This window comes from Salvelinus sp. IW2-2015, linkage group LG4q.2, assembly GCF_002910315.2.
Source record: "Salvelinus sp. IW2-2015 linkage group LG4q.2, ASM291031v2, whole genome shotgun sequence".
Lineage (NCBI taxonomy): Eukaryota > Metazoa > Chordata > Actinopteri > Salmoniformes > Salmonidae > Salvelinus > Salvelinus sp. IW2-2015.
In genome coordinates this window covers 18,492,829-18,620,219 of record NC_036843.1, presented here as the reverse complement: position 1 = coordinate 18,620,219, position 127,391 = coordinate 18,492,829, and the positions used below count along the sequence as shown (strand labels likewise).

The 127,391-nt window shown below is 42.6% G+C and overlaps 9 protein-coding genes across 19 annotated transcripts; 4 read left to right on the top strand and 5 right to left on the bottom strand.

The window, feature by feature from the left end:
• Positions 1-22,569: 22,569 nt before the first annotated feature.
• On the bottom strand, positions 22,570-29,253 carry pnn (pinin, desmosome associated protein). The gene is made up of 9 exons (XM_023986874.2): positions 29,108-29,253; positions 28,375-28,443; positions 28,078-28,155; positions 25,564-25,639; positions 25,391-25,485; positions 25,049-25,124; positions 24,709-24,864; positions 24,390-24,528; positions 22,570-24,281 (listed from the first exon to the last, which is right to left on the bottom strand). Exons 1-9 carry the CDS (start codon positions 29,218-29,220, stop codon positions 23,044-23,046), a joined length of 2,040 nt encoding a protein of 679 aa, XP_023842642.1. The 5' UTR covers positions 29,221-29,253; the 3' UTR covers positions 22,570-23,043.
• An 824-nt stretch (positions 29,254-30,077) lies between these two features.
• gemin2 (gem (nuclear organelle) associated protein 2) lies at positions 30,078-35,787 on the bottom strand. 2 transcript variants are annotated; one of them, XM_023986872.1, is made up of 11 exons: positions 35,717-35,787; positions 34,699-34,827; positions 34,511-34,595; positions 34,297-34,386; positions 34,144-34,203; positions 33,932-34,045; positions 31,238-31,282; positions 31,047-31,115; positions 30,681-30,791; positions 30,441-30,499; positions 30,078-30,352 (listed from the first exon to the last, which is right to left on the bottom strand). In XM_023986872.1, exons 2-11 carry the CDS (start codon positions 34,818-34,820, stop codon positions 30,313-30,315), a joined length of 795 nt encoding a protein of 264 aa, XP_023842640.1. In that variant the 5' UTR covers positions 34,821-34,827; positions 35,717-35,787; the 3' UTR covers positions 30,078-30,312. The 2 variants fall into 2 exon arrangements, with proteins under 2 accessions (XP_023842640.1, XP_023842641.1); XM_023986873.1 differs by lacking the exon at positions 35,717-35,787 and adding an exon at positions 35,323-35,410.
• Positions 35,452-60,825, top strand: mia2 (MIA SH3 domain ER export factor 2). Of its 9 annotated transcripts, none has more exons than XM_023986869.2 (28): positions 35,452-35,640; positions 35,741-35,874; positions 35,972-36,058; positions 36,205-36,460; positions 40,331-40,459; positions 40,603-40,718; positions 42,692-42,823; positions 42,935-43,045; positions 43,208-43,279; positions 43,455-43,565; positions 43,721-43,792; positions 43,927-44,031; positions 44,301-44,423; positions 45,891-46,002; positions 47,320-47,366; positions 47,465-47,555; positions 48,173-48,311; positions 52,929-53,030; positions 53,252-53,312; positions 53,427-53,462; positions 53,542-53,609; positions 53,729-53,811; positions 56,170-56,307; positions 56,989-57,117; positions 58,353-58,475; positions 58,910-58,959; positions 59,123-59,297; positions 60,007-60,825. In XM_023986869.2, exons 1-28 carry the CDS (start codon positions 35,508-35,510, stop codon positions 60,153-60,155), a joined length of 3,084 nt encoding a protein of 1,027 aa, XP_023842637.1. In that variant the 5' UTR covers positions 35,452-35,507; the 3' UTR covers positions 60,156-60,825. The 9 variants fall into 9 exon arrangements, with proteins under 9 accessions (XP_023842637.1, XP_023842636.1, XP_023842635.1 ...); XM_023986868.2 differs by having other exon boundaries at positions 40,328-40,459; XM_023986867.2 differs by having other exon boundaries at positions 36,205-37,033.
• Positions 60,826-66,349: 5,524 nt separating this feature from the next.
• On the bottom strand, positions 66,350-69,992 carry LOC111963432 (F-box only protein 33). The gene is made up of 4 exons (XM_023986861.2): positions 69,433-69,992; positions 68,501-68,611; positions 67,361-68,028; positions 66,350-67,056 (listed from the first exon to the last, which is right to left on the bottom strand). The coding sequence occupies exons 1-4, from the start codon at positions 69,969-69,971 to the stop codon at positions 66,791-66,793; spliced, it is 1,584 nt and encodes a 527-aa protein (XP_023842629.1). The 5' UTR covers positions 69,972-69,992; the 3' UTR covers positions 66,350-66,790.
• A 5,153-nt stretch (positions 69,993-75,145) lies between these two features.
• fam177a1 (family with sequence similarity 177 member A1) lies at positions 75,146-77,103 on the top strand. The gene is made up of 5 exons (XM_023986860.2): positions 75,146-75,255; positions 75,705-75,890; positions 76,008-76,074; positions 76,191-76,288; positions 76,439-77,103. Exons 1-5 carry the CDS (start codon positions 75,187-75,189, stop codon positions 76,628-76,630), a joined length of 612 nt encoding a protein of 203 aa, XP_023842628.1. The 5' UTR covers positions 75,146-75,186; the 3' UTR covers positions 76,631-77,103.
• Positions 77,104-77,489: 386 nt separating this feature from the next.
• Positions 77,490-86,516, bottom strand: ppp2r3c (protein phosphatase 2, regulatory subunit B'', gamma). Of its 2 annotated transcripts, XM_023986859.2 has the most exons (12): positions 86,323-86,516; positions 85,982-86,103; positions 85,569-85,673; positions 85,316-85,428; positions 84,784-84,881; positions 84,125-84,195; positions 80,931-81,063; positions 80,644-80,775; positions 80,357-80,493; positions 79,893-80,030; positions 79,275-79,334; positions 77,490-77,955 (listed from the first exon to the last, which is right to left on the bottom strand). In XM_023986859.2, exons 1-12 carry the CDS (start codon positions 86,387-86,389, stop codon positions 77,764-77,766), a joined length of 1,368 nt encoding a protein of 455 aa, XP_023842627.1. In that variant the 5' UTR covers positions 86,390-86,516; the 3' UTR covers positions 77,490-77,763. The 2 variants fall into 2 exon arrangements, with proteins under 2 accessions (XP_023842627.1, XP_070299513.1); XM_070443412.1 differs by lacking the exons at positions 84,125-84,195; positions 84,784-84,881; positions 85,316-85,428; ... (1 more) ...; positions 85,982-86,103; positions 86,323-86,516 and adding an exon at positions 81,272-81,866.
• A 1,252-nt stretch (positions 86,517-87,768) lies between these two features.
• prorp (protein only RNase P catalytic subunit) lies at positions 87,769-109,192 on the top strand. Its single transcript, XM_070443289.1, is given in 12 exon segments — positions 87,769-88,046; positions 88,048-88,098; positions 88,100-88,500; positions 88,503-88,572; positions 88,684-88,731; positions 88,887-88,928; positions 88,930-89,017; positions 97,179-97,286; positions 108,304-108,449; positions 108,646-108,705; positions 108,707-108,839; positions 109,061-109,192. Coding segments are annotated over 12 exon segments (1,557 nt in total).
• Positions 109,193-109,388: 196 nt separating this feature from the next.
• Positions 109,389-111,836, top strand: LOC111963429 (proteasome subunit alpha type-6). Its single transcript, XM_023986858.1, has 7 exons — positions 109,389-109,559; positions 110,003-110,097; positions 110,197-110,278; positions 110,393-110,548; positions 111,059-111,237; positions 111,338-111,432; positions 111,629-111,836. The coding sequence occupies exons 1-7, from the start codon at positions 109,484-109,486 to the stop codon at positions 111,684-111,686; spliced, it is 741 nt and encodes a 246-aa protein (XP_023842626.1). The 5' UTR covers positions 109,389-109,483; the 3' UTR covers positions 111,687-111,836.
• Positions 111,837-114,113: 2,277 nt separating this feature from the next.
• Positions 114,114-117,096, bottom strand: LOC111963428 (NF-kappa-B inhibitor alpha). Its single transcript, XM_023986856.2, has 6 exons — positions 116,790-117,096; positions 115,886-115,991; positions 115,523-115,736; positions 115,239-115,327; positions 114,831-115,088; positions 114,114-114,601 (listed from the first exon to the last, which is right to left on the bottom strand). Exons 1-6 carry the CDS (start codon positions 117,035-117,037, stop codon positions 114,557-114,559), a joined length of 960 nt encoding a protein of 319 aa, XP_023842624.1. The 5' UTR covers positions 117,038-117,096; the 3' UTR covers positions 114,114-114,556.
• Between the last annotated feature and the right edge of the window lie 10,295 nt (positions 117,097-127,391).

The window sequence follows — 127,391 nt, the reverse complement described above, 5'->3', positions numbered from 1 at the left end:
TTTGTGAGTGTAATGTTTACTGTTCAGTTTTTATTGTTTATTCTACTTTTGTTTATTATCTATTTCACTTGCTTTTGGCAATGTAAACATATGGTTCCCATGCCAATGAAAGCCCATGAATTGCAGAGAGAGAGAGTATGAGAGAGAAGAGAGAGAGAGAGAGAGAGGAGAGAGAAGAGAGAGAGAGAGAGAGAGAGAGAGAGAGAGAGAGAGAGAGAGAGAGAGAGAGAAGGGAGAGAGGAGAGAGAGAGAGAGAGAGAGAGAGAGAGAGAGAGAGAGAGAGAGAGAGAGAGAGAGAGAGAGAGAGAGAAGAGAAGAGAGAGAGAGAGAGATGAGAGAGAGAGAGAGAGATGAGAAGAGAGAGAGAGAGAGAAAGAGAGAGAGAAGAGAGAGGAGAGAGAGAGAGAGAGAGAGAGAGAGAGAGAGAGAGAGAGAGAAGAGAGAGAGAGAGAGAGAGAGAGAGAGAGAGAGAGAGAGAGAGAGGAGAGGAGAGAGAGAGAGAGAGAGAGAGAGAGAGAGAGAGAGAGAGAGAGAGAGAAGAGAAGAGTCTCTCAAACAAATGGAGTCGCACCAGACACGCAACTCAACTCGGTAGGTTTACTTCAGTTTATTAAAAACATTATTAAAACAACACCAAACCAATTGGCATTCTGTGTGAATATCTGAATATCGTAGAACAACAATGCACATAATTCCCATCTCTACAAACAACTGTAGATTGACTGTTTTCGAAGTGAGGATCTCTCCCTCACTTCCTCACTCGTCTCTCTCTATACAAGAATACTGATACTCTAACATCTCTCTACTATCTCTAATTTTCTTCTTTAACTCTTCTCTCTCTCTCTCCTCTCCTATCATATCTCCTCTCTCCCTCTTCATAGTAGTCACTATATACATCTCTCTCTCCATGACCTGCTTCATCTTTCTTCTTCTCATCTCATCTTTATCGTTTCCATGCTTTCTCTCTGCATCTCCTCATCGACTCACTGCTAGCTGGGCTTGCGTCCTCATCCATTCTCATCACATAACCATATCACTTCTCTCCATCAACTGTCAGTTCCTATCTACTACCTCCTCACTCCTCATCCTCGTGCGTCGCGCTCTCTCCTCTCTCTCCTCCCAATCTCCCCTCTACTCCTCTCGTCCTTACTACTCTCTCTCTCTCCGTCGTCTAACTCTCTCTCATGGACTCTCTACATGCTCTCTCTCTACATACTCACATCCTTCCTCTCTCTCCTACTCTCGAATCTCTCCTCATTCCTAGTGCATCTCAGCGATCTTTAATCTCTTTACTCCATCTCATACAGTGCTCGTCATCGTTACCTCTCTCTCTCCTCTCTCTCTCTATCTCCTACTGCTCTGACCATCTGTGCATCTCATTCAATGGGCTTTGCGATTAATTGGGCCTGGCTGCCAGATTGTGCGTTAAGCAATATGTTTACATGCCAAGCAAGTGAAAGAGATAATAATAACAGGATAGAGTAGATAGTAATAGACAATAAACCAGGCTTATTGAACATAACAATTACCTAGACTGCGCCCACAATAAATGTGTCCTCCGAGAAGCAATAAAGACATTTTAAATGTCATATTATGTACTTTAATTTACAGTGTTTGTAACCATTGTGGAGAATAGTGACCTGTGAGCAGAAAGGGAAAAAAGCTACGCCCAAACAAAAGGTAATGTAAGAATGAGTGAGTGATGTGATATTCACGGAGATAACAGTTGATTGTTTGATTCTCTCCAGTAGTGCAGTTGAGCCTTCTTCTAAGAGTCTTACCATGTAGAACAGCAAACAAGGTGCTCTCAACAATCCTCTCTCGTTCACATGATACAGGCTGTTATTGAGAAGGGATCCAGAGCTGGATAGCAGAGATCAAGTTAGCCTGGAATAACAGAGTACACAAGGTTGAACACTATCGGTTTGGGTTAAAGGTTTTGGAAACCCACAAGGCACTTCCGTTCACCAGTAGACTATCTCGGACTGAGCTATGTGAGCAGGAGCAAGAAGTGTTTTCATCTAGATAGTGGAATGAATTTTTCCAATCAAACTAACCAGTAATACTAAGACAGTGCCACAGGGACAAACGGAATGAAGCGATAGATTGTTTGGGTCTATGCTATCTGCTCTTTCCTGGAGGAAAGCAACAATTTTATTCGACCGAGGCCTCACAGGTACTTCTCCACACGGCCTCGCTGTTGTCATTCACAATAGGAAAGGTGGGTCCATCACGAGATAGAGCGGCTCCTGCATGTAATGATGGTGACAGGTGTGCTAATGAAGGGCAGTCTGACAGCCCTTCGAGCTGCCAGAGAGAGACAAGCAGGAGCACGGCGTGACAACACTGATATTTATAGATATGGGAGTTTTATCAAATCGGGTTTCTTTTCAATTCTTTGTGGATCTGTGTAATCTGAGGGAAATATGTGTCCTCTAATATGGTTCATTACATTTTGGCAGAGGTTAGGAAGGCACGCTCCGTTAGTTCAACCCTCGAGTAATTTATTTTGTCAGCTCAGACCAGAGGGATGCACAACACAACAGATCCATCAAGTAGCTCATAACACCAACTGGGTCCGAATCTCCCTACTTCGGCTAAGGTAAATGAACAGACTAGAACAGACCCCACCGAATCAGCATAGGACCGTAATTAAGAAGGGAAGTACATTTTTCACCAGGTGACAGTGGAGCGATTAAGGCTGGCTGCCAGATAGTGCTTGAGGTGGCTGGCTTGTCGACCCCCGGCTGAGGCCATAATGGCTCCGAGAGCCTGGGAGCCGCAAACAAAGGTAGAGAGAGGATGAGGAACAGTTATGTGATTCAGTGCCACAACAAGAGTCTTACCACCAGAACAAAGTCTCCCTCCATAGACTATGGGGGAAGAGTGATCAATTGGCCTGAAAGGACAAGGTAAACAAAGTGAGGGTTAAAGGTTTGGAAAGCAAAGGCACTTCCGTTCAATAATCACTGTTGTTGGAGGAGCAGGGTGTTTTCAAGTGGTGATTTTTCACACGTTAACTAAATGCATGAACATAGTTGTTTGGGTCTATTCTATCTGGCTCTTTCTACAAACATTTTCCCAGCCTCACAGGTACTTCTCCACACTGCCTCGCAGTTTATAATAGGGGAACAGAGTACCGAGAACAGAGATCTATCCAAATCACATAATCTGCTTGTGGAGATCCATTCAAAAGCTATTTTATTTTATTTCACCTTTATTATAACAAGGTAGGGGGGTTGAGAATAAGTTTTCATTTACAACTGCGACCTGGKCAAGATAAAGCAAAGCAGTGAGACAAAAACAACAACACAGAGTTACACATAAAAAAACATACAGTCAATAACACAATAGAAAATTATATGTACAGTGTGTGCAAATGTAGAAGAGTAGGGAGGTAAGGTAATAAATAGACCATAGAGGCGAAATAATTACAATTTACCATTAACACTGGAGTGATAGATGTGCAGATGATGATGTGCAAGTAGAGATACTGGGGTGCAAAAGAGCAAGAGGGTAAGTAATACTATGGGGATGAGGTAGTTGGGTGTGCTATTTACAGATTGGCTGTGTACAGGTACAGTGATCGGTGAGCTGCTCTGACAGCTGGTGCTTAAAGTTAGAGAGGGAGATATAAGACTCCAGACTCAAGAATTTTTGCAATTCATTCCAGTCATTGGCAGCAGAGAACTGGAAGGAAAGGCAGCCAAAGGAAGTGTTGGCTTTGGGGATGACCAGTGAGATATACCTGCTGGAGCGCGTGCTACAGGTGGGTGCTGCTATGGTGACCAGTGAGCTGAGATAAGGCGGGGCTTTACCTAGCAAAGACTTATAGATGACCTGGAGCCAGTGGGTTTGGCGACGAATATGAAGCGATGGCCAGCCAACGAGAGCATACAGGTCGCAGTGGTGGGTAGTATATGGGGCTTTGGTGGCAAAACGGATGGCACTGTGATAGACTGCATCCAATTTGCTGAGTAGAGTGTTGGAGGCTATTTTGTAAATGACATCGCCGAAGTCAAGGATCGGTAGGATGGTCAGTTTTACGAGGGTATGTTTGGCAGCATGAGTGAAGGATGCTTTGTTGCTAAATAGGAGGCCGATTCTAGATAAAATTTTGGATTGGAGATGCTTAATGTGAGTCTGGAAGGAGAGTTTACAGTCTAACCAGACACCTAGGTATTTGTAGTTGACCACATATTCTAAGTCAGAACCGTCCAGAGTAGTGATGATAGTTGGGTGGGAGAGCGCGGGCAGCAATCTCTATAGGGCTAGATTGAACAATTTACACAATCCACAAAACTGAAATAGGAAGCCGATTCTAGATTACATTTTGGAAAGGAGATGCTTAATGTGAGTCTGGAAGGAGAGTTTACAGTCTAACCAGACACCTAGGTATTTGTAGTTGACCACATATTCTAAGTCCAGAGTAGTGATGCTAGTCGGGCGGGAGGGTGCGGGTAGAAATCTCTATAGGGCTAGATTGAACAATTTACACAATCCCCAAAACTGTACAAACAGATCATGAGTGACCTGCCCAGAACAAACAAGGAGAAAGAAAAAACAATGAAAATCAATTTTCAACCACTTAAAAAATCTCTACAGTGGGGTGTGATGTATAACTTAACGGTGGATTGGTTTCCAAGGCAACCAGCATTATCTGTCTCTTTGATWGGAGCTGGCTGGCTGGCTTCTGTCTATTTGGTACAGGAATGAAACTCACCTGAGGCTCTCGGCTGTTTAAAAATAGAACGCCATTAGAAACCGTATGCAGAACCTGCCGTGCGGGCGGGAGGTGCTCAGAAAAGAAAAACTGACGGCGCCACAGTCAGAACACCTTATCAGATGTTAACGTCAATACACTAGAGTCTCAGCTAGAGAAATAMGGTGATGACTCAAAAAATAATGGTCACTTTCTTCGAACAGCTGTGCTACTTTTCAGACCAAAAGGCAAAAGGCAGAAATAACAAAGTATAGGTATTATATTATATAAAACACAATTTAGACAGAAAAAGTAATGAGAGGTGCTGTACTGTACGAAAAACAATAGAAAAGTTATGTACAACTAACACTCACCTTGCAGCAATAAGATAACAGGGATTTGTTTGCCACTCACTGTTCTGATATGAGCAGGAAGTATCTGATAGACTGCCAATAGACCAATAGCTGTTAAGAAAACACTCCCATTCCTCAGAGGAGACCTGAGCTCAAAAACTTTATCCCTGGCCAACATTCCACAACAGCCCTCACCTCCACAAATGTAAATCCTCCCAAAATAACCCTTTCCTCTCTACATTTAAAACATTTTGCCTCACTGAAGAGAAGCATCATATTTTTCACCTAAAAGCCTTAAAACTCTCAAATTAAGATAAAGTAACCTGGGGAGTATGGTTACCTCCCAAATGGCACCCTATTCCATATGGGCTCTGGTCAAAAGTAGTGCACTATATACGGAATAGGTTGCCATTTGGCACCCTATTCCCTATGGGCTCTGGTCAAAAGTAGTGTACTATATAGGGAATAGGTTGCCATTTGTATTCTTCATGCAGCCCTCTGATGATGCCTGACATGAGACAGGGACATGGTCACAAGATTCAGATTAGAACCGCACACATTGACTGTTCTTATCCTAATATTCATCCTGTAACTGGCTGTGACACAGTACACAGTAGACCTGCAGTAGATTACCCAAGTGATCAACCCCCCACTGCCACGACACAAAATCCTTGCCCAAAATTAGTTAAGGATCAAGAAACTCAGGCATTTAAAACTGGTAGATATTCTCTGTGACAAAACCCACAGACCCAACGAGACTTGCTAAACTCTATTCCAAGGTGAAAAGAGCACATGGTCTGGCAGCTCATCTTTTAACACTTTATGTCTCTCCAGCTACAGCACTGTGCACAACGCAGCTGTCTCCATCACTCACTATAGGATATTACTKTTTGGCTGATGATGTAGATCCATCACACATTGTACATAGCCTAATGTATGGATTCATTTAGTTAATATTTCAAAACACACTGAATGCAAACATGCAGATAGTGTTAAGCATTTGTAGCTTTCCCTGTCCTCCTCATTTCACATTGAGCACAGTGCTTTATTCATACAACTGTTATGCTTACCATTGTGTCTAAGTGCAAGATGGACATCAAATGGACATTGTTCTATGAAAAAGCTAGCAAAAACGACATCGTCAACTAGAGCTGAAAAAAGCAGTGTAGCAGCACAAAAGCACACAAGGGTTTTTCATTCTAACATCCCTCCCTGATACTGTATTTCAAATGGTAGCTCAGATTATCCACACRTTTCTCTGCTATCCAACTGCCACTATCCTGACTTGGTGTCTCAGCCCAAGTGGTCAGAGCAGAGGATAGGCTACAGTACCCCCGGATCACATGGCTCAGCCACTGTCTTTGAATCCCATCCAACCAGACAGACTCAGCCACTGGGTTGTAGCTGTGTTTGTATCCAGGCTGCTGGCTGCATGCGGGGACCAGTCAGGCCCAGGCTTTGTAGTAGGAACTGTCAGAAAGACAATGGGAACATGAGTAACTCCTACACTCTGCCTGTCTGGAGCTGCCCTTTGTGTAAAAGGGACAGTACTGCCAACCTACTTCAGCTGGCCAATACTACAAATGGAATAGGATATTCATGTCTCTCTTTCTCTCTTGGGTAATTGAAGGCCTGTGTGTATGCATGTGTAATGCTAAGAGAGAGGTAATAGACACAATTGAGAGTGGTGTGTGTGTGTGCGTGTGCGTGTGCGTGCGTGCGTGCGTGCGTGCGTGCGTGCGTGCGTGCGATGCTGGGTGTAAGTTATGCATGGGGAAAATGCACATTTGGAATATTAATGGGTTATATAAATTCACTGCCAAAACGTGTGGCCCAGGAATCCATTTTACTAAACACAGATAGCTGCAGTGCTTCAATACAGCACCATATGATGTGTGCACTTCATTGGAATGTTTGCTCTGCAAATAACATTATTTCTGGGAACACTTTGATACTCACAGGTAACATAAGACCATAATAGTGTTCCATACCTTACATCCACACTCTCTCTGCTAACATGTTGGTGCTGTAGCACTTTCCCACTTACAGCTGTAAGTGGAGCTGATCTGAGTGCCTCCGCACGCAAGGGAAGCCGGTTGGGTATAGTAAGGATGGATGATAATGGGTGGTACAAGTCGAGGAAACGGTAGCCTTTTATAGTCACAATCCTCCTGTTGCCATGGCACTGTCTGCAGGTGATGTCTTCATCGTTCTGTAAGGTCTCCAGGAGCGTGTAGCGCAAATCTGTTTTTATTCCTTTTAACCAGGGAAGTCACATTGATATTGATATATCCTTTTATGGTGAGCCCTAATTTGAAGTGTGACCTAACCCTATGGGCCCTGGTCAAAAGGAGTATGCTATAAAGCTAATAGGGCACAATATGGGACATAACAAAAATGAATGTGTGATGGATCCACCAATACCCCTCTGGTCAGCATATACAGTGCATTCGGAAAGTATTCAGATCCCTTGACTTTTTCCACATTTTGTTACGTTACAGCCTTATTCTAAAATGCWTTAAATAGTTTTTTCCCTCATCAATCTACAGTCGTGGCCAATAGTTTTGAGAATGATACAAATATTAATTTTCACAAAGTCTCCAGGCTCAGTTTGTATGATGCCAATTTGCATATACTCCAGAATGTTATGAAGAGTGATCAGATGAATTACAATTAATTGCAGTCGCTCTTTGCCATGCAAATGAACTGAATCCCCAAAAACATTTCCACTGCATTTCAGCCCTGCCACAAAAGGACCAGCTGACATCATGTCAGGGATTCTCTCGTTAACACAGGTGTGAGTGTTGACGAGGACAAGGCTGGAGATTACTCTGTCATGCTGATTGAGTTTGAATAACAGACTGAAAGCTTCAAAAGGAGGGTGGTGCTTGGAATCATTGTTCTTCTTCTGTCAACCATGGTTACATGCAAGGAAACACATGCCGTCATCATTGCTTTGCACAAAAAGGGCTTCACAGGCAAGGATATTGCTGCCAGTAAGATTGCACCTAAATCAACCATTTATCGGATCATCAAGAACTTCAAGGAGAGCGGTTCAATTGTTGTGAAGAAGGCTTRAGTGTAACGGCTTTCTTCTGTGGACGAAGGATCGGACCAAAGCGCAGCGTGGTTAGTGTTCATCATTTTTAATTAAAGCCAATAAACGTGAACACTACAAAATACAAAACAACAAAATGTGAAAAACCGAAACAGTTCTGTCTGGTGCAGACACACGAAGACATGAAGACAACCACCCACAAAACCCAACACAAAACAGGCTACCTAAATATGGTTCCCAATCAGAGACAATGACTAACACCTGCCTCTGATTGAGAACCATATCAGGCCAAACATATAAARGGAAAACTAGACACACAACATAGAATGCCCACTCAGTTCACGTCCTGACCAACACTAAAACAAAGAAAACACAAAAGAACTATGGTCAGAACGTGACATTCAGGGCGCCCAAGAAAGTCCAGCAAACGCCAGGACCGTCTCCTAAAGTTGATTCAGCTGCGGGATCTGGGCACCACCAGTACAGAGCTTGCTCAGGAATGGCAGCAGGCAGGTGTGAGTACATCTGCATGCACAGTGAGGCGAAGACTTTTGGAGGATTGCCTGGTGTCAAGAAGGGCAGCAAAAAAGCCACTTCTCTCCAGGAAAAACATCAGGGACAGACTGATATTCTGCAAAAGGTACAGGGATTGGACTGCTGAGGACTGGGGTAAAGTCATTTTCTCTGATGAATCCCCTTTCCAATTGTTTGGGGCATCCGGGAAAAAAGCTTGTCCGGAGAAGACAAGGTGAGCGCTACCATCAGTCCTGTGTTATGCCAACATGAAAGCATCCTGAGACCATTCATGTGTGGGGTTGCTTCTCAGCCAAGGGAGTGGGCTCACTCACAATTTTGCCTAAGAACACAGCCATGAATAAAGAATGGTACCAACACATCCTCCAAGAGCAACGTCTCCCAACCACAACCATCCAGGAACAGTTTGGTGACGAACAATGCCTTTTCCAGCATGATGGAGCACCTTGCCATAAGGCAAAAGTGATAACTAAATGGCACGGGGAACAAAACACCAATATTTTGGATCCATGGCCAGGGAACTCCCCAGACCTTAATCCCATTGAGAACTTGTGGTCAATCCTCAAGAGGCGGGTGGACAAACAAAAACCCACAAATTGTGACAAACTCCAAGCATTGATTATGCAAGAATGGGCTGCCATCAGTCAGGATGTGGCCCAGAAGTTAATTGACAGCATGCCAGGGCGGTCTACAGAGGTCTTGAAAAAGAAGGGTCAACACTGCAAATATTGACTCTTTCTCAAAACTTTTGGCCACGACTGTACACACAATACCCCATAATAACAAAGCAAAAACAGGTCTTTAGAAATTTTGGCTAATTTATTACAAATAAAAACCTAAAATATCACATTTACATAAGTATTCACACCCTTTACTCAGGACTTTGTTGAAGCACCTTTGACAGCGATTACAGCCTCGAGTCTTCTTGGGTATGACACTACAAGCGTGACACACCTGTATTTGGGGAGTTTCTCCCATTCTTCTCTGCAGATCCTCTCAAGCTCTGTCAGGTTGGATGGGGAGCGTCGCTATTTTGCGGCAAGCTCTAGGAAGAGTCTTGGTGGTTCCAAACTTCTTCCATTTAGGAATGATGGCCAKRCTGTTCTTGGGGTCCGTCAATGCTGCAAACATTTTTTGGTACCCTTCCCCAGATCTGTGCCTCGACACAATTCTGTCTCTGAGCTCTACGGACAATTCCTTCGYCCTCATGTCTTGGTTTTTGCTCTGACATGCACTGTCAACTGTGGGACCTTATATAGACAGGTGTGTTCCTTTCCAAATTATGTCCAATCAATTGAATTTACCACAGGAGGACTCCAAGCAAGTTGTAAAAACATCTCAAGGATGATCAATGTAAACAGGATGCACCTGAGCTCAATTTCGAGTCTCATAGCAATGGGTCTGAATACTTGTGTAAATAAGGTATCTGTTTTTTATTTTTAATGCATTTTGAAAAGTTTCTAAAAACCTGTTTTCACTTTGTCATTGTGGGGTATTGTGTGTAGATTGCTGAGGATTTTTATTTATTTAATCCATTTTAGAATAAGGATTTCCCAAAATGTGGGAAAAGTCAAGGGGTCTGAATACTTTCCAAAGGCACCGTATAGCTAGCAGCATATCTAGTGTGTTCCAGCTTCTTTGGGGTGGCTTTAAGGGACACGCAGCACCTTCTAAAGAGCCCTGTAGTCTCATTAAGCCCAGCTCAACCCCCCTGGCTTTGAAGCTTGGAAGGGAAAAATCTCGCTATTGATCTGAAAATCGGACTACTCTCCCTAGAACAGCAAACCGCTGACCACTGAGAAAGTACTGCAGCAAAAAGAACACCTAAATGCAAGTCAGGAGGATTACATAATTCCGTTCCTCTGCATATGACAAAGGGCCAAGAAGAGAAGTATCATAACTTATTATTAACCTCTGAAATTACTGTTGACGTAGTTTTACCAATACGCAGCATACAGTCATTAGCTTACCTCTTTCACACAGTCACCTGAACATTTTGGCAAGTACTTGATTTTGTAGGAAGGCCGGGGAACCAAATACATAAAGTAAGTCATCAAAAGAGCATGTCTAACATATATTGTATCTAATGTGGTGGAATGTATACATACTTGGCATAYGTTGATGGTAACAGGCTTCTCCTCTCACTCACTGCCTCTAGTTTCGAACGCAGTGTACGCACATCCAATAACTTGCAGTTGCTTGGAACAAAAAAGATCACTGTCCCTCCCTCCCTGGCCCCAGCACCTCTCCGCACCGATGGGCAGCCCTCCAAGAACAATCCGTAAACCACTCCTGTTCCTCCCTCACACAGCATTTCTCTGCCCCTCTCCCGCAACACCCATCTCCTCCAGTGGGCAGCACTCCCAGAACAAACTCATTCCTTAGACTACTCTACTCCTGTACTATTCAGATCTGGGTTCAACTACTATTTCAAATCTTTCAAATACTTTGAGCGTTTGCTCTAGCCTGCCTGGAGTGGCGGGGTGCAGTTATTGGACTATTCTATTGGTTCCATTGTGCCAGGCAAGCTCAATCAAGCTCAGATAAAGTATAAGAAAAAATATCAAGTATTTGAACCCAGGTCTGGTAATGTTTATACAGCAGCTTTCCTCCGGTGGGTCAGTTGGTGYGCTGTTAGGTGGAGGGAGAGAGGGACGATGAGGATCAATGGAAGGGCTTCCTCATCCGGCCTCATCCGAGACGCAGGACGCTAATGAGCCGAGAGAAAGAACAGCTGACTACTCACTTTCCGTCCCGTATATACCCCGGTCGGACCACAGGGGACTCGGACTTACACACACACGCACACACTGTACTGTGGGACAAAGTGAAAGCAGATTGCAGGGTGATATGCAAATGAGTTGCTGCATGGATCATTGACTCATATCGGAGCGAACCATGGAGGAACAAAAAACATCATGCAGCCACATTCCTTTGTTTAACCTCTCACTACCCCACTCCACAATGTATAGCAGTAGCCTAGGAATACTATAAAGGTTTTAACACATTTAAAGGAATGCAGGCCTCTCATTAAAATGAAAGTTAGAAGACAGTTATTGTAAGAGTCTTGTTGATAAATAGAATTGAAACGTGTGTCTCAGTATGGTAATTGGTGATATAAATATAGCCAGTTATAATTGTAATGGCTTAGCAGATAATACAGTTTTTCTCAGTCGCTTTGGTGCATTTTTCACATCATCCCTAACATGTGCAAAATAATAAGTGCATTTCTCAGAACAATTTGTACAAACTGCAATATACAATATATATGTTTCTAAAGCTAGTCAGTCACTAAAAACCCTTAGTACATCTCTCAAAAGTAAATATTCATGCCAATGATCATGTCAGTGTCATCAGAATGATAAGTCATTGAGTCATTGTTCACGAACAAGGTCGTCAAAATGTTTAGGCATGTTGTAACTGTGTAACTGTGTACTTTGACAGTATTACCTGATGTAAACTTAGGCTACAGTTTGGATGACAGTTACTGTATTGAAAATGCACAAGGCTGCACTTCTATGGCATATATCAATTTCAACAGTACTATTTACATATTACTGTATGTGGGTTATTGGTTGAAAGAGACTGGACAACCCAAGGGGCACAAAGGAAAAAAAACTAAATTAGAAAGAAACACAGGAAACCACCCCTAAGGCACAACTTTGCCCGCAGCACTGTTGTGCTGTCACTATACCTGTCTCTTATACACATCTAGATGTGTATAAGAGACAGACATAAGGGCCACTATTGTAGACCATGTTGTCAATCATGGCCTTACAATGGCTGAGGCGGGTCGAAGGGTGCAGCCGAATATTGGGAGATCAACCGTGTCCTCAATAGTTCAAACGTTTCGAAGAGAGAACAGGTATGTCCACCAATGTACCTGTCTCTTATACACATCTAGATGTGTATAAGAGACAGCTCTAAACAGACCCCTCTCATCATCAGGGATGAGAGCCCTGTAGAGAGTCTCTAAAAAGTTGAGTAGATGCTGGGTGTTGTATGGCCCTATAAGGGGGATATGGGTTAGGACACCATGCTCCGAAATAGCAGCACAAATGCTGATATTTCCTCCCCGTTGGCCTGGCAAATCCACAGTAGCTCTGTGACCGATGATATTCCGACCCCGCCTTCTGCATTTGGTCAGGTTGAAGCCAGCCTCATCCACGTATACAAAGTTGTGAGAGGGTTCACTTGATTCCAACTCCATTATACGCTATATCCCAGAACACACAGTTGAATTTGTTTTGGTAAGGAAGAGTGACATAAAATGTACATATATTGCATGTTCCTTCCACAGCAATGGAAATGTGTGCAGTTTATGCTTACTGTACTATGTATCACTATAAAATGTTGCTGTAAAGTAGTTACATAGATATATGTTTTACCTGTACATACTGGTACCTGTCTCTTATACACATCTAGATGTGTATAAGAGACAGGAGAACAGGTATGTCCACCAATGTACAGTGCACTGTTACTGTATATAAGCAGTATACTGTATACTTCCTACAATGCTTCATATTACAGTAGTCCACTTGTATTTCACAGCATACAGAAATATACTCTATACAGATACATACTGCACCTTACATGCACCCACCTGTATGTTTTACAGTAAAATGTGTGTTCGCATAGTTTTTGTCTATGTGAAAGTGTGCGATGTATCACTGCATTTTTCCCCACATAGGACTGCAAGATTACCTCAAACCGGTGGCAGAGGACGCCTTTTCACACCTCAACAGGAGGAGGCTATTTGCACCATGGTCGAGCAAACAATGCCATGAGACTCAGGGAAATACAAATTATAGAAGACAACGATGTCTTTGAAAACATCCATACGGTTAGCATCTCAACCATCGACAGGGTGCTGCATAGAAGACAACTGGTTGATTGTTGGTTGAACTAACACTTTACATTCCTTCATGAGTGAGGGTCAATTTCACCTGCACGATTCATCAATTCACGTTTTTGTACAAAAGGTCTAATAGAAATGTGTAAAACTATGCTTGACAGTTTATYACAAATAGTTCAACAATTTTGCATGTAATGGCTTATGCAAGGAACTAATGCCTAGATGTTTTGAGGGGTAAGACTATTCAACAGAGAACCATCTACTATATTTTGATCAACATGACATGAGCAATTGATAATGTGGAAAAAAGCTGACATTTGTACATTATCAATTGCAATTTCTTCAAAGGAATAAGAAATTGCTTTAATMATGTGCACAAGTGACTAGATGATTTGGAATTTGTACAAGTAGTATCAAGAATTGCACTTTTGATCTAAGAAATGCACCAAAGCGACTGAGAAAAACTGTAAGAAAAGACTATCAGTATTTACCTGGCTAAAAGAGAAGGAATATAAAATCTATTGTTTACAGGAAACTCATTTAACAATTTCAGATTAAGTTTTGTGGAAAAAGGACTGGGGGGGGGCAAAATATATTTCTTCCATGGGCAAAGAAATTCAAAAGGGGTGATGATATTAATTAACAGTAATTTTGATCCAAATGTGCAAATTGTCCAAACAGATCTTCAAGGTAGATGGATGATTTTAAATATGTTATTGGACCATAAACAGACATGGCTTATTAACCTATATGGTCCAAATAATAATTTATCAACTCTACAAGCAACACAAGACTCTATTATTATGGTGGGAGATTATAATATGGTTTTAAATACCTCTATGGACCGTAGAGGAAATAAATGTCATGGATATATTGGAATTCGTGGATATATGGAGGCTTAAATASCCTGACCTAATGAGATATACATGGCGGAGGCTTAATCAAGCTAGTCGTCTTGATTACTTTCTTATGTCATTCTCTCTGGCASCAAAAGTTTAAAAAGTGTTGATAGGGGACAGAAAGCGGTTGGACCATCACATAATTGGCATATATATTACTCTTACAGAATTTCCACGTGGGCGAGGATATTGGAAATGTAATCAAAGCCTACTGGATGATAACTTGTTTTTAACTAGGACAGAATCATTTATAACYGACTTTTTCCAACATAACATAGGTACAGCAAATCCCCTTATTGTATGGGATACTTTTAAATGTGCCTTTTAAAGGCCATGCAATCCAGTACTCATCTATAAAACAAAAGCAATTTAGGTCAAAAGAGTCCATATTAACAAAGGATATTGAAGGACTAACAGTACAGATAGATAGCAAWAAAAACTGTACCATAGAGGCTCAGAGGAAGTTAGAGGAAGTTAGAGGAAAAGCAAAAAGAAATGGAGGAACTTATTCAAGAAAGATCCAGTGTAATATATTGTAAAAAATAAAGCAAACTGGATGGAATATGGGGAAAAATGCACCAAATTATTTTTCAATCTTCAACATAGAAATGCTACCCCAAAAAATGTATTGAAACTTCTTACAAATGATGGAGTCACTCATGATTCACCAAACTATATTTTGAAAGAGGAAGTAAAGAACTTTAAGCATATGTTTTCGTTTCAGTCTCCTCCATCTCCACTAACCGAATTGCAAAAATCTCTGAAGTTGGAGACTTTTATCTCCCTCAARAACTTTAAACATCTGCTATCTGAGCAGCTAACCGATCGCTGCAGCTGTACATAGTCCATCGGTATATAGCCKACCCAATTTACCTACCTCACCCCCATACTGCTTTTATTTATTTACTTTATCTCTACTTGCACATGATCATCTGATGATTTATCACTCCAGTGTTAATCTGCTAAATTGTAATTATTCGATTTATTGCCTACCTCCTCATGCGTTTTGCACACATTGTATATAGATTCTCTTTTTTTCTACCATGTTATTGACTTGTTTATTGTTTACTCCATGTGTAACTCTGTGTTGTTGTCTGTTCACACTGCTATGCTTTATCTTGGCCAGGTCGCAGTTGCAAATGAGAACTTGTTCTCAACTAGCCTACCTGGTTAAATAAAGGTGAAATAAAAAAAATAAAAAATAAAAATAACCGAAGCTACTTATTTACTACTTACTTACTTATACTTATTTTCCACCATAATTTGCAAATAAATTCATTAAAAATCCTACAATGTGATTTTCTGGAGAAAAAAAATCTCATTTTGTCTGTCATAGTTGAAGTGTACCTATGATGAAAATTACAGGCCTCTCTCATCATTTTAAGTGGGACAACTTGCACAATTGGTGGCTGACTAAATACTTTTTTGCCCCACTATATATATGTGTGTATATGTATTATATATATATATATCAATATACAGTTGAAGTAAGAAGTTTACATACACCTTAGCCAAATACATTTAAACTCAGTTTTTCACGATTCCTGACATTTAATCCTAGTAAAAATTCCCTATCAGAAGTCAGACGTTTACATACACTCWATTAGTATTTGGTAGCATTGCCTGTAAATTGTTTAACTTGGGTCAAAAGTTTTGGGTATCCTTCCACAAGCTTCCCACAATAAATTTGGTGAATTTTGGCCCATTCCTCCTGACAGAGCTGGTGTAACTGAGTCAGGTTTGTAGGCCTCCTTGCTCACACACACTTTTCAGTTCTGCCCACACATGTTTTGTAGGATTGAGGTCAGGGCTTTGTGATGGCCCTCAATACTTGACTTTGGTTGTCGCTTAAGCCATTTGCACAACTTTGGAAGTATGCTTGGGGTCATTGTCCATTTGTAAGCCCATTTGCGACCAAGCTTTAACTTCCTGACTGATGTCTTGATGTTGCTTCAATATATCCACATAATTTTCCTGCCTCATGATGCAATCTATTTTGTGAAGTGCACCAGTCCCTCCTGCGCAAAGCACCCCCACAACATGATGCTGCCATCCCCGTGCTTCACAGTTGGGATGGTGTTCTTTGGCTTGCAAGCCTCCCCTTTATCCTCCAAACATAATGAAGGTCATTGTGGCCAAACAGTTCTATTTTGTCCTCAGACCAGAGGACATTTCTCCAAAAGTACAATCTTTGTCCCCATGTGCAGTTGCAAACCGTAGCCTGGCTTTTTTATGGTGGTTTTGGAGCAGTGGCTTCTTCCTTGCTGAGCGGTATAGGACTTCGTTTACTGTGGATATAGATACTTTTGTACCTGTTTCCTCCAGCATCTTCACACGGTCCTTTGCTGTTGTTCTGGGATTGATTAGCACTTTTCGCACAAAGTACGCTCATCTCTAGGAGACAGAACGCGTCTCCTTCCTGAGCAGTATGACGGCTTTATGGTCCCATGGTGTTTATACTTGCTACTATTGTTTGTACAGATGAACATGGTACATTCAGGCATTTGGAAATTGCTCCCAAGGATGAACCAGACTTGTGGAGGTCTACTATTTTTTTTCTGAAGTCTTGGCTGATTTCTTTTGATTTCCCATGATGTCAAGCAAAGAGGCACTGAGTTTGAAGGTAGGCCTTGAAATACATCCACAGGTACACCTCCAATTGACTCAAATGATGTCAATTAGCCTATCAGAAGCTTCTAAAGCCATGACATCATTTTCTGGAAATTTCCAGCTGTTTAAAGGCACAGTCAACTTAGTGTATGTACACTTCTGACCCACTGGAATTGTGATACAGTGAATTATAAGTGAAATAATCTGTCTGTAAACAATTGTTGGAAAAATTACTTGTGTCATGCACAAAGTAGATGCCAAAACTATAGTTTGTTAACAAGAAATTAGTGGAGTGGTTGAAAAACAAGTTTTAATGACTCCAAATATATACATATATATTTACCCCAAAAATATATGGGGGATTGGAAATGATGCAGACAATTACATTGATGGAAGCAACAATCTATCCGCAATATTAAAGCTGATCCACCCCCCCCAAAAAAATAAAAAATAAAAAAGACTTGTTCAGATGTATTGTATTATAGTCTAAACAGCACAGCATATATGGTTTCAACAAGAACAGAGCACAGGTTTGGTTAAAGAGAAATATCTGCCTGACTACATGGGTTCAGGGGAGAGATCTTGGGGCCACAATTAGACCTCACAGGGTTGGGGAGTTACAAGCTGGCCACACCGCGAGCGTTGCAAAATAAATGTACACATGCATGTTATTCAATCATTGCACCCACACTGCTCGCAAGCGCCAACGAGCATCTGCGTTGCCAGGCGCTAAAATATAAGTTGCTTCTATTTGTGACACCGAACGCGATGCAAGTCCTACCTCTCCCATCTCCTCATTGGCTTTTAGAAGCATATACCCACATGCCATCTCCTCAATGGTTATACCCACATGGGTGATTGAAATATAAACTGAGGTCGGTCGGTTGTGGTAATACACCTTACTATGAAAGTTAGTTGCCAATCGCCATATTGGGGCATGGTAAAGGATTACAAAAAAACGAACTTTAATCTGTTACGTTACCAGCAAAAATATTTTAAGCGGATWACAGATACTTTCGAAAAACTAGATGATTACTTCGAGGATTAATTTTAAATTCAGAAAGGATGTTTGCGAGAATTTTTTACACTTCTCTGTTTTCTCAATGACAGCATTGAACATTTTAATTTGTTCAATTTGAGCGTGTCTGACCATAAATCAGAGACCACTATGATGACACACCAAATGTGTTTGATGGARCGCGGGAAAAGAGCAGGAATAGCTGTTTGTAGGCTACAGTCCAAGCTATGTCTTCCAATGGTGTGACTGCTGTCGGCATCCAAAGATTTTTCCTATTTTGTTGCATTACAACCTGTAATTTAAATAGCTTTTTATTTGGATTTCATGTAATGGACATACACAAAATAGTCCAAACTGGTGAAGTGAAATGAAAAAAATAACTTGTTTTAAAAAATGCTAAAAAAAAATTACGGAAAAGTGGTGCATGCATATGTATTCACCCTCTTTGCTATGAAGCCCCTAAATAAGATCTGGTGCAACCAATTACCTTCAGAAGTCACATAATTAATTAGATTGCACACATGTGGACTTTATTTAAGTGTCACATGATCTGTCACATGATCTCAGTATATATACAAGGGGCACCACCAAGCAAGTGGCACCATGAAGACCAAGGAGCTCTCCAAATAGGTCAGGGACAAAGTTGTGGAGAAGTACAGATCAGGGTTGGGATATAAAAAAATGTCAGAAACTTTGAATATCCCACGGAGCACCATTAAAAACATTAAAAAATTGAAAGAATATGGCACCACAACAATCCTGCCAAGAGAGGGCCACCCACCAAAACTCACGGACCAGGCAAGGAGGGCATTAATCAGAGAGGCAACAAAGAGACTAAAGATAACCCTGAAGGAGCTCCACTGCGGAGATTGAAGTATCTGTCCATAGGATTACTTGAAGCCATACACTCCACAGACCTTGGCTTTACGGAASAGTGGCCAGAAAAAAATAGGCAAACCTGTTTGGTGTTCGCCAAAAGGAATGTGGGAGACTCCCCAAACATATGGAAAAGGTATTCTGGTCAGATGAGACTAAAATTGAGCTTTTTGGCCATCAAGGTAAACGCTATGTCTGGCGCAAACCCAACACCTCTCATCACCCCGAGAACACCATCCCTACAGTGAAGCATGGTGGTGGCAGCATCATGCTGTGGGGATGTTTTTCATCGGCAGGGACTGGGAAACTGTTCAGAATTGAAGGAATGATGGATGGCACTAAATACTGGGAAATTCTTGAGGGAAACCTGTTTCAGTCTTCCAGAGATTTGAGACTGGGACGGAGGTTCACCTTCTAGCAGGACAATGACCCTAAGCATACTGCTAAAACAACACTCGAGTGGTTTAAACATTTAAATGGCTTGGAATGGCCTAGTCAAAGCCCAGACCTCAATCCAATTGAGAATCTGTGGTATGACTTAAATATTGCTGTACACCAGCAGAACCCATCCAACTTGAGGGTAGTGGAGCAGTTTTGCCTTGAAGAATAGGTCAAAATCCCAGTGGCTAGATGTGCCACGCTTATAGAGACATACCCCAAGAGACTTGCAGCTGTAATTGCTGCAAAAGGTGGCTCTACAAAGTATTGACTTTGGGGGGGTGAATAGTTATGCACACTCAAGTTTTCAGTTTTTTGTCTTCATTCTTGTTTGACAATTTTTTTTAAATTGCATCTTCAAAGTGGTAGGCATGTTGTGTAAATCAAATGATACAAACCCCCAAAAAATCTATTTTAATTCCAGGTTGTAAGGCAACTAAATAGGAAAAATGCCACGGGGGTGAATACTTTCGCAAGCCACTGTAAGGATGACAGCAGTGGTGGTCTACGGCGATATCAAAACTTAATGGTCACATACACATGGTTAGCAGATGTTAATGTGAGTGTAGCGAAATGCTTGTGCTTCTAGTTCCGACAGTGCAGTAATATCTAACAAGTAATCTAACAATTCCACAACAACTACCTTATACCGGGCCCAACGTTTTGTTATTGTTTCATCTGTGGATTTGCCCTTTAAACAGCTGCATATTATCAAGATATCAAAGTGTCACCAACAAAAAGGTAAATAATAGGCCTATTGCAAATGCAACATATGGCATTCATTTTTCACATGTAAATAGAACTTTTGAGTTGTGCTCAAAGCATGGCATTCCATGAGCGCAGCATTTCTTTTTCAACTCAAATCAATGAGCCCAATCAGTCCTCCATGACAACAAAATCATAAACAACCAAGAAGGGCTGGCTAATAAGTCCTTAATATTGTGGTCATACCCAGGTAAAACAATTTGSCTAATCTATACTTCCATATTTCCAAGTCCTATTCTTGAAGTTCAAGGGGTATAACATTTATTGGAATGACTGGAATTCTGAAAGACTTTCGTTTTTAATGTAAAGATATCATTTAATAGTATTCTTATATGTAGTAAAAAGCGTTGGGTTAGAAGAAGCCGACATAAAGTAAACGGAATGTAATCAGATTATGTTACTGAGTTTGGGTAAGCCAAAAATTTTGGACAGGTAACTAGTAACTGTAACAGATTACATTTAGAAAGTAACCTACCCAACCCTGAGACCTCACTCTCCATTAGTAGGCCCAGTAAACCATCTGTATCCTTGCACTGACCCCAAATCAAAAGTATATTTATTTTCTATACTATTAATGATAATGAAAAATGTTGCAGTTGGTTATACAGTCTAGCCTAGTAATTCTAGCAATAATATTGTTTGTCCATGAGTGCTTAGTGAGCAAGAGAAACACAGATGGGGCTTTGGGATTTATACCCCTGGGGCACTACTGTCACCAAGTGGACATTACAGCTACTGCACCTCTGGTATAATTAATCAAATCAAATTTAATTGGTCACATACACATGGTTAGCAGTTAATGCGAGTGTAGCAAAATGCTTGTGCTTCTAGTTCCGAAGGACTGCATAGAACCCTCAAACTCAACTCTGGACCTCGAAGCCAGTTCCACTGCATTTTTTTATTGTTCCCTGTGACACCAGGTGTGCAATTAATAATCAGGTAGAACAGAAAACCAGCAGGCTTCGGACCTCGTAGGGTAAGAGTTGAGTACCCCTTGCATAAAACATCCAAAACACCCGTCTTCAAAATTCTTGAATTTGACATTGGAGAGACACTGTGAAACCTTTTGTGTCCAATGTGATCAGCAGTACAGGTTCATTACTTTTTCATCCAGTCACTGTCCAACTGTCCTGTTATCATGAGCTTCATTGTGCATCACCTGTATATTTAGTACCGGACTCGTTCCAAGTCACTTGAGCAGAATATTATAATTAGCATTACCATTTGAGAACGACATGACTCTTTGCCTGCAGCATGTTCAAAACCGGACTACCTTCAATCAAGTAATTTTGCAGGGCGCAGTATATAAGGGATGGGCAGTATGGCAGTGAATGACATATTACAGGTTGAACATACAGTGCCTTCGGAATGTATCCAGACCCCTTGACTTTTCCACATTTTGTTAGGTTAAAGCCTTATTCTAAAATTGATTAAATTGTTTTTTCCCTCATCAATCTACACACAATACCCCATAATGACAAAGCAAAAAGTTTTTAAAAATAAAACTAAAATATTACATTTACATAAGTATTTGTCAGCGATTACAGCCTTGAGTCTTCTTGGGTATGACGCTACAAGCTTGGCACACCTGTATTTGGGGAGTTTCTCCCATTCTTCTCTGAAGATCATATCAAGTACTGTCAGGTTGGATGGGGGAGCATCGCTGCAGAGCTATTTTCAGGTCTCTCCCCAGCTGTTCGATCGGGTTCAAGTCCAGGCTCTGGCTGGGCCACTCAAGGACATTCAAAGACTTGTCTCGAAGCCACTCCTGTGTTGTCTTGGATGTGTGCTTAGGGTTGTTGTCCTGTTGGAAGGTGAATCTTTGCCCCAGTCTGAGGTCCTGGAGCAGGTTTTCAGCAAGGATCTCCCTGTTCTTTGCTCTGTTCATCTTCGCCTCAATCCTGACTAATCTCCRASTCCCTGCCTCTAAAAAACATCCCCACAGCATGATGCTGCCACCAGTTCTTGTGCTGTTAGGGGAATACCCTGTGTGTAAATTGAATCTGTTGCTGTATTGTTTTGTGTAGTTTCTTAATCATTSTACCTAAAACTGTATGTGTTAAAATGTATATGCAGGGCCCAGCTGTAAGAGATCTTGGTCTGTATTCCTTGTTGAAATAAAGTTAATGTTTTTGCTTTGTCATCATGGGGTATTGTGTATAGATTGCTGATGAAATCGTTTTAATCATTTTAGAATAWGGCTGTGAAAAAAGTCACGGGGTCTGAYTATTTTCCAAAGGCACTATGTCTGGAGCATCATGTGTCACGTATACATTCTAAAAAGGGTACCGYTCTGCCAGAGGGTGTCCACCAATTATATAAAAAAATGCTTTTAAGTCAGTTACCCTAAAACAATATGCATGGGTTTCAGTAGTTCTGCATCCTAACCAAAAAGTAGCATTTAATGACCATTAGGCTATAAGAAATCATTAAGATGTGAGCCATTAATGACAAGAATATGACCCGTTTTTTTCTCTTTTAATTATAGATCCTTAAATTATAGATCCTTAAAAAAATATTACTTTCCAAAACAAGTGTCATGCACAATGCAGAGCTAGACATTGCACACAGTCTGAGGCTTTGGATGAATAAAAAAAGCTGTATGTTACAATTCCTCAACATTACACTACTACCCCATAGCTTAACACTAGATTCAAAGAAAATACACCATCCTCTTCACATTGCACCTGTTTAGGAACAATTAAAAACCAAATAGAACAATCAAATAAAAGAAAACTAGGTAAAATGAGTCCAGACCCCGGCGCAGCAGGGCTGTCAACTGAATGGGGACTAGAGAAAGAAACATTTGATTTAAAAATCCACATTGTTCCAAGAAATACACTAAGGCAGTCAAGTTTCCCTACCCTGTGGAACTCCATTTAAAGAAATCCACAACATTTCACTTGTGAAACTAAGCATGACAGAAAAAACTACTTTAACGTCTTTTTTCCTTCCTAGCAGACTTGCGATCCCGGTCACTGCGAGAGGACATCTTCCCTGACCGGCAGCCCTCAGAGCTGGTCCTCTTCCTGTCAGACTTAGAGCCCTTGTCTTTGGAACCTTTGGATTCACGACCACTGCCCATGGACGACTTCTGGCTCTTGTCACCACCTCCCTTCTTCCTCTCCCCCTCGGACGGCTTCCTCCTATGCTTCCTGTCCTTCCTCCCCCGGCTGCGGCTCCTGCTAGAGGAGCTGGAAGAGGAGCTGCCGCTGGAGGAGCTGCTCCTGCTGGAGGAGCCACTAGAGGAGCCGGAACTCCCGCTGGACGAGGAGCCAGAGGAGCTGCTAGAGGAGCTACTGCTGCCACCACCTCCCTTCTTGTCCTTTGACTTGGGCTTTCCACGTCCCCTGCTTGATTCCTCGATCAGAGGCTCCAGCTCCTTGGGGGCAGCATCATACTGGGCAGGCTGGACATCAACGGTCTGCTTCATTGCGCCTTGATCAGCCTCTTGGCTCTGCTCTGTTGTGTGAGGCTCTGTTGCAGCCWCCAGCAGGGGGATCTGAACCTCAGGGGCTATAGATGCTCCATCAGAGACTTCCAGACTAGGGTTGGGCTCTAAGAGCAAGGCTATGGACACTTCTGTATGTGGCTCTTCATCTTCGGTTGGTTGCATTTCAAAGCTTTTCTCCTGGTCGCCTGACACAGCTGTGGGGTCCTGATTCTGAAGGGGCTTATTTTCCTTTTCTACCTTAACCTGTTGCTGTTCTGCTTCCTTCTCATTACCTACCTCTGCCCCACCTATCACCAAACTATCCTCCATCTTATTATCCTGATCCCCGACCTGCCACTCAGCCTCCCTCACCACTGCAGTAACCTCCATCTGCTCTTCCACCTCTCTGAACTCCACTATTCTAATGTCTTGACCATTTTCCTCATTCTCCCCCTTCTTAGGTGCCTGCTCCCTGACTTTCTCTGGCTTTTTCTTTCTGTCCTCCTTACGCTTTACACCCACATCCCCCTCTTCCTTCTCTAGTGTTGCCTCGTCCTCCATCTCCACATTAAACCGATTACCTGTCACTTTGACTACCTGACCCGTGGGCTTACCCTCCTCTTGTTCTTCTTTCTTCAGGTCCTTACCCAGAGCGTTGTCCCTCAGAGACTGGCGTTGAGGCCGAGCCTCCATCTTATTCAGATACTCGGCAAACGCATCGCGTCTCTCCTCAAACATAACTGGAAACAGGGATAAAACAAAAACAGATTCAGTGACAGACCACGCACACCAAGAACATGTATTGCCACTTGTCGAGCACAGAGGAATGGCTAAAGACAATTGCTTACCATTCATTTTTTTCTGCGACTCGTCAAAGAGCTTCTGAGTGGCTGAGCACATCCTCCCAGGCAGATAGAATATGGGTGGCTTGGTCTTTGTGCGGATGTAATTGACAATTTTTGTATTGTGCATATTCCACTCCTCTTGCTAGAATACAAAAAAGTTAATGAGCACAGAATCTCCTCATTGACATGTGGGGAAAACAAGGGTTTAATTTCATCTTACTGCAATGTTCCTACTGGTTTAACATTTCCTTCGTTTTTTTGTTTTTCTAAGGCAACACCATAACCAATAAGATTTAATATTGCTTTCAAGAAAGGTCATTACCAAGTGAGCAAGCTCCACTTTCTGTTCCAACAGTTTTAGCTCTGTCTGCTTGGCACGCCTCTCATCAAAGAGCTCTCGTCTTTCGCCCTCTACTTTCTTGCGTTCTTGTTCAGCTTGAACTTCCAATTTCTGTTCAATCTCAATGCGTTTCTTTTGCTAAGACGAGAAAACATTAAACAAAAATGAATTTCCCATTGGAAAATATTCCAAACTATAGCCTAATGGCTGGAATCATTTTCACCAAGCATAAAGCTAAGGCAAATTTTTATGCATTTACAGTATTTGAACAGCAGTGATTAGTTTCATTGATGCACATATTGGAGTAAAGTGTTATCCCTACCCTATCTGTTGCCACATTAGATTCCTGCTTAAATTTCTGTAACGTTCCCATCAACAGGCCAAACATGCGTCGATTCCTATAGGGAAAAAGAAGCAAAAGCAATGACTAGTATGATAACAGTTACATGATTTCTTGGAAATAGAATAGTTAAATTATTTAGCACATGCTCTTACCCAGAGCAACTTAGAGGRGGAATTAGGGTAAAGTCTCTTACTCAAGGGCACAGATTAGCGCCTAGTCGGTCCAGGGATTCGAACCAGCGACCTTTCGGTTACTGGCACTCTTAATCACTAGGCTACCTACCTCCCACTTATTCCTTACGCATACGTAATGATGCATTACCTTTGTTTTCCTTTCTCATCCATGGTCTGATCCTGAATCAGGTCTCGACGCGTACGCTCCTTGGAGGTAGCTACTACTGATGACTGCAACGCTGGCTGTGTATGGAGAACGGCAAGCGGGGAGTTAAAACATTGAGGGAAAAGATTAAAGACATTCYGTGTACAATGATTTACCTTTTTGACATCGTCATCATCCTCAGCGTCACTGTCATGGCYCGAATCTCTCCTCGCTCGCTGGTCACCGGCCAGCCTATACAATAAAGACACGCAAGAGGACAAATGCGTGATATACCGGCCATATGAAATAGAAATCCATTTGAATACCACCAGGTGTAGGTAATGCCTTTTTAGGAGTGCCCACTGCCGATTCATTGACACCACATGGAAGTGACTGCAATAATTGTGTAAGGGGGAATGGCAGCCTACCAAGTTAAAGTTGGCTTCTTGCACATCTCCATCTATTTGGGCTCTATGTCTATTTTTTACTTGTCTCTGCATCCATCGTTGGTACAGTAGCTAACRGATTGCCACAGATTTTTTTTAAGCCAACTACTCGACCAGGCATTAGAGGGAGAGAAGCAAATATGACCTCATTTAAATACGGGGGAATTCTCTTTCAGGGATATTAATCCAGCAAAACATCCTAAAATACCACAACACTTCACCCATGCACACATACAGCTTATGCTGTCACGGAGCTGATGGCACGGGAAAGTTTGCGCCCAGAACCAGTTGATACAAAGTTCCAATTGACAGACCACTCAAGACAGTGTGGACAGGCAGAGGATTAAGATGACTCGATTGAAAGACAACCTGAACCAACTTCCACGCAAAGCAAATGTGATTGAGGATGTGTATTTTCCGACAATGTTTTCCTATTATTGTAATTATTTATTTAAAAATCTGCCAACAGCTGGCTAAAGGAAACGCAACTACACTCCCTAAACAAATCACAATCAGAAACACCAAGCTCTAAGGCCAGGGAGAAAGCCCCCTGCAGTAATGGATAGTAGATTCATGCTGAAAGCCAGGCCTAATTTGTTTGGTTATATACCCTACACTGCACGTGATTTTTTTGCTGTGAAGGTGTATCCAAGCATCCAAGCCTGAAAAACATTGATGCAATTCTCTGTCAAGGGTGAGATCTGAACCGCAGTCTTCCGCTCGGGAAACCAACCAAAACAGTAGTCAATTTATCACCCAATTTACTTGGAGGCACGTCAATAGAGCAACAATGATTTTGAAGTTGCAGGCAAAACCTTTCACTTGAGAACTCACTTCTGTCATCATTAAGTGCTTTGAGAGTAGTCAAGGATCATATCACCACCTTTCCAGCCACCCTAGACCCACTTCAGTTTGCATACTGCTCCAACAGGTCCACAGATGCAATTGCCATCACACTGCTCTTACCCATCTTGACAAAAGGATTCAACACCATAGTACCCTCCAAACTCATCAAGCTGGAGGCCCCGGTCTCAACCCCTCCCTGTGCAATTCAGTCATGGACTTCCTGACGGGCCACCCCCAGGTGGTGAAGGTAGGAAACAACATCTCCACTTCGCTGATCCTCAACACTGGGGCCCCACAAGGGTGCGTGCTCAGCCCCCTCCTGTACTCCCTGTTCACCCATGACTGTGGCCATGCACGCCTCCAACTCGATCATCAAGTTTGCAGACAACTGTAGTGGCCTTGATCACCAACAACAACGCCGCGCGACAGCCTACAGGGAGGAGGTGAGGGCACTCGGAGTGTGGTGTCAGGAAAACAACCTCTCACTCAGTCAACCCAAGGAGATGATCCTGGACTATAGGAAACAGCAGAGGGAGCGCCCTCCTATCCACATCAAAGGGACAGCAGTGGTGAAGGTGGAAAGTTAAGTTCCTGGGCGTACACAGACAAACTGAAATGGTCCACCCAACAGCGCCTCAGCCTCAGGTGGCTGAAGAAATTTGGCTCGTCACCCAAAACCCGGACTAACTTTTACAGATCCACAATCAAGAGCATCCTGTTGGGCTGTATCACAGCCTGGTACGACAACTGCAAGGCTCTCCAGAGGGTGGTGCGGTCTGTACAACGCATCATCTGGGGGCAAACTACCTGCCCTCCATGACACCTTCAGCACCCGATGTCAAAGGAASGTCGGAAATATCATCAAGGGCAATAACCACCCAAGCCACAGCCTGTTCACCCCACTATCATCCAGAAGGCAAAGTCAGTACAGCTGCATCAAAGCTGGGACAAAAAAAAAATTTGACCATCAGACTGCTAAATAGCATTCACTAACACAGAGGCTGCTGCCTATATTGAGACCCAATCACTGGCCACTTTATTAAGTGGATCACTAGTCACTTCATACAATGCACCTAAATGTTTACATATCTTACATTACTCATATCACATGTATATACACTATTTTGCACCTTGCCTATGCCTCAGCCATTGCTCATCCATATAGTTACATGTACATATTCTCATTCACCCCTTTAGATGTGTGTATTAGGTAGTTGTTGGGGAATTGTTCGATTACTTGTTACATATTACTGCACTGTCGGGAACTAGAAGCACAAGCATCTCGTTACACTCACATTGTCATCTGCTAACCAGGTGACAAATAATTTGATTTGAGCAGTGAGTACGACTCATTTTTGCTACAGCAGGAAAAGAGGCAGATCTATAGATTATTCTAACCTCAGAAGGGCCCCTTCAATGTCCCTCTGTTTAGCTGGGGGTCCTCCAGGTCCTCCACCAATGTCGGAGAGTCCACGTCTGTAGACAAATACGAATGTTACATAAAGCTCTGACAGAGGTATTCAAATCAAATGTATTTATATAGCCCTTCTTACATCAGATGATATCTCAAAGTGCTGTACAGAAACCCAGCCTAAAKCCCCAAACAGCAAGCAATGCAGGTGTAGAAGCACAGCAAGCAATGCAGGTGTAGAAGTATTGACACCAACTGATGGAAAGTAAGGTAAAATGTTTTACCTCAACAAGTTGATTCCACGTCCCCTACCTCCAACGCCTGGGATGGTTGGCCTTCTAGCTTGGCCAGGTCTGTAAGGAAGGTAGAGAGATTAGCTACTTCTTGTGATTTAGCTGTAACATACATAGATGGACCAGAGCTGTAGTCATTGTTAGCGATTGATTTTAGAAAACCTAGCTAGCTAACGTTATATAGCGGTGTTGCTCCATTTGGAATGGAGATAGACAATAATAAATCAGTGTGGCAAAGCTAACTACCGTTACTTCTACTCCGATAAGTCAGTACATGAAACTGTATCAAACTAGCCAACTCGTGGCTAGTAACGTTACTGTTATTAATTAGTAAGCTAACGTTAATTGTAGAATAAAACGTAACTGACAAGGACTGAGCAAGTTAGCTTGCTAGCAGAGAAATATATATAATAATATTACTACTCTCGATAACTTAAATGTTACTTCGCCAATTCCACAATAATGAATGAGGAACGGCAACCACCCAACTGCCACCTACCGGTAAGTAAAAACTCCAGTAAGCAATTTAAGTATATATACTTCCATTTAACTAGACAACTAGCACAAAGCCGATTCGATTATACAGCACGCACCCTGGTTGTGCACGAGAATGGGAGATGCCATTTTTTTTCTTGGGACCTGCGTATATTGCTAGCTAACGTTAGACGAATAAAGGCTGAAAAATAGAATACAATGTTGCGTTTCAAAATGCAGTATGTCTTACCTCAATTCATTAGGATCCCGGCCAGTTAATTTACGAATATTATCGTCTACATTTTTCAAACTCTCTTTAGCTTTCTCAAGCTGGGCTTGCAAAGAACCTACTACCACCGCCATCTTAGCTAAAAAAACAAGCTTTCCTCTCACAGGTCGCTCGCCGTAATGCATCATGGGGGGTGATAAACGCGTTTCACTATCTTGATTGACAACTCAAATGCCCAATTGACAACTTCATTGGCGTAGTTAAACGTACACGTCCATATATTGTATGTTACTGCTTTCCGGAATCCTTAGGACATCCCTAACCCAACCATTTTCAATGTTAACTTCAATGGGGGTAAGGACGTCCCAAGGACTCCAGAAAGCAATGACCATAAATGTGAGCATTCTCCAATCGCCACATGTCCAGTATTTTCTTGACGATAATCAAATATTTTCTTTGGGCAAGATCGTTTTGCATGGCCCCGGGTAGGCGGAGTTTGTACATTTTAGACCATTCCATTGGTCCTGAAGTGAAATCTCCACCCGGGCACCGGCCCATGCAAAACGAACTCGACCATTGATTCTGACTAGGTCCTGTATATTGTTTAATCATGTCACATGACCTTGATTTGACGCTTTTTCATCAAACTGTCCCGTTTTCTTTTGGTCAGCAGCACCATCCTCAGACACTTGTTTTAATTTTTGGTTCAATTCTCATTTTTGTAAAATACTTAAAATAAAGGCTATAATTCAGGTCATGTCACATTATTAACCAAAACACAGGGCCCTAATGATGACAAATAATAATAGTAATTTGGTTGTTTTGATCCTAAAGTTACACCACAGAAAAGTGGCATTTAAAACATCTGGTTACTAAAACACTCCTTCAGAACAATGGATTTATGTGTATGTCTGATGTCTGTATGGCATACAGTTTTTCTTTATGGTACATAGATAGCAGTGGTGGGCTTGTAAAGATGAAAACACAACAATTGTGAAAGCAAACATTTTATTTAATTCCAACAATAGCAGAAGTTGAAAACAACCTATAATAGAAAAAAACAAAAAACGGTCAAATTTCACCATTGGGTACATTTTCTTCACAAATCGCCACAGTGCAACTTCCCATGGATCCCAAATCTGAGCATGATGATGGGTTCATAGAGCTACAGTTCATGGTGTGATCAGTTTCAGCCTCAAATCGTGGATTTCATCACATTAACCCATTTAGTCCTCCTTATCGGCCAAGTCGTTCTGATCAAAGTACCTATGTAAAAAAAWATATATATATATGATTATCAAACGACAAGTTTTCCTGGCTGTGAGTGTTTGTGAAGTCAAATAACATAGCTTACCTAGCAACAAGGCAGATCATCAAGTTTAGAGGAGACAACCTTTCATCTTCCTGGCTTTCCTGTAATGGTAAAGAAAGAAAAAATGAAGAATGACTATCATACCCTGTTCATCCTTATCAAACATTATCATGCGAACATTTGAGCATCTGCTGTATTTGAACATGAATTTTACCCATAAGGAAGTTGGTTTGCAACCTCTCATCTCAACATCCATTAATACCAGCCACTATATCATCCTACCAGATTGGCCCGCACTTCAGAACTCCGTCTGGCCAGCTGTCTTATTAGGGAATGTGCTTCAGGGAGAAGAGGTTTCTCAAGGCAAGCCAGCAGTGCATACAGCCATCTTCCCTAGAAAAGTTGAACACATATTAGCCATGAAAGCATCATGGTTGGGGTCAATTCCATTTCAAATTCCAGTCATTTCAGAAAGTAAACTGAAATTCCAATGTCAATTCCAAATTCTCTTCAATGCTTTTTAARTAGGACAATTTGGAATTGGGTTTACTTTCTGACTTGACTGGCATAGATATGAAATTGACCCCAAACCTGGAAAGTATTAAAAATGCCAAATTGTGTTGATGACATTAAATAAATTGAATTTACCAACTGCGGGACAAACTCTCTCTCTTCAAACCAGTTTATCAAGTACTCCAAAACTGCAGAGATTGTGGCCTAGTAGGGAAGATATAATTGAGTGTCAAACACGAGTACCGTCATTGAAGTCATGATTAGAAGCATCAACTGATGAGGGAGGATTGCAGTGAGTGTCATGCCAATGCTGTGAAAACACTCACCTGATTTAATCTGCTCACTATACTAAGGAAAGGTGGAAAACCAACCTGGTGAAACAAGTGGTTAAATATCAGACACATGATTAATGGCAAACTCTTTATACAAAAAACTTACATGATGTATATTATCTATGGTCAGATATTTCCACTATAACAGGGGTTCTTAAAGGGTAACTCTCAATCCCAATTTCAGCATTTGCCCAAAACCTTCAAATAATAAAAAATAAAATGCATTCAGATGAGAAGTTGTGGGTGGGGGGGGATTGCTCATTGATATTCATTTTTGGGGTGGGTAAACATTATTGTACCGGAGCCAGACACTTTCTCACGAAAGCATAATAACTACATTATATGAATGCAAGCATATAAATGTATGGCTTTAGACAGTTAGCTTACAGTGTTAAGGCACTAAATTCCAGACATCTATTGCCACTTGCGGTGTAAGTTCGAATCCCCCATGGGGCGTTTTTTTTTTTTTGTTGAAATGTGAACTCACATTTATTTCAGTATTGTGTTGGGAAGAAAAGTGCAATCATCACCTGGAAAATGAAAATTAGGGGCTGAATTCAATTCAAGCAGCATTGCAGTATTTAATCCAACTGTAAAATTAACTCACAGATTAGGTTTTTATACAGTACCCAAGACCACAACTACTACGAGGGCGAAGCCTCTCACAGGTAGGCGGTCACTTTTCAGAATTAGAAGTGTGGGCACGGAATGAATATTGTAAATAAAGCATATGAAGAAAAATATATATCTGCCCAATGTGGGATTAGAACTCACAACTATTGAACTAAGAGCCAAACTATCATGGTTCAAACACACCAAAACAGTCGTGAAGAGGGCATCACAACACCTTTTCCCCCTCAGGAGACTGAAAAGATTTAGCTTGGGTCTCCAGATCCTCAAAAAGTTCTACAGCTGCACATCGAGAGCATCCTGACCGGTTGCATAACCGCCTGCTATGACAACTGCTAGGCATCCGACCGTAAGGCGCTACAGAGGGTAGTGTGTACGGCCCAGTACATCACTGGGGCCAAGCTTCCTGCTATCCAGGACCTATTTAATTGGTGGTGTCAGAGGAAGGCCCAAAAAAGTGTCAAAGACTCCAATCAACCAAGCCATAGACTGTTCTCTCTGCTACCGCACAGCAAACGGTACCGGAGCGCCAAGTCTAGGTCCAAAAGGCTCTTTAACAGCTTCTACCCCAAGCCATAAGACTGCTGAACAATTAATAKAATTATTTTACACTGCTGCTACTCACTGTTTATTATCTATGCATCGTCACTTTACCCCTACCTACATGTACAAATTACCTCGACTAACCTGTACTCCCGCACATTGACTCAGTACCGGTACCCCRTGTATATAGGCTCCCGAGTGGCACAGCGGTCTAAGGCACTGCCTCTCGGTGCAAGAGGCATCACTATAGTATCTGGTTCGATTCCAGGCTGTATCACATCTGGCCGTGATTGGGAGTCCCATAGGGCGGCGCACAATTGGCCCAGTGTCATCCGGAGTAGGCCGTCATTGGAAATAAGAATTTGTTCTTAACTGACTTGCCTAGTTCAATATATATATATTTTTTTATGTTTAAAAAAATATAGCCTGTAAGGTCAGTAGTTTAGTCATGGAAGTATCATTCAAAATATATTGGCACACTCCACTTAGCAAGACCATTGCCAAATTAGGCAAACTTTCACCTGCTTTTATTTTTATTTTATTGTGTTACTTTGTATTTTATTTTTTACTTTAGTTTATTTAGTAAATATTTTATTAACTATTTCTTGAACCACATTGTTGGTTAAGGGCTTATAAGTAAGAATTTCACGGTAAGGTCTACACCTGTTGTATTCGGCTCATGTGACAAATAAAATTAGATTTGAACTGTGTCATAGCAGACTGCACCACCACGTCATCACAACTGAGGGAAAAAAACAAATATTTTGACATGACCACCACTGTCATCTATTTCTTGTTACGATGGATGTAGACACGAATATAAACGTATAATCCTCATAGCTTACATGTTTTTTTCTCGTAAAAGCACAGTGTATGAAATGGTAAGCAAAAACATTGAATTTGGTCATGTGCYGAAATGTGCCTTACTGCATTTTGAATTTTTTAGTGTAAGGTCAGTAGTTTAGTCATGGAAGTATCATTCAAAATATATTAGCACACTCCACTTAGCAAGACCATTGCCAYATTAGGCAAACTTTCACCTGCTTTTATAGTAAGCCTTGAGGTGGGACCACCCAGCACATCTTGAAGGGAGTGTATTTCATACCAAACCCTCCCTTGAGATGATTTCAATGGTAGAGTTGAACCGCTACGGGAAAGAGCTAGAATTACTGCTAAACTATACCACTTTTGCAACAAACTGTCAAAATGAAGACAATAAATGACGTTTCACTATAACTTACTCAAAAACATCTGGTTTTCAATTAAATAAATGTTTTTTCATTAAAGTTACTCTTTAAACTTTTTTAGCTCGAGACCCAAATGAGAAATGTACCATCTTCCCATGACCCAAATCGTCCTCCCATGACCCAAATCGTCCTCCCATGACCAAAATTAAGAAAACAATAGTGTGAGACTATAGATGTAGTCTCATAACTCGTGACCCACTGCTCACATGCCCAGGGCCCACTTTGGGTCCGGARCCATAGTTTAAGAAACCCTGGTCTAAAAGATTACCTTCACATAATCAAGGCCTCGATCTTCAGCACCAGGGTCAATGGGAGGGGAGTTCAAATAAACATTTTCACCCAGGCAGAACTTTTTCCATTGTTCCTCCGCGTCCTGTTTTGGCTGGAGATAGACAAAACACATAGTTAGAGAGGGTATGTTGTATTTTACAATTCACTTTTACCAATAACAACAACAAAAAATCATAATCTCATACTCACCATTAACACATTGTCATCTAATGCATGACCACTCCAGTGTTCTCTATGCTTACTGATACTCTGCAAGTAGTAAAACATGATCAAAATAACTCACTTCAACCCAACGTGACAAATAACTTGAAATGTATAGGGGATAATACAATCTATAGTTACCTGTCTTATTTCTGAGAAGTTGCTGACTTGCTGTCGCTGCCATTTTAAACTCGGTGAAAATCCTTGTGGAGCAGCTTGGCAACCTGTGAGCTACCAAATAGAAGTTGACAAGAAATTATACATACATAGTCAGACAGACTCTGTCTGTCTCTCGTGCGCTCTGTCTCTCTAGTTACATTTTATTTGTGGCAGTGGCCTATATGGTGAAACATACCGACACGTTAACTGATTGTTTCTTTCTCAATTTCTTTGGATCAATCTTCGCCACCACAACATCAGGACAGAGAGACGCCTCTAATCTGAAAAAAAGAGAAAAGCAGCGGGGTTTTTTTATTACATGAATGCGTGTTTCCTGGGAATATGCGTGAAAACTATGAAAAGACAGAGCTATGCGGGACTTACTGAACCTGTCTCAAATACTCCTGGGGATTTCTTGGAGGCTCGTTTAGATTGAAGTCTTCGCCAGTGTCGCATGTTTCCACAGGCAGAAGCCTGGGCATCAGTTCCTCCACGTCGGATTTCATGCTGAAACTTCWAACTATTTGCTCAGTGTCGGATTGATATACTGATAGATTAACAGGCAACTAATGAGACTTGCATTTATTACTGTACTTCTGTTATAAAGGTTGTTTTGTTGGATAAGGACACAAGTCTCACATCAAAATAAACTGTGACGCCATTTTGTTTCAAGTGCGAATCATGACGCGTTTAGAATGTGCCCGTTGCCATGGTGATTTAAAGATAACGCTACATGTGTATTTTGGCATTCCAAATTCCACAGGTCAAGGTCTACAACATAATTTTCCACGCGTTGCTTTCCAACATAATGACCAATAACATATTGTTTTAACAACAAAATATACACCGCCATAAATACTGTACATATAATTTAAATCACCTGAAGGGATATACTTCTCCAATAAACATTGATTGTTTGTATTGCTTATAGATCAGCCCTTGCCTTGGTCAATTAAATCGTTCTTGTTGCAAGCACTGTTGCCACGTTAATCATTACTCCTCAGTTACCTTGTATCTTGATTCCCTCCTCATTTAGCCATTGAAACATGTTTACTTGTTGAGATGTGACTGCAACAACTTGAAGGCAATGTCCATTTGGCACAATGGAATTCAACGCAACATGACTATTCATCTTGGAACACCGTTTCACCACAGTTTTTTTAACTACCCAGTTTCACTGTAGACCATTCTACATGACTGGACTTTCCAGGGTCGATATGGCTGCTTCACAGATATACATTTGGACATTTACTATTTTCATTTTTCCAATTCTAACTTGGGGATTGCTGTCTGACTTCAAAATTTGTGGCGACTCTGAATGTGAAAGTAAGTAGATAACAAGAAAATAAATAGTTAGGCTATGTGCAACACATGTATTACAAATTAATTATTCATACATTACCTTATGTGGCTTTTGTGTGTATAGGCTTGCTGAGTCGGGTCAGGGCCACAAGAGATCACAGAGGAAAGGATTGTAGATTCCTGAACTTCAAAAAAGGGGATGTGATATTTGTTTACCACAAACTCTCTGGCAAAAGAGATGATCTATGGGCAGGAAGTGTAAGTGTTTTTTTGTCACTGAAATTACATTGAATAACATATATTTTGTTGTATGTTTGTTATGCAATAATGTTTTGTGCCCTATGCTGTATTTCAGATTGACAGACGATTTGGTTATTTCCCAAAAGACGCTGTGAAAGTTGATGAAATTTATGCAAACACAGAGAAAGAAGTGGCCACACAGGTAATCTTTCCACTTTATTACTCTATGAATTTTYGTCCTACTGAATGTATGGTTATACATGTGTATTGAAGGGTGAATAAGCAGTACTTTAAATAATTTTGTTAAACACATTCTGTTAATTAAAGGTACTCTTATGTTCCTTTTAGAAACAAGACTTCTTCTGCATAGATGAGTATGGCTCATTAATTGATAATGACTCCAGTGAGTGGGACAATGAAGAAAATCTAGTTTCAGAATTTCAGGAAATCGCAGCCAATGATGCTCAGGATTCTAAAACCTCCAAAGATGCCTTTCTATCCCAAAGTTTTGCACAGAGCAGTGATGAAACAGGAAACAAAGATGCCAATCAGGCTGTAATGGAATACTTCTCTGATGATACCAAACCTGCACCTAGCGAACAAGGTGGGTCTCAGTGGATTGGCTCTACAGTAACTGGATGGCTTAGTTTAGGTGGTGAAAGACCTGATGATAATCCCAAAGAAGACAACCCAGAACAAGAGTCTTTCAGGAGCAGGAAACTTGCTTTGGACATTGATGCGAACCAATTGAAGGAAGAGACGAAAAATACTGAAAACTCTGGCTGGTTTGGAGATGGACTGACTAGCGCCTTTGGTTTTGGTCATAAAGCTCCAGAGGAGGAGAAGCCCATTGAAAAAGAAGTGGAAGAGCAACCCCCACCCTCTAAATCCTGGCTGAATATTGGCATTAGAGATGTCTTACATTTTGGTCAATCTAATCAGGATAAAGTTGAAGAGAGAATAGAAGCAGCAGGCAGAGATGAATCGACAGGCACAATAGACCCACAGGACGTTGGCACAAGTCAGTCTCATCATGATGCCACAGTGGAGCAAATAAAAGAAACAGAGAACCAGAGAGATGATAACACTGGTAAGAAGGCAGAGAGAACAGAGACACACCCCTCAAAACCTGTTAAGGATTATAACCAAGAGGACCGTCATAGTCAGGAAGAAGATGGTGAGTTAAGAAAAGAGAAAGATGCAGGGTGGTATGGTAGCATATATAACAATATTGTAGGCCTTTATGGAGAACAGAGTGATGTTGAGGAGGAGGAGGATATACTTATAGCTGAGGATGAAGAGGATAAAGATATCAACCTTCAGTCAGAAACAGAAACAGAGTCACAGTCTGTGTTCTCATCCATGTTTGACACTCTGGTATCACCGTTTCAGGCCGATACAACTAACAATTATAAAAATGCCCAAAGTGATGAGGTAACAGATATAAAACCGGCAGAAGCAGATGGAGATACAGAGATCTCCCTTACTTCTCAGATGGCTATCCCATATGATTCTACTGAGGCTTCTGTAGGTAGGAAGGATGATAATGATGGTAATGACAGCAATGAGGCTCTACATCCCCCTCCATTAGAAATAGATAAGGTTCAGAGTGCCAATAAAATACTTGAAACTAGCAAGTATATGTCTTTGTCCCACGACCCTCAATTACAAGACACAACCGGAATAGTGAATCTTGAAGATGATGCTGAAAAATCTAGAGCTGAGATCAATGAAAATGATGAGCACAATTCTGCAGGTAGATTAGACCTAGATGATGTCACTACTAATGAACCTGTCAGTTCCCAAGGAGATGTAGAGCCAAAGCAATTAGTGTCGGACCCCAAACCAGACAATGAAGAGGACTTGAAAATATCAACTGTGCTCCCCGAAGCGCTTTTGCATGATAGTGATGAGAATGCCCTTAATCACCATCAAGAGAGTKCWGCTGCTGACCTTGCTGAAAATAACCTGGATGACTTTGAGACTGATCATTCAGTTGGTCAGGACGCTTTAGAAGGATCAGGGATTCCAAATCTCTTTGATTCGATTCCTATTCAGACAAAAGCAGGAACACTGGCAGAGGAGCTACCTGATGTATCAGAGGATACGTCTGTAATGCATGCTGAGGTGGAGGACATTGACATTGACACTACAGGTATTGAAGTGGTATCCTCCAATCAGAAAGGAGACGACAGTATTCTAGTGCCTCAGAGACCAGCAGAAGAGGACAGTGGGGACAGAGTAGGGATGCTATATGGTCAGACAAGCATGCCAGGTACAGAGGATGCTTCAGTGCTGGAGGAGGTCACACAGACACCTGACCCCCATCTGCATGATGCTCAGGACCCTCGCATAGCTGAACTTATCCTGAACCTATCTTTAGTTGAACCTGTCATAGTTGATCCAGTCATTGAAAATGTATCAGGAGAGGAAGGACATCATTTGATTACCTCAAGTGGGGATGGGAAAAGTAAGGACAAGAATAAGAATACATTAGAGGTACCAAATAAGAATGCTCATGTTGGAGACATAGATTCAGTTTTGCTGAAAGACTGGTTATCTTCTAACTATGAGGAAAGTAATTCCAATGTAATGGAAGTTGTTGATCAAGAGGAATTTTCCTCCTCTGATCATTTCAAGGAGTGGCACGTTGAGGCCGATCCTGTAGATAACATAGGGTTGATAAACATTACCCTTGACCCAGTGTTAGACTCAACTATACTAAATGCTGACACTACAAGTAACAATCTTCTATCTGATAAAGGTAATGATGATGGGGAACGTTATATTGTGGACAAAGCATCTGAGATAGAGGAAGCAGATTCAACTAATGAAGTTACTGAGATAGAGGGGCTAGAACCAGGGAAAATAGTTGAAGTTGAGAGAGACCATGGGGATCAAGCAACTCTCCCTACACATGTCTTTGAAAATACACAGAGCAGTTCCGGACCTGATGCTAAAATTGAAATGTATCCTGACAGCTCAGAGCTAGTTCCCCCTGAGACAGAAATAGGAAATGAACAACGACAGACAGAAATCCTTGAGGAGGCAGACACAGAAAACATGTCAGTAGAAGATTTCATTCATGTCCACAGGGAGTCCCATGAATCTCAAAAAGACAGTGATGAGAAAAACGTCCCGAATGATAGATCTGGGATGACGAGTGACCAGACGACAGCAATTGAGGACAATAATCTGCCGCTAGATAACAGGAATCACATCTCATCAGTCAGTAGCCAAGAAGTACATTCAAAAGGGACCAAAGGATTGTATAATGAGATCACTCTAGAAAACGAGAGAGCACAGGAATTAGGCCTACAGGATAGGGAAACCAATGATGGACGAAATAGCTTTGATCAGTCACATGCAGTTAGTCAGCTTTCCCCCACTGATGAAGCTTATGATGTCATTACTCAGTCAGAGAGAACAATAGACCATGATACATTGTGTTCAGGTGAGAATTTCCTCTCAGACAGTTGGTCTAATTATCAAGAAGCAACAGATGTAAAGAGCACAATTAGTGATGAAGATAGGCAGCAGGATTTTGAAAACGTGGACGTGATTGAGAAGGATGATTTTGAGAAAATCAGTTATCGGGATATTGAATCTATTCGCAATGTTGAAAGAGAGGGTGAGACTTCCACTTCTCACAGTGAACCCCCTGAAAAGCAAGACATGCCATCTGACCAGTATTCAGTAGGGCCCCCTCAAGAGGAAATCACGGACACATCAGTCAACAAGGGTACTAGGAGTTTCTTTGAAAATGCTATGGACTTTGTGATCCCAAGCACTGACTCCAAAGACTTAGAAGACCCAGAACCAAAGGGGCAAGAAGAGGAGGAACAAGAACCTCCACCTGTTCTTCCTTACCTGGACCTCCATGAACCAGAACCACAGTCTCAGTCAACCTCAGTAGAAGACTCGCTGAAAGCTACAGCATTTTTGAAAGAATACAAGAATATCCAAAAGCAAATCAGCGCAGATGAAATAACTACTTTGTTGGACATGTTTGGGAAGCACAAACTCCTGTGGCTTGACTACAGCCTAGGAAGCTCAGAGACATTGACTGATGGCCAAGATGGTAATAATGACCGAGCTATTATATCAGACTTTGAAAGGCTCCTGCAGTATCACATTGATGAGACAAAAACTCCATCTGGTGGAGTACTGGAGGATGAAGACCAATCCAGAAAATTTGTGTCATTACGAAAACTAGAAATACTCTTGTCAAACATAAAAAACAGATTCACCCAAGTGAAAGCACCTGTCAGTATAAAAGACAATCAAGGTACTACTCAAGTAGTATGAGAAACATTTATTGATTTTGGTTGCATGTCTCTTCCATGTCTCTTGCATGTCAATATTGAAAAGGTTAGCAGTTGTCAAAGTGTTATATCTGACAACCATTTATTGACAAGGTCTTACATGTTTTTAAAATGATTTGGTATCATAATGTCTATATGTTATCCAGCAGAAACAGACAAGACAAACTGCATCAACGATGATTGTTTCACTCGCAATGAAAATGAAGACCTAACCAACCTGAAAGGAGAACATTTCTCTGGGGAGGGAGACATCCAAACCCCAACACTAACAGACAAATGTAATGCATTTATGTCCATTCTTAAAAATAACATACTAATTATATAGATGAAAATGGTTCKATCTGTGGCTGGTAAAAATATATGATCAATTATTATGACACTCACTATTGTGTTATTTATACCTTTTAAATATATTTAACAGATAAACCTGAGCCTGCAGTGATGGAATATCTTTTTTCTTCTGCACGTCAAGTCACTGGTGATGCTGTTGCTCATATACTGACAGTTAAGGCTCTTCTAAAATGGCTCACTGTACAGGTAAGAAAGTTATTTTATTTATTTATTTATTTCACCTTTATTTAACCAGGTAGGCAAGTAGAGAACACGTTCTCATTTACAATTGCGACCTGGCCAAGATAAAGCAAAGCAGTTCGACACATACAACATCACATAGTTACACATGGAGTAAAACAAACATACAGTCAATAATACAGTGAAAAATAAGTATATTTACAATGTGAGCAAGTGAGGTGAGATAAGGGAGGTGAAGGCAAACAAAATATATATATAAATAAAAATATAAAAAAGCCCATGGTGGCGAAGTAAATACAATATAGCAAGTAAAAACACTGGAATGGTTGGTTATATGACTACTATATCCCCCTTGTAATCTATTGAGATTAAATTAGCTAAACAGCCCATACATTTAAAATGATTGGACTGCACTATGGATGCCTCCATCATCCTCAATAGAATGTCATATTTTTCCAAGAGAGGGAACTTCGGTTGTGGCATTGGACTTAGACAAATACATAACAGCACAATACACACATGACAATAATCATTGACTAGATAGCTGAAAAGGCTGGTCCTTTAAAACCTCTGGTATGTGTCTCTGGTATGCAACATGTCATCTGCACTGCCCCTATGAGTCATCCAACACTTTGAGGAGTTGTAGTTGGCTCTGGCTTCGGTGACAAGGCTTTTCCCCGCACTATGGTAGTGCAATAACATGAGGACTTTAAATTGAGAATACAGATGGAGGTTCAGGATGTTGACCAGGTGAGTAAAGGGTAGTGTTTTGGACACTGGGGAAAGCACTGAAAAGCTACATGAAAGGTCAAAACCCAACCAACAACAACAACTGGGCCTACTCTGATAGGGCAAGGCAGTTGACAGCAGAGGGACTTTGGTGACAATCTGTCTCAGCTGGAGAAAAATGTCAATTTTTCCTTGTTTATAGACTATTTGAGAATAGGGATGGAGGTTGACTAATATATGTTGTTTTCACACAATTTGCATGTTTCGTCAGCTTGTGTCACTTTAAATACGCCTCAGTCTGCCAGTGTGGCGTTCTACGATTGGTGACGTTGAGAATATACCAACTCAACGTTAGGCAGGAAGTGGGAGTGTTGTAACAATTACCAATAACTCTTTTGATTGAAAAGTCAGATAACATACATTATTGTGTAGGATTACAATTATATAAATCAATAAATATTCGTTTTAGGAAAAAATAAACGAAAGTGAGTCGTTTAAGTGAATTTAGCGTGCATAAAATAGCAACAACCTCCACCGTACGTTTCAGCGTCATGACGTTACCCGCTACCACTATCAGGTCCAAGTAACAGCTGAGCATTCGTTTTTTCTACGTTAGCTAACATAATCCTGAAAATAATATTTAAATGAAATATTCGACAAATGGAAGATCAAACAAGTGGCGAGACAGTCGCTACTCAAGTGACTGATTTCAAAATGACAGCAAGGACCTATTACACTCTTGCCTTGGAGAAAACGAAAGATGTGAGTCACGTGTCARTCTATCTAACGTTAACTTGGACCCATCGCTGCTAAAAACATCAACTGGTGTTATCACGCAAGCTAGCCAACTACCACATCATTTAATTTGTAGGGCTGTCAGATAAGGCTTATCTAGCCAGTGTCTTGTTGGCTATGAGAGCACTGTTGCCTGGTAAGCTAACGTAAGCTAGCTAACTACTTAGCTAGATAACTAGCTAACGGTTGTAGTTAGTTAGCTATCTATCTAAGTAGCTGGCTAGCTAGTTAGTTTGTTGAGGCTCCTTATAGCATTGACAATCACTTTACTTCTCAGTAACTCACAACAAATGGTCTCTGTGTTTAGAGGAAGTTGAACGTTTGAAGTGTCATGTATCCACAATCCAGGGCCTGAAACAAAATATCTATAGCAGATCTATAATGATTATAAGTCATTAATCTGATCTAATAATACTTTAAAAAAATATATATATATATATTTTATTTCTACCCAGGTCCTGTCATCCCTTCCTGATGACATAAGGCCAGGTCCTGACCTGTATGGACTGCCATGGGAAGCTGTCATCGTCACTGCCTTACTAGGGTTGGGCACTCTCCTATTGTTCAGCTGCAGGTTCTACCAATGTGTAAGTTGTCTGATACTATTATCAGCATGCAAGTATAGGGATGAACAACCACATTCTTTATTTTGATTGGAGAGTGACCAAGCTCACAAAATTGTTCCATTGTTTCCACAGATAAAGAGCAGACTGTATTCAAGCAAAGAGAGGCGGATGGGKCTGAAGGTGGCTGAACTATTAGATGAAAAGTGCAAAGTCCTTGAGACTTTGAGTGAGGTTCAACAAAATGTGAGGCCTATGTCAAATAATCCTGTGTGTGTGTGTGTGTGTCTGACTGACTGGATTTGCAAACTATTCAATGCAATTCCCTTTGAAATTACATGTTTTGTATGGACCTGTGTGTTATGAATGCCTTTGCTACTGTTTATGTTTATTTATGTACCTTTTTAGTATGAAGAACTGGAAACTGCCCTGCGGAATAGTGGCGTTTTGGCTCATGTCGCAGAGAGAGAGAATCTGGAGGTAAGACAGAGATACTACACGGTATGATTGTTCTCAATACTGAAGAGACATTCCCATATATCACAGCTAAATAACACTGCCAAGTGCTAAATAACACTGCCAAGTGGTATAAAAGGACTTGGTGTGTGTGTGTGACTTTCAAGTCCCAGTAAAACTATAATGGTGTCGTCCTCAGGTGATGTCCCAGAGGCTGAAACAGTCAAATACACAGCTTGGAAATGATATAGAAAAGTTAAAGGAGGACCTGAATATCCAAAGAGCGAGGAGGTTGCAGCAGGAGGAGACAGTGAGTTTGACTTTGGACTTTTTTCTCATCACCTTTTCCTGTGTTTTGATGGTTATGCGTTGACATGTTTCAGCTATTTTTTATTATTTTCCATTTTCTTCTTTGCTCTCATTTCAGTTTGTTTTTGAGATGTGATGTTGTGTGCAATTCTTCAGATTGCAGATATGCAGGAAACCTTGAAAACCTTAGAAGAAGAAACCAGAGACCTCAAGTCCCAGACAGAACAGGTAAAGTCTGATGTCCCTATTACAATGTTATATATTATGAACAACATGTTAATTGTAATTCCTTCCCATAATGCATTTTAAATCTGACCCAGTCAGAGCCAGGTTAGATGTAACTTATTCTGTTATCATTTCAGGCACAGACAACCCTGAAAATATTTGACATGAACAGTGAAAGGAATCAGAATAATCTGGAGGCAGCAAAAGAAGAGAAGGTGTTGCTCCAGGAGAAAAATGGCCAGGTATGTAACCTGACATTAAAAATGTAAATTTTCATCTATATCTAGGCATCCTCACTAATCAGAGCCATAGATACAGTATCTATGTGTGTGGCTCTGTCACTAATAGTGGTATACTCCAGTTCCATATCAGCCGRTGTTGCCATTAATGCAAAACAAAGCATTTGAAGTTTATTTTTACACAAAAGAACCTGCATGGGTTGTCCTGAACAGAAAGCAGAAAGAGTCTAATAGTCTGGTGGGGTCCTCACCCTCTCCCCCTCTTCCCACAGCTGGTCCAGGAGGCAGAGGGCTGGGGGGAGCGGATGAGTGAGCTGGAGGAGGAGATGAGGATGTGTGAGAGCTCCTACACTGGAATGCTGCAGGATGCTACCAACAAAGATGAGCGCATCAAGGTTTGCATTCATTACTGCACTGGCAAAAACCACATACAGTAAGATGTCTAAAACAAATATTTGTGTACCTTGCCTTGTACTGGAAAAACCAGTCAACACCCACTAGGAAGATTATTTGGGGTTTCAAATGACCATAAGTTAAACACCCTAAATAGCTCAACCTATTTGAGGCTATGATAATCTTCATAATGGAAATCCTTTATTGCTTGTTATTTAATTATAAATTGTATGTACTGTGTTTTGTTGTGTGAAAAAAAAAAATCGACAACAAAACACAGTACATACAATTTATAATTAAATAACAAGCAATAAAGAATTTCCATTATGAAGATTATCATAGCCTCAAATAGGTTGAGCTATTTAGGATATATGTATGTATGTATGTGTGTGTGTGTGTGCATGCGCAAACGTATGTGGACACCCCTTTTGAATTAGTGGATTTGGCTATTTCAGCAACACCTGTTGCTGACAGATGTATAAAATCGAGCACACCACCATGCAATCTCCATAGACAAACATTGGCAGTAGAATGGCCTTACTGAAGAGCTCAGTGACTTCCAACGTGGCACCGTCATAGGATAGCACCTTTCCAACAAGTCAGTACGTCAAATGTCTGCCCTGCTAGAGCTRCCCCAGTAAGCTCTGTTATTGTGAAGTGGAAACGTCTAGGAGCAACAGTGGCAGGCCACACAAGCTTACAGAATGGGACCACTGAATTACTTAGCGTGTAAATATCGTCTGTCCTCGGTTTCAACACTCACAACCAAGTTCCAAACTGCCTCTGGACTCAACGTCAGCACAATAACTTTTTGTTTCCTTGGCTGAGCAGTCGCACACAAGCCTAAGATCACCATGCGCAATGCCAAGTGTTGGCTGGAGTGGTGTAAAGCTCGCCGCTATTGGACTCTGGAACAGTGGAAACGTGTTTTCTGGAGTGATGAATTACGCTTCACCATCTGGCAATCTGATGTATGAATCTGGGTTTGGGGCTGTTTTTCATGGTTCGGGTTAAGCCCCTTAGTTCCAGTAATGGGAAATCTTAATACTACAGCATACAATGACATTGTAGACAATTCTATGCTTCCATCTTTGTGGCAACAGTTTGGGGAAGGCCCTTTCCTGTCCAGCATAATGCCCCCGTGCACAAAGTGAGGTCCATACAGAAATGGTTTGTCAAGATCGGCTGTGGAAGAACTTTACTGGCCTGTACAGAGCCCTGAGCTCAATCCCATCAAACACATTTTGGATGAATTGGAACAGAAGAGTGGAGGCTGTTAGAGCAGCAAAGGGGGGACCAACTCCATGTTAACGCCCATGATTTTGGAATGAGGTGTTCAACAAGCAGGTGTCAACGTACTTTTGGACATGTAGTGTATGTATGTGTTTTGTTGCATGTATACAACACAAGAAGTTTTCAAGAGTAAAATAAATTTGAGTTTGAATGGTAAAGCATTCTCTCTCCATCAGTCCTTGACAGACTGCCTGTTGAAGATGAAGGACTGGGACTCAGTGCTGGAGGACGGCGCCAACAGAGAGGAGAGGAGTGGGACACAAGGGACAGAGAATGGAGAAGGACAAGGTGAGATTCTCTTGATGTATACAAGGCTGACCCCATTTTTTATTTATTTTTATTTCACCTTTATTTAACCAGGTAGGCCAGTTGAGAACAAGTTCTCATTTACAACTSCAAACCTGGCCAAGATAAAGCAAAGCAGTGCGACATAAACAACACAGAGTTACACATGGAATAAACAAACGTATAGTCAATAACACAATAGAAAAAATCTATGTACAGTGTGTGCAAATGAGGTAAGGCAATAAATAGGCTGTAGTGGCGAAGTAATTACAATTTAGCAATTAAACACTGGAGTGATAGATGTGCAGAAGATGAGTGTGCAAGTAGAGATACTTGGGTGCAAAGGAGAAGAAAAAAAATAACAGTATGGGGATGAGGTAGTTGGATGGGCTATTTACAGATCGGCTATGATCTGTGAGCTGCTCTGACAGATGATGCTTAAAGTTAGTGAGGGAGATATGAGTCTCCAGCTTCAGTGATTTTTGTAATTTGTTCAAATCATTGGCAGCAGAGAACTGGAAGGAAAGGCGGCCAAATTAGGAATTTGCTTTGGGGGTGACCAGTGAAATAAACCTGCCGGAGCGCATGCTACGGGTGGGTGCTGCTATGGTGACCAGTGAGCTGAGATAAGGCGGGGCTTTACCTAGCAAAGACCTTATAGATGACCTGGAGCCAGTGTGTTTGGTGACGAGTATGAAGCGAGGGCCAGCCAACGAGAGCATACAGATCGCAGTGGTGGGTAGAATATGGGGCTTTGGTGACAACGGATGTCACTGTGTTAGACTGCATCCAATTTGCTGAGTAGAGTGTTGYAGGCTATTTTGTAAATGACATGGCCGAAGTCAAGGATCGGTAGGATAGTCAGTTTTACGAGGGTATGTTTGGCAGCATGAGTGAAGGATGCTTTGTTGCGAAATAGGAAGCTGATTCTAGATTTAATTTTGGATTGGAGATGCTTAATGTGAGTCTGGAAGGAGAGTTTACAGTCTAACCAGACACCTAGGTAGWTGTCCACATATTCTAAGTCAGAACCGTCCAGAGTAGTGATGCTGGACGAGCGGGCAGGTGCGGGCAGCGATCAGCTGAAGAGCATGCATTTAGGTTTACTTGCATTTAAGAGCAGTTGGAGGCCACGAAAGGAGAGTAAGGCATGGTCAGCAGGCTTTTGCTCACCATCTCTTTGGATCGTTATGCACAGCCATCATTGGATTTATTTTTTTATTTTTTTAAGGAGTCAAGATATTGACTGAGGGATGTGTCTACATATGTGTATGTGTCTTCCCAGATTTAACTTATTTGTTTGTATTTTTTGGTTCACAGATAACCATCAACGACAAAGAATACAGAAACTCATTCATGCAGCTAAGGTATGTCTTCTCTTCAACAACTGAAATTATGGCTTAAAAACAAAACTCTTATCAGCGATAAATGGAAGATATGAGGCTTTTTAAATGTTTTTATTCAGATGAATGCAGACTTGAAGTCGGTGGATGAAGACAAGGACAGGGTGTTTGCTAAGCTAGCAGATGAAGTCAAGGCCAAGGAGGATCTCCAAGGTAAGCAGAGTAGTCAGCTGTTCAATAGTAATTCCTCTGATCACGGTGGGTAACAAAACAACATTTGTTTTATAATGTACATAAAATGTAGGTCTATTGAAAGACACTTCAATAGCTGTTTTCATGATAACAGACCATTTTTAKATTTMTSWRWTWMKYSAMYRMCTRWTKRKSAGKGKSWRWMWMWMWGRYRWWWWATWWWAAWATWTWMYMGWGAYKKKCARKMCAGTCATAGTAAGTACACGTTTTCCCCAATGAAGTAGCTATTAGCAAAGTCAGTGCAAGTAAGAAAAGCCAAATACTAGGGTTAGTTCAAGAAAAGCGAGGGTGTTTTGGGAATAATCAAGATGCAAAGACAAATGGTCGGTTTCCCAGACACAGATTAAAGGGATACTTAGCATTACGAYTAGATACCCATAGACTTCCAATTATTGTACTGAAGCTAGTTAGCATTGGTTTGTGAAACTACCTCTAACTTCCTTCATACTGGACAGAGATACATAAAACTGGTATCCACAAGTTCATCTGACTTTGGGGAAGTTGATTAAAGGGCCTCATTACCAAAGTATCCCTTTGAGCCTAGACCTGGACTAAACAGCTTTACTGTTGTGTTGTAGAGGGGATTAAGAACCTGGAGAATGAGAAGGCCTCTCTGCAGACAGACAGTGAGAAGTACACGAGCCAGGTGCAGAAACTCCAGCAGAAACTGCAGATCATGACAGAGATGTACCAGGAGAATGAGCTCAAACTACACAGGTACTGTACAGGAGCCACACCAACGCTGACCCAAATGCACAGCTTCATCTATAAACATTCAAATCAAATAACATTTTATTGGTCACATACATGTGATTGTCAGATGTTATTGCGGGTGTAGTGAAATTCTTGTGCTTCTAGCGCTGACAGTGCAGTAATATGTAACAAGAAATATCTAACAAATAATATCTAATAAATTACACAAATCTAAGTAGGACTGAATTAAGACTATATACATATGGACGAGCGATGTCAGAGCGGAACGGACTAAGATACAGTAGAATAGTATAGAAAAACAGTATATACAGATGAGTAATACAAGATATGTAAGAATTAAGTGACTAAGATACCGTAGAACAGTATAGTATATACATATGAGATGTGTAATGCCAGGTATGTAAACATTATTCAAGTGACTCGTGTTCCATTCCTTAAAGTGGCCAGTGATTCCTAGTCTATGCCTATAGGCAGCAGTCTCTAATGTGCTAGTTATGGCTGTTTAACAGTTTGATGGCCTTGAGATAGAAGCTGTTTTTCAGTCTCTCGGCCCCAGTTTTGATGCACCTGTACTGACCTCGCCTTCTGGATGATAGCGGGGTGAACAGGCAGTGGCTCAGGTGGTTGATGTCCTTGATGATCCTTTTGGCCTTCCTTACTCCCCGTTCAAAAAATTTAGAACCAAGAAACAGATATAGCCCTTGGTTCACTCCAGACCTGACTGCCCTTGACCAGCACAAAAACATCCTGTGGCGTACTGCATTAGCATCGAATAGCCTCCGCGATATGCAACTTTTCAGGGAAGTTAGGAACCAATATACTCAGTCAGTTAGGAAAGCTAAAGCTAGCTTTTTCAAACAGAAATTTGCATCCTGTAGCACAAACGCCAAAAATTTCTGGGACACTAAAGTCCATGGAGAATAAGACCCCCTCCTCCCAGCTGCCCACTGCACTGAGGCTAGGAAACACTGTCACCACCAATAAATCCACTGTAATTGAGAATTTCAATAAGCATTTTTCTACGGCTGGCCATGCTTTCCACCTGGCTACCCCTACCCCGGTCAACAGCCCTGCACCCCCCACAGCAACTTGCCCAAGCCTCCCCCATTTCTCCTTCACCCAAATCCAGATAGCTGATGTTCTGAAAGAGCTGCAAAATCTGGACCCCTACAAATCAGCRGGGCTAGACAATCTGGACCCTCTCTTTCTAAAATTATCCGCKGAAATGGTTGCAACCCCTATTACTAGCCTGTTCATCCTCTTTCGTATCCTCTGAGATCCCCAAAGAGTGGAAAGCTGCTGCGGTCATCCCCCTCTTCAAAGGGGGGGACACTCTAGACCCAAACTGCTATAGACCTATATCTATCCTACCCTGCCTTTCTAAGGTCTTCGAAAGCCAAGTTAACAGATCACCGACCATTTCAAATCCCACCGTACCTTCTCCGCTATGCAATCTGGTTTCCGAACTGGTCATGGGTGCACCTCAGCCACGCTCAAGGTATTCTTCGACCTGGCCAAGGCTTTCGACTCTGTCAATCACCACATTCTTATCGGCAGACTCAACAGCCTTGGTTTCTCAAATGACTGCCTCGCCTGTTTCACCAACTACTTCTCAGATAATTTCAGTGTCAAATCGGAGGGCCTGTTGTCCGGACCTCTGGCAGTCTCTATGGGGGTGCCACAGAGTTAAATTCTCGGGCTGACTCTTTTTCTCTGTATACATCAATGATGTCGCTCTTGCTGCTGGTGATTCTCTGATCCACCTCTACGCAGATGACACCATTCTGTATACTTCTGGCCCTTCTTTGGACACTGTGTTAACTAACCTCCAGACGAGCTTCAATGCCATACAACTCTCCTTCCGTGGCCTCCAACTGCTCTTAAATGCAAGTAAACCTAAATGCATGCTCTTCAACCGATCGCTGCCCGCCCGTCCAGCATCACTACTCTGGATGGTTCTGACTTAGAATATGTGGACAARTACAAATACCTAGGTGTCTGGTTAGACTGTAAACTCTCCTTCCAGACTCACATTAAGCATCTCCAATCCAAAATTAAATCTAGAATCTGCTTCCTATTTCGCAACAAAGCATCCTTCACTCATGCTGCCAAAACATACCCTTGTAAAACTGACTATCCTACCGATCCTTGACTTCGGCCATGTCATTTACAAAATAGCCTTCAACACTCTACTCAGCAAATCAGATGCAGTCTAACACAGTGCCATCCGTTTTGTCATCAAAGCCTCATATACTACCCACCACTGCAACCTGTATGCTCTCGTTGGCTGGCCCTCGCTTCATATTCGTCACCAAACCCACTGGCTCCAGGTCATCTATAATGTCTTTGCTAGGTAAAGCCCCACCTTATCTCAGCTCACTGGTCACCATAGCAGCACCCACCAGTAGCACGCGCTCCAGCAGGTATATTTCACTGGTCACCTCCAAAGCKAATTCCTCCTTTGGCCGCCTTTCCTTCCAGTTCTCTGCTGCCAATGACTCGAACTAACTGCAAAAATCYCTGAAGCTGGAGACTCATATCTCCCTCACTAACTTTAAGCACCAGCTGTCAGAGCAGATCACTGCACCTGTACACAGCCCATCTGTAAATAGCCCATCCAACTACCTCATCTCCATACTGTTATTTATTTTATTTATTTTGCACCCCAGTATCTCTACTTGCACACTCATCTTCTGCACATCTATCACTCCAGTGTTTAATTGCTCTAATGTAATTATTTTGCCACTACGGCCTATTTATTGACTTACCTCTCTTATCCTACCTCATTTGCACACACTGCATATAGACTTTTTCTATTGTATTACTGACTGTATGTTTGTTTATTCCATGTGTAACTCTGTGTTTGTTTTGTGTCGCACTGCTCTGCTTTATTTTGGCCAGGTCGCAGTTGTAAATGAACTTGTTCTCAACTAGCCTACCTGGTTAAATAAAGGTTAAATAAAAAAAATATGACATCGGGTGCTGTAGGTGTCATGGAGGTTGGGTAGTTTGCCCCTGGTAATGCGTTGGGCAGACCCCACCACCCTCTGGAGAGCCTTGCTGTTGCGGGCGGTGCAGTTGCCATACCAGGTGGTGATACAGCCCGACAGAATGCTCTCAATTGTGCATCTGTTAAAGTTTGTGGGTTTTAGGTGACAAGCCAAATTTCCTTAGCCTCCTCTTCAACAGAAGAGGCTCTGTTGCGCCTTCTTCACCACGCTGTCTGTGTGGGTGGACCATTTCAGTTTGTCTGTGGTGTGTACGCCAAGGAACTTGAAGCTTTCCACCTTCTCCACTACAGTCCCGTCGATGTAGATAGGGGGGTGCACCCTCTGCTGTTTCCTGAAGTCCACYATCATCTCCTTTTTGTTTTGTTGCCATTGAGTGAGAGGTTGTTTTTCTGGCACCACACTCCCAGAGCCCTCACCTCCTCCCTGAAGGCTGTCTCATCATCGTTGGTAATCAAGCCTACTACTGTTGTGTCATCTGCAAACTTGATGATTGAGTTGGAGGCATGCTTGGTCACGCGGTCATGGGTGAACACTTGGGGGCGGCCCATCAGGAAGTCCAGGACCCAGTTGCACAGGGCGGGGTTCAGACCCAGGGCCTCGAGCTTAATGATGAGCTTGGAGGGTACTATGGTGTTGAATGCTGAACTATAGTCAATAAACAGCATTCTTACATAGGTATTCGTCTTGTCCAGATGGGATAAGGCAGAGTGATGGAGACTGCATCCTCTGTGTATCTATTAGAATGGTAAGCAAACTGAAGTGGGTCTAGGGTGGCAGGTAAGGTAGAGATGATATGATCCTTGACTAGTCTCTCAAAGCACTTCATGATGACAGAAGTGCTACGGGGCAATAGTCATTAAGTTGTTACCTTTTGCCTTCTTGGGTACAGGAACAATGGTGGCCATCTTTAAGCATGTGGGGACAGAAGACTGGGATAGGAAGAGAGTGAATATATCCGTAAACACACCAGCCAGCTGGTCTGCGCATGCTCTGAGGACGCGGCTAGGGATGCCGTCTGGCCAGGCAGCCTTGCGAGGGTTTTACTCACATCGGCCACGGAGAAGGAAAGCTCACATTCCTTGGTAGCGGACCGCGTCGGTGGCACTGTTATCCTCAAAGCGTGCATAGAATGTGTTTAGCCTGTCCGAAGCAAGACGTCGGTCTCGGCAACGTGGCTGGTTTTCCTTTTGTAGTCCCTGCCACATACGTCTCATATCTGAGCCGTTGAATTGCGACTCCGCTTTATTTCTATACTGACGTTTAGCTTGTTTGATTGCCTTGCGGAGTGAATAACTACACTGTTATTAATATTGCCATATTACCAGTCGCCTTGTTAAATGTGGTGGTTCGCGGTTTCAGTTTTGCGCGAATGCTACAATCTATCCACGGTTTCTGGTTAGGGTAGGTTTTAAGTCACAAAGCATTCTATACAGGCTAATCATAAATAGATACGTACGCTAATATAGGATTTATAACCAAATTTATAATGGCTTATGTATGAAAGTTATAATGAAGTGTAACCAAGGTTTCACTAATTGGAGTGGGGCTATTGAACTGTACTATGCCTGATAATGTCTGTCTGATACTGGGTGTTCTCCCCTGGTGCCAGGATGTTGACTGTGGAGGAGAGGGAGCGTCTGCAGAAGGACGAGAAGCTGACCAAGGCTGACAAGAGCATCACCCTGGCCGTGGAGGAGCTCAACAGCTACAGGTCAGTTTCTGCATGGTTTTTGCCTAAGCACTAGACCGCTGATTCCAGTAACTCATCAAACTTTGATTATTTGAATCAGCTGTGAAGTGCTAGGGCAAGAAACCAAAGCGTGCACCCCAGAGGGATAGATCAAATAGATCCAATGTATTCTATGAGACTCCACTTTGCGGGGTGTTTTTGTTGTGAGTGCTTGTCTCAGGGTGCAGTTTTCACACATACAGGCAAAGGGCACAAGAKCTGGAGGATGAGCTGGAGAAGACTAACCAGGCCTACAAAACCCAGGTGGGAGATCTGACACTGTTGTATCATAAGAGACTGGGAGAGGGCAGAAACATTCACCACGTGCAATGATGATGTATGGCCAATAACGCATTTAATTCTCTTTCCATCTTTCAGATAACTTCTCAGGAAAAGAAGGCACACAATAACTGGGTAAGTACATAGTTGCATCATACATACAATATGGAGCACACCTCAGGCAACTCGTCTGTAATCTCTGTCTGCATTGTAGCTAGCAGCACGAGGTGCTGACCGTGACCTGGCTGAAGTTAAAAGAGAGAATGCACACCTCAGGCAGAAGTAAGTACTAAAGAATAKTTTTCTATTGAAGTCAGTTTCTACTGACATAGCAGTTGTCACTACAAAATAGTATTTCCCTGTAGTGAAGTATTCTCCAGCTGTGGTATGTCTCCATGCAGATTGACTGATACTCAGTTCAAGCTGGAGGTTGTGGAGAAAGACCCCTATACTCTGGACAACATGGACAGACCTCTGTTCAGAGGTMAGTCTCTAATAAACCTCCCTAACTGGAAAAATATCTTCTGCTAAATSTCAGCTCGCCCGGTAACCCCTACTCCATACATTGAGAGGGTTGGATAGGGGSAAGCAATATGGCGGCAATCCAAATGCAAGATGAAGTTAACAACTGCTTATAGCATAAAACTGGTTATGGGCGACAGGTATCCTAGCGGTTAGGACAGTTGGACCAGTAATTGAAAGGTCGCTGGTCTAAATCCCCGAGCTGACTAGGTGAAACATCTGTCAATGTGCCRTTGAGCAAGGCACTTAACCCTAATTGCTCCAGCGTCACCGTCAATAATGGCTGATCCTTGGCTCTGACCCCACTCTCCGAGGGGTGTGTCAGGGGGAGTGTAATATGCAACAACAGAAAAACTTTTCCAATTCACACATGCACTTGTACATGTGTGAAATAGTTCAGATGTAAGCACCCACCTAATTATTATTTGTATAATATCCATCCTCTCAGATCTACAGGAGTGCGTCAAATCAAATATTATTTGTCACATGCTTCATAAACAACAGGTGTAGACTAAAAGTGAAATTCTTACTTACAGGCCCTTCCCAACAATGCAGAGAGAAAAATAATAACAAATACACAATGAGTAATGATAACTTGGCTATAATTTAAAATCTATATACACTGGGTACCAGTACTGTGTTGATGTGCAGGGGTACGAGGTAATTGAGGTAGATGTGTATCTGSAAACTATTCAGACCCCTTAACTTTTTCCGCATCTTGTTACGTTACAGCCTTATTCTGAAATTGATTGTTGAGGGGGAAAAACCTATTCAATCTACACACAATACTACATAATGAGAAAGCACTTTTTTTCTTTTGCAAATTCATGAATTTAAAACGGAAATATCAAATTTTATATAAGTATTTAGAGTCTATACTCAGTACTTTGTTGAAGCACCTTTGGCAGCGATTACAGCCTTGAGTCTTTTTGGGTATGAAGCTACAAGCTTGGCACACCTGTATTTGGGGGGTTTCTCCCATTCTTCTCTGCAGATCATATCAAGCTCTGTCAGGTTGGATGGGGAGCATCGCTGCAGAGCTATTTTCAGGTCTCTCCAGAGATGTTCGATCGGGTTCAAGTCCAGACTCTGGCTGGGTCACTCAAAGACATTCAGAGACTTGTCCCGAAGCCACTCGTGCATTGTCTTGGCTGTGTGCTTAGGGTCTTTGTACTGTTGGAAGGTGAACCTTTGCCCCAGTCTGAGGTCCTGAGCGCTCTGGAGCAGGTTTTCATCAAGCATCTCTCTGTACTTTGCTCCATTCATCTTTCCCTCCATCCTGACTACTCTCCCAGTCCCTGCCGCTYAAAAACATCCCCACAGCATGATACTGCCACCACAATGCTTCACCGTAGGGATGGTGCCAGGTTTCCTCGAGGCTTGYCATTCAGGCCAAAAATGTAAATCTTGGTTTCATCAGACCAAAGAATCTTGTTTCTCATGGTCTTGAGTCCTTTAGATGCCTTTTGGCAAACACCAAGCGGGCTGTCATGTGTCTTTTACTGAGGATTGGCTTCCGTCTGGCCACTCTACCATAAAGACCTGATTGGTGGAGTGCTGCAGAGAGGGTTGTCATTCTGGAAGTTTCTCTCATCTCCACAGAGGAACTCTGGAGCTCTGTCAGAGTGACCATCGGGTTCTTGGTCTCCTCCCTGACCAAGGCCATTCTCCCCCGATTGCCCGGCCAAACTTCTTCCATTTAAAGAATGATGGAGGCCACTGTGTCAATGGTGACCTTCACTGCTGCAGAAATGTTTTGGTGCCRCGACACAATCCTGTCTCAGAGCTCTACTGACAATTCCTTCGACCTCATGGCTTGGTTTTTGCTCTGACGCGCACTGTCAACTGTGGGAGCTTATAGACGGGTGTGTATCTTTCCAAATCATGTCCAATCAATTGAATTTACCACAGGTGGACTCAAATCAAGTTGTAGAAACATCCCAAGGATGATCAATGGAAACAGAAGGCACCTGAGCTCGATTTCGAGGCTCATAGCAAAGGGTCTGAATACTTATGTAAATTAGGTATTTCTGTTTATACATTTAAAAAAATTCTAGACCTGTTTTCGCTTTGTCATAATGGGGTATTGTGTGTAGATGAGAAATTGTAATGTAATCCATTTTAGAAAAAGGCTTTAATGTAACAAAATGTGGAAAAGATCAAGAGGTCTGAGTACTTTCCCAATGCACTGTACATGTAGGTAGGGGTAAAGTGACTAGGCAACAGGATAGATGGACAGTAGCAGTTAAGAGTTAGTGCAAAAAGGTTCAATGCAGATAGTTAGTCCTTGTAGCTACATCTGTCCCTCCCTGTCCTGCAGGTGAAAGGTCACCGTATGGCCCCTCCCCCRTACATCGCCCAGCCTCTGAGAACAGAGCCTTCCTGTCTCCGCCTACCCTGATGGATGGCCCGCCCCGCCTCTCTCCAAACTTCCCCCCCATGGGACCAGGAGGCAGAGGTGACCTCTCCAGTCCACGCCAATGCACTGCAGGCCTGGGTCATTCCGGTCATACAATAACACCACAGCTGAATTTACATGTCTTGTAACATGTGTGCCCTTTTACCATCAGTGCCATGTTATACTCTTTGAAATGGCGTGTTATGAGTTTATATGTAGCATAAATATTTTTGCGTTTGTATTTAGTACCAATTTCCTATGTGCCATGACCTTGTAAAAATGACATTAAGAAAAATTATCTGCAGGATAAATTGATTATTTAATTCAATGAAATTAGAGTTTGGATTTTATAGTCTTTTTATTGACTAAAACAACGCTGAAAACCTGTTCTTAAGCACATAATACAAARGTGTACTAAGTCTTGATTGGCTGGAAGGTTGGCATAACATCTGTTAGAGATGCTTATCTTTATAGTCTAAATTGCCTTGGCAGTGAGCATGCACCAGCAAAATAGGAAATGCTATGCTGCTGCAGTATATCTATCACCTACAGTGAGAGGAGTGTTGTCTTTGCACATGTTTTGGTTTTGTCATCCATGCTTCATGAACTCATTGACATTATGCTGGCTCTCTCTTTCTCACTCACCAACCACTCCCACATATCTCGCCTCTCTTTCTCATATGCTCTTTGTCATGCTCTCTCTTTCTGCCCTCCCTCTTTCTCTCTCTCCCCCATAACCAGTATCCCGAGGCCTGTTAGATCCCCCTGGTGGGGTGGACTCTGATCGTAGTGGTGGTCCTCTCTCTGACAGCGGCTCGATATCTCCCACCTGGGAGAGGGATCGCAGGGGCCCACCTATACACCCTCCAGGTACAGTGATGACCACCCGCTATTGCCCCCCCTATGATCTCAGGCAGCAGRCGCTCCAATCACAATAGACAGAAGTTATTCTATCCTTCTGATATTCTAATCTTCTAGTCTACTCTTTGACACATTCATTRGTTTTTTTAGTATCAGCCCTAAAGGGTATGTGTTCTTTATTTATTTATTTCAGTATGTTTTACCATCTTTATACGTAAAGAGGCCCTGACTTTCTTTTGGGTTTTAGATAATTAGTAATCAGGTTAGAGTGAGTTATGTTTGTTAACCAACTGTCAGATTTGTTCACAGCAAAATATTTCCCCTCAGTTGGGTTACTATTTAAATTTCACGGTGAAGTCTACATCTGTTGTATTTGACACGTGACAAATACATTTTTATTTGATTGTGGTGCTGTAGTGTGGTCAGCCGGCCCTGTGAAAGGTTTGAGATTCTCTCTTTTGGTTGTCAGTCTGTGAGGCAAAGGTCAGTGAGTGTATGACTACTATTTGTCCAGTACTGATGTGGTCGGTTGTCGTAGTTCCAGCCTCACCTCAGTCACGTGACAGGACCACAGAGATGGGCAGAGTCAGCAGGTTGGGCACACTGACTGCAGACTACTGCATTGAGGAGCCTGAGCCTCCACTGGTTTGTTCCAGAGTTTTCCCGCACCAACACTTTGGCCTTTGTCACCTGGGCCCCTACGCTACTCTAACCAAATTCTGGCCTCAGCCTGGTTTGAGATGTCTAATATTCACTGGAGTTAGGAACTATTATTTATTTAGTTGAGTTATCATGGGGGAGCAATTGGCATGTGGCATCACTGTATTTTGATTATACATTGACAATTCCATCATGCCCACCCTGCCTACTACTGTCACTGTTTTGATGTGTACTAACTCAATGCATCATGATTTAAATGTGTGCTTGTTTTTTGTTTCTGATATGATAGAGAGGTGTTTGCTTTTCGCTCCAATCCCCTTTGGACCAGTGGAGGCTGCTGAAGGGTGGATGGCTCATAATAATGGCTAGAATGGAGCGAATGGAATGGCATTAAACACATAGAAACCATGTGTTTGATATTATTCCGCTCCAGCCATTACCATGAGCCTTTCCAATTAAGGTGCCACCAACCTCCTGTGCTTTGTACACTTCTGACTGTGTGATCCCCTCCTTCAGCTCAGCTGGTCTAAATAAATCTGACGAAACAGTGCTTTCTCTCTCCTCTTTTTTTTCTTCTCATAAAGGGTATATGTATCTAGACCCAGGCCTTCCCTACAGGAGACCTCTGCCCGGAGCCCTTCCTATGGGCCCCCTACCACCCAGGGGCCCCGGTCCTGCTGAGTCCCACAGCTTTGGCCACCAACCTGGTGAGAACCTTCCTTTCTAACATCTATTACAGCACCATAGATTTAGTTTTTAAAATGTCTGAGATGATTTCTATGTCTGCACTATAGCCACTCTGTCAAATTAACTTCAAAAGGGTGTTTAGTGCTTGGAGTATGTAACTAAAGTGATTAAATACATTTCAAAGACAMGATCTTTAATGCTGACGTGATTCAGACTGATCTCCGTCAGCAGTGAATAGTAGGAGTTTAGATGATTAGTATACCTCTGAAGAACAATCCAATGTTAGAGAATGGGCAGGATATTGTGCCTAATCTGGAAACTCCCTTGGTTTAATAGAGTTAAGCTAATAGCATTATCGAGGCATGAATGAGCCCTCTTCATCAAATAAACCCACCAAAGACGGAAGTGGATCTAGCTAGGTTATTACTGTGTTTTTCCTCTTGTGTTCTTGCAGACTCATCATTTATGGGAAACAGTATGGGTCCTGGTGAAAATGAAAGAGACGTAAGTTTTCTCACCCTTCTACTAACAATAGGGGTCCATTCATGCACTGTCTCTCTCTCTCTCATATTTATATATATACAACTAATTTCCCCATGGGGATAATAGTGTTGTACTACTACAGTGCCCTCCATCGTTATTGGGTATTTGAAATGTGTTCCCTCAGTCCCATCTGTCAGCACCTGGAGATCTGAGAGACATGAGGATGGGACCTCCTCTCTTAGTACCCCCTGGTATGGGTCCTCTCCCACCCATGGAGCACAGGGACCCTTACTTTGCACGCAAAGGCCCTTACGGACCTCCAGACTTTTTCTCCCCACGAGGTCCAGCCCCCATGGGCAGTAAGTATGCTGTTTTCCCTATATAATAAAGGCTCATATGTGCTTTTAAGTTATAATGCATTATGGGCCTTCCGTGTGGCGCAGTGATCTAAGGCACTGCATCACAGTGCTAGCTTTGCCACTAGAGATTCTGGGTTCGAGTCCAGGCTCTGTCGCTGCCGGCCGCGACCGGGAGACCCATCGGGCGGCGCACAATTGGCCCAGCGTCGTCCGGGTTAGGGGAGGGTTTGGCCTTGTCCCATCGCGCACTAGTGACTCCTGTGGCGGGCTGGGCGCAGAGCACACTGACACGGTCGCCAGGTGTACGGTGTTTCCTCCGACACATTGGTGTAGCTGGCTTCCGGGTTAAGTGGACATTGTGTCAAGAAGCAGTGCGGTTGGGTTGTGTTTCGGAGGATTCACGGCTCTCGACCTTCGTCTCACTCGAGTCCGTACAGGAGTTGCAGCTACGAGACAAGACTAACTACCAATTAGGGAGAGAAAGGGGTATTAAAAAAAAACATTGTTATAACGCATTAAAACMGCAGGTTTTAAGTAGTATTACATAATGTTTTTATGTAATAATTTGTTTCTATTAAACTAAGTTTTGGGTGGGAGATGYAGATTGTCATTCCATACATCATTTGCTACATCTTGCAGGTTAAATGTCTCTGCCTTCATACTGTTAGACTGACTAAATGTAATCCTTTCCCCCTTATTTCCCCTGTAGTGCGAGGACCACCTCCCCCGGGAATGTTTGGGCGAGTCCCCCCTCCACCGCCGCAGCACAGTTTTCTCCCTGGACCCCCTCCAAGGCCCTCCCCACCTGGCAGCGAAGTGTCTTCTGACCAGTCCCCCTCTCCACATGATGTTATCTGAGCCAGCTCTCTGTGTGGGAGAAACTCTCTCTCGGCCCGCTTCCTGTGTGAAACTTCACTTCCTGTTGTTGTGATAGTAGTGAGCGACTGAGCGTGTGTTCAGGGACTGTTTCCTGAAGTGTAACTTCAACATTCATGTGACTCTTTAAAAAAGGGAGAGAGTCTGGGAGTGGAATTGTTTCCCCCGCAGTCTGTTGCACACACAAACATAGATCACTGTGTCTTAGGACTTAATGAGAGAACAATACAGTACCACTAGGAGTTTTACACAACTGGAAGTACTGAGTGAACATTTATGTAACAGTTTTTTTGTAGATTCACATAGCTGTATGAGTCATAATACCCATAAAACCTAGCAGTCAAACAGGGAATTGTTTCCAATTGTTTTTCCAACCATTTTCCCATAGGGGATTTTAGAAACACTTAAAATGGATGAATTGAGGCAAAGGTAAGAATCTCTGTATTACGATCTAATTTTCGCTAAATGTATCCTGAACAAAAATATAAACGCAACATGCAAGAATTTTTAGGATTTTACTGACAGTTCATATGAGGAAATCAGTCAATTGAAATTAATTAGATAATCTATGGATTTCACATGACTTGGAATACAGATATGCATCTGTTGGTCATAGATACCTTAAGAAAAGCGCTTCCCGATCATGTCACGGTATTTCTGTGCATTCAAATTGCAATTGATAAAATGCTATWTTGCTTATGCTTGCCCATACCAAAACCCCACCATGTTCACAATATAAACATCAGCAAACCGATCACCCACATGACACCATACACGTGGTCTGCGGATGCCAAATTCTCTAAAACGGCGGAGGCGGCTTACTGGCGAGAAATTATCTTGAAACAGCTTTGGTGGGCATTCCTGTAGTAAGCATGCCAATTGAACGCTCCCTCAAAACTGGAGATATCTGTGGCATGTGACAACTGCACATTTTAGAGTGGCATTTTATTGTCCCCAGCACAAGGGGCACYTGTGTAATGATAATGCTGTTTAATCAACTTCTTGATATGACARTCKGGTGGATGGATTATCTTGGCAGAGGAGAAATGCTCACTAACTGATGTAAACAAATTTGTGCAAAACAAGCTTTTTGTCCATATGGAGAATTTCAGGGGTCTTATTTCAGCTCGTGAAACATGGGACCAACACTTGTTGCGTTTTATATTTTTGTTCAGTGCAGTAATAAATTGGCTACATTTCTGTAAACTGTCTTGAGCAAGTTTTAAGTTGACACATTACCTGTTGGCAAAGGTGTCACCTAGAGATGACGTGCAGGGGCTTGCAGGGATTTGTCTTTTTGCATGATGTATACTAATTAGCATTTTTGAATCTGAGTAAATAGAGCCGACTATATTTATAAGTCTCCTTTGCCCGAGAGTTAGATGGTTGTCACGCCAGGGTAAGCCTACACGAAGCACAGCCCTTAAGTGTTTCTGAAATCCCTACAGGAAAAGTGGAAAAACGATTGGAACAATTTCTGACCGCTAGGTGTTATGGGTATGATGACTATAGCTATGTGAATCTTCCTTGTTCTGAGTGGCGACTTGGACTAGCTTGAAGGGTGCGTTTGCTTGTATTGTTAAAGGCCTTTTAAATCAATCTTATGTCCCTTGCATTCTTGACATGGGTATATATTAGACATTGTGTCAATATTGTGAAGGAATTGTATATACCAGTCACATTTCCTGTCTAAATTGAGCTGAAAAATATAAAAAATTTAGCATTGAAGTCTTGACAGTCCATAGTTTGATCATTAAAGGTCATGGAATATGAAGAGATTTATTGTTAATGTAATGCTCAAGAAATTAAATTGCTGTTGTAATGTTCATAGTATCAAATGTTTAATTCAAAATGACATTGGTCCTATTCAGGTATAGCTGTAACCTCATGATCTGAACCATATAAGCTGTGCCAAGTCACAAACGTCCAATGACATGTTCCTGTAAGGTAAAATTACACCTGATGAATATTAAGGGTGAGATGTTGCACAAGATTAAAAACTAGGACAAAACTCAAATTAAACAATGAATAATACAAAAGACCATGTTTGTCTTTATAATGCTTTTATTCACTGATTAAAAGAAGCATTCAACATTCGGCTGGTTTACCCAATCTGTCAGTTAGTTTTTTTTCATAGGATTTTCCTTCTTTAGCTACCTTGAAACCTTGGATCACTTTTCTAAATCAATAAAATTCTCTCCACACCTGGCATTTTCACACATGCGCCAGTGGATTTCCCATTTGCAGATGTACATATAAAATCCAATGCTATGTGCTCACTTGAAACAGAACACACCTGTCCAAATATTTAAACATTTAAGATGGTAACAAACCGCTTACAAACTTTGTTCATAAATAGAACCCAGACATGTTGCATAAGAGTATATGTATTGATATATACAAATATGCAATGTGAGTTATTTTCTTCCCCGAAAGTTTATAAGGACGCAGTCCAGGTGTTCGCACTGCTCGTGCCCCCGTGGTTGCCACTGGTAATGTATGACTTATTTTATTGCAAACTGTCCTGATTTTAAACAAATGCACGACATTCGTACCACTTAACTGGGGCCTGCTGGCCAGTCTCATAGAGACCATGTCTGTAAACCACGGTTGCCTTTGAAACAGTTTGGCTTCCGAAGAATCAAGATCTTAAAACAATTGTAATAAGGCCAAGTATCGTAGCAAGTTATTTCCATTTGTAAGTGACAAAAAAAAAAAAAAAGCCACTGGATTATATGCATTTCACTTGCATAGTTTGACTGCTGTAATGCAAGCCAGCCATTAAGAGATGGGGCTTGTTTTAAGCTCGCCTCCCTCCTGACCCTCACAACAGTGGACCTGTGGTATTACAGTGGTTCAGGTTTTTAATAATGGAATAAAACCAAAGACAGAAAGCATCAGTTCTCCTCAGGTCTCTAACTTCAAGCATTTACACTCTTAAGGCTGGCATGAGTTAATTTAGCTGTAAGGTACTGTAGCTTTCTGAGTGCAATACGCTTCTATAGGCAACAGTTAGAACTGCACTCCAAGCAGCTCACTGTAGCTACACAGCATCATCCTACTCAACAAGAGAGATTTGGATTGCAAATGCATATAAAAAGAGTTCAGAAATAATAAAACAATATCAAATAAAAAAAGGGGATCCAACCTCACAGTTGTAACCTACAAATAACCCAACTGGTCTTCTTTTTGTCCATAGTAACAAAATATCCCCAGTCTGCTGTGCTGTGCCTTTCAACATGCAGAAAGACTGGGCTACACAACCTCTATGCAAACAATTATTTTAATCAAAAGACCAGTTGTGACCTACCTACTGGATCCCGTTACCCTTCAAAACAAAGAATAAGAGTWAAAAAAAAAAAAAAYTCATCTCATGCAGACATTTGGCCATTTTGTTTGTTTTTAACTCCCCAGTGGAATGTTCCTTACACATTTCTTAGCAGCGTACTGGTCTGATAGAATCAACCAATCTTGATTTTATCTATACTTAAATTACATTCACTCTTCACAGTGAAACAGGTGCATTTGTAAAGAGAGAGCTCTACTGTTGTTGACCAAACCACAGCTCAGCTGTGCACCACATGTGGTCCAACTTCACCCCCTATTCAGTAAGTATATCATATTTCTAGAAGTATAGTAGTAGTTGTAAAGGAGTAGTCGTAGTAGTACATCACAGCTGATCAGCCATGGGCCCTGCCCTCTGCCAGCATGTGGGCACTTTATAAGAGTTGTTTCACACCGTGATCTTTGGCAGCTGACGCAGACGCGCTGACACAACGTTTTTAAAATCCAGTGACTTGTTGGAAAAAATATTGATCCTAACTTTCATTATGATGGTGAGGCCTGAGCGATGGAAATCATTTCCTCCTCTCCCCCAACTGACAGTAACCCTGAGAAAGGCTGTTTCCTGCTCACTGGTGAGAAAGTGGTACACCATGTTTTACTTCAAACACACCATACACCCCCTTCTCTGATGTATGCACTTTTGAAACTTTACACAAAACACACAAAAAACWAAAAAAACACTGATGTGTAAATGAGCTATGCTTCTGTAACGGTAGTCAAATGCGGTACTAGACAATGAACTGGAAACGAACGCAGAACAAATGGAACATTTGAAATTAAAGCTACTCTGGATTTAGGCACAGCATGAATGCAACATTAGGATGTTTTACACATTGTAACAATTGACTGGCATTCGTCATCCTCTTCCTCTAACAAGGTCTTACCCTACCCCTGTTCAGCACAAACAAGTTAACTCCAAATATAGAATATTATCTATCCTTTTTGGTGTGGTACTAAAAATTGACAGGACTTGGAACACTTTTAGAATCCCTCTTAACATGCATATAGTTTCAATATTACTTTTCCCCCATATTGATGCTTCTCATGCATAAACCGTAGATAGACTAAGTTTACTCCGAGTGGAACCTTGCATGCAGGCTCATATCTGACTGCAACAGCTAAACAGATTAGTAGTGGATTCCACAGGCTGATTGTGACATTGTTTGAAACATGGATCACACACACACTTCTTGCCATCTGATGTCAGATGTTTCTATACAAGATTATTTTTTCCTCAATATACAGTACTTTATCTCTTCTTTAACTGAAATGGCTGGCTTTGGTAGTACCAATGAAAGTCATGGGCACGGAGGAACGCAACAAGAAGCAATAGCCGACCGACGGCTTCATAACCACTCAAGGTCAAGAGATGTAGCCTACTCTRGTCTTCTCTGGAATGTTACAATATCTCAGCAGCACAGAACAAGCAGAGGCCTACCAGAGAGGTCACCTATTCCAGGCCCCACACACTGTACTGCCTTATCAGTCAAGACTGGTTCCCTAAGCTTTACAAGCGAGGATAAAGAAGATATTCGTACGTAGGGGGAATTCTGGATAGCAGACAACTTTACACATTAAAAAAAGGTTGTTAGCTTCACATTTACATTCTACCACTGAGCAACCAACTTCAGATTCCCTCTACTACTCTGAGCTCTAAAACAGCAAGTACACAACAATAGAAAACGTCATTAAAAGTCTTTTCACAGACAGACATCACGGATCTTAACCTTCTTAAAAGTTKAATCGAGGGAACGAGGCGGGGCTAGAAAAATAAAACCAACAACCTCTGGTGTGCGTTGTGTTGGAAGATTTCTTTCCCCAGTATTAGTATCCAGTATTCAGTCCCACCACCACGCACACTGGCCCTTAGAACAGATAGCTTTCCATTAAAATAAAGCCTTCATTGGAAAAAAGTACAGAAAGTGCAAAAATCCTGAGATATGGAACAAGCAAATATATGCCTCCCTCCATCCAACGCTCAGCAGGTGAAACACTGTGGCCCTGGAGTCAGTCAACACAGCAAGTACTTTGCCCTAAAACTGTGAACAAGAGAAATACGTGCAAGGAGTAATTTGCCATTCTTTAAGCTCTTTCAACACCTTAATCTTAAAACAAATGTACGACTAAGTTTGTTTACCCTGTGGTAAAATGGGCAGATTTGATGGCAAAAACGATTGAATCCAGAACACAAGGGGATTTCCAAGGCAACTGTGACTCAAGAAAAACTGGATTAAACTGACAGACTAGCTGATTGTTTCATAGTATACATCATCATCACCCCCACCACCATCTTCATCATCATGTTTTGCCTACCTGAGACAGACAGAGAGGATTTTTCTGAGAGCAAACTGCAGCACATGACTGTCAATGCTGACCCCTGACTAAAGTACTGCAGCTGTACGTAGGCAGCTCAAAGGGTCTCAGCATGAGTGTGTCAGTGTGGAACCCTTAGCAATTTGTTTCACCAGCAGAATTGTATCACATCCCACCTCTGGGCTGAGAAGAACCAGCAGGATCTTAGTCCCGTAACATAGCAATCATATTATCTCCAAAACACAAAAYTAAAGAGCAGACAGGAAGTGAGGGGTTAGGGGGGCCTAACAGTCCACCAGCACTGTCCCTCCCTCTGCCGGAAGACCACTGGACTAATCTCCCCTTAAAAAGGTGAACAAACAATTACAAAGGATTCCGTCATTGCAAAAAGCCAAGGTGGATTAACTGATAAGTTAGTTTACGGTAACTCAGCACTCGCTAAGAGAAAAACAACAAACAGACAAAACCAAAAAGAAAACTTGCAATACAAGTAAGCTAGCTGTGTAAAAAAAAAGCCCCCTCCATACACCAATCGCTCAATTAGCTACTAATCAAATACCCGACTATACTCTCCTATTCATAAGCAGGATATATATAGATAGATATAAATATAGAGCTAATACTGATTAAACACAGCACATATAAAGGATTAGTTCATTCTACAAAGAAAGAAAATATACACTAAAAATAAAGTATGCAAATGAGATAGGACCCATAAGGTTTAGATTATATCATCATGACAAGCACTGAGCATGTGCAGCAGGCCAGACCAGGGTCGTGTTCTTTAGGGCACACAACAGAAAACGTTTCAAAACGTTTTGCAACAGAAAACAGAAGATGAGCGTTTCTTACTGGACAAGCCCGGGTAGTCCCTCCCTGTTTAGGTCTTGTTTTCTTCCGTTTGGTGCCTAATGAACACGACCCAGATGGAGGACCGGCCTGGCGGTTGTAGCTCTAGCCTACATGCCCAGGCTGAAGCTCTGCATCTCCCTGTGGAAGTGCTGGGTGGGCTCGCTGAGGACCAAGTTGGAGTCCATGGAGGGGTGCCAGATGCGCCCCAGGCCCTGGGACACCTCCTTCACCAGGTTGTGGACGGGGTCACCCTCCATGAAGACCCCCTGGTCCGGGTCGAAGTCGATACTCTCCTCGGACACAGCCAGGACCTTGAGGCTGGAGCCACGTAGACGGGAGATGGCCACCAGGTTGTGGGACCACACAGTGTAGCCTGTGGTGTTCAGACAGAGGAGAATCACATTGAACACCACTGTAGAAAAAACATACTGCATACTGAATGTAAACCAACTCCATTTGATCTGTGCTATACAAATCAACATGCTGCCAATATGACKTCTACACTATACACACACTAGACATAACATTACTCCTATAGAAAATATGTATAACTGGTTATTTTATCTGAGCAACTAGAACCCATGATATTCGTAATCGAAATCACTCCCATTAAAATGTTAGGCTACACTAAAAGTGTTGAGCTACGTAATACTAGCTTTTGACCCAGGCTGACTCACCATGGATAACCAGGACAGAGAGGTGTACGCAGCGCCAGGCTAGTAGGACCAGCGGGTCTTCGTTGCGGTTGACGCTGAGGTCAGGGAAGCCGGTGTCATCCCTCATCAGGACGAAGTGGCTCAGGGTCTTGTTGTACTGCTGGGAAATGAGCTCCAGCGTGCCGTCTGTGACCAGGGTGGAGTAGCTGTCCAGGTGGATCCTCTCCAGGGGTAGGCTGGGCTTGAGCACCCTCAGCAGGTCCTGGCTGGACACATCCAGGGCCATCATGTAGACCCGCAGGTTAGCGCAGCGTCGGACCAGGGCCTTCCAGTCATCCTCACTGGCGGTGCAATCCAGCGGCTTGGCCTCCAGAGCGGCACCATTCACCATCAAGGAGAGGCGGTGTAGTGGAGCACGGTGTCCTCCAGCCAGCAGGCGGCACATCTCAGAGGTGAAGTCACAGAAGTCGAGGGCCAGGGAACGCAGGTGGACAAGGCGCTCCAGCTCCACAGGGGAGGACAGGCAGGGCAGCTGGTTGTCCAACAGGCTGAGGTGCTCCAGGGAGGCAGCGCTGGGGTTGGACAGAGAGGCCAGGGAGCAGGGGGTCACCACACCCAGCATGAAGGCTGAGGACAGCCACTTCATCTGCCTGCTGTTAGACAAAACTTCCACTAACAGCTGCTGGATCCTATTCCAGGCCAGAGGAATACAAACACAAAGACAGAGAGAGAGAAAGTTAAAATCTTTGTCACGTCTTTGACTCTCATATATGCAAATAAGTCTACTCTAAATTAAAATGAATACAGGAAAAAAAAAATTTTTGGCAGAACATAAATCCTATTAGATTACCTGGGGCAGCAGGTAGCCTAGTGGTTAGAGCATTGGCCCAGTAACCTAAAGTTTGRTAGATCAATCCCCAAGCTGACAAGGTCAAAATCTGTCATTCTGCCCCTGAACAAGGCACTATTCTTAGGCCTTCATTGTAAATAAGAATTAGTTCTTAACTGACTTGCCTAATCAAATAATGGTTAAATAAATTTAAAAAATACCTAGTTATGTGTTCTATATGTAATTCTATGAGGCAGAATTTCAACTGAGGACTGTGATTGTGACCCATTTATGCCCTTTTGTCACCTTAAGCAAGATATAAAGCCACTCACTCTTTGATTTTCACTCCTCCTTGGTCAACCTGGTTGAGATAGGCACTGTCCAGAATGCCCTCATCCTGAAGAACGCAGGTATCCCCATACAGACTCAGCTTCTGGAGATTCCTAGAGCGAGAAAGTAGTATGAGCTTTAGACAAAACCAGACACAATCAGCCATAGTGGAGGTCAGTGACAGTATGTTCTAATTGTACTCTGCAACAAACACGACTGCAAACAACTCAAACAGTATGCACGTCCTCACCAATTTGCCAGAAGGCCTGTGACAATCAACACCTTTCAACATCACTGGTGTACACCACAAACCCAGCATTCCTCATTTGACTGTACAACCAACATCTCTAGAGCTCTCTTTCACAAGTGTGCCGTTATTGAATGAGTACTGGAATTAACTACCAACAAAGAAATGCCTCAAGACAGTTTTAAGTCTCCCTATGTGGCAGTGCAACTGGAACTTTTCAGGACAGTACGTGTCCAAAAGATATTGACATATTGCTAGTACAGGTTTGAGAAGCCGGACTTGCAAATGAAAGCATSCTGCCAATGTCATTGCTGACCTTAGTGGTTCCGTTTATAGATTACCTGAGCATGACCACCACTGCTGCAGCAATGTAGTTCAAATTATAAACATGCCCTAGCAACATTTGCATACCAGGCAGAAAAACAGACTTCAGACTGACATGTCCTATATACCAAGTAGCTAGATTATAGCTTGAATAGGCGAAAAACGACACCTCAATCAGGCAGGAAACGCAGAAATCCGTAGAGAACGACATGACCCGATTACGTAATGACATGGTGGGTTTGTTTATAGCTAGGCTAGCTAAAGGTTAGCTCGCTGACTACGCAGACCCAACACACTCAATTTGACGAGTATGGCGTAGCTGACGCACTTTGCATTAAACCTGATGTTGATGTATCCAACTACCTGTTGTTTCGAATACATCCGAGGACACACAACACCTGGTCCAAATAGGTGATAATTGCGTCTTTCCAGCGGCCAGGGAACTGAGGGTCGCTTTCGACAGATTCCATCCTGCCCTCCACGCCATTCAATGGCCTTAGATATCCTTCAACTGGGGCAAACTCGAGCTGTAGCTCGCGCACGAAGGAGCCAAACTTCCTCATGAGAAAGTCTAATCTTGGGGTCTGTTCGGAGCCATAGCCTCCCCCATTCGAGCCACCTCCGACACGCAACTTGAGCTCCGTCCAAAGCGATGGGTAAAACAGACACTCCCTCCAGCGAGAGCACACSGACGAGGCCCGAAGCTTGTCACGGTCGGACAAGAATGAAAATATGTGGACGATAAGCTCGCTTGGTAAAGCCATGGCTCCAACACCCCCGCACAGAGCCATGGCGCAGGCCACTAAACTATTATTCGCAAACAAAAGTGTAAATATAACCGTTGTAAGATTGTGCGACAACGGTACTGTTCCGCTACTCTCTGTGTGGAAAACAAACAACATTCAGCAGCTTTGTGTTCAATACTATTGGATGATACCACTTCTATGACTACGTGGGGATGAAAACAATACTCTGCAAAATCCCACTTATGAAACAGGCCGACATAGTTTGCTTTCCTTATGAAAATACATCTGTTTGATACAACTTTAGTTTCCCCTTAGTATGTTGTCCATTTAGTTGTACTGACGACATCTACAAATGTAGTATTATTTTATCAAGCCATTTGGGGAAATGGTTTGACCCAAGTGCTGTTATTTTTGCCATACCTCTCAAGTGCGCAAGGTGGAGTACTTTCATTGCAGTTGAGCCCCGCAATATTCTACTGGATTTATAAGAATAAAATAGTAAAATGGTCATTTTATTGAATTCTCTGCCCACGCCAAGACCACGTCGTTCAATCAATCAATCAAATGTATTTATAAAGCCCTTTTTACACCAGCCGATGTCACAAAGTGCTATATAGAAACCCAGCCTAAAACCCCAAACAGCAAGTAATTCAGATGTAGAAGCACTGTGGCCAGGAAAAGCACCGTAGAAAGGCGGGAACATAGGAAGAAACCTAGAGAGGAACCAGGCTCTGAGGGGTGGACAGTCCTCTTCTGGCTGTGCCGGGTGGAGATTATAACACTACATGGCCAACGTTCATAGATGACCAGCAGGGTCAAATAATAATAATCACAGTGGTTGTAGAGGGTGCAACAGGTCAGCACCTCAGGAGTAAATGTCAATTGGCTTTTCATAGCCGAGCATTCAGAGTTCGAGACAGCAGGTGCGGTAGAGAGAGAGAGTCGAAAACAGCAGGTCCAGGACAAGGTAGCACACCCGGTGAACAGGTCAGGGTTCCATAGCCGCAGACAGAGCAGTTGAAACTGGAGCAGCAGCACAACTAAGTGGACTGGGGACAGCAAGGAGTCATCAGGCCAGGTAGTCCTGAGGCATGGTCCTAGGCCTCAGGTCCTGCGGGAGGGAAGGGAGAGAGAATTAGAGGGAGAAAACTTAAATTCACACAGGACACTGGATAAGACAGGAGAATTACACCAGACATAACAGACTGACTCTAGCCCCCCGACACAAACTATTGCAGCATAGATACTGGAGGCTGAGACAGGAGGGGTCGGGAGACACTGCGGCCCCGTCCAACGATACCCCCGGACAGGGCCAACCAGGTAGGATATAACCCCACCCACTTTGCCAAAGCACAGCCCCCACACCACTAGAGGGATATCCGCAAACCACCAACTTACTACCCTGAGACAAGGCTGAGTATAATCCACAAAGATCTCCACCACGGCACGAACCTGAGGGGGCGCCAACCCGGACAGAAAGATCATGTCAGTGACTCAACCCACTCAAGTGACGCACCCCTCCTAGGGACGGCATGGAAGAGCACTAGTAAGCCAGTGACTCAGCACCCGTAATAGGTGGAGAGAGGGGAACCGGCCAGGCAGAGACAGCAAGGGTGGTGCGTCGCTCCAGTGCCTTTCTGTTCACCTTCGCACCCTTGGGCCAGACTACACTCAATCATAGGACCTACTGAAGAGATGAGTGTTCAATAAAGACTTAAAGGTTGAGTCTGCGTCTCTCACATGGATAGGCAGACCATTCCATAAAAATAGAGCTCTATAGGAGAAAGCCCTAGGGACAATAAGGAGACCTGCGTCTTGTGACCGTAGCGTACATGTAGGTATGTACGGCAGGACCAAATCGGAGAGATAGGTAGGAGCAAGCCCATGCAATGCTTTGTAGGTTAGCGGTAAAACCTTGAAATCAGCCCTAGCCTTCACAGGAAGCCAGTTTAGAGAGGCTAGTACTGGAGTAATATGATCACATTTTGGGGTTCTAGTCAAGATTCTAGCAGCCATGTTCAGCACTAACTGAAGTTTATTTAGTGCTTTATCCAGGTAGCCGGGAAGTAGAGCATTGCAGTAGTCTAATCTAGAAGTAACAAAAGCATGGATTAGATTTTCTGCATCATTTTTGGACAAAAAGTTTTAGAGTTTTGCAATGTTGTGAAAATGGAAAAAAGCTGTCCTTGAAACAGTCTTGATATGTTCATCAAAAGAGAGATCAGGGTCCAGAGTAACGCCGAGGTCCTTCACAGTTTTATTTGAGACGACGGTACAACCATCAAGATTAATTGTCAGATCCAACAGAAGATCTCTTTGTCTCTTGGGACCTAGAACTAGCATCTCTGTTTTGTCCGAGTTTAAAAGTAAAAAATATGCCGCTATCCACTCCCAGGGAGTGCAATTTTGGAGCTTCACCATATTTTATCGAAATGTAGAGCTGTGTATCGTCTGCATAGCAGTGAAAGTGAACATTATGTTTCCGAATGACATCACCAAGAGGTAAAATATATTGTGAAAACAATAGTGGTCCTAAAACGGAACCTCGAGGAACACCGAAACGTACAATTGATTTGTCAGAGGACAAACCATCCACAGAGACAAACTGATATCTTTCCGACAGATAAGATCTAAACCAGGCCAAAACTTGTCTGTGTAGACCAGTTAGGGTTTCCAATCTCTCCAAAAGAATGTGGTGATCGATGGTGTCAAAAGCAGCACTAAGGTCTAGGAGCACGCGGACAGATGAAGAGCCTTGGTCTGACGCCATTAAAAAGTAATTTACCACCTTCATGAGTGCAGTCTCAGTTCTTTGATTGGGGTCTAAAACCAGACTGAAGCGTTTTGTATACATTGTTTGTCTTCAGGAAGGCAGTGACTTGCTGCACAACAGCTTTTCCCATTTTTTTGAGAGGAATGGGAGATTTGATATAGGCCGCTAGTTTTTTAATATTTTCTGGGTCAAGGTTTGGCTTTTTCAAGAGAGGCTTTATTACTGCCACTTTTAGTGAGTTTGGTACACATCCGGTGGATAGGGAGCCATTAATTATGTTCAACATAGGAGAGCCAAGCACAAGAAGCAGCTCTTTCAGTAGTTTAGTTGGAATAGGGTCCAGTATGCAGCTTGAAGGTTTAGAAGCCATAACTATTTTCATGAATGCGTCAAGAGATATAGGATTTTAAAAGCTTGAGTGTTTCCATTGATCCCAGGTCCTGGCAGTATTGTGCAGACTCAGGACAACTGAGCTTTGGAGAAATATGCAGATTCAAAGAGGAGTCCGTAATTTGCTTTCTAATGATTATGATATTTTCGTTGAAGAAGTTCATGAATTCATCACTGCTGGAGTGAAAGCCATCCTCTCTTGCTGCATTTTAGTTAGCTTTGCGACAGTATCATTTTTTAAATTTTGGATTGTTCTTATTCTACTCAATTAGTTTGGAAAAATAGGATGATTGAGCAGCAGTGAGGGCCCTTTGATATTGCACGGTACTGTCTTTCCAAGCTAGTCGGAAGTCTTCCAGTTTGGCAGAGTTAAATTTCCATTCCAATTTTCTGAAAGCTTGCTTCAGGCCTCTGGTATTTTCTGTATACCAGGGAGCTAGTTTCTTGTGACAAATGTTTTTTGATTTTAGGGGTGTGACTGCATCTCGGATATTACGCAAGGTTAAATTTAGTTCCTCAGTTAGGTGGTTAACCGTTTTTTGTACTCCGACGTCCTTGGGTAGGTAGAGGGAGTTTGGAAGGGCATCTAGGAATCTTTGGGTTGTCTGAGAATTCCTAGCACGGCTTTTGATGATCCTTGGTTGGGGTCTAAGCAGATTATCTGTTGCGATTGTAAACGTAATAAYATGGTGGTCCGATAGTCCAGGATTATGAGGAAAAACATTAAGATCCACAATATTTATTCCACGAGACAAAACTAMGTCCAGGGTATGACTGGCAGTGAGTAGGTCCGGAGACAAAACCCACTGAGTCGGTGATTGCTCCGAAAGCCTTTTGGATCTGTGGACTTTTCCATGTGAATATTAAAGTCACCAAAAATGTGAATATTATCTGCCATGACTACAAGGTCCGATAAGAATTCAGGGAACTCGGTGAGGAACTCTATATATGGTCCTGGAGGTCTGTAAACAGTAGCTATAAAAAAGTGATTGAGTAGGCTGCATAGATTTCATGACTAGAAGCTCAAAAGATAAAAACGCAGTATTTTTTTTTAGGTAAATTGACATTTGCTATCATAAATGTTASCAACACCTCCGCCTTTGCGGGATGCGCAGGGATATGGTCACTAGCGTAACCAGGAGGAGAGGCCTCATTTAACACAGTAAATTAATCAGGCTTAAYCCATGTTTCAGTCAAGCCAATCACATCAAGATGATGATCAGTGATTAGTTAATTGACTTTAACTGCCTTGGAAGTGAGGGATCTAACATTAAGTAGCCCTTTTTTGAGATATCATAATATTTTTCAATAATGACAGGAATGGAAGAGGTCTTTATTCCAGTGAGATTGCTAAAGTGAACACTAAAGTGATTAGTTTTGCCCAACCTAGATCGAGGCACAGACACGGTCTCAATGGGGATAGCTGAGCTGACTACACTGACTACACTAACTATGCTAGTCGCAGACTCCACTAAACTGGCAGGCTGCTGGTCTGCACCCTATCTCATTGTGGAGCTAGAGGAGTTAGAGCCCTGTCACTCCTCAGCAAGCAAAGCTTGGTCCTGTTTGTAGACACCCGATTAGATAACATGTTGTGGATGAGTCCCAGAAAGAGGGCATATTATCTACATTTTCTATCTTTTGGGAGGCACAGAAAACAGTTTTCAACCAGCGATTGAGTTGTGAGACTTTTGTAGAGCTCATCACTCCCCCTAACTGGGAGGGGGCCAGAGACAATTACTCAATGCTGACACATCTTTCTAGCTAATTTACACGCTGAAGCMATGTTGTGCTTGATGACCTCTGACTGTTTCATCCGAACATCGTTTGTGCCGACGTGGATAACAATATCCCTATACTCTCTACACTCGCCAGTTTTAGCCTTAGCCAGCCCCCTCTTCAGATTAGTTTTTACGTCGGTAGCCCTGCCCCCTGGTAACTTACTTATTATGCGTTACATTTATTGTCCTGTGTAAGTAAAAGCAGGAAATGCATCACCTATGCCTCTACTGCCATTCATTCCAATTTGACAGGTTTTGGATTTCTCCCTGACTATGCCTCTACTGCCATTCATTCCAATTAGACAGGTTTTGGATTTCTCCCTGACCAAGGGAGAAGGGTTTGTGAAAAATCCGTCTAGTAATTTAATAGGATCTCTATGACCAAACCCCTATCCACGTCACTTCCGAAATTTGAGAGAGAAGTGAGATGGCAGAGCTGTCGCTATATCTCACTAATGTCAACATCTCTTTGGGGAAAGCTATGGACGCTGAAAAGGTGCGATTGTGTCATAATTACAATTTTAGACCTGTTCTCATGAGTTTAGCCAATAAAAAACATTTTGTGTTGTGTTTGTTTTAGCTAGCGATCTAACCTTAATACTTCCTTGTAGCATCAGCAGCTAGCTATATATCTAGCTATCTATCTCGAACATTAATTAATAAATACGTGCATTCTGTAGGCTATTTGTTAACAATTATAACACAGACATAGCTGGCTATGAATCAATCACTCACAGAAACTGCTTGAAAAACCTGTTGGAATGTTTTTATTCAAATGGTGATTTACTAACCTCAAAATAACGAGACAAATGTAAACAGCCCTATAACGTAGCTGCTAAGMTTTCTAGTGCTAACATGATAGTAAAATCCTGTTTCTACCAGCTGTAACCAAACATGTTTTGAGAATAGACTGTTTTTGTTGTTGTTGGTGATGATGATTGACAGAGCTCCAATATGGTGAAGGAGTTTGAGAGTGTGGAGCTGGGAGACTTAGGGATGAAGAAGCAGAAGGTGCCCCGAAGAACGATTTACTTTGCCAGTGGAGAGACCATGGAGGAATACAGCACAGATGAAGAAGAAGAGGAGGAGGAAGTGCAAGCTTCTATAGCTGTTAAGACCTCAGCTGACCCTGTTGGTTTCTATGTCCTTATAAATTCAAATTGGACTTTACTCCATGACATGAATAGAATGAAATATTCCTGCATTTTGTTAACTTTGTTTTGTTATTGTGTCATATTTTTATTATAGTCCAGGTTGACTTGGGGTCCATATTTCTTGTTTCACATGTGGAGAGTGGCAACCTCCACTATTTCAGGTAAATGTGGTATTATGTATACTAGACTAAAGATACACACATATGATGAGTGTCAAAATATATAAATGTAATGTTCTGTGTCTTGGTAATACTGTGCCTCTGCCTTGTGCTTTCAGTTTGTGACTATCTTGGGGAGAGAATGGCCTCATTGTTTGGCATTACCTCACCTAAGTACCAGTATGCTATTGACGAGTACTACAGAATGAAAAAGGAGGTACGTTGTCTTGTCAATGGGGAAGCATCTACTGGCAGACCTTGGCATGCTTAATTACTATTAATGTGTTACCACTATTTTGTCACTACTTGTTACTACTCCAAGGTGTAGCTTAGTATCCCTAATCCTCATTCATGTTGTGACTGACAGGAGGAGGAGGAGGAGGAGGAGAACCGGCTGTCTGAGGAGGCAGAGCGTCGTTTTGAGGAGCGTGACCAGGAGATGCAGCAGCCAGCCATGGAGCAGCCGGAGGGTAAAGCCTCCTTCGTCAACGTCACCTTTGAGCTGGATCAAGATGCCACACCTGATGCCAACAGATTCCCTGCCCCCATCCCCACCTAACAGTTCAATTAAATGGACATCTTCACATTTCACGATGTAGCCTCCTCAGCATTTTTGCTATAGTGTAGTTCTTATTTTTGTATCATATTGATCATGTTCTATTAATACTGTAAGTCAGACATGAGACAGAATACATATTTTTTAGTTGCTGCGTTGTCAATATGCATTAACTTTTGTGTGCAATGAACATTGCTGTGCGTCAGTGAATGAGCACACACATTATAGATATGATGCTGATTTTAACTATTTGCGGGTTTAAGAGATCTGATTAAAAAAAATTCAGGTACTTAATAACATTGTTATACAATAAGTTAGCAGCGAGATAAGTGACCTTTCTAAAAACCATTCCAGAGGTGCATAATGTTATTGGAATAGTTGATTTATTTCAGTTGGAAATTGCTTTTTATATTCATTATCAACCATGACAATTTTCCCCTTAAAATACCCACAAATATCCTATTGTTTTACTATGACTAGTTCTCCAGTTCTTTTCAGAAAGTTCATCAAAATAATGTTGGGAACTGTCCTCCAGGCCTTTAACAAAACTTCACACGTTGCTTGTTGGCATCTGTGCTCACACTTCAGTCATTACTATTGTCCAGAACCATATATTTAGAAATAGCTCTGCTGAAGTTTACCTTATCTGCCATGATCCCTTCTGAGTGTATAAGGCTTGAGAAGGAAGCCCAAGGTAAAGTGAAACATGTTTAAAAAATATCTGCTGCTTTTCTTTTGAACAGCAATAATATGAAATGTCACTTTATTAGGGCTGGTTGTATAAGGAAAATATTTTCCCATCCTACGGTATTCACACTACACACCTTTACCCAAGGAAAGYAAAACTGAAAGGCCAACATAATTATGTAAAAACATTTTATAATGTGTTAATGGAAAAACAGTTTCATTTGAAGGCTTTTTATAGTCATTTTTAGAGTAAAATACATAGTATTTTAATTTTCTATACTTTGTACACTACATTAATAAACATTTAAACAGGTCATACAACTGTGTATTTCYAAGTCTTGACAAGTTATTTTTTAAACAACTGAGTTCCAGTGAGTGTGTCTAGAATCTTTACCATAACATTTATCATCTTCTTGCTGAGTCTAGTAGTCCCCAGTTTGACTGAAGATTCATGTATCGTCAAGGTCAGCTGTGTTGCTGTCGTTGTCGTTAGCAACCAGAACTTCCCTGTTTTCATAAGTCCAGAATCCGTTGAGATCAATGAGGATGCTGGTTACTGTGTCTCCTTGGCTGCTGTTCACTAGATCCTGCAACGTGATCTTGTAGGGATCCTTTGGCTTCACCATGTCAAAGATCTCATCCTGAAGGCACAACATTGCAACTTTTTTTTAAACGACTTATTAAAATCAATGAGTTAATTATTGAAATCATTATTAAAGATGGAATCCACAATGGGGAAAACAGCACCACTGTCCGCCCCACGGCCGTTGTTATTGTTTTTGTTTTGTTGAAGCAGAGCTGAGGAGCATCACACATCATGGTAAAAGAAATGTCAGTAGATATGCTGCTGTTCTATCACGCGCGCAATGACGTCTGAGGGAAAAAACTGTTCTTTGCAGTAACTTCTTGTAATATCGCAAACGGGCATATCACGATTAAAGATTACAGTTTTAAAAACAAAATCCCTACTAGTACAAATGAGAATGCAGTTTGAGACTGTAAAAAGCAGTCAGGGAACTTCGATTTTATGGCATGACAAATTTGCATCAATGTAAAATTTGTATAAACAAACTCAGAATAGAGCTTGGGGAAACACTGAACACCTACTGAGCACAATACCTTCTGGTTAACTCCATACAAATGCTTGACACCCACACTAACATGCTGACCAGAACACTCGCGTCGCGTGTGTTCCAAAATAAATGGACACATGTTATTCAATAATTTCACCCACACTGCTCGTGCGCGCCAACGAGCGTCTGCGTTGCCAAGCGCTAAAATAGAAGTCAGTTCTATTTGTGACAATGAACGCAATGCAAGTCCTGCCTCTCCCATCTCCTCATTGGTTTATAGAAGCATATACCCACGTGCCATCTCCTCATTGGTTATACTAACGTGGGTAATTGAAAAATGAACTGAAGTTGGTGGGTCAGTTGTGGTAATACACCTTATTATGAAAGCTAGATGCCAATCGCCATATAAAAAGTCCAAAGACAAACCCTGGAAGGAGGAGAGATGACTAGAAATGATTCGGTTGACCGTTTTATGTGTGGATTAATTGTCGGAGTAGATGACCTTGTGCATTTCAGGTAAAATAACAACTCAACGTTTATATCCCATGACAAATTAGCTAACAACAGCAAGCTTGCTAAATTGGACAAATTTGCTAGCAACTGCAAGCTAGCTAGCTAAATTGCCATACATTTTTCATACTTTTCTACCTCTCTTCAAATTAATATAATTGGTTCKGAGTTTGTTGTGATATTTCAACCTGCGAGTCGTGATCGCGTTTGATGTGGGGGGACAAAATCAATTTGCGCCCAATGGCTTTTGGGCATGGTGTAACCACACAATATTTCTGGAAGAAATGGATACTTCAAGCGGATTTACAGTAACCAGTAGTATACTTCAGAGTTACTTCCTCCATGGTGAATACGGTAACGGGACAAAGTCTATTTACCTTGACATCCTGGAAGGACACCGACTCCTGGCCATGGATTTTCATCTGCTCCTGAATGGCCTGGTGGAAAATACATGAAGCAAAAATACATGATGCAATGTTACAACAGTTTTCAGATGTAGATCAATTATTATTATTTTCATTGATTGTTTTGATAGTGACTTAATAAATAATAATTGTTCACAAAAAAAGTAGATAATTTATAAATATAAATATATTCCCCCCCCCAATTTCATGATATCCAATTGGTAGTTACAGTCTTGTCTCATCGCTGCAACTCCTCTCCGAAACACGACCCTGCCAAGCCCGGCCCACCACAAGGAGTCGCTAGAGCACGATGAGACAAGGACATCCCGGCCGGACAAACCCTCCCATAACCCGGATGACGCTGGGCCAATTGTGCGCAGCCTTATGGGTCTCCCGGGCACGGCCGGCTGTAACACAGCCTGGGATCGAACCCGAGTCTGTAGTGATGCCTCAGCACTGCCATGCAGTGCCTTAGACTGCTGCACCACTCGGGAYGCCCATGACAACACTTTTTGTTCAGTGGGCAGGATTTCAGATGGAGAGGTACCACTGTCTACTCTGCTCTCTCTATTTATCCCTCTGATGTCTCACCCTGAAGAAGTAGTTGAGTGCGAAGACATTGAGGTAGCCCTTATTCTCCATGTCCAGCAGCTTGAAGATGTACTGCAGCGCTGCAGGCTCCTTCCTGTTCTCCAGAGCCAGGACAAAGTCCAGGTACGTCTTATAGTCCTGGGAGAGACACAGAGTCAAGACCAGATTAAGCATCAAATCAGGTCATAACACATTTCACACTTACTGTGTCCTTTGATAAAATCTTAGAACAACTATGTGATAATGGTCTTATGCCATGTGGAATCTGAGCAATTCTGAGTAAGAGTGTGTTTTAGATGGTTTCGTACAGTTCAAAGTCATCGTATTTGGTTAAACTATTTTACATTTAGACAAAGAGCTATAAACCTGCAAGGAGAGTCTTTGCAACACACCGACATCAATCATCTATTTTAAGTACGCACATGTATAGTAAAATAGGTCAGAACAGCAGGCAAGGTTCTTACCATCTCTCCGTCGTAGGTGAGGCACTCCTGGTACACGCGGTCCAGAAAGATGCTGGTCAGAGTGCCAGTGCCGTAGCGAGACAGCTCCTCCTTACTGAGCATGCCGTTGTGGTCCTTGTCAAGATTCAGGTACTGACCTGCAAAAGGGAACACATGATCGACCATCTTACCAAGAGGACAAAGATAATCTAGAATCTCTTTTTTTATTTGAACATTCATGTGTTACCGGCTTCAGATTAGCCTAATGTCTATGAGGCATTTTTTTTTATCAAATAGCTGCTGCGTACCATAAACTCTAAGAGCAGAGGGTGCAGAGAACCAGTTGGATTCCTGGCTCTCCTTGGAAAGCTCCTCATCTCTCAGCTCAAGTAGATCATCCAAAAAGCTGCAGGCCAAGATGTCTTGAATCTTAATTTTCCCTGAGAATAAACATGAATAAATGGAACAAGATGTTATTTCGTCAGAGCAGGCACAGACAAACAAGTTATAGGCATGACAAAGAAGTTATAGGAATCTTACAGAAGTCTGCACATTTGACAAATATGTTTTTGGTTAGTTATCATAAGTAACAAACCAGTCCGTAGGGGATCCAGGAAGAAGAAAAACTTGCGGACAGCGGTGCAGACATAGAAGGAATAGAAGGACTTCTCCAGGCCATCCAGCTGAGGGAGTGTGGGAATCAGCTCTAAAATGTAGTTCTCCAAGTCCTATCACATTACAAAACACACACATATCATCTCAACAATAAGTCAAATCTGAATTCTAAACAGTCTGATGTTCAACTTATAGTGAATCTGGGGCAACTTGGACAATTTACACCCCAAAAGTCATAATATTTGTCGCTTTGCTGGAAAAAACAAATAAAATAAAATTGTATTAGTCACATGCYKCYAATACAACAGGTGTAGAKCTTACAATGGCAGGAAGCTTGGCCCCGGTGATGTACTGGGCTGTTCGCACTACCCACTGTAGTGCCTTGCGGTCGGAGGCCGAGCAGTTGCCATAACAGGCAGTGATGCAACCAGTCAGGATGCTCTCGATGGTGCAGCTGTTGAACCTTTTGAGMATCTGAGGACCCATGKCAAATCTTTTCAGTCTCCTGAGMMGGAATAGGTTTTGTCGTGCCCTCTTCACAATTGTCTTGGTGTGCTTAGACCATGTTAGTTTGTTGGTGATATGGACACCAAGGAACTTGAAGCTCTCAAACTGCTCCACTGCAACCCCGTCGATGAGAATGGGGGCATGCTTGGTCCTCTTTTTCCTGTAGTCCACAATCATTTCCTTTGTCTTGATCACATTGAGGGATAGGTAGTTGTCCTGGCACCACACGGCCAGGTCTCTTACCTCCTCCCTATAGGCTGTCTCGTCGTTGTCGGTGATCATTGGCAAACTTAATGATGGTGTTGAAGTCGTGCCTGGCCACACAGTCATGAGTGAACAGGGAGTACAGGAGGGGACTGAGCACYCACCCCTGAGGGGCCCCTGTGTTGAGGATCAGCGTGGTGAATGTGTTGTTGCCTACTTTTACCACGTGGGTGCAGCCCGTCAGGAAGTCCAGGATCCAGTTGCAGAGAGAGGTGTTTAGTCCCAGGGTCCTTAGCTTATTGATGAGCTTTGAGGGCACTATGGTGTTGAACGCTGAGCTGTAGTCAATGAATAGCATTSTCACATAGGTGTTCCTTTTGTCCAGGTGGGAAAGGGCAGTGTGGAGTGCAATAGAGATTGCGTCATCTGTGGATCTGTTGGCGTTGGTATGTAAATTGGAGTGGGTCTAGGGTTTCTGGGATAATGTTGTTGATGTGAGTCATGACCAGCCTTTCAAAGCACTTCATGGCTACAGACGTGAAAGCTACGGGTCGGTAGTCATTTTGGCAGGTTACCTTAGTGTTCCGTGGCACAGGCACTATGGTGGTATGCTTAAAACATGTTGGTATTTTAGACTCGGACAGGGAGAGGTTGAAAATGTCAGTGAAGACACTTGCCAGTTGGTCAGCGCATGCTCGCAGTACACYWCCTGGTAATCCGTCTGGCCCTGCAGCCTTGTGAATGTTGACCTGTTAAAAGGTCTTACTCACATTGGCTGCGAAGAGCATGATCACACAGTCTTCTGGAACAGCTGGTGCTCTCATAAATGTTTCAGTGTTATTTGCCTCGAAGCGAGCATAGTAGTTTAGCTTGTCTGGTAGGATCGTGTCACTGGGCAGCTCTTGGCTGTGCTTCCCTTTGTAGTCTGTAATGGTTTGCAAGCCCTGCCACATCCGATGAGCGTCAGAGCCGGTGTAGTATGATTCAATCTTAGTCCTGTATTGACGCTTTGCCAGTTTGATGGTTCGTCGGAGGGCATGTCGGGATTTCTTATAAGCTTCCYGGTTAGAGTCCCGCTCCTTAAAAGCGGCAGCTCTACCCTTTAATTCAGTGCGGATGTTGCCTGTAATCCATGGCTTCTAGATTGGGTATGTATGTAAGGTCACTGTTGGGACGACGTCATCAATGCACTTATTGATGAAGCCAATGACTGATGTGGTGTACTACTCAATGCCATCGGAGGAATCCCGGAACATATTCCAGTCTGTGCTAGCAAAACAGTCKTGTAGTTWAGCATCTGCTTCATCTGACCACTTTTTTATTGATCTAGTCACTGGTGCGTCCTGCTTAATTTTTTTGCTTGTAAGCAGGAATCAGGAGGATAGAATTATGGTCAGATTTGCCAAATGGAGGGCGAGGGAGAGCTTGGTATGCATCTCTGTGTGTGGAGTAAAGGTGGTCCAGATTTAACATGCTGATAGAAATTTGGTAAAACGGATTTAAGTTTCCCTGCATTAATGTCCCTGGTTACTGGGAGCGCCGCCTCTGGGTGAGCGTTTTCTTGTTTGCTTATGGTGGAATACAGCTCATTCAATGCTGTCTTAGTGCCAGCTTCTGACTGTGGTGGTATGTAAACAGCTACAAAAAATACAGATGAAAACTCTCTAGGTAGATAGTGTGGTCTACAGCTTATCATGAGATAAGGCGAGCAATAGCTCGAGACAAAAATACCTGCAAGTACAGCGTATAACCAGACAACTGTATGTTGATAGTGTCGTCGTTCAGCCACGACTCCGTGAAGAATAAGATTTTACAGTTTTGAAWGWCCTGTTGGTAGTTTAATCTTGCGCGTAGGTCATCAATTTTATTCACCAAAGATTGCACGTTTGCTTGCAGAATGGAAGGAAGTACGAATTCTCAGAATCCAGTCRAGCCTCTGGCCTCTTTTTCGCCYCCTCCTCTTCATGCAAATCACGGGGATCTGGGCCTGTTCCCGAGAAAGCATTATATCGTTRGTGTCGGGCTCGTCAGACTCGTTAAAAGAAAAAAAATGATTCTGCCAGTCCGTGGTGAGTAATCGCAGTCCTGATGTCCAAAAGTTATTTTCGGTCATAAGAGATGGTAGCGGCAACATTATGTACAAAATAAGTTTTTAAAAAATCAGTTACGAACAACACAAATAAATMAACAAAAAAACACCATCGGTTGGTTAACCAAAGGCAAAAGGGTCACTGAGAAGAACATGTTACAGAGAAGAACAACACCCTGTAACCAGAGATGCTTCACAGGAGGGTGGTTCCTGCATCAAGGTCATAGTAAATATCATCTTTCACATCTCTGAAAAGCACAAATGGGTCTCAATAGGAATCATGAGAAAGTAGGGAGGGAAGGAATATCCCTATTTCACTAAGGAGCCACCAACACAAGATTTTGGTGTAAAAGTAAAGTAGTGAGAGTGCTTACAGACTCACGGAGGTAGCCCTGTCCAGCCACGTCATAGAGACTCAGTCCTATCCTCGTCTGGTGAAGCCACACTGGAAGAAGAGACATCAATATCAAAATCAGGACAAGGCACTTATCGAACACTGTTACAAAAGACCAACTTCACTTTCCCACCAAACTCAACACATTTTCACTTAGGGCCCTCAAAAAGTATGGATGTGGGTTCGCAGACCCGCAAGCCACTCATGATGAGTTCCGATTTTTTGTGGCTCCCAAATTTTTTGTGGCTCCCAAAGTTGCCCATCCCTGATGTACAACATGCCATTACACCAGACTTAGTTAGATAGCACATTTTATGTGATAATTTTATTCTGTAGTCCCTAGGCAGAAAACAGCAATATAACACTAATATACAATAATAGATAATATAATGATAATATTTTGTTTAAAGGTATCTGACATCTTAAGAGTAGGAATGTCTTAATTTTCACACGACTGGTTTGCCTTTAGCCACTTTTTCAGGTTTGCCTTGATGCTAGTAAAACACTCTCTTGGTTGGCAGGGTGTTCCATTATCCAGATGTTCTGACTGAAAAAGTTGTCTGGCCAAATTTGTTGGACCTAAGTTATGGATGAAAGTTATGGATGCAAGACAATAGGAGACATGGATAAGAAACTGACCTTTTCTCATGACATAGTTAAAGAACTGCATAATTGATATCCTGCCATATGGATCGTTGTGGAGAAGTTTGGCATACACTCTGGCAGTGAAGAACTGCCTAGGAGCGAAAGGCAGGACAAAAAAACTGTTAGAAAATTCCACGTTCCATTCCAAGATATGTCAAAAATGGTTAATTTGTAGACTGCAAATTGACAACAAGAAACTAATATAATATTAGACTAAAGCATAATATTTTCAAACCTTGCTTACATTTGTATACATCACATATCCTGTACCTCTCTATTATTCATGGYAATACTTTGGAGCAGATTTACAATATAAAAATGACTACGGTGCAAAACGTTTTGCTACGACTAATAAATCCACCCGTAGTTTACACATACAGTATGTCTCATTATAGTAGTCCTGTTGCCTTTTCACACCAGCTAAAAACATGCTTTCGGGCTAATATGAATGTAAACAGTGTTAATTCTGCCCAAGTGATTAGCACAAAACTTTGTGGCTCCAAAACGTAATATGCCGAGTACTCACATGCACTTAACTCCTGCTTTTTCTCCAACCTTCAGAAAACTGTCATAGCTTATCATTGCCTCCTCTCCTGTCATGGGTAGCACTTGATGTTTGTCCAGCAGAAACCACAGATTCTAGATAACAGAAAGAAGGTCTAGGTTAAATAATTAGGTTTGATTACTTTAATAGTGCCATGGACTTACCAGATTRCAGTGCTTGTAAATCTTTCTATTTGACTAAATAGTTGTTTGATTGAACCAGATGTCAGTCTCACCTGTAACTCTTCATTGTCCAGAAGCTCCCGGCTCTTCCTCTGCAGAAAGACGGCTCTGGACTCCTCCCGCAGCTTCTGCAGGAGAACTTCATCCTCTGCAGGAAGCTATAGGGATCACACAGATATATAAGACTTCAGAAACCATGGTCCTTTCAGCCCCTCACAAAAGCACTTCAGTCCCGTTTTGGCTCAGTTGGTAGAGCTTGGTGCTTGCAACGCCAGGGTTCTGGGTTCCATTCCCAAGGGGGAAATGTATGCACTGATACTCTAAGTCGCTCTGAATAAGAGCGTCTGCTAAATGACCCTAAAAAAAACATGTTGTGAATATCACAATTGCTATAAAGATGTCAAAACACCCCCAAAAAATTATCTGATTAGTTAGCTAGAATGTTTCTGTCAGAATGTTCAATTGCCCTGTAGTAGAAGCGTGGYATGTTCCTGTAGTTCTCTCTGTTGCCTCCACCCCTCCACTCTGTGTAGTATTTGGTGAAGAGTGCTGTCTCTTCTGCTTTCTTCTCCTCCTCAGTCCTCTCATCTGAACAGAAATGAATACATGTTGACACAATAAGGCTTTGTGAAAGTTCAATAATTGAGTGGGTAMATTGCTAGTTATCTAGTTTTTCTTACACAAAAATAAATAAGTAGCWAACTAGCTATTCATAAATATGACTAGCTAGCTGAAATTAGCCTAACGTTAGCTAGCTAACTTGCTATCTAAATAAACACAACAGATCTAGCTATGGACGTAGAAAACCTTTCTTGGAGGATGCCAATCTTCTTTTCAAAAGTTCCTTCCAATGTACTACCGTATCGTTTGACATTTTAACTTCTGTTTATTCCTAATAACATGAAAACAAGCTAATCAATGTTATGATAAGTTACTCTTTTCAGCTTCTCTGAAATGTCTAAACAATCGTTAGCTCGCTTGGGATTGGTCGGATAGCAACTTCTTATTCGGTGGGGTTTATCGGCGCTTTACATCCAACGTGATGGTGCATTACCGCCACCTACTGTACTGGGGGTGTAGACCAGAGACGGAGAAACAAAATTCTACCTGCCCCGTTGCTCTTAAAAAATATTAAATATTTGAGACTATATCTAATGACGTTCTACTCAATATACTCTTTAAACTAATTTCCTGTATCCCCTTCTCCAGCGTCACTACAGACCCTGGTTAGATTCCAGGCTGTATCACAACCGACTGTGATTGGGAGTCACATAGGGCGGCGCACAATTGGCCCAGCGTCATCCGGGTTTGGCCGGGGAAGGCCGTCATTGTAAATAAGAATTTGTTCTGAACTGACTTGCCTAGTTAAATAAGGGTTAAATAAAATAAAATAATTACAATTCTCCCTCATACGTGATCTGCCCACACTGTAGCAATACATGCTCCGCCGTTTCTGTTTCCTGGCAATAATCACACTTTCCTGTTGGATGCTTTCCTATCACATTTAAGGACTACTGGCTGTGTCCTACCCTTAATCTTGTAAAAATAGCCTCCTCTCTTCTGTCCCTTCCTGCCGTACTCCGCTCCCAAGCTTTCCTCTGTACTTGAAATAAATGCCTGCCCTTAGTATCTCTATTCCACTGCTCCTGCCATCTCTGCAGCATCACTGTCCATATCAGGCGTTTTGCCTCTGCCTTGCTCATTGAAACTACAACATCAACATCCCAACCTCTAACGGGACGCAAGTAAATCTTCTCTGTATACCCATCTGTCTAATRCTGCAATGGGTTTGTCGGCTATCATGAAATTCAACTTTCTGATCACAGGCATTCATTCTCAATACTCCGTAAATTCTTCTTCAGCTATATTATTTAGTCAAATTATCAGCCAAAGAATAAAATAATTAAACCTGTTATTATCAGCTGTTAACTGGTTGTTACTTGTAGGAAATGACAACGGATGTGTCTTGACACTTCCAGCTAGCTAGCTAATGTTAGTTTGAACTTCACTTAACTGTTTTTGATACAACAGAGGCATGAGACCGCACAGCTGACACTGACAGTGTGTACAAAATAATATTGTTAAAGTAGTTGGTATCATCAAAATATTTTCTGTAAACAATGGACTCCTTCCTGATATCAAAACCAAGAAAACGTCAAATACATTAGCCCACACTCTCATCCCAGCACTCCTGGCTTTATTCCCCTAAATAATGTGATTAGCAAGCTATCAGGTTGCACCAGACTATTATGCATGAAAGGAGTGAGTAGACATGAAGGTACCAACAGGAAAGAAGACAGACAGAGGGACTTCAATATCAGAGAGAGGCCCCCTTTTCCCAAGTCAGTGTTTGCTGCTGGAACAGCTAAGATAACTGCTGAATACCAAAAGAAGAGGGCTGAGGCGGCCCTGTAGGAGGAACAACCAGACTTCCCCAGAAAGAATAAGAGAGTGGAACCCCCAGACCACCCTCGCACTGCCTCAGAAAGGGAGAGACTCAAATTGACTTCACCGAACCCCGATCGCTTTGACGATGATGGCATCAATGCTGGCCGATGGGACAGACATTAGCGTGGCCAAGTCCCTATTTTGCAATGGATACCGGGACACTGTCTTACGAGCTGCTTCTTCAATACCTCACCCTGTGTGTCAGCAGTGGCCACCACTTGGAGGTGTTTAACAAGTATGACATCATGAGGAGCCAGATCATGACGTTAGACACCAGGGCCTCCAGCCTGCTCATAAAGGGCTTTAGCAGATCAGAACGCTGGAAGGAGGCGCTATCACACCCATCAAGAGYGCCATCACCGCGTAACTACGGCGATGCCATCGTGGGGGCAGTACTGCATGGTGATGGTGCCACTGCCGGGGCCCTGTATGCCGAACTGATGGAGAAGGGCCTCATTCCCAACCAGGAGACATGGCAGGCCCTATTCCAGTGTGGCCTCTCTCATCAGGGCCATGGGGACGGGCTGCAGTCCATCCTGCTTCARATAGAGACAACCAGATCTATCCCATGGAGACTCTGGCTAAAGATATCAAAGCTTGGTTTGAGAGGTAAATCCTGAGTATAGGTTACTGAATAGGCCTACAATCACACAAAATTATTGGAACAAAGCATGGGTTGTGCCTATTTTAGTTTGATGATATCTTCCTCTCTCCTGCCAATCTTCTAGACCAGAAGTGGAGTGGAAGCTGGTCCACCGTAGATCCCAGGTAACGACATAAACATTCTCCTCGTCATTAAACCATTAGACCTAATGAATTCAGAGTTTTAATCAGCACTTCATAGGCTACTTCTATAAGAAATCTAGATGGCTGGAAAAAATTTTTTTTTTTTTACCTCTGGCCTCTTTACCCCCTGTAACCAGGGGATTGTGTCTGAGCTGTCAGGCAGAGCTGGAATTCATCACAGAGTCCGGAGGAGTACGCCCAGCTCAAGGACAGGGTTATGGGGGATGTGATCCAAGGCAGAGATGTCTTAAATGAGACCACTCCAGAGGTTTGGGAACCTCTTTTTCTTTCTTATTTGTCTCCCTCTTGTCTATCACCACACTGATAGTGTCCAAACACATTATGCAAACTGTCTGCACTACAGGTCAGCTTTATGTTTTTTTTATCAGCCGATCCTTTTGAATACATTTGGTTGAACAAACACATCATGTAAAAGTAGATAGATACAATGGCCAGTAGATGGTGCTAGTGTAGTATTAAACCAAGTCTGCACGATGTGAATTTAATGGCAGAGGGTTGGTAATGTCAAGCAACTGTAGATTTCTCCTGCATTTCTCCAGATGCATGCAGTGAGATTTGCAKATTTTTGATTTTGCATTGAACTATTCATTTGGTGCTGGATGTTTGGGCAAACATTTTTTAAGTATTGGTCAAACTAATCAGCTGAGAAATGCATTATTGCGTGATACAGTGTTGTTCAGGGTGGATCTTGCTGATCAGGGGGGGATTTCCAGTTGCAGCACATTTAGCTCCCTGTGTCTCTCTATGTATCCCTCACTGAGCCCGCTATAGTCAGTCAGCTCAGTCCAGCCACACATTGCAGACACTAGCAAAGGCTGGTCAATATGTAGGTGACAAAATACATTTCAGCCTTTACTGGAAAAGACCTGTTGCACCTCATTGGCTTTGTTAGACAGGCAGCCCAAATCGGATAGTTTTTTCACTAATTGGTCTTTTGACCAATCAGATTGGCTCTGAAAAAGAGCTGATGTGGAAAGATCTAATGTGATTGGTCAAAAATATCCGAATTGGGCCGCCTGTCTAAATGCAGTGTTTGATGATAGCTGCTTGTAGGCTCTTCTCAGATCAAAATAATTGTGCAGTATCTAGCTTACCTCCATTTATCACTGTTCCTATATGTGACCATTTATGTTTCTTCAATAAGAAATCTTCAGACGCATGGGAGGAAACATACAATTCTTAGAGACTGAGTCTTATCTTATGTACCTAATGCTTCTTAGGGCTCAYACACACCAATAGCATTTARAGTCTGAGAGTACTTAGCACCTCTGAACGTAATTTGCCCACCGATTTTACWTGTAGAATTTTGTGAAAATGTTGGCAGCCAGACGTCTACCGCGGGTGGTACTTAAAACACAGCACGCTGAACGATCGGCAGACGAACGCTAGATACTRATTCATTGCGATGTGTGCAAGCCTTTATACACAATATAACCTACAGACTACTGTGGGGAAAACACCTTGTTAATTCTGTTTTGTCTTAATGGGAGCATGGGAATTCCTTTTTGTACCYATACACTACATGACCAAAAGTATGTGGACAGCTCCTCGTCGAACATCTCATTCCAAAATCATGMTCATTAATATGGAGTTGGTCCCCCTTTGGCTGCTATAACGGCCTTCCAATTCAATTCCAATTCATCCCAAAGGTGTTCGATGGGGTTGAGGTCAGGGCTCTGTGCAGGCAAGTCAAGTTCTTCCACACCGATCTCGACGAACGATTTCTGTATGGACCTCGCTTTGTGCACAGGGGCATTGTCATGCTGAAACAGGAAAGGGCCTTCCCCCAAACTGTTGCCACAAGGTTGGAAGCAAAGAATCATCTAAAATGTCATTGTATACWGTAGCATTAAGATTTCCCTTCACTGGAACTAAAGGGCCTAACCCGAACCATGAAAAACGAAGGATACGTATGTAACCGTGGTTATGTGAGCTATATGGATCACTCCAATATGTTGGTATTACTCCGCGGCAGAGGGATAAATCCGAAGTGAGGATTTATAGATTTACTCCCATGTACACCTGTGTCACGCCCCTATATATAGACCCCATGYCCGTGACACATGTTCTCGACATCATTTTTGAGGTGCCTCTAGCACCCTAGAGGATTAGAGTGCTCCATATAGCTCACATAACTGTTGCTACATACGTAACCTTCGTTATGTTTCACTATATTGGATCACTCCAATATATTGGTATACCCGTACCAGATTTAGTCGGTGCTAGAGGGACCTAGCCAGCCTGCAGCGAAGTCTCAGCGAGGGATCGAGARACAGGGGCCGTCAAAGTGGAAGGGGGGTCACAGCACAGTCCCCGGAAGGGGAGGCGATGCCCAGGACCGCTGAACCAACKGCAGAGGGAGGTGCCACATTTACCCGATAGWACTTAGAAGAGTTGGAAGATGAAGCCCAGCTGGCCGCAGCACAGATATCAGCGAGGGGCACTCGTCTCAGTAGAGCCCAGGACGCAGCCACACCTCGTGTTGAATGTGCCACCTCAGATCCCAGCACTGGCCTGCCAGCCAGGCGGTATGCTGTCGTAATCGTGTCTATGATCCAGTGAGAGAGCCTCTGCTTTGATAGCCCAGCCCCCAGGACTCTCTCACCATAGCAGACAAATGCTGGTCTGTTGTTCTCACTGACCGTGTCCGCTCCACATAGGCAGCCAGTGCCCGCACAGGGCACAGCATGCCGGAGGGAGGCCCAGGCTCCCCCGCCACTGCCGGGGGGGTCATAAGCAGACAGGATTAAAGGGATGTTCACATGTTTGTCTGACAGAACCTTCGGGAGGAATGAAGGGTTGAGGCGGAGAGATATACTCCTCCCKCCGGGGTCCATCCGGTAGCACATTGCGCCCTCCTGTAAATGGACCATTGGTGCCACAGACTGAGGCGGTGTGGTCTTGAATGCCACAGAGTTCCCCCAGCCTGAGACAGCAGGTTGGGTCTCAGGGGCAGTTGCCAAGGTGTCCCAGTCAACAGGGCAAGGAGAAGGCTGAACCAGGGTCGTCTGGGACAGTATGGGGCCACCAGCAGCATACGATGCTCCGCCATTCTGGTTCTGTCCAGCACAGCCTGGATCAGGGGAAAAGGGGGGAATGCGTAAAACTCCAGCCCTGGCCAATCATGAGCCAGAGCATCCAAGCCCAGAGGCCCTGGTGGCTCTGACATGGAGTACCACAGGAGGCAGTGTGCATTGTCCAGGGAGGCAAATGGGTCCACCTGCGACCTCCCGAACTTGTCCCACAGGTGCAACTCCAGTCCCATGGTGGCGGGCCCTCCCTTGAGAACATATCCACAGCTACATTCAGGATGCCAGGTATGTGTGCTGCGCGTAGAGACACTAGATGTCCCTGAGCCCAGAGAAGGAGCTCCCGTGACATAAGATGGAGGTGGTGGGACCTTAGTCCACCCTGATGGTTGATGTAAGCTACCACTGTGGTGTTGTTCGTTCTCACCAGAACATGTCTTCCCTTCAGATGTGGAAGGAAAGACRGCAGGGCCAGCAGTACATCTCGGAGCTCTAGTGTATTGATGTGCCTGCTGCTCCAAGGGGATAGCCAACAGCCGCTGGCCTACCTGCCCTTGGTCACACCCCCCCAGCCGATCTGGGAGGCGTCTGTGCTGACCAGCTCCCGACGGCATATACTCAGCATCTCCAACCCACCTGAGAGAAAGGAGTGACTGCGCCACCTCAAGAATGCTGTGCGGTCACCCACAGCTGGCGGTGACGGTGGCGCTTCGGGTGCGGCCGGTGGGAGTTGAACCATCYTTGAAGAGGCCGGAGATGGAGCWYSCCCAGGGMAATCAGCAACGAGGCCGCCGTCAGCATGCCCAACAGGCGTTGGCAGGTCAGGGCGGATASCACCCGCTCCTGCCGAAAGTGGTCGAGACAAGATAAGATCGCCTGAACCCTTCTGGTGGGCAGGCGTGCTCTCATGAGAACTGAGTCCAGTTCCATGCCAATGAAGGCCATCCTCTGGGTGGGTGTCAGACCCAGCCCGCGATGTGGGTCAGGAGCATGTCTCTGTCTGACAGGACCTATGTCCTGGTCAGGGCACAAATCAGCTAATCGTCCAGGTAATTGAGGATAAACAATCCTCAGGACGTGAGAGMTGCCAGGACAGCGTCCATGCACTTTGTGAAAGTGCGTGTGCCAAGGAGAGGCCGAAGGGAAGAACCATGAATTCGTAAGCTGTCCCTTCGAAAACGAATCGGAGATACTGCCAATGAGCTGGGTGAACAGGAACATGGAAGTACGCATTGAGGTTTTGGAGGTCCAGAATTGGTCGAACCCTCCGTCTCTTTTTGGGAGCACAAAATAAGTGGAGTAGAACCCACCTAGCCATTCTGATGTCTCGATCCTGTGGATGGCACAATTGTCCAGGAGTGAGGAGATCTCCAGCCGCAGGTTTTTTTTCAGGAGGTCGGCCACCGTGGTGACACAAAGGTCCCTGAAGGATGAGGGCCGGCACCGGAATTGGAGTCGGTAGCCCTCGAGCATTGTGGACAACACCTAGTGGGACTCCACACCCTCCCCCCACTTTGCCCTTTGAGACCAGGAGAAGCGGCCGAGGCCGGGGAAGGGTGTGTCAGGGGTCCTGCCGTAGCCCGCCTCTCCTCTGGTGCCCCGTGCGCCTGGGTTCCCCAGGTACGTCCCTGTGGTGGTGACGGTTGACAGGTTGTTGCTCCACCGCACGCTGTGCCCCTCCCTGCTGTCGTCCCTCAGCATGAGGCGATGGGGCAGGAGAGGGACCCCACTATCGTTCGGGTGCAGGTGAYTGGCGACGGTCCGTCTGCCTTGGACCCGGGCCTGAAGAGGCGGCATGAACCGTCTCAGGGTCTCCCGGTCCCTACGAACCTTATCGGTCTGCTCCAGAATGTCATCAACCCCTGGGCKAAACGTCAGCCCTGGGGTGATTGGGAGAGTGGCAAATGTGCTCTGGAGAGCAGCTGACAGACGGGATTGGGCCAGCCAGAGATGGCGCCGSGAGGTAACCACCTGCGCCATGGCCCATCCATTGGCGCGGGCCACATCCCTCAAGAGCAGGGAAAGCAGGCGAGACACCTCCATCACTTCCCAGAGGAGCTCCTCTGTGCCCTCCTGCAGCCGGGGCAACAGAGTCTGCCGGTAGGCCTGCACCACTCTAAAATGTGKAGTTTTGTCACACAACACAATGCCACGTATGTCTCAAGTTTTGAGCMWGCATGCAATTGGCATGTTCAGTATAGATAAAGATATGCATATTGTATAATAAAGTAATAAGCTATTTTATGGCAGTTTATTTTACGGAAATGCAATTCGCTGCTGCTGCATGTCAGTTAAATCCCTGTTTTGAGCTGTAATCCCTCTCTGTTGCTTTAGGTAACACTAGCTTTTTGTGACATGTTTATTTCTGTGCACAGCTTGGACAGTTTTTAGCCCGCTGCAGTTGTAAGCTGCACAAAAGAGTTTCACATTTCAACCCTCAACAGGCTCTCACATGAGTGACCCTGGAAAGTCCCTGTGTGTGTGTGTGTGTGCGTGTGTGTGCTTGCGCAGACTCTAACCCCCCATGTCTACATGAGTGAGTAGTTTATGTAGTGAAACCACTGTGGGGCACTGAAAACTAACGCCTTCAGTCCTGGGGCTGGAGCGTTGCTCCTTGCATGCTCCTATGCAGCATCAGTGTTTTCTTTTCAAGGTTCAACTTTTGTTAAATCTGTCGCATGAAACAGTGCAAGAACAATGCATTCAGAACCAATTGAAAGCATCTGCATAATTTTTGTCTAGGATTCACAATACTGCTTTGTTTTAGCCAATTTCTCTMTCTGTCCCAATCAATACTTTTAGAGGTAAAGGCATAGCATAAACACAAAAATAATCTTACACTGACAAGAAAGAGTTTATGGTAACATTTTGAAACAAGTTGACAGGGTTTTTTAGAATATAGAKCCAGCCATAGAACTTAAACAACCYGTTTKTTTTGCTTTAGACTAGACARTATTAGGTCACAGACATGGGTGGAACAAATAGTTATCTACAACTTTTGTTTTGGGAGGTTGGGGGATTTTTGTAGAATAGTTGTGGAATGTCACTGTGTAGCCTAATGCATTTAATATGTAGGCTCCTCAGTGATTTTAGACATTTTATCTTGTTGATAAAATTGTTTCTCYGACTTCTGTCCTTTTTCCACATGGATAACTTCATTGTGCAAGAACAATGAAGAGCCATCAAATGTGAAATAATCTCTTCCTACTTGTCAAGTGTAGAGAGGAGTAGGCAGGAGGCGGTCTCAGGTTTAGAACTACTGAATTTATTAAAGCAGCATATATAAAAGCGGGATGAAACCCAAAATGCAAAATAATAAAACAAGCAACATTTACAATGACCGACAAAGACAAATGACAGAGGGAGTATATATGCAGTGATAGAGTGGGGATTGGAACCAGATGTGTGTAATGATGATGAGACAAGTACGGGGTTAATGAGTGAAGGGCGATTGCCAGCAGCAGGTTCGGCAGCAGCTAGAKGGCCAGCGACGCCGAACACCTGAGCTGGACAGGGGGGGGAGCCAAAGCGAAGGCTGTGCCTTGCCAAACCCTTTCCCTCCACAATCAAATCAAACCAACMTTTATTTGTCACGTGCGCTGAATACAACAGGTGTAGACCTTACAGTGAAATGCTTACTTACCAATAGTGCAAAAAAGGTATTATGGAACTACACTGGAGATTCATTGTATCAGACTCCATCAAACAAACAACATCTAGGCACCAGTCACGTGACCCTACAACCTCTGAGAATTCCCAGTTCTTCTAGTCCCATTGTGCTACCTCAACTCTCCATGACAACTGCTTTTGCTGCAGGGAGTAGATAGCAACACAACAAGCTGTGTTAATAAGGTAGAGGTGAAGTAAATGTGAAAGTAACCTCGTCCCAAGCCTATTGGTCAACTAGATGTTAACATCCTGCTTTTATCACAGAGGCCTGTATATGGACACTTAATGAATATGAATGTCTATGGCCTGAAACAGGGCCTGAACATTTCTTGACTTCTGAATGTTATTTATTTCAGAACTTTCTCCCTTCTGCACAAAAGAMGGATTCCCCAAATATTCTTCCCCTTTCCATTCTATACAGATGTCTCACTGCAATGCTGTTAAAATAAAAGTAATAATATTAATAATAATAATTTATGACATTTGCAAAGTGCTTTTTATTATACAGAATAATCTCGAAGTGCATAATATAAAAAATTTAAACCAAATGGAAAATATACAAAAATTGACACCACTAGACAGAGCAACTYACACAATTCACACAGCTGACGCTACAAGGGACAAGTTACTAGCTTTAGTCAAATAAGCTACAATTCTTTATAGAATTATTAMCTGCATTTTTTATTCTCAAAGGTACAGTACAATCAAGCAGTTGGAGCCACCTTGAAGAATGGTTAGTATTTTGCAAGGGTATACAGTACTGTTGTTCTGGTGGACTTTGAGGTTTGTGTTGGGGTGTGGCGGGGGATTTCTCAGGCTATTTGCATCGCAGAGACAAAGAAGTGAAAGTAGTGGCCTGTTCCCATGGCTACAGTATTGTATAATAGACACTTATACAACATGATTTGTTGAACAATGAATGGACTCTGCAGTGTCCTACTGTAATGTCCTGTGTGTAGGCTGCAGTTGGTCAGTCTCATTGCATTCTCTGGAAACATGAGGAACATATTTGCATATACATGTGATGAAATCCTWTTTTTTAAAGAAACATTTTAGTTCAGCAAAATACTTTAGATTTAGACATGTATGACCAGTATTTACCAACCTCTTACCAATGAAATGTAAATGGATCTCTATTTCCAATGCAGCAGTGACGGCAACACGAGAGACCAATGCATGCATACATACAGTGTACAATGTACATGATAGACAGACATGTAGAGGTGTGGCCTGGAGTTGGCATGTGGTCCAGCCAGAAATTCCCCCACTGTACTGTGTACTGCCAGACTCATATCTGGAGCCAGTCCAGGTTCCCATTGAAATGGAAACAAGAAAAGAAAAACATGACAAAAAAAGGGAAGGTCTGGCTGTCAAGTTCAGTAAATATTGAGCAAGTCTTGCCCTGTTACTAAAATTCATCCTTGTTGTATACAGTCAGGCATGCAACGTGAGCTGGTGCTTGTGACTTTCAAGTCTGGTGTTGTCATGAAGTGATATTGTTCCAGCATGTGAATCCCCCCCAGCCCCTTTATATTTCACCTAAGATTTTGATATTTGATAGCTGTGAGACATTGAAATGCATCATAAAAATGCCAATATTACATATGATATGCACTTGACATGCACAAACATTTAAAATGGAAGCACATAGCATTTCACCAAATATTTAAACKAGTCGCTTGGGTAACCAAATGTTTCTCCCTCTCCCAGGAGCTGGAGAGCTTCAAGAACTTTGTCAAGTGGAAGCCGGCCTTTGACATGGTCATAGATGGTTTCAACATTGCCAACATGGGCATCAAAGGGAACCAGTCGCAGATGGTGAGTGCTCTGCCAGATCTCTCATATCTGGCGGTGTGAATCCAGAATATATAATTGTCATGAGTTAAGGCAAGGCCTTGTCTATTTTCTTAAGGCAGCGACCTGCCAAACTCAATGGAACAACAATCTGAGCAAGATGGTACGAAATGTTCCGAGCCTAGGTTGGCACTGTTGATCTGACCATAAGATCTGACACATAAGGTTGAGATGTGTTATTGATGTGGCTTCTGCAATGCAATTAGACTGCACCTGATGGAATCTCCAAGTCCCAGCCCTGCCCTCTCATGCCGTGCCGTGCCATGCCCTGCCCAGCCCTCTCCTACCATGCCTTCTCCTGCCCTTCTCTCTCCTTCCCTGCCCTCTCTACAGTAGCTATTAGAACATAATGAACACCCACAGTTGGTGTTACCATTTCCAGTTGGCAAGGCAACAGCTCATGTTAGTGTGCTTGAGGTTCATGCTGACTCACTGTTACTCTTCCCCTGTCTTCCAAACTAAGCAAACCACAGTCCGTGTCACTCAAAAAGAAATCTCCCAATGCAATGGGTGGATTTCCTTAATTTTCTACTACTTGAGTGGTCGAGCATCAGTCATCATCATTAAAACAAATACTCTCAAACATCKGTTTAGTTGAATCTGTGAGAGAAAAGTACTTGTTGATTTTCCAATATAATGACTAAGGCTGGAATCACTGTGAATATTACCTAATTCCTAGTTACAGAATTTAAAGGGTGCCTATTCTGTATTTGTGAKTCWGTACAATTAYGTAATTCTGAARAGGATGTACTGTATGTACAGTATGTCTCCACCATCTCTCCTTTTGCCACTAGGGGGTAATATGGAGCACAGCCACACCAGCAGATATAGATTAATAGATTAACATTAAGATCACTTTATCGGTCAGTTGCACACCATGTCCAACCAAAATMTAATTTCCGCTTTTAACCTCTCAGGAAGACACACATACATATACAGGTTTAGAAGAGGTGCAGGTGGCTGCCTCACTGGACTCCCAAGGAGCTGTTGTTGTGGGGGGTTAAGTGCCTTGCTCAAGAGCACAACTGCAGGCAATAGCATTTAGGGTATCTAACCATTAGGCTACCTGCCTCCCCCTCGGATAGACCCCTCGGATAGAGCCAAATACAAATATCCTGAAAGGGAACGTCTTGAATTCCATTGAAGTGACTTAGTTGTAATGCCAGTCTTCCCCCACTTGAGACACAGTGGAGATTGCATTGTCACAGCTGCAGGGTGATGTGGGAGGCTGTTGTTTAGATTGGATCCTGTGGGAAAGATGGGTATATATTTTTTCATAGCCTAACCATACTCTGTGGGTTTCTATCTGTAAGCAGAACCCTCAGTCACCACAGAGTCTGACCACACAGTGTGAATAATAACATTCCTTTTCCTCCCTCCAACTCCCCACAATTGTGTGGCATTATTGTTTCTCWGACAGGTGAAGTGAGCAGGAGGGGCTGTGGCCTCAGGTCACTGACTGCATAGAGTAGATATTAATCCCCTGCTTTCAAATAAATAAATAAATAAATAATAAAAAATATATATTAAAAAATATAGGAGTTCTGTGTTTGTATAATCACAGCACAGAGAGTATTGTTTCAGCACACCTACAGACCCTGATGCCTTATTGAGGGGGTTTCCTCTCCGGTTCTCACATGACTAACATCAGTATTTCAAGTGTGTGTGTGGGGTAAACTTCCATCCCAGTTATGAGCTAAAGGCCACATCTCCACAACCCACACGTCTGCAGCCTCAACCACATCGGACAACTAGACATGTAGGAGTTTTTTTGTGTGTAAAACCATGAATCTACTATTAACAGATATTTGCAATAAGCAATGACTTTTAATATAGAAATCGTTGTGTAATTAAATGATTATTCTGGGTTTATTTTTTTCCATCTTCCTCTTCTTGCTAGAAGAGAGAATGAGAAACTAAAACGGATACAACAATGAGGTGAGAAATATAAATTACTTCAGGTTACAGCTAAAAGTTCATGGCTCTTGTCTCACGCTTTACTTGGTAAACCTTACACCTGCTGCTCCAAGCTCACTTCCCCCATGATGAGTTAGCAGAAAACAGCCACATCCACCGGCTGTTCCCAGGTCAACACTTCCTCATCTAGAGTGGACAGAAAGAGAACAGGGTGTGATTAGGGCTGTTGCGGTGACCAAATTACTGCAACACCTGCAGTCCTGAGTCATGACACCAGTAAAATTGTAAGTGGCCGTTGAATCATTATCCACTCTGGACATGCATTAGTAGTACTCAACTCGCTAACGATCACCAGGTCCTAATGGCCTGGTACTCAGGGCTCTATTGTCCCTCTAACCACTCTGACATCAATGCAAACGCAATCGAAAATCACATCAAACACTTCCAGTTCCAGTCAAAAGTTTGGACACACCTACACATTCAAGGGTTTTTCTTTATTTTTACTATTTTCTACATTGTAGAATAATAGTGAAGACACCAAAACTATGAAATAACACATATGGAATCATGTAGTAACCAAAAATGTATATTTTATATATATTTTATATTTTTCAAAGTAGCCACCCTTTGCCTTGATGACAGCTTTGCACACTCTCAACCAGCTTCACTTGGAATGKTTTTCCAACAGTTCTGAAGGAGTTCCCACATATGCTGAGCACTTTTTGCCTGCTTTTCCTTCACTCTGCGGTCCAACTCATCCCAAACTATGTCAATTGGGTTGAGGTCAGGTGATTGTGGAGGCCAGGTCATCTGATGCAGCACTCCATCACTCTCCTTCTTGGTCCATCACTCTCCTTCTTGGAGGTGTGTTGGGTCATTGTCCTGTTGAAAAACAAATGATAGTCCCACTAAGCGCAAACCAGATGGGAAGGCGTATCTCTATCACATCATCACACCTCCTCCTCCAAGCTTCATAGTGGGAACCAAACATGCGGAGATCATCTGTTCACCTACTCTGCATCTCACAAAGACTCGGTGATTGGAACCAAAAATCTCACATTTGGACTCATCAGACCAAAGGACAGCTTTCCACCGGTCTAATGTCCATTGCTCGTGTTTCTTGGCCCAAGCAAGTCTCTTCTTCTTATTGGTGTCCTTTAGTATTGGTTTCTTTGCAGCAATTCGACCATGAAGGCCTGATTCACACAGTSTCCTCTGAACAGTTGATGTTGAGATGTGTCTGTTAATTGAACTCTGTGAAGCATTTATTTGGGCTGCAATTTCTGKGGCTGGTAACTCTAGTGAACTTATCCTCTGCAGCAGACGTAACTCTGGGTCTTCCTTTCCTGTGGTGGTCATCATGAGAGCCAGTTTTATCATAGTGCTTGATGGTTTTTGAAATTCTGGAATTTTCCATATTGACTGACCTTTATGTCTTAAAAGTAATGATGGACTGTCATTTCTCTTTGTCTATTTGAGCTGTTCTTGCCATAATATGAGCTTGGTCTTTTACCAAATAGGGCTATCTTCTGTATACCAGCCCTACCTTGTCACAACACAACTGATTGGCTCAAATGCATTAAGAAGGAAAGAAATTCCACAAATTAACTTTTAACAAGGCACACCTGTTAATTGATATGCATTCCAGGTGACTAACTTGTGAAGCTGGTTGAGAGAATGCCAAGAGAGTGCAATGAAATGGACAGCACTTTCAGAGGTGATGATTAATTCCAAACACCCATATGCAAATTAGACCTTATACATAGGCCTAAAGTAATGATGGACTGAGTATATTAAGAAATGTTTGTCTTTTTCCACATTTTGTTACGTTACAGCCTTATTCTAAAATGTATTACATAATTTGTTCCCCTCATCAATCTACACACAATACCCAATAATGACAAAGCGAAAACAGGCTTTTAGAAAATTTAGCTAATTTATTAAAAATAAAAACTGAAATACCTTATTTACATAAGTATTCAGACCATTTGCTATGAGACTAGAAATTGAGCTCAGGTGCATCCTGTTTCCATTGACCATCCTTGGGATGTTTCTACAACTTGATTGGAGTCCACCTGGTGTAAATTAAATTGATTCAACATGATTTGGAAAGGCACACACCTATCTATGTAAGGTCCCACAGTTGACAGTGCATGTCAGAGCAAAAACCAAGCCATAAGGTCGAAGGAATTGTCCGTAGAGCTCCGAGACAAGATTGTGTCGAGGCACAGATCTGGGAAAGGGTATCAAAACATTTTTGCAGCATTGAATGTCATCATTCTTTTATTTATTATTTTTAGTTTACACCCCTTTTCTCCCCAATTTTGTGATATCCAATTGRGATCCAATTACGATCTTGTCTCATCGCTGCAACTCCCCAACGGGCTCGGGAGAAGCGAAGGTCGAGTCATGCGTCCTCCGAAACATGACCCGCCAAACCGCACTTCTTAACACCCCCCCACTTAACCCGGTAGTCAGCCCCACCAATGTGTTGGAGGAGGCACCGTCCAACTGACGACCGAAGCCAGCCTGCAGGTGCCCATCCAAACCCTTCCCTAACCCAGGCGAAGCTGGGCCAATTGTGCACCGCCCTATCGGACTCCCGGTCACAACCGGTTGTGACACAGCCTGGGATCGAACCCGGGTTTTTAGTGAGGTGAAGGTTCAACAGAATAGGTGGAATGAATACACCCCTAATCACACGCTAACAGTTCACTTTCATAGCAGCCACATAAAAACAGCATGATCACTTTGCTCGTTGTAGGCRTATACTGTATATAATTACTTCTCGCAACTATCTATTCAGTCTCCTCCTCACCTTTTCCCTTCGCTTGCACAACACATCAGCTGTCTGTGACCAGGTGAAAAAACCTTTCCTAGCCAAAACGTCATATCATGACCGCTAACCGCTACACACAGCCTACATCGTTGTCACATCATAGTCAACTAGAACTACTAATAAACCCGCTAAAATCATGCAGTACAGTGTACAGTCAGAAATCAGTTTAGCAGTTACACTGGCCGGCCCCGGTGGCAATACATMAATAAAAACAAATGCTTACCTTAACTTGGAAGAGTTCCAGTGACCAAAGCTTATGATTTCAGGACTAGATTAATTCTCTGATCCTTTGATTTGGTGGACAAAATGTCAGTTTATGCTGCAAGAGCTCTGATAGGTTGGAGGATGTCCTCCGGAAGTTGTCATAATCTCTATGTAAGTCTATGGAAGGGGGTGAGAACCATAAGCCTCCTAGGTTTTGTATTGAAGTCAATGTGACCAGAGGAGAACGGAGGCTAGCTGTCCTCCGGCTACACCATGGTGCTCCCCTACAGAATACTGAGGCAACTGTAGACAATTGCAAAACAGTTTTTTAAAATAAATTATTTGGTGACTTCAATATATTTAGTATAGTTTTATCTATACTGAACAAAAATATACACACAACATGCAACAATTTAAACMATTTTACTGAGTTACAGTTCATATAAATGTCGTCGGAAGAAATGGCAGCAGTTTTACGGGCACCGAACCAATTGTGCTATTATGTGGGGGGTTTTCGGGTTATTTGTAACTTATTTTGTACATAATGTTTCTGCCACCGTATCTTACGGCAAAAAATGGCTTCTGCATATCAGGACAGCAATCACTCACCTCGGATTAGACAAAGATTTTTTCTTCAACAAGCAGGACGAACAGGATGTACTGCTAACACCCGACAAGGCCAACATCCCCATTATTGGCAAGAGAAAGAGACACAGGTACAGAGGACACAGAGCGGGGTGCCTCYTAYGGATCCACAGAAGGCGAGTGGGAAAGCTGCCATTACCGTCAGTATTACTCGCCAATGTACAATCATTAGACAATAAATTAGACGAGGTACAACCATGAATATCCTACAAGTGGGATATCAAAAACTGTAACATCTTATGTTTCACGGAATCGTGACTGAATGATGACATGGATATTCTGTTTATTTACCACCACAGGTGGATGCTGGCACTAAGACCGCACTAAGACCGCACTTATAAGGAAATAAGKAAACAGGAAATCGAGCACCCAGAGGCAGCGCTCCTAGTGGCCGGAGACTTTAATGCAGGGAAATTTAAATCAGTTTTACCTAATCTCTATCAACATGTTAAATGCGCAACCCGAGGGAAAAAAWTCTAGATCACCTGTACTCCACACACAGAGATGCGTACAAAGCTCTCCCTCGCCCTCCATTTGGTAAATCTGACCACAATTCTATCCTCCTGATTCCTGCCTACAAGCAAAAATTAAAGCAGGAAGCACCAGTGACTCGGTCTATAAAAAAGTGGTCAGATGAAGCAGATGCGAAACTACAGGACTGTTTTGCTATCACAAACTGGAACATGTTCCGGGATTACTCCGATTGCATTGAGGAGTACACCACATCAGTCACTGGCTTTATCAATAAGTGCATCGAGGACATCGTCCCCACAGTGACTGTACGTACATACGCCAACCAGAAGCCATGGATTACAGGAKACATTCYCACTGAGCTAAAAGGTAGAGCTGCCGCTTTCAAGGTGCGGGACTCATAAGCTTATAAGAAATCCTGCTATGCCCTCTGACGAACCATCAAACAGGCAAAGCACCAATACAGGGCTAGGATTGAATCGTGCTACACCGGCTCCGACGCTCGTCTTATGTGGCAGGGCTTGCAAACTATTACAGACTACAAAGGGAAGCACAGCCGCGAGAGCTGCCCAGTGACACAAGCCTACCAGATGAGCTAAATCACTTCTATGCTCGCTTCGAAGCAAGCAACACTGAGGCATGCATGAGAGCATCAGCTGTTCTGGATGACTGTGTGATCCCGCTCTCCGTAGCTGATTTGAGTAAGACCTTTAAACAGGTCAACATTCACAAGGCCGTGAGGATAGACTGATTAACAGGATGTGTGCTCCGGGCATGTGCTGACCAACTGGCAGGTGTCTTTACTTACTGACATTTTCAAAATGTCCCTGATTGAGTCTGAAATACCAACATGTTTAAAGCAGACCACCATAGTCCCTGTGCCCAAGAACACTAAGGCAACCTGCCTGAATGACTACAGACCCATAGCACTCACGTCTGTAGCCATGAAGTGCTTCCAAAGGCTGGTAATGGCTCACATAAACACTATTATCCCAGAAACCCTAGACCTACTCCAATTTGCATACCGCCCAAACAGATCCACAGATGATGCATGCTCTATTGCACTCCACGCGGCCCTTTCCCACTGTAGTATCTGGGATCTACATCTGTTTATATTAGTTACTATGCTGTTACTAAGCAGTGATGTATTACGACAGTGTACGTTACTACACCTAATAGGAAATGCACATGCGCACGAGTGTGCCCGGGAAAACTGTAGGGCAGGAGAGGTTTTGACTAAACGAAAACTAACTGTACTCCCGTCTCCTGCCTGGTCATTTCTCCACAACACAAATATTACACCCACCTGGACAAAAGGAACACCTATGTGAGAATGCTATTCATTGACTACAGCTCAGCGTTCAACACCATAGTACTCTCAAAGCTCATCACTAAGCTAAGGACCCTGGGACTAAACACCTCCCTCTGCAACTGGATCCTGGACTTCCTGACGGGCTGCCCCCATTTGGTGAGGGTAGGTAGCATCATATCTGTCACGCTGATCCTCAACACTGGAGCCCCCAGGGGTGCGTGCTCAGTCCCCTCCTGTACTCCCWGTTCACCCACGACTGCGTGGCCAMGCACGACTCCAACACCATCATTAAGTTTGCAGAAGACACAACAGTGGCAGGCCTGATCACCGACAACGAAGAGACAGCCATTAGGGAGGAGGTCAGAGACCTGGCCGGGTGGTGCCAGAATAACAACCTATCCCTCAACGTAACKAAGACTAAGGAGATGATTGAGGACTACAGGGAAAGGAGGACCGAGTACCCCCCATTCTCATCGACGGGGCTGTAGTGGAGCAGGTTGAGAGCTTCAAGTTCCTTGGTGTCCACATCACCAACAAACTAGAATGTACACCATGACAATAAATCCATTAAACACACCAAGACAGTCGTGAAGAGGGCACGACAAATCCTTTTCCCCCTCAGGAAACGAAAAAGATGTGGCATGGGTCCTGAGATCCTCAAAAGGTTCTACAGCTGCAATATCGAGAGCATCTTGACTGGTTGCATCACTGCCTGGTACGGCAACTGCTCGGCCTCTGACCGCAAGGCACTACAGAGGGTAGTGCGTACGTTCCAGTACTACACTGGGGCTAAGCTGCCTGCCAACCAGGACCTCTACACCAGGTGGTGTCAGAGGAAGGCCCTAAAAATTGTCAAAGACCCCAGCCACCCCAGTCATAGACTGTTCTCTCTACTACCGCACGGCAAGCGGTACCGGAGCACCAAGTCTAGGACCAAAAGGCTTCTCAACAGCTTTTACCCCCAAGCCATAAGACTCCTGAACAGGTAATCAAATGGCTACCCGGACTATTTGCATTGTGCCCCCCCAACCCCTCTTTTACGCTGCTGCTACACTCTGTTTAMCATATATGCATATCACTTTAACTATACATTCATGTACATACTACCTCAATTAGCCCGACTAACCAGTGCCTGTATATAGCATTTCACTGTAAGGTCTACACCTGTTGTATTCGGCGCACGTGACAAATAAAGTTTGATTTGATTTGACATAAGGATATCAGTCAATTGAAATAAATTCATGAGGCCCTAATTTCACCTGACTGGGCAGGGGCTGAGCCATGAGTGTTGCCTGGGAAGGCATATGCCTACCCACTCACTGGGGAGCCAGGCACAGCCAATCAGAATTCGTTTTTCCCCTCAAAAGGGCTTCATTACAGACAGAAATACTCCTCAGTTTCATCAGCTGTTTGGGTGGCTGGTCTCAGACGATCCCGAATGTGAAGAAGCTGGATGTGGAGGTCCTGGGCTGGCATGGTTACACGTGGTCTGCGGTTGTGAGGCAGGTTGGACCTACTGCCAAATTCTCAAAAACAACGTTGGYGGCGGCTTATGTAGAGAAATTAACATTCAATTCTCTGGCAACAGTTCTGGTGGACAGTCAGCATGCTAACAGCATGCTAATATGCAGTCAGCATGCTAATTGCACGCTCCCTCAAATCTTGAGACATCTGTAGCATTGTGTTATGTGACAAAACTGCACATTTTAGAGTGGCCTTTTATTGTCGCCAGCACAAAGTGCACCTGTGTAATGATCATGTTGTTTTATCAGCTTCTTGATATGTCACACCTGTCACTAACAGGAATGTAAAGACATTTGTGCTCAAAATTTGAGAAATTAGCTTTTTGTGTGTATGCAAAATTTCAGGGAATTTTTATTTCAGATCATGAAAAATAGGACCAACACTTTACATGTTGAGTTTATATTTTAGTTCAGTATAAAAATTCTAACTTTTAAAAATATTTGACTATTTTTATTTTTATGAAATTCACTAAAGAGGATGGTCCTCCCTTTCCTCTTATGAGGAGCCTCCACTGATAGTTAAATGTACAAGCCTACAGCCTATGGCGTGACGTATAGCCAGATAACATACAGTAGGCCAAAACATATTCTGTTCTTCTGAAATACATTTTCTTCATGTCATGTTTCTTTAGACCTGCCTAAAATAAATAATGGATTTATTGTCATGGTGTATATTAAATTGATTTATTCAACTTAAATGTAGATGTTCCYAAGGCGTGCATCACCAGCTTGTTGTAATGAATACTCAGAGAGAAAAAGGTGTAGATTCACACACACACGGAGCACAGCAGATGTTTATTAAGCCTTCGCAGAAGGCAGGAACGTGGTCGCAGGCAATGGTCAAACACAGGTAGGCAGTCAAAAACAAACAATACCTCACTACCATTCAAACAGAAAGAACTGAACTAAATAGGGAGCTGATGAGACCAGGTGAGAAACGAACACAGGTGAAATCAATGAACAAAAATGAAAGACAGAACTACGTTCCAGAACACAAAGAAAAAGAACACAAGGTTGACTAAGAAAAGAAAAGCAGAACCTTACACTTGTATGCTGCTTGTATGTGTGGAGGCCTGGAGATGCTAAACATGTTTATGTTAATYAACTTTTGCATGACAATAACRGGCGGACAAAATTTCATGACTGCCACGGCCCTAGGTGTGATCTTTTTAAAAAGTGCTAAATAATGGCATGGTGTTTGCACAGGTCCTCTTTATTTAACCCTTATTTCACCATGTATGTTGACTGAGAACATATTCTCATTTGCAGCAAGGAACCTAGGGAAAAGTTGCAGAGGAGATGAGATGAATGAGACAAAAAAAGTAATTATCTCAGTCAAACAGGTGCAAATTGATAGCAAAGTAATATAAAGATTGCAATCAGCTTTTTAATTTCCCCTTTTTTTGTCAAAAGTGGAAAATATGCAATATCCTGTAGAAAATAACTCCCATCATCATCACCTCTGAGTAGGGTTGTCCAGGAACTCCAACTGGGTTTTCTGGAAAACCAGGGAAATTTGGGAAAGTTACTGGATTTTTGCAACCCTACCTGAGTAAACCAATAGTTAATACCAAAAAAAGCCAAAACAATGGTTAAGCATTGAGATAATTAATTTCTCTATAGCTGATGTAGGCCGTCATCGTAAATAAGAATTTGTTCTTAACTGACCTGCATAAAGGTTAAAAAAACAATATATAATATGTGTCAATTGTCTCAGACTCAACCAGGGAAATTCCCTACAGAGGAAGTGAATGAAGGTATTAACACATCACGGACTGAGTATTCATCCCAATGGGCGAATGCATTGTGTTCTTTCATTCATAAAAATCTTACATTGAAGGATAGGAGAATGTTCACCCTAAATGCAATGCATTATATTAGCTAACCTTTGTTGATCTTCTAAAAGCAAAATAATGTTTATTAAGGCTGGCATGCAATAAACATTTTGTTAAAATTTGCAAAGAAATTTGTAGTCCTTTTAAATACATTGTGTTCTGTTTGGTGCCTAATTAAAAGGACCGTGGTGTGACATAAGTGATGATGGCTAAATGTCTTTGTGTTTACATGCAGCTCCTGGTGGTGGTGTCAGAACTGGAGRGACAGAGCCTGGTCATTCTGGTCCTGTGGKGGAAGCACATGCAGCGGCCCTCACGCAGCTGGGACAGACATGACATGAGCCTGGTCCAGCAGAAGGCCCACTGCTTCTTCACTGACATGTTAATTCAGCTGTATACTCTGTCTTACAAAATCAGTCCTATGTCTTTACAAACCAAAGCTTTCTGGAGGATCATATTAGGCAACGCAGTATTAGAAAGGTGTTCTTAATGTTTTGTCCTCTCTGTGTATTTGTGTGCAATACATTGTGTATTCTTTGGGTTTGTTTGGATCTTGACACCTCTGGTTGTTTGACAGTTCTGAGGGTGACCCTTTCCTGCTGTATGCCACACTGCACTCTGGGAACCACTGTAACTTTGAGCCGGGACCTGATGCGGGACCACAAGGCCTGCCTGCCCGATGGTGCTACTTGACGCCTCTTCTTCAAGTGGCAGAGAGGGAACTAGCTGGTGCTGAGCAGTTACACTCCGGGAAAGAGTGTATGATTCCAGGTGAGAGTAAAAGAGAGATGGAGCTTGCTTATTTATTACAAATCAATGCATAAATTCATGTTGTCTATATGAGGATCAGGGTGTTTGTAGTGATGTCTCTAGCACTGAGATGCAGTGCCTTAGACTGCTGTGCCACTCGAGAGCCCCAAAGAAATAAATGCATGGCATATGTGTGTTTGAGGTTATTATAATTCTTGTGGTGTTTTGTTACTTTTTTTCAGAGGATATCAAGTTATGACACCATTGTCCAGACAAATAGAGGCTCCTGTCACATCCACTATGATGAGAATGGGGCAGAGAGATATACTTATTTAGTTCCCCAGAAGTGTCTTTGTCTCACCAGGGCAAAATAAGGCACCTGCTTCTGTTTGATCTTCACAAACTGTAAAATACAGTGTTCCTTAATGAAACTATATAACGTGAAAAAATTATAAAAGAAAGACTCAATCACTTTGAGTCCTAGATTATATATAAAAAAAAAGCATTCATCAAACCAGTGTGAGTAAACCACGCCCCTTCMTCGCTTGACCCGAACATGAATCTACTGTTCCCGAGAACTACTTCCGGGGGTCATTGCCGTGCATCGTTTTTTCCCTGAGCTGTTCTATTTTCAGTTTCAACTTTTATACATATTTACCAACACAATGTCCCGAGGGTCGAGTGCAGGATTTGACCGACATATTACCATCTTCTCTCCAGAGGGCAGACTCTACCAAGTCGGTTAGTATGGGATCGTTATGAAGAAAATAAAAAATACTAACTTGCGCAGTCATCACCGGTAGCAAACTAACGTAAGCTAGTAACTTAGCTAGCTAGTAATGTTAAGSGACATGTTACTTAAGTTAAGCATATTATTAGCTGTTTAATTCTGTCAGTGAACGGATAAAGTATGTTAACATTGTCAGATCCTAACGCGTAAGAAATTGATTATGCTTGCTAACTAGTAGCTAATCAATTAGCTAGTTAGCCAGCTAAGTAGCTATCCTAGCTAACGTTCAAWTTCAAATCTGTCAACAGTTCCTGCTGCACTTGAAATTTGCTAACCTAAGAACTACTCGTGTAACGTTATTTGACAGAAGTTGCCGCTTTGAATCTGTTATCTCTCCCATAAACAACAGTCTGGAGTGATGCATAATGTTTTCCTGTTGTGTTTATTTCCCCAGAATATGCATTCAAGGCTATCAATCAAGGTGGCCTTACCTCATTAGCTATCCGAGGACAAGACTGTGCAGTTGTCGTCACACAGAAGAAAGTTCCAGTAAGAACATTCTTCATGACTTATTCATTGCTCTGTTATTAATATGCCTATGCGATGTTACAGGCTGTAATGAGATGTACTCTTCAATCTCTCCTACAGGACAAGCTTCTTGATGCCTCCACAGTCACACACCTATTCAAAATCACAGAAAARATTGGCTGTGTCATGTCCGGAATGACAGGTGGGAAATATTTTAAGGTTGAAATATCCAATACACACTGAATATTAACTTTATGGAGTGTATTAATTAATTTCTGTAATAATGACAAATAATAACCGATTCTTTTGTGTTCAGCTGACAGCAAGTCTCAAGTCCAGAGAGCTCGCTACGAAGCAGCCAACTGGAAGTACAAGTACGGCTATGAGATCCCAGTGGACATGCTGTGTAAGAGGATGGCTGACATCTCTCAGGTGTACACACAGAACGCTGAGATGAGACCTCTGGGTTGCTGTAAGTGTTACAATTCTGTTTAAAAATAATAATCTTGGACTATAAGTGGTTTCAAATTATTGGAGGTGAACCAAACCTGCTGGTTTAAAATTAACAGTACGACTGTTCCTCACTAATAAAAACGTCAGGACAGCAGAGTCCCTGKCCATCTTATGAAAACGTCTGAAACCCTAGCTTTTCAAAGAGTATCTTAAATAAGACATCTGTCTTATTCCCCCCCCCCCCTAAAAAACGGCACTTTTCCTACTTGCACTGACATTGCTGATAYCTTCTTTATTGAAGAAAAATTGACTTACTATGACTGCGATATGTGGTTCTCACCTAGCTATCTTAAGATGAATGCACTAACTGTAAGTCACTCTGGATAAGAGCATCTGCTAAATGACAAAAATGTAAATGTATTTTTTGGGGGGAAATGCAGAGTAAGAAAGTTGCATTCTTAGCTAAGATGCTTTTAGTTTTGGCCTTTGGTCTCACTTAATTAATTGTTTTTTTTATCCATTGTTGCAGGCATGATAGTGATTGGCGTGGACGAGGAGTGTGGTCCCCAGGTGTATAAGTGTGACCCTGCAGGATACTACTGTGGCTTCAAGGCCACCGCTGCTGGGGTCAAACAGACAGAGGCCACCACCTTCCTGGAGAAAAAGGTCAAGAAGAAACTGGACTGGACCTTTGCGCAAACAATCGAGGTAAAATACCATACCCCTTGGTGTGTAGAATAATATAACCTAAATCAYCAAACTAGTCCCGATTTGAAATAGTTTGAGTTTCATCCTCTTTTGTTTACAGACTGCGATAACTTGTTTGTCTACGGTACTGTCCATTGACTTCAAGCCCTCCGAGCTAGAGATCGGTGTCATTACAACGGAAGACCCTAAATTCAGGTGGGTCTCCATGGGAATTGTTTAATAGTGATGGAACTTTTCGAAGCTTGGTGCAGAAAAGAACATAGGAAGTCATAAGTGTAAATAGAAATGTAATCTTTTTTTGTATGTTGTGTAAACACCAAGTATACACTGAACAGATAGGTTATGTACAGAGAACCAGGCAGAATCAGTATTTGTCTCTCTCCATTTACAGGATCCTGACAGAGACCGAGATCGATGTCCACCTTGTGTCCCTGTCAGAGCGAGATTGAGTGTTTCCATGTGTTCCAGTCTAGAGGGGAGACTACCCTAGAAATATGACAGAGAACACTACCGCTGATCTTCAGAACAAAAGCGCTGACTTCTTTTTTGCTGTACATTTACGCTGTTCAATTAAAGAGAATGTTTTCGAGAAACTCAAATCCTGGTAGGTTTTCTTTCCCCATACAGATATGGTGCATAGATCCAAAGCCTTATGCTGACTGTTATTTGACACCATGATTGTGTGTGTGCTATAGAAATCCCTGAATGTCTTATTTTACTTAAAAACAAAGGCAAGTGGATTCAGATCTTTTGAAATAAATTGTCCACACAGCTCAGCACATTAGTGATGCAATACAATAATATTTGAAAGTTGAGCAATGAGATTGAAGATCCCCTTATTCCCTGTTCTAGACTGCTGGATGTACAGCATTCTTGAAGTGGTTGTAAGCATGTGTGCATTATAAACTTGATATTCACATCCACAAATGTCTTATCAAAGACAACTCTGATTTTTAGCAATCACCTAAAATGGAATTACCTCATCTTCAATGATGACATTTACATAAGTATTCACATTTTCATAAGTATGCATCCTGTTTCCATTCATCGTCCTTGCTGTTTCTACAAGTTGAATGGAGTCCACATGTGGTCAATTCAATTGATAGGGAAAGGCATACACCTGTCTATATAAGGTCTCACAGTTGACAGTGCATGTCAGAGCAAAAACCAAGACATGAGGTCGAAGGAATTGTTCGTGAAGGCACATGACGGCCTCCTTGGAGTTTGCCAAAAGGCACCTAAATGACCCTCGGACCATGAGAAAAAATATTATCTGGTCTGATGAAACCAAGATTGAACTCATTGGCCTGAATACCAAGTGTCATGTCTGGAGGAAACCTGGCACCATCCCTACGGTGAAGCATGGTGGTGGCAGAATCATGCTGTGGGGATGTTTTTCAGGGACTGGGAGACTAGTCAGGTTCGAGGGAAAGATGAACGGCGCAAAGTACAGAGAGATCCTCGATGAAAACCTGCTCCAGAGCGTTCAGTACCTCGGACTGGGGCAAAGGTTCACCTTCCAACTGGACAATGACCTTAAGCACACAGCCAAGACAATGCAGAAGTGAGTTTGGGACAAGTCTCTGAATGTCCTTGAGTGGCCCAGCCAGAGCCCAGACTTGAACCCGATCGAACATCTCTGGAGAGACCTGAAAATAGCTGTGCAGCGACACTCCTCTGACAAAGCTTGAAGAGGATCTGCAGAGAAGAATGGGAGAAACTCCKCAAATACAGGTGTGCCAAGCTTGTAGCGTCATACCCAAGGAGACTCAAGGCTGTAATTGCTGCCAAAAGTGCTTTAACAAAGTACTGGGTAAAGGGTCTGAGTACTGAAGTAAATTCGATATTTCAGTTTTTTTTTTATGTTTGAGAAAGTTCTAAAAACCTGTTTTTGCTTTGTCATGAGGTATTATGTGTAGGTTGATGACGAAAAATGTTATTTAATCAATTTTAGAATAAGTCTAATGTAATGTGGAAAAAGTCGAGGGGTCTGAATAATTTGCAAATGCACTGTATATTCCCCTTCATGAAGACGGTCTGGATTTTCCATCCGAAGGCTTTGTCATTTCTCCTTGTCATGCCGAGTCATATGAGCTTCTCTTATTCCCCCTCGGGACTCTTTTCTGAATGGCCTGGCTGTCCCTCTTGTGTTTCCTGATCACTTCGGGCTTTGAGGGAGCATGCTATGACTAAATAATTTGCCTTCACCTGCAGAGGTTTCTCTGAGAATGCACCACTGAAAAGTAGACCGACAAGGTAAAATGACTCATCTTTGTAGTATGAAAATCAGTAGCTCAGTGGTAGATTCTCATGAGCTGTTAAGCTTGTACTTATACGCATGACAATAACCACACTGACAAAAGTCTCGAAGTTCTACCAGACTGTTTGTACACGCACACACACAGGTAATCAAAGTTACTGTATATCCCTCATCACATGACCTTAATCACATTTAACATCTGAGAGTTCCTCATGTCTGTGAAGCTCTYACTCCCCAGGGAAATTGTTCACTGCTGCCAGTCTTGGCCCCACCCTTACAGGAAATGCAAGTGTACTCAGCTATAATAACAATACTAATTACCTATACAAGTCTATGGATAGATGGTACAGCTCATCATTTGGCTATAACTCATTCAGAAGCCTGATAGACCAGCAACTTGGAACTTGAGTCCCTTATTCTGTTCGGGCATTTGTGATGTGCCATTTTATCTGCATAATAGTGTGTTAGTCTTGAACACTGACCTTTTGGCATCTGTGTAATTTATTTAACATAATTGCATGATTCAGTCTCGTAAAGAGATATGACTTAAGTTCTGAAAAATTACCATCTTTTTTCATCAATCTCCAACAGATGGAAAAACACCAGAAATCAAGGRAATGTTAAATATGGATTGTTTTAATTTACTGGAGTGTGTGGCTTGCTTTACCTTTCCACAAACAATGGAAAGCATTTACAATAGTCAAACTTTATACATTTAAAAAATATAAATCTTTGTATTCACATCCATTTACAATATAATACATGTAGGTGTTATTACATCGTTGGTTGGATGTATGCTGTGATAATGAGTCTTTCAGAGCCATACAGACTTATTTATTGGCATCCATTRTGTTTATTTGGCATCTTCTCAGTGGTTCACATTGTCCATCATCACTTTGTCAGTCTGTTGTACCCCTGCTGTACCAGTCTTCTGCCATCCTCTACCTCTGAGGTTGGCACCACTTCGGCATGCGACTGTACCAAAGCGAAAGCCTGTGCACAGATGAGCTTCTGTCTCTGCCTGTACTACTGTTCTTTGGAGGTTCTGTGGTCTATTTTCTAATGGCACCCATTCCATTGAACGTCATCATACCAACATGTCACCTGCGAAAGGAGAAGGTGGATTAGAGCCAAAGTTCACTCATGACTATCTAAAACGTCWAATCTGCTGGGTTCACTCATGACATACAGCTAGATATGCTGAACCATTTTCACAGTTTAGTATCACTACAGAACTATATGGCAAAACCCTATACAAGCAATCACACACAGTAGCGATGTGTCACACACTCACAGTCCAAATAAACTCACATCAGAGTTAAGTCACACTCACCACTTCATCAGACMGTCCCTCCTCTTCCTCACTGTCCTCAGACTCACTGTCTGGCAGTTCTCTCAGCTCCTGGGCCGTCAGCTCATACAGTTCCCTTTCGATGGAGGCGTTCTGGCGTCCGTAGGTCAAGTGGTACGGCGTGTGACCGCCATAGGTCAGGCTGTTGACATTCGCCCCTTTACTGACCAGGAGCAGCACCAAGTCCAGGTTCTGTAGGTCAACAGCCAGGTGGAGAGGGCTGCGGCCATTGCACTGCTCCTGGAACACCAAGGGACAAACAAGTACCAAATAAGTTAACGGAAAATACATAGCATTTGGATGTTTTTTATTAAATGTGCATGACATAGTCAAATGAGTGGACTATTGTGAGGGTAGGGTTGAAGAAAGACTAAGTTTTTGCATGCATACCTGTGCATCGATGTCAGCTCCGAGATCAACAAGGCTCTCCACTAGCGAGAGGAAGCCATGGATAGAGACCAGATGCAAACAGTTCTGACCTGAAACAGAGAGCAGAGGAAGACCAATGGTCAGAGAAAAGGATAACACTTTACATTAAGCTGCCCTTATACCTGTGTAGTAACTGTAATTACTGCAGTTGTTAAACATTATTTAGTAGTTGCTTAGTTTCAGTATGGCCACAGGTTCCCTACCAGCTGAAACAAGTAACAGAAAATAGACTAGACCCTTCTTACCACTGTAGTTTGGCGTGGCCATGATGGCTGGGAGCTGGGTAGAGCAGCCCTGGGTCTGGGTGAGGACACTGAAGCAGGTGAGAGAGCCCTTCCTGCAGGCGATGTGAAGGGCTGTGTTGCCACTCTCGTCCACTAGCGTGGGGTCACAGCCAGCCTTCAGGAGACACTCCACTATCTCAGCCTGCTCTGTGATCACAGCCAGGTGGAGAGGAGTCTATAGGGGAGGAGGGATTTGGTTAGGAACTGGAAGTATGGGTCTCACACAAAAAACGTTATTGTAAGTGTGCATATACTTCACTCTCTCGTACATACACATAGTATTCTACCTATGCATCTATTTGTGCAGGTTTTAGCTGTATTTACCTGTCTCTGGTAGTTATGTTGATTGAGGAAAGGCTCATTGCATGACAGCGCTATCATCTTCCTTGCACAGTCCTTGGCTTCATGGATAATGGCAAGGTGGAGAAGCCTGCATAGATTTAAAAAGAAATAAGAATGTATTATTTAACTGCTCAGATTACTCAACAAAAGAAAAGAACATGAATATGACATGTAGGGGTTTAAAATGTAGAATGAGAAAACGGCAGCACTTCATAGACTTCACACTTTTTCCCCCTCAAGCTATTTCTACTAGTGGTGGCTTGACGCACTGGCGTACGTTGCAGCGCGTGGTTTCTGGCACGAGGCCTGGGACTTTCCCGGCTGGGGCAGAGTGTGAGCGCCGCCCATTTGACCCCCGGCCATAGTACATTCCGTTCTGATAGCCTTTTGTTTACGTACAGTCCACAATGACCATAATAATCACTCTGACTAACTCCCCCCAATACCTTCCTTGTGCATTGTTTAGAGGCTGCTTTGCATGCAAATGCTAACAATAACTGTTGCACACTGGAAGACACCCACAATTGCGAAAAATTACTCAACTACAAAAATAAGCGTACATTTGTTTTTATATTGTCACATTCACTGGATAGGTGCAGTGAAATGTATTGTTTTACAGYGTATGCCAGAGTAGTAAGGAGCCCCTGAAGCAAATTAGAGTTAAGTGCCTTGCTCAAGGGCACATCGATTGATTTACACCTTGTCGGCTCGGGTATTCGAACCAGGACCCTTAGGTGAATTGCCCAACGCGCTATCCGTTAGGTTACCTATATAGCCTAAAAATAACAATAATAATGCATTATTTATAGTAGACTTGGTGTAACTATCTTCTGACATGGAAAAAAACTTGAATGTCCACAGATGGTATTATAGTTTCTCAACGTACGTGTCTCCATCATCTGAAACTTGTTCCTTCCACAGTTCATTGCCGCATTCGTCTCTCTGCGGTGCGGGACAATCCACACGAAGACGCTCGAGCTCACAGGCGACAACTTTATATTCCTCATCTTTGAGAGAGTCGAGGCCACTGTCCAGCCGCTCTTCATTGAAAGATTTAACTTTCCCATCCTTAGAATGTCGACCATCAGTGTTACAATCCATGTGTTTGAGGATTCTCGCTCGATGAAGGTCCATTGACACTGGCTTCTGTGTTGGTTGTAATTCAGAACTTTACATACACCAGCATTAAATTCTAGTAGTGCCAGAYGGGGAGGAGTCAACACAGGGTGGGGGATTTCCAGGCGGATTGCACTGTCACATTTAAATTCTGCATTTTCATTATTGTGGCCGTTTATCCAACATGAAACGAACCCCCTTAAAAAAACAGATTAGGTTTATGTTAGAACATTGCAGAGGGCATTTGAAGTTTTGAGAAATGTGCATAATCCTACATAAATGCAAATAATAGCCGAAATAAAATCAAGACAATTCACTCAGTTGATTAAAAGTAAGCAAAATATATTTTGCCTGATTATAGTGCATATAGTTGGCTACTTGCAGAATAGATGTCACGTTCGCTGAAATAAATGTCGGACCAAGGCGCAGCGGATGTTGAGTTCCACATTATTTATTAGAAAGTGAAACTAAGCAAAGACAAAAACAAATAAAAAATAAACTAACAACGAACCGTGACTACAGAGTTGCTACGTGCACTAACTCAAAACAATATCCCATAAACACAGGTGGGGAAAACAGCTACTTAAATATGATCCCCAATTAGAGACAACGATTACCAGCTGCCTCTAATTGGGAATCATACAAAAAACCAACATAGAAAATAAACTAGAACACCACATAGAAATAAATAAACTAGATCACCCCCAGTCACGCCCTGACCCACTTCAACTCAGAGAAACAATGGCTCTCTATGGTCAGGGGCGTGACAATAGATTATATTGGCTGAGTAGGCCTGTCAATACATTTTATTTTGTCAAATATTTCATCCCTCTGTACAATGATAGGCCTAATGAGACAGAACTGCATTACAATTAGGAAACTCCTGTCTGCTTACAGTGCATCCAGAAAGTATTCAGACCACTTGACTTTTTCCACATTTTATTACGTTACAGCCTTATTCTAAAATTGATTGTTGTTTTTTTGTCTCCTCATCAATCTACTCAATACCCCATTATGACAAAGCAAAAACAGGTTTTTAGAAATGTTTGCATGTATTAAAAACAAAACTGAAATACCATTCATATAAGTATTCAGACCCTTTACTCAGTACTTTGTTGAAGCACCTCTTCTCTGCAGATCCTCTCAAGCCCTGTCAGGTTGGATGGGGAGCGTCGCTGCACAGCTATTTTCAGGTCTCCCCAGAGATGTTCGATCGGGTTCCAGTACAGGCACTGGCTGGGCCACTCAAGGACATCCAGAGARTTGTCCCGAAGCCACTCCTGCTTTGTCTTGGCTGTGTGCTTAGGTTCGTTGTCCTGTTGGAAGGTGAACCTTCGCCCCCAGTCTGAGGTACTGAGTGATCTGGTGCAGGTTCTCTCTAAGGATCTCTCTGTACTTTGCTCTGTTCATCTTTACCTCGATCCTGACTAGTCTCCCAGTCCCTGAGGCTGAAAAACATCCCCACAGCATGATGCTGCCACCACCATGCTTCACCGTAGGGATGGTGCCAGGTTTCCCCCAGACATGACACTTGGTGAGTCCAAAATGCTTCCATTTAAGAATGATGGAGGCCACTGTGCTCTTGGGGACCTTCACTGCTGCAGACATTTTTTGGTACCCTTCCCAGATCTGTCCCTCGACACAATCCTGTCTCGGCGCTCTACGGACAATTCCTTCGACCTCATGGCTTCGTCTTTGCTCTGACATGCACTGTCAACTATGGGACCTTAAATAGACAGGTGTGTGCCTTTCCAAATCATGTCCAATCATTTGAATTTACCACAGATGTGGACTCCAATCGGGCTGTGCGGGCTGAGTTCCCGCTCAGTCCGCTCAGCCCAGTCAAAACTGTTCGCTGCTCTGGCACCCCAATGGTGGAACAAACTCCCTCACGACGCCAGGTCAGCGGAGTCAATCACCACCTTCCGGAGACACCTGAAACCCCACCTCTTTAAGGAATACCTAGGATAGGATAAAGTAATCCTTCTAACCCCCCCCCCACCCCCCCACCCCTTAAAAGAGTAAGATGCACTATTGTAAAGTGGTTGTTCCACTGGATATCATAAGGTGAATGCACCAATTTGTAAGTCGCTCTGGATAAGAGCGTCTGCTAAATGACTTAAATGTTAAATGTTAAATGTTAAATGTGTAGAAACATCAAGGGTGATCAATGGAAACAGGATGTACCTGAGCTCAATTTTGAGTCTCATAGCAAAGGGTCTGAATACTTATGTAAATAAATATTTTATTTTTAATACATTTGCAAATAAAAACCTGTTTTCGCTTTGTCATTATGGGGTATTGTGTGAAGATTGATGAGGGGAAAAAAATATTTTCTTCCATTTCAGAATAAGGTTGTAACGTAACAAAATGTGGAAGAAGGGAAGGGGTCTGAATAGTTTCCGAATACACTGTATTTATCCTTGATGCCAATCGACTATTGTTTAATGTGTGTGGTGTGAACAACACAGTGAAATCCAGCGGTCTTTCTATTTGCACAACATGGGAAGAAACACAATCATACACATCAAGGTACATTTCTCCTCAAATGAAAGCAAAAGAAACATAGCAACTYTCTCCATGTGTTACCAGACCACACTGACAGGAACATACACACTAGTGGTGGTAACCACCGTTTATCTGACCTTACTGACAGAACATGACTAATGACTGACACGTCTGAAATGACCCAGCTGAACTTGAAAAGAAGACCAGTTTGTTGCCATTTTGAGTCTGTCTGTATGGGTGAACCATGATCTGATCAATAACCTGTATAGCAAGACAATTAATCCTTTGACGAGGCCAGTGGCAAGTATTACCTGAAGTGCTATAAAATAAATGTTTATTCCACTGTGGCACAAGACAGTATGATTAATCTGACTTTAATTCAAGTCTAGGTATGTAAGGTCATTACTTTCTTTTATCTTATGTTATGATAGTCCTTTTTTGACATGTCCTCTTTWGATGTTCTATGGAGTCACATGACTGAGTGGACCGGACGTGGTAGGAAACTCCTGGCACATGAAGTACATTTTGAGGAACAACAACGTCTGTGCATGGAAAGATGGMAGACCGTGTTATTACACAACCCTGGGTTATCTGCACTTAAATAGTAATATTGAGTGTGCGTGCAGAAAAGACACACACATACAGGTTTCAGCCTGAGAATATTTTCATTTTCACAACAAAGAGAACAGCAAATCTCCATTAGCTATCTTCTGCAAAAAATGTCTCATAACATTGGAATATAAACTTTTTCACAACACTAGTGCTGCAGTTAGATTATGCCTGTTGGGWGAATGGGAGTTTCAGGGAAAACTCWACTTTAAAGCCCATAATCTGCATCTTACTTGGGGAAGGGAGGAGGACAGGGTGGAGGGAGGGCATGTATGGGAATCCCTAAAACTCCACAGGGCAGGAGTTTTGGAAACACAAACACGGAGCAATGGGCATGAGCAGACAAGAATGGACATGTCTACGTTACAGCCTTATTCTGACATCATAATTAATACTAGTGAATCACTGAATCAAAATGTAAATGTAAGTAAATGTAAGTGATGAGTATTCTGCCTTGTCAAACAACCAGTCCAACCCAATGGAAAACAGTAGTGTGTGTTAATCGAATTGATGACATTGTGCATTTTGTGTGCAACTTTGTCTTTACAGTTGGCATTTTGTTGTGACATCTTATCCAGGCAAGGTGACTGTATGAATCATGACTTCTTTCTTTGGATTCCTCCGGACTTCCCAGTGAGTTAATGAGTAAAGCATACCAGGTGAGGTGAGTCAGGTGTGTGTGTGTGTGTGTGTGTGTGTGTGTGTGTGTGTGTGTGTGTGCGCGTGCTTGAGAGAGAGGGAAATAGAAAGATCATGCTCCTTCCCCATGGTTTAGCGAACATTTGAACAATGTGGGGAATGCAGTTTCCTTTCAGTTTCTTGTCCAGAGAAGATAAATGGTTGGCAGATAGGATAACAGGCATATTTATAGATCCTTCAGCTAAAATGACTAATTTATCTAAAAAGTCAATATTTACTAGAATCATTTACAGTATCCTGTTTAAACTWCCTCAACATTGTCCTTGTTAKAGTGGGGCAAAAAAGTATTTAGTCAGCCACCAATTGTGCAAGTTCTCCCACTTAAAAAGATGAGAGAGGCCTGTAATTTTCATCATAGGTACACTTCAACTATGACAGACCAAAAATATATTTTTTTTGTCCAGAAAAATCACATTGTAGGATTTTTAATGAATTTATTTGCAAATTAAGGTGGAAAATAAGTATTTGGTCACCTACAAACAAGTAGATTTCTGGCCTTACAGACCTTAACTTCTTCTTTAAGAGGCTCCTCGTCCTCCACTCGTTACCTGTATTAATGGCACCTGTTGAACTTGTTATCAGTATAAAAGACACCTGTCCACAACCTCAAACAGTCAACACTCCAAACTCCACTATGGCCAAGACCAAAGAGCTGTCAAAGGACACCAGAAACAAATTGTAGACCTGCACCAGGCTGGGAAGACTGAATCTGCAATAGGTAAGCAGCTTGGTTTGAAGAAATCAACTGTGGGAGCAATTATTAGAAATGGAAGACATACAGACCACTGAATAATCTCCCTCGATCTGGGGCTCCACGCAAAGATACTCACCCCGTGGGGTCAAAATGATCACAAAACGGGTGAGCAAAAATCCCAGAACCACACGGGGGACCTAGTGAATGACCTGCAGAGAGCTGGGACCAAAGTAACCAAGCCTACCATCAGTAACACACTACACACGCAGGGACTCAAATCCTGCAGTGCTAGATGTGTCCCCCTGCTTAAGCCAGTACATGTCCAGGCCCGTCTGAAGTTTTGCTGAAGAGCATTTGATGATCCAGAGAAGATTGGGAGAATATCATATGTCAGATGAAACCAAAATATAACTTTTTTGGTAAAACTCAACTCGTCGTGTTTGGAGGACAAAGAATGCTGAGTTGCATCCAAAGAACACCATACTTACTGTGAAGCACGGGGGTGAAAACAGTCATGCTTTGGGCTGTTTTTCTGCAAAGGGACCAGGACGACTGATCGTGTAAAGGACAGAATGAATGGGGCATGTATCATGAGATTTTGAGTGAAAACCTCCTTCCATCCAAGGCATTGAAGATGAAACGTGGCTGGGTCTTTCAGCATGAAATGATCAAAAAACCCACCGCCCGCGGCAACGAAGGAGTGGCTACGTAGAGCATTTCAAGGTCCTGGAGTGCCTTACCAGTCTCCAGATCTCAACCCCATAGAAAATCTTTGGAGGGAGTTGAAAGTCGTGTTGCCAGCAACAGCCCCAAACATCACGTGCTCTAGAGGAGATCTGCACGGAGGAATGGGCCAAAATACCAGCAACAGTGTGTGAAAACCTTGTGAAGACTTACAGAAACGTTGACCTCTGTTATTTGCCAACAAAGGGTATAAACAAAGTATTGAGATAAACTTTTGTTATTGACCAAATACTTATTTTCCACCATAATTTGCAAATAAATTCATAAAAATCCTACAATGTGATTTTCTGGATTTTTAAAAATCATTTTGTCTGTCATAGTTGAAGTGTACCTATGATGAAAATACAGGCCTCTCTCATCTTTTTAACTTGCACAATTGGTGGCTGACTAAATACTTTTTTGCCCCACTGTATATTATGGCGTTTATTAGTCACATGCACAAGGTTGCAGATTTAATTGCAGGGTACAGTAAAATTCCCCTAACACTGCAGGTCAAAAAGAGAAGTGAATTATAGTAAATGCATGGAAATAAGCCAAAGTATTATCATATAGGCTAGCTGAAAATAACACAATCTTTGTTCTCTGATGATATGCTGTGGCATGTTAATACTGTGAGCAAACATTTTCATACCATTAGCCCTACTCAGYCATGTAGGGGAATATAAGGGAATGCTTTATTTTCTTATTTAAAGGCAGACTGAAAACYCCTGATTTGGATGCATTTCATGTCTTGGGATGAGAAGATATCACTATCTACACAACAGCAAAATATCAGTTCAAGCTCAATAACATAAGAACAGGGCTACCAACTTTTGAAGAAAGCTTGGGGTGAGATTTTCTATGAGAATTTCATTCCCCCCRAGTACAATCCCTAGACAGGGAAAATTGTAGCCTACTGTTTCAAAGCTCATTTCCTGCAATTCTAGGCATTTTGACATTAGGCCTATGACCAGAGTGGATTTAAATGTTTTAATAAAAACACAGGTKAGGTGTATTCAGTATGCTTTGAACATTAAATGAACACTCAAAATTGGACGACTTTGTTACTTTGCGATATTTGGGGGATGAAATTTAAAGTATAATAGTATTTTTMTGTGCATATTTTTTGGTGGTTTGACAGTTTATTCTGACAGTAATGAAATGAGATCATTTCATTACTACATCAAATGAGATGAGAAATGAGTGCGAAGGTTGGAAGCAGGGATTGATCCCTGTTGTCAGGTAGAAAGTTGTATGCCACGTGCCGGCAGACTGTTACCACTACACRAAGGCTCTGCACAGGAAATAMTAATGGTTAATGGCAGAGGGTAACCAAATCATAGATTGAGGTCTCCTTGTCCATAGACTGCTTTCAAGGTAAGGACACAAACATTTCGTATTTTGTCATTTGGGTGAACTATCTCTTTAAAATGAGMCTGGAAGAAACTTCTGCTTGCTCTCCAGGAGGGTTGGCCACTCCTGATCTATGTTTCCCAAGTGATGGGTGTTTGAAAATGTTCTTGTTATAACCATTAATTTCTCAAAATTACCAAACCTTCAAGAAAAATCGAATGAATATCAATATTCAGGTGGTTTAAGCCTACTAGTTGAAGATCCTTGTCATCACCATACTCTACATAGACAACATATGACACGTTTTTGAGCTGCCTAGTATGTGCACAATACTAAAATGGCAAAAATGATATTTGATTCCTGGAGCATTTAATARCSTGTGCTTATTTGTATAACTTATTAAAAACMGTCCATGAATGGCTGCACAAATACAMTGCCTCAKWTAATTCATTTTCAAAGAKACAAGWAGGCATATGAGATTTAAAATATGTGATTACAATGGCAAAATTGGGWAGAAGTGGAATAATAAAATAKGTTTGGGGAATAACAGTAGTGTCCTTGCTGACAAGCACAGTAATTAGGCTATATTTTAGCCKATTGTTAAGAATGATAATTGTTCCACTGATCAAACTAAGTAAATAGATAATAACATCTCCTAGACAAGATTACATAAATCTGCCCCTACACTCCAACCAAATTATTTMTATTTTTATTGTCCCCTCTCTAGAATATAAATTACAATTTTGGGTTCACAATCTYTTTGACAAAATTATTTTCATAATTACAATAAGGTTACCTAACCAAACTTCCCTGCTAAAACATATTGTAGGRCTGTCTGATGCATTTTCGTTGTCACAGCCTAAATGCCAATCACCAAACGAGGAGACTAATGCAAATGTGGATAAAAGTTGGCATTAGTACATGCTGTGTCAAAAGGCTGCATTCTGCAATAGGGACGGGTGTAAAAGCAACCTAATTTTGTTGAAAATATTATACATAAAACACTATTTTTACAGTTTTATAAACTCAGCGGAGAACTTCTCGCTCTCCATTCAGCTCCACTCTCTTGTGGGGCATTTATTTAAAACATGCATCCAATCCCCTTAATCCCTTACATTTTATTTTTATTTAACCTTTATTTAACTAAGCTATTCAGTTAAGAACAAATTCTTATTTACAACGACAAGAGAGACAACACAACACTACATAGAGACCTAAAACAACAACATAGCAAGGCAGCAACACATGACAACACAGCATGGTGACAACACAACATGACAACAACATGTTAGCAACACAACATAGTAGCAGCACAACACATGGTACAAACATTATTGGGCAGAGACAACAGCAGAAAGGGCAAGAAGGTAGAGACAACAATACATCACGCAAAGCTGCCACAACTGTCAGTAAGAGTATCCATGGTTGAGTCTTAGAATTAAGAGATTGAGATAAAACTGTCCAGTTTGATTGTTTGTTGCAGCTCGTTCCAGTCACTAGCTGCAGCAAACTGAAAAGACAAGCGACAAAGGGATGTGTGTGCTTTGGGGACCTTTAACAGAAGAATGTGACTGGCAGAATGGGTGTTGTATGTGGAGGATGAGGGTTGCAGTAGATATCTCAGATAGGGGGGAGTGAGGCCTAAGTGGGTTTTATAAATACGCATCAACCAGTGTTGCGCCTGGTATGCAGAYAGGACCAGTTTACAGAGGAACATAAATAGACAAATCATATGCTTTAATCATATGCTTCAATGTGCCGCGYTTCACAGTGCTGTGGCAAGACAGCACAATGATAGAGGTTCAGGTCGTGATGTTAAATTGCAGGCACAGCTGCTCTGATTTCAAAAGGATTTGGGGAACAGTTGAACAGTTAACGAGCTGACTATACAATGGACGAATTAGACAAATAAAAGCAGTACTTTTCATTGCGTGAYATATAAGAGGTGTGCYGTGAGAGCGTAAGAAGAGGGTCAAATGCGTGTGTCTCACGGCCAATGCGTGASAGTTGGCAGCTCTGTAAGAATCAGACATTCTGAAATACAGTGAGAAATCTAATGCGCATGTAGTACCCATATGACAGCATATGCACACACTAATCACAAGAAACCAGAAGATGGCGACAGAGGACAACAAATAAAAAATAAAGTCTACTGGATGTTCTAAAGCCTTTTTGATTCACCAGTCGACTTAAAAAAAAAAAAAAAAATATTTGACCTTTATTTAACTAGGCAAGTCAGTTAAGAACAAATTCTTATTACAATGACGGCCTACCCCGGCCAAACCCGGACGACGCTGGGCCAATTGTGCGCTGCCCTATGGGAAACCCCATCATGGCCGAATGTGACGCAGCTTGGATTTTAGGCCTACAGCAGTACGCCTATATTCTCTACTCTAGCTAGATACATGGAGACAGGGAGAAAGAAAGAACAAGGTCAAATAAAGAAAAGTTTCCATTTAACTATATAGACCTAAACATAAAGACTGTCCATGTCTTCTTACTAACGGGCAGAATGCGCAGACCAACTGGCTGGTATGTTTACGGAGATATTCAAATCACTCCCAATCCCAGTCTGCTGTCCCCCATGCTTCAAGATGGCCACCATTGTTCCTGTACCCAAGAAGGCAAAGCTAACTGAACTAAACTCAGCAAATAAAGAAACATCCTCTCACTGTCAACTGTGTTTGTTTTCAGCAAACTTAACATGTTTGTATGAACATAAGATTCAACAACTGAGACATAAACTGAACAAGTTCCACAGACATGTGACTAACAGCAATGGAATAATGTGTCCCTGAACAAAGGGGGGGGTCAAAATCAAAAGTAACAGTCAGTATCTGGTGTTAAGTACTGCAGTGCATCTCCTCCTCATGTACTGCACCAGATTTGCCAGTTCTTGCTGTGAGATGTTACCCCACTCTTCCACCAAGGCACCTGCAAGTTCCCGGACATTTTTTGGGGGAATGGCACTAGCCCTCACCCTCCGATCCAACAGGTCCCAGACGTGCTCAATGGGATTGAGATCCGGGCTCTCCGCTGGCCATGGCATAACACTGACATTCATGTCTTGCAGGAAATCACGCACAGAACGAGCAGTATGGCTGGTGGCATTGTCATGCTGGAGGGTCATGTCAGGATGAGCCTGCAGGAAGGGTACCACATGAGGGAGGAGGAGGTCTTCCCTGTAACGCACAGTGTTGAGATTGCCTGCAATGACAACAAGCTCAGTCCGATGATGCTGTGACACACCGCCCCAGACCATGACGAACCCTCCACCTCCAAATCGATCCTGTTCCAGAGTACAGGCCTCAGTGTAACGCTCATTCCTTCAACGATAAATGCAAATCCGACCATCACCCCTGGTGAGACAAAACACTGACGAGTCGCGAAGAGCACTTTTTGCCAGTCCCGTCTGGTCCAGCGACAGTGGGTTTGTGCCCATAGGCGACGTTGTTGCCGGTGATGTCTGGTGAGGACCTGCCTTACAACAGGCCTACAAGCCCTCAGTCCAGCCTCTCTCATCCATTGTGGACAGTCTGAGCATTGATGGAGGGATTGTGCGTTCATGGTGTAACTCGGGCAGTTGTTGTTGCCATCCTGTACTGTCCCGCAGGTGTGATGTTCAGATGTACTGATCCTGTGCAGGTGTTGTTACACGTGGGCTGCCACTGCGAGGACGATCAGCTGTCTGTCCTGTCTCCCCGTAGCGCTGTCTTAGGCGTCTCAATGTACGGACATTGCAATTATTTCCCTGGCCACATCTGCAGTCCTCATGCCTCTTGCAGC

Bases quoted from the DNA above. Each gene is read 5' to 3' on its own strand.
- gemin2 (XM_023986872.1), bottom strand. From the start codon at position 34,820: ATGAAATCCGACGTGGAGGAACTGATGCCCAGGCTTCTGCCTGTGGAA. The intron at 34,387-34,510 runs GTATGTTTCACC...TCTATTTGGTAG, and splicing joins AACAATCAGTTAACGTGTCG to CTCACAGGTTGCCAAGCTGC. The intron at 31,283-33,931 runs GTAATCTTTTAG...TTGTTTCACCAG, and splicing joins GAGGCCTTGATTATGTGAAG to GTTGGTTTTCCACCTTTCCT.
- fam177a1 (XM_023986860.2), top strand. From the start codon at position 75,187: ATGGCAGAGCTGTCGCTATATCTCACTAATGTCAACATCTCTTTGGGG. The intron at 75,256-75,704 runs GTGCGATTGTGT...GATGATTGACAG, and splicing joins AAGCTATGGACGCTGAAAAG to AGCTCCAATATGGTGAAGGA. The intron at 75,891-76,007 runs GTTGGTTTCTAT...TTTTTATTATAG, and splicing joins TTAAGACCTCAGCTGACCCT to TCCAGGTTGACTTGGGGTCC.